The 144,179-nt window shown below is 39.4% G+C and overlaps 1 protein-coding gene and 1 long non-coding RNA gene across 2 annotated transcripts; both read right to left on the bottom strand.

Moving 5' to 3' along the window:
• Nucleotides 1-5,366: 5,366 nt before the first annotated feature.
• On the bottom strand, nt 5,367-22,494 carry LOC136882029 (uncharacterized). The gene is made up of 3 exons (XR_010861067.2): nt 22,423-22,494; nt 22,192-22,319; nt 5,367-5,390 (listed from the first exon to the last, which is right to left on the bottom strand). It is a non-coding gene; the product is annotated as an uncharacterized lncRNA (long non-coding RNA).
• Nucleotides 22,495-29,348: 6,854 nt separating this feature from the next.
• On the bottom strand, nt 29,349-107,424 carry LOC137502429 (uncharacterized). Its single transcript, XM_068229540.1, has 7 exons — nt 107,188-107,424; nt 106,917-107,019; nt 103,558-103,685; nt 92,783-92,863; nt 78,596-78,678; nt 58,949-59,030; nt 29,349-29,459 (listed from the first exon to the last, which is right to left on the bottom strand). Exons 3-7 carry the CDS (start codon nt 103,621-103,623, stop codon nt 29,448-29,450), a joined length of 324 nt encoding a protein of 107 aa, XP_068085641.1. The 5' UTR covers nt 103,624-103,685; nt 106,917-107,019; nt 107,188-107,424; the 3' UTR covers nt 29,349-29,447.
• Between the last annotated feature and the right edge of the window lie 36,755 nt (nt 107,425-144,179).

Below are 144,179 nucleotides of genomic sequence, written 5' to 3'. Positions count from 1 at the left end.
TGCTTTACGAGATGGATCGTTCACATGGAATTTGTCAAACATTTCCAATACACTGTAAACAATTCCATTCACAGGTGTTTCTGGTATCAGTGCCATTGTTTTGAGAAGACTGTATTGGACGTGCGTTCAGAATTTCTTTGGGATGAGCTCTGGGAAATGATTGCGATAGGAACCAATGAATATGCTGCTTTCCAGGCGAATAATTTGATGAGAAAAAATCTGAAATGTGACAATAAATGGTATCCTTGCACGGTTGAAGAGATAAAAGCGTATTAATTTCTGATGATTCTCATGAGTCGGGTAGGAAAACCTAAACTCAAGTTGTACTGGTCTAACTTGAAGTTTCAGAAAGGAAACTATTTTCAGAGACTGACATTGCAAATATTCTCTCAAATTTCACAATTTCTGCACTTCCCTGGTGACATGTTTACAGATCCAAATGACTGTCTAATAAAAATCAGACCAGTTATTTCATATTTGCAAACAAATTTTCAGAATATCTACAATCTTGACAGAGATATACGTATTGATTACAGTGTTATGAAATTTCTAGGTGTATTCCCATTTGTGCAAAATATTCCTTCCAAAAAAGCCAGGTTTTTTATTAAAATTTATAAACTCTGTGAAAGTGCTTCTGGATACTGTTCCCAGTTCAAAATTTATACTATCGTCGCCATAAGACCTATCTCTGTCGATGCGACGTAAAGCAACTACGAAAAAAATATTTTATACTAGACAGGCAAACAAGGTGTTATTCCGGTAATGAAAGAAGCAGTGTTGGAACTAATGGAAGCAAACTTGAACCAAGGTCATATATTATATCTTGATAAGTGGTATGTTTCTCCTGAACTTTTTCGCACCTTGTTGGAGAATAGAACTCATGCTGTGGATGCCTATATGCTGTAACGGGAAGAACGTGCCTCCAGAGATCCACACAATAAAATTGACGAAATGTGAGGCTATTAGTATGACAGCTAATAATATTCTCGCCATTATATGGAAAATTCTAAGTTCCCATTGAGGGAATTAGATATTTTTCACCAATAGAGCTTGTCAAAAAGAGATCAGATGTAAGGCTTTTCAGGCGTTTGCTCCATTGTGGAGATTCATCTCTCGTACGCAGTTATCAGACTGTGCCTCTTATAATGGCCTTCTGATAAGTTCACCTGCATACACATCAGCGTCAGTGGGTAGGGTCTGACACATCCCGCTCTGATGGGTCTAGTGTCAGACCTAAGATGAAACGCTGGTTAATAGAGCAAACGCCTGAAAACCCTTACATCTGATAAAATAGAAAGACAAAAACGATGTGCATTTACTTTCAACTGTTGATGAGGACTTGGACTTTGATGTGAAAATTCAAAGAAAATGAGGTGGAGGACAGGAAGTAGTGAAAAATACCAAGGGTATTGGAAGATACAACAGGAAAATGAACGCACTATATCGTCAAGACCAAGTCCTTGCATGTTTCTCCATAACGCGATGGACTATCAAGGGTTATAAAAAGATAATGCTGTATCTCTTTGATATGCATATCTTCAATTCATTAATACATTGTGATCATGAAGGTTACTAGCAGATGACTGCATTATACAGAATTTCTCACAGCATTTGCCGAGCGATTGTTGCAGAGTGCTGCTCTCCTGCCTAGCATAACACAACGAAGAATGCCCAGTCAACACAGACACATGCGGCTTCAGGCAAATGTATGGGGACATTTTCCAGCGCCTATTCCTCCAACAGAAAGGAAAAAACATCCTTCTAGGCCCTGCAAAGTATGCAAGAGCCATAAAGTAAGGTCCAAAGTGAGGTGCCTATGTGAAAAAATGTGGTATTCTATACAACCTGGAGAACTGCTTGAAAAAATATCACATGATGATTCACTACTGAAGACTGAGAAACAGTTAATGAACAGTTAGGCATTGACCTGTGATGTATATAGCTTTGAAAAATGCAGCTTTCTGACCATTCTTCAATATAAAAAAATTAAACCATAATTTTTGAAAATAAATAGCTTTCTGTCCCCACAGTCAGGTTCCAAAGATTTAATTAAAGTATAGTTTCAGAATGTGTCTGGTTTAAAGGGGAAATCACATAAAAACCATCTTTAGAAGAATGGTTGAAAGAGAAGTGCAAGGATGTTCAAGGCTTTATGGTCCTAGGAAAGGTAGAAACTGCATGCAGGAAAATCAAGGAAGCCTTTGGATAAAGGAAAACTAGGTAAAAAAGTGTAGTGATGGGTGATTCAACAGTACCAAATGAGTGGATATGGAGGAACATAGCCAACAACTTGCTGATAATCCTATGAAACTAAAGTCCAATGTTTGGGCTCATTTTGTATGTGCACCTTTCCCACTGCATCCAAGCACATACCCTCAACAAGAGCTCAGATGGAAGAAACTTATAGCAAAAAAGACAAAGCAGAAATATGGCAGGAACATATCAAAAACCAGTATCAAGGTAAAGAAGTAGATGATAGGGTTCTGGAAAAATAAGAGGCTGTTGATGCTGATGAAATGGGAGTCCCAATTTTGAGGACAGAATTCAAGAAGTTTTGAAAGACCTAACTATAAAAAAGGCACAAGGAACTGATGACATGCCCTCAGAATTACTGACTGCTTTAAGAGAAACCAGCATGGTGACGTTATTCCCTTTAGTGTGCATGATGCATGGAAAAGGAGAATTGCCATATGATTTTTGGCAGAATGATGTTATATCTATTCCCATGAAAGACGGTGCTGACAAGTGTGAAAACTATTGCACCATTAGTTTAGTATGGAATGACAATTTGACACTGAGTTGGAAGGCATCAATTTGTCTACAGAAGAAATGTACAGACACATGAAGCAATCCTGATTTTACATCTGATCTTAAAGGATTGAATGAAGAAGGACAAGCACAGATACATAGTGTCCGTAGAACAACAAAAGGCATTCATTACCTGGTACCGAGAAAGAAGAATAATTTACAATCTGCAATAAATCAGTCTACTGTGATAGGAATCGAAGACTTTAAGAAAGATGCAGTATTCTATAAGGGAGTGAGGCAGGACTGGAGGTTTCCCCCCTTCACAATGTTCATATATAAGAAGGAGGCAGTAAAGAAAATCAAAGTCGAATTTCGAAAGGGTATCACAATCAAAGGAGAGGAAATCAAATCTCTCAAGTTTGCTCATGATATTGTTATTTCATCTCAGTCAGCAGAAGATCTGAAGAAATTGTTGAATGGGACAGACAGAGTCTTGGGGAAGGAGTACATGATCAAAATATATAAATCCAAAACGAAATTAATGGAGTGCAGTCACCTGACACAGGAAAAATTAGATTAGGATATGAACTTCTAAAGGAAGCAGATGAATATTGTAACTTGGGTAGTAAATAAACTAACAACAGCAGAAGTAATGAGGACATAAAATGCAGACTGCAGGCTAGCACAAGCAAGGAAGGCCTTCCCCCAGAACACAAATTTGTACCTTTCAAACAGTGATAAACAGATTACTGAGATGTTTTTGAACACATTTGTCTGGAGCACGGTGTTGTATGGAAGTAAAACATGGACGATAACTAGCTCCGGAAAAAAAGAGGGTTGATGCTCCTGAAACATAGTATTAAAGATGAATGCTGAACGTGAGCTGGGAAGATCGAATCACGAACGAAGAGATACGGAATTACACTGGTGAGAGATCAATTGGGCTAAATTTGACAAGAAGAGATAGAATGATAGGACATACCTTAAGACACCCAGGACTTGTTCACTTGGTTTTTGAGGGAAGAGTAGTCGGTAAGAACCGTAGGGATAGACCAAGATATGAATATGACAAGCAGATCAGAGCACATGTAGGATATAGTGGTTATCTAGAGACAAAAAGGACACCACAGGATAGGGGCTCATGAAGTGCTGCATCAAACCACTCTTTAGACTAATGAATCTCAAGCAATAACAAGGGAGTAATTATGTCCTGGTTAACAGAGATTGCAATTCGTTTCCAAGAGGACATGCCGAGAACCCGGTTATATTCATTAATCAAGATGAACAAGCCAGCCCAGTGCACTTATAAAATAGACTGTATTTAAGCCAAACATGGTCATACTGTATTAAACCTTTCTCCATATCACCCAGAATTGAATCCCATTAAGCTGATATGGGCAAGTGTCAAGAATGGCATTTCTGAACCAAATGTTATGTACAGAATGGAAACATTACTATAATTTACGGTGAAAAAATTACTTCTATTACAAATGAGGACTAGAAGTAAAATTTGTGAGCATGTAAATAAATTTGAAGACCAGTAATTTCATGCAAAGCTTTATTGGACCATGATAAACATAAACATGGGAAGTGAAATGGACAGAAATAGTGACATTGATGGAAGCAATACTGAAACCGCAAGGGAAAGTTGTAATAAAACCACAGTTCTGCCAGCAGAAGTGAAATAGGCATGGATACAGAATACGATGAAACAATGGGAGGGGCATTCTCTAAGAGATTTAGTATACCTAGATATATTTTTTTTTTTGCTAGGGGCTTTACGTCGCACCGACACAGATAGGTCTTATGGCGACGATGGGATAGGAAAGGCCTAGGAGTTGGAAGGAAGCGGCCGTGGCCTTAATTAAGGTACAGCCCCAGCATTTGCCTGGTGTGAAAATGGGAAAACACGGAAAACCATTTTCAGGGCTGCCGATAGTGGGATTCGAACCTACTATCTCCCGGATGCAAGCTCACAGCCGCGCGCCTCTACGCGCACGGCCAACTCACCCGGTATACCTAGATATAGTGACAGTGAATGATCCATAGTCTTCTATCAAGTGATTAACACACTGAGTTATGCGTGACTTGCAGTTATGTGTGTAATTATTGGAATGATTTGTGAAAGGCTTCTTAACAGGAATACTTTAATTTACAATGAGATTGTTTGTTTCATAAGGCATGCATTTGTAAAATATCCTTACTTATACTCTCCTATGTATGCTCGAACTTAGTCATTGTCACATTCCATTACAGAGCATTTCCTGTCCTGCACATAAATGAGTGTTCTCCACAATTTGCAAAAGTTGTACCCAAAGAATGTAACTTTGTCCTCAACACAACAAAGCAATGTAAAAAGGAAACCTACATGATCAGAAAGCTTTCTGATGTACAACATACAGGCAGACAGGGTAAAAGATATGGTATATCTAGGGAGTAACATAGGACATCTTTACAAGGATCTCCAGAATGTCTGCTTTAAAATGAGGAGTTACTCAATGATGTCTATTCATTATCAGAAAAATGTCATCAAAATATTAGATTATTTCAAATGTGTTCACCTGTGTTTCTCCTGGCACTGCCAACTGTGATTTTGGTTCTTCTTTCAAGTGCACCTCTTCAAATATGATCTTGTAATTGTCCTGTGGAGAAGTTAATATATTAGGCAAATTTTTCAGACACATCTGGAAATGTATTTATATACGAGTGCACTTAACAATTCATCATTTCCTAGTTAGTGAGACAGTTTCCGTTTCAAATCTTCATTATCATATGTCATAAAATCTAAATGTTGAGAATCCATAAAAACATGACAACTAAGAGACCTTCAGGAGTTGAGGAATGACCTGCGTGTATGATCGGAGTTATTTTTGAAGAGTAGAACAATTATATAATATAAAACCTTCCAAAATAACAAACAAATGATCAGGAAAATGTACAGACATACTTACAAATATTCTGCTCATTATAAACAAACCAATTCTCAACTATTAAGAACTTCAATATTTATCACTGTTATCTTTGACATTCTGTACCAGCAAATAAAAATCAGCTGGAAAATATATCTTCCATATTATCTCTTGTATATGAAGTGCTCAGCCTGAAGGCAGGGAGGATCCTCAACAGCTCTGCCATCAGACGCCATAGAGAGCTAGGTGTCACTGAAGAGGCAAACTAAGGAAATGAAGACTAAGGCAGTTTTATATTGCTTTCCTCTTCGGTACCCCGTCATATGCTTTCTTTATATCTACGAAACATAAACACAACTGCCTATTCCTCTCGTAGCATTTTTCAATTACCTGGCACATACTGAATATCTGATCCTGACAACCTCTCGGTGGTCTGAAATCACACTGGTTTTCATCCAACTTCCTATCAATGACTGATTGCACCCTCCCTTCCAAGATGCCAATGAATACCTCGATAGTTGTTGCAACCCTTCCAGTTCCCTTGCTTATAGATAGGTGCAATTACTGCTATTGCCCAATCTGAAGGTACCTTACCAACACTCCATGCTAATTTTACTACTATATGAAGCCATTTCATCCCTGCCTTCCCACTATACTTCACCATTTCATGTCTAATTTCATCTACTCCTGCTGCTTTATGACAATGGAGATTATTTTCCATCCTTTCCACTTCCTCAAGCATAATTTCACCAACATCATTTTCCTCCTCCCCATGAGCTTGGCCGTTCACAACACAATCGTATGTCCGATTACTGCACGTCCAAGTGTGACAGAAACCAAAATAACTCGCTCAACTATACGAACAACAGGCAACGGATTGAAGGTATCGGCAAAAATGACAAGCTCTGAACCCCGTGGAATCTCCTTAAGTTACGGTGGATAATAATATGTCGTGGTACGAAATACAGAATTAAGTAAATATCGCAGTTTCTTCAAGTAAAAGTTTAATAAATGTAAACAAATGGCGAGAATATCAACGATAGAAATGTATCGGAGGCCATGGAATGAGTTGGATTAAATGGGCTAAGTTCAATCTGTACATGGTGGCCATACCTTGCCTATCTAGTCCGATACGATTCGATAATTGAGACTGGTGATGAAATTGTCGATTGGTAACCGAAATATTATGTGGCGGATTATTAAATTAATTACTTTGCCGACCTAAATGATTATACAAGAGTACTCTGTATCAAGAAGTCAGGTGTTTGTCAAAGACATATGGAAAGCTAGGAAATATGGAGAAGTCTTTTAAAAGCAAACCGTCTGTTATTATTGTAATCTAGTATTAGATTTTGTTTCAAAATAAGTTAAGTTTACAGTTCTGTTGAAAATTTATAGGGTATTAGAAGTGTTGCACACGCATACGAAGGAGATTAGAAGTGAAGCTAGATTGTAATACAATATTCTCAACTGTAATAAGAAATAACATTTGTAAAGAAACGAGATGCGTATCTGGTTCTCTCAGAACATTAAGGCAAGTGTTGTATTGTGAATGATATTAATGCGAGTAACTCTATACTAATAACTTATTACGAGTTTCAAGTATCATGAAGCCAAGTACTATCGGAGATGACTATGAGATGGTGATGAATCCCAGCATATCTTGCTAAGTTACAGTATACGGTCTCAACTGACCTGACGAAAACTGGGATCGATACTGGTGGATGAGAGGTGTCTTCTTCCTGAAGCCAACGAATGATGAGTACTCAAAGTCAATGTATTATTATCCCGCTATGTGGCTGCTTTTAAGTAGAGTAGTATGTTTTACAATGTTAAATTTGTGACATGCCAAATTACACAACCTGAAGGCAACCGTTTTATTCGTCAATCATTGCCTTACGATGGGTAGGAATGTTGGAAGTTGTGTCGTGAATGATCCTGAATTATGATATATCGTACGCTATGTCGTGTGAATCTAAGCGGTCGCTAGTAAATGTTATGCAGACAGATTTAGGCATGGATAATACCCGTGTTAAGATAGTGTCATTATGAAGAAATTTCAGTTTAATTTATGGTTCGAATATATATTAGAAGGAATCGGTAATAACATGTGCGTGATTTAGAGTCATCTGCGATCATATTTTTATGTTAAACGTAGTGTTCGCGAATGTAATTGTAATGTAATGTAATGTAATGTGTGATGTTGTTGCGATGATATTGTGTTAATAATGGTGTTAAAATGTAAAGTTTTCGTAATGTGAAGTGCCTGAGTATATTTTTAATGAAATGAGAATTCGTTGAGCATGACTTGTGTGTAATATGATGAAAGGTTTATTGTGACAGGGTCGTCGAAATATAAAAATGATCAACAGGGGCGATTTCTCCGAGCACGCTACGCTTGCTGCGAAAAACGCAATATTTTTCTAAAGCAGGTGAGTTAAAAAAATTACAATATGTATCGTATCTGTAATAGATCTGCATTATACAAATCGCATGTTGCATATATCTTGGCGAGTCCAGCGAGGCTTGCTCGTGTCTTAGGAGCTTCAGCGCAGCTGTCGACACAGCGAGAAATGTATGCGCGCGCAGGTTTCTTCTCTCCAAGGCCGGTTGCAAGCTGTCACGCTTGTAATATGTAGTTGGAAGCTCTGGTCTGAGAGCTACAGATCTAGGGTGTTGTGTCAGTGAGTAGTGTACTGTAAGTTCCTGACCATCTATTCTGAATGATTTGACGTGCTGAAATGGGTTCCGAACCGTGCATTATTGACAGCTTGTTATCAAATCCATTTTCTCGGAGGACTGTCCAAGAGAAAACAGACATTATTAAGAATGGCAGGCCCTGTCCGGCGCTGCCAGATTTAAGACACAGCACAGGGAGAAAAATAGAGAATATGTACGTTCGTTTTCTGTATCTCAATATAATAATACGCACTGGTTGACAAGGTCCAAGAAACTGAATAGACTGTTTTGCTGGCCGTGTTTACTATTTTCTGCTGATAACGGTGTATGGTGTAAAAGTGGTTTTGACAATTTGAACACCTTGACACTTTCCATTACAAGACATGAGAAATCTGCAAACCATATGAAGTGTTTCTTGCAGTTAAATAGCTTTGGGCGTACAAGGATCGACCACCAGCTGTATGAACAGAAACGCATCAGTGACCAACTTCATAATGAAAAGGTAAAGAAAAATCGTGACATACTTAAACGACTGATCGATGCAGTGTGTTTCTTTAGCAAAACAGGATCTACCATTTCGTGGACATGACGAGTCTGCAACTTCCGTAAACAGAGGGAATTACATCGAACTTCTACAAATTATAAGTGAATATGATCCTCTTCTGGCAGTTCATCTGAGAGATTCCACCATTTTTAGAGGGACGTCGTTTGCAATCCAAAATGATTTAATAGCAGAAATTAGTTCAGTAATTGTGAGAAGAATAAAGGAGGAGCTTAAACAAGCAAGTTTTATGGCAATAATATTGGACAAAACGTCCGATATTATTAATAAGTCTTAACTCTCTACCTTACTCCGTTTTGTAGATGAAAGTGGTGAAATTCAAGAGAGGTTTCTTGGTTTTGCTGACGTTAGTAAAGATCGCATCTTAAATCATGTTCGTGCTATTTTAAAAGAGTTCAGTTCTGAGGAAAAGATTGTGGCTCAAACGTATGACGGTGCTGCTGTCTTAGCCGGTCATGTGAATGGGCTTAATAAACTACTTCAGAACCAGCATCCATATGCGACATTTGTGCATTGTTATAGCCAGTTATTGAATTTAACACTACAGCAGACTGTGAAGGTCGTCGCCATAAGACCTATCTGTGTCAATGCGACGTAAAGCCCCTAGCAAAAAAAAAATACTGTGAAGGAATATTATGATACGCTGGTGAAATTATTTCAACATGTACAGGATACTTCGGACGACTGGGATGAAGATACTACATTGAAAGCACAAGGATTTTCGTTCTTCTTGCTTAAGTTAAACACTAGATTACTGCTGGTAGTGTTCTCCAAGAATTTTTCATTCTCCGATACTGTGTTCAATATTTTACAAACAAAAAGGATGGATTTTCAGTACTGTGGCAAGAAGGTTGAGGAGCTCTTTTTAAATATCCAGTCTATGAGAGATGAAGATTTTGATAGTTTGTATGGACATGTTGATACTGAAATTGATGTTTATGGAGGACAGCCATGCTCTAAAAATCGAAGAATTAGTGATGAACCAGAAAAACCAAAATACAAACGTCTATTCAATGAAATGTTTCGACAATGTTCGCTTAAAAACCGATTTAAGTGTGATGTATTCATCTTCTGATTTGAAAGAGGAAAGTGTTTCAGACTTAATGCAGATTATGCATACTAAGAAATTGTACATGGGTATGCCAGAAATTTTCAAGCTCATCATACTTGTAGCAACAATTCCTGCTACTACATCCTCTGCAGAACGTTCTTCTTCAACACTGAGATGCATTAATACATATTGCAGATCGACTCAAGGTCAGGAGAAGCTATCATCATTAGCCATGTTGTCGACTGAAAAAGGATCGCTTGCAGAAGTTAGATTACAGTCCTCTTTCTATGATGAAGTTATTGATGGTTTTGTAAAGAGAAGCCGCAGAGTAGAGTTTGTTTTCAAGTAGGAAGGTCTAATAAATAGTTGCAATTTTTCTGTGTGCATAGTTTGACATTTACTTGTTTAAATTATATAATCGCTGGCTTGTCATGATTTGTTTATAATTATAAAATGTGTCTGATTTTTATTCCTTTGGCCATTCTTGAAGGTGTGACGTAACCAGTTTGAATGCATGTTCATGTAACCGATGATTAAAATGTTCATGTGATTGAGCGATTATTGGGTTTATAAATTTTATTCATTCAGAACTATGCATGTCCCACCCCACCAACTTTCACGAATGGAAGAGCAAGCCTGACTTTCATGACCAGCATTCGCCCCTGATGATCAACGTTATATGGATCGTCGTGAATGTGTTACTGGGATTAAGTATTTTATAGAATGATGCGATATAGAGGTCCTAGTGAGATTTATTGTAGTGGAGATTGATTTAGTCATGCGTATGAATTTGATTTTGCTGCAATGAATGGTAATTACTTTGGCATAAGGCGATATTTACAATGACATTTCGAGAACACTGGTAGAATGATCGTCTAAAATATATTAATTAAATACAGTATAGGTGATTGCGCACAATGTTGAAGTGATATAAAGTCTTCACGAATTAATGACACTAGATAGTTGAGAACCATATCACAAATAGAATGTATGATCTTCATTTATATATGGTGAGTAGATTAATTGTTCTTGCTAGCTGAATTTCTTGACGCTTAGAGCTGATGTAGTTTTACAGGTTGATTTCAAATGTTTTCAAATGTTCATTATTTAGGTGGAGATGCCGATGGAGCTCAGAAGAGATCAATTTCATTTCCTATTTGTCCAAGTTATTGTTTGAAGGATTACGATGTTGTCTTATGTTATTCGATCATTTTCTTGACCTGAATGATATTGATGAGCATAGATTACCGGTGCAATCAAGTTGTTAGGTAGATTGTTAACAAATTAAGCGATGATTTAAAAATAACGGGATGCTGAGATTTTTATTTGAGGTCAGTGAATAGATATGCAAAGCCAACAAGAATTTATGACTTTTTTTATCCATCAGTTTGAAGATGTATGTGGTGAATGATGGATTTAGTTAAAATTGAAGCCTTCCGCATTGTAGTACGGATTTCCTTTTAATTTTTCTAATTAATTTGAAGTTATCATTGATGTTATGAACGAAATATGGACAAGAGTTAGAAGTTAAGATTGTTTCCTTTTAATTAACGTAACATTCAATCATTTCCAACATCAATTTGTGTTGCTTTTTTATTTTCTTAGCATTGTAGTTGTTATTTTAAATATTTTTTAGTCATTAAACGGAAAATCCTTCCATGAAAAGTTATATTTTCGGTGTTCTCATTTGATAGTATAAGGTATGTCAATATGATAGCCAAAATTAAGATATTAATTAGGAATCGTCTTCTTACGTCAGTCGAATCAACTTAGAGCCAACGATACGATTCTGTGAGCCAACTCAATGACCTTTCACGTCCCTAGAGTGGAATCTCTTGTATCTCCGAGTGACACCGGCCGAGGCATAACTTTATCATCAAGAACCCTGAATTTAGAGATGCGAGAAAGGTCACATTAATCTTTCCCTAACTATTTGCTGCTCCTATTTATCATGCAATTTAAAATGCAGTTATCTGGGCAACAATGTTTTAAAATAGTTTTAATTTTATTTTTTAAATCATCTAACCTATGAACAAAACTACAACTTTTGTCCCATCCCTAAGAAATTAAATCAGCAACTGGTGCAGGCTACCAGGAAAAAAATAAGCTGAAAGCATATAAAGAAGAACAGGAGGAAAGTCTTCCATTAGCAAGATATCATTGAACGTCTTCACAAGAAACATAAGGTCTCAAAGTTCCGGATAGCTATTCCCAAGAGGTGAACTGAGACCTTGTCAGGCTTCAGGCCAACTCAACCATGTATCGATATCCCCAGTATCCCTATTGTTACCAGTACCTCAAGAAATATTTACACCACCACATCTTCAAAATCTTAACATCTATTGATGGCAGTCCAGGTTTTACAGAGGAGAGTTTTTAAAAGAAAGTTAGGGCTCTTTTCCACAATCAATCCTCGGAACTTAGATGTTTAATGAAACGGCTGTTAAGAAGAACTTGGTGGGGCATAATAAACAGTTTTGTGTCTATATTGACTTAGGTCAGGGATATTTAGACACTGGTATGAAGTGGCCATGGAAGTATTAGACTTTATGGTTGCAACACTGAACAGGAGCTAAAAAATACATGTGAGTGGAGGGCTCATACAAATTATCATATGGTCAGCAGCTGTGATGGGATTGCAACTAATAGCCTTAGGAATGAAGAATGTTGGACAGAATTCCGTGTTCTTTTCCACATCCAGCAGAGTTTGAGCAAATGGCATTAACTTTCCTTGATGCAACTCACAATATAAACCTTGCAATTAATTTGCTAGCAGAAAAGCAGGTTCTCAGAGATGGTAGTGCTCCAGACCAAGAAAATATTACTGAGGTGAAATACCTGGAAGAACTAGGTACTATTACAGGAAGTGAAAGGCATGCACACTGGTTATAGATCAAGTAGAGAGAATTTAGAGGGGGTGAAACAGAAGATAAACATTTCTTTACGTGCATAAACCTTCAGTAACTCTGTGGCTATTACCCTTAAATTTTGCACTGATCTGGGTGTTAAAGTGTTTACTGATTGTGAAAGTACCATTCAGTTTGCAATGTTCCTAAATGTTGCACTTGATTTAATAAATTCACGTCATCTTATTTGTAAGCATACCAAGGCTGCAAACAGATATTCCAATGAGGCCAAAATCTGTTCTGATATTGAAAAATGCATAAGTTATCCTAATAATATCAAATGATGGTTTGTCCTTCTGTAACTCTGTGAAAATAACTACAATGTAAGGTATCATTTATGATTTGTTAAGTGTGCAAGGTCTTGCAGAAATATATGTCTGGCAAAAGGATTCTGTACTAAGATACTTTCTCACATTCAATTTAAGCCAAGATCACCTGGAATTCTCCTCTCATATGTGAGGAACAGAGTTGGATATAAAATTCTGGTCAACTCAAAGCTGCATACAGGAAGTGTCCCTATGGTCAGATTGTTCGGCTCCATGGTTAAACGGTTAGTGTGCTGGCATTTGGTCAAAGGGGTCATGGCTTCGACTCCCGGCAGGGTCAGGAATTTGCCGCATAATTGGCTAACTTCGCTGACACAGGAGCTGGGTGTATATGTCGTCTTCATCATCATTTCATCCTCATCAAGATGCACAGGCTACCTACGGGTGTCAAATCAAAAGACGTGCATCTGGTGAGCCAAACTTGTCTTTGGTCACTCCCAACACTAAAAGACATACACCATGCTTTCTTTCACTGTTCAGATCGACTCATCTTGTAATTCTATTACACGTTTTTGAAAGGTACTGCTTTATTGAACCCTGGTCTTGTACAGACAATTCAACAAGAAATTGATTTTGACAGACTTGATCTAGATTAAGTCACCAATTAAGTAGACCTTTCTTTATATAGTGAATATGTTGATTATATTGCAAACAGTATGTAAAATATTAAGAGATAAGTATTTCATAGTGTTCTGTATTGAGGTGAGTTCAGTATTAAGTAAAAAGAAGATATATGATGATTTAACCTTCCATTACTATTAAAACAAGAAATGTAATTTGTACATTCCTACTTAATTATAATTGGTACCGGTTTCGACCATTATTCTTGGTCATCATCAGCCGATCACAAATAGGTATAAAAGAAAATGCACAGGTAAATAAAATGTGAAGTTTAAATAATTCCTTCAGTTGCTGTTTGTGAAGCACTAAAACACTTTATGGAGCACTGTGTGTTAAAATTTCAGCCTATCACAAGAAAGTTTAGTATGCGCAGGTAAACAAAATGTGAAGTTTAAAAAATTCTGTCAGATGCTGTCTAAGAAGCACTATAACACTTTAGGGAGCACGGTGTGCTGGAAATTCAATGCTGTGAAGAAGTCTAGGATCAAAAACGTAAATGTAGTATGGAGCAAGTTCTTGAAAAGTACCAAGACATATGTGCAGATCAGCACTGCGCTTATTTAAACTTCACATTTTATTTACCTGTGCATTCTTTTAATACTTATTTTGTGACCGGCTGAAGATGACCAGGAATAATGGTCGAAACCGGTACCAATTATAATTAAGTAGGAATGTACAAATTACATTTCTTCTTTTAATAGTATTATAATAATAATGCTATTTATTTTACGTCCCACTAACTACTTTTTAAGGTCTTCGGAGACGCCGAGGTGCCGGAATTTAGTCCCGCAGGAGTTCTTTTTACATGCCAGTAAATCTACCGACACGGGGCTGTCGTATTCGAGCACCTTCAAATACCACCGCACTGAGCCAGGATCGAACCTGCCAAGTTGGGGTTAGAAGGCCAGCGCCTTAACCATCTGAGCCACTCAGCCGGCCTTTAATAGTATTGAAAAGTTGAACAATCATATATTCCTTTTAACTTAATAGTGTGCAAATATACCACTAAATCAATTAAACATTTGCATCCTCTGCAGTGTTACATAATACCTATCAGCTTCATATCCGTACAAGACTTTACTACATCCTCCTAACCAACACTAACTTCCAGGTAACTTCACTGATAACATCAGGCCATGCTACCAATAGGGTAAAAACATGGACACTGCACTTATGCAATTCATATCATGTATTGAATATGAGGATCCAATAGAGTCCTATAAAGGTATAATTCCATCGTAGTGCACAAGCACTGACACATGTGGATTGGTGCAGTGTAATGAGTCTACATTTAACACATCCTTTTCTTATCATCATGGTTGAGATGCACAGTATGGAAGATATGACACATTTATTGTTCTTTGCCTCAGTGCTTAGACATTCATGTTTTTCTATAGGTGTCAGTTCAAAAAATCTGCAACAGGCCACAATTATTATTATTATTATTATTATTATTATTATTATTATTATTATTATTATTATTATTATTATCAATACTCTGAATGGCTAAATTAAGAGTACAAGGACCATTCCTTGAAAATTTAGTTCCATTCTCATTCAAATAGCAAGACTCTTCCTTAAGTGGGCTGACTGATCAAAAATCACCATCAAGGAGGTGAACTAAGAGTGAACCAACACTCAAATCAGATAGCATTTTTGTATATCATGTAATAAGGCAATTGTATGTAAGAACGCATTTAGTAAATTGTACTGCATAAAGAACAGAGGAATCTTCCAGATAACTTCAGGCCATGCTGCCAATAGTGGCAAACATGGACACTGTGCTAATGCAATTGTTATCCATGAGCACATTATGAAATGTCCTGTTAAAGAAATAGACACATGCATACATATTCATTATAAACCATTATTCCTTTTGGTGTTCAGTCTGTAAGCCTCTGTGAATATACAAATCACCACAACAATCCCCTATTTCTAACTAGTTCTATATCTCTTATCTTTAAATCATTAGAAAATGAGTCTAATCATCATCGCCTTGGTCTCCTTGTATTCCTCTTACCCTCCATGACCAACTCCATCATTCACCTAGGTACCCTATCCTGATCCATTTGCCTCACATGACCCCTCCACAGTTTGCTCATGACTACAACTCCACATCCATTGAGTTCAATCCTAACTTAGCCTTTATTTCTTTATAACAAGAACACTCCTACCATTGTTCCCACCTGTTTTTACCAGCAATCATTGTTGCTACTTTCATGTCTGTTACTTCTAAGTTGGAAATAAGTTATATTGCGCCCACCGAGCCTTCACTCCCGTATAGCAAAGTTGGTCTGAAAAAACACCTATGTAAAGATAGTTTCGTCCAGGAACTGACTTCATTCTTCCACAATACTGTTGATTGCAACTGTGAGCAGACTGAATTAGCTTGATTCAAGTTCACTTACTATACTACCATCCTGGGAGTGCACACATCCTAAATAATTGAAATTATCTACCTGTTCCAACTTTGTATCCCCAATCTAACATTCATTTATCTTGGATGCCTTATCTACTGACATCAATTTAGTCTTAACAAGGCTAATACTCATACCATACTCATTGCACCTATTTTCAAGTTCCAAGAGAGTAGACTGCAGGCTTTAGGCAACACCTGCCATTGACATAAATTTGTCAGCATATGCCAGGTGGCTTACAAAATTTTCACCTTATTGAATCCCTTCCTGCCACTTTATGCCTTATAGCAGATGATCTATGTAAACTACAATAAAAAAAGACTTTTCAAAATTCTGGCAAATACAGAAAATCCGATCTTGACAGTCCCGTTATGGTCTGATACCACACTGCTTTTCATCCTACTTCCTCAGAACCACTGACCTTACCTCCATTCCAAGATGCCACTGAACACCTTGCCTGGTATACTGATTATTAAGATACCTTGATAATTGTTAAAATCCTTCTTCTTTGCTTGCTTATAGGTAGGTGCAAATACAGATTTTATCCAATCTGAAGGTGCCTTACTAACACTCCATTATAATCTTATTTTATGAAGGCATTTCAACCCTTCCTTCCCACTATACTTCACCACATTAGGTCTAATTTCATTCATTCCTGCTGCTTTATGACAATGGAGTTTATCTACCATTCTTTCCTATTCCTTATTGCCTTCCTGACACAAGAGTTGAGAAACAATAGGGATTGCAAATAATATATGACACAGCGATGTTGCAGAAAAAAGACTGTGTTCAATGACTGAGATAATTATTCATGAGAATTAATTTGATGAGTATGATGCTATACTGCCGGAATGGGCTAAAGATGGTATTGTTGAAGAGAGACATTATGAAGGGGCTAGAGGTAAAAGTTACATTCTACCTCATTGGGGTGTATTTAAGGACAGTGCGACGATGTGAATTAGGCTTATTTGATGTATCCAGTAAAAGGAAGGAGGAGTTCTCACTGACTGACTGACTGACTGTATGGCAAAGGTCCAAACTTAATTGAACTCATTCCCTCTGTTCTGTTCAGGTTTAGAGAGAGGCCAGTGGGTGATAGAATATTACATGTTGGCACTTGCATGTTACTGCTGCACTTGTGCGAAAGATTTTTGGTTATACCAGGATGAAGGAGAAGCAAGACCATGCTGTCAAAATGTGCGAGATGAAAATTGGCACAAAGCTAAGACGGTGGATGCTAATTCTGGAACTCTATCAGAAAACAGAATAAAAGATGCTGTGGTATTTGAGGCGACAGGTGTAGACCTTGCTGGACTCTTGATACTGAAAGTAAAGAGGAAGGGGTGGATTATGCTCTTTACATTTGTTGTGTATAGAGCAGTGCACTTGGAACTGGGCATCAATTTCATAACGAATGGATTTTTACTGAGTTTTCGACGGTTCATCACTCGATGAGAAAGACAAAAAGTGTTTACAAAAAACAATGGAACAAATTTCACTTGTACAGATAATTTGTTCTGAACTGTCAACTAAAACCACAGAGAAAGAGAATCCACAATGCAGCAGGCTGGTGGGGTGGTTGGTGGCAAAATCTGATTCAGATAGTAAAGAGAAATTTGAGTTGTGTCCTTGGGACAGCTACACTGTGTTGCAAAGAGATGATGACAATACTGTGCGAGTGTGAAGCCGTCATTAATTCCCGTACTCTTACCTACTTGCCTGGGAAGCCAGATGATCTCCACCAAGTTTCACCTTCAAGTATTTTGCAAGATGATGTCTGCCTGGCAATTTTAGATTTAGATCAACTGGATTCTGTGAACTTATCAAGGAGGTTTTAATTTCTACTACAGCTGCAACAAGATTTTGAGAAAAGTACCTAAGTCAGTTGATCCAGATGCAGAATAAGATGTCTATAAACACTGGAGAAGGGGATGTGGTGCTGGTTGCAGCTGATGGGAAGAAATGGATCGACTGGCCATTAACACGGGTGCTGGGAGTGTATCGTGGGAAAGAGTTTGAAGATTTGTGAGGTTGAAAACATTGTCAGGTGAGGTGACTAGTCCACATCAGTGACTTCTGAAACTGTTAAGGAGAATGCTGATGACTGTCCGAGTAGCTTTCACTCTCATCACTCCTCAAAGTGGTATTATGACAGCACATCTACAGCTTCATGTGAATATAAAAACTGATTAAATTTAAGTGATTTACAAGAAATGTTAAGTTCCTCTCAGGTAGAAAGGAAGTTTCTCACAGGCTATGTGCATTAGGAATTAAGACTGTAAGGCAATCTGAAAAGATATCTCCCTCATTAATCCTCGTATCAAAAGAGTGTACATGAGCAGAAAATTTTACAAATAGATTTCCAGTAAGGTTGGTTGAATTCAAATACGGTTGACCACGTACATTTTTGGGAATGTAAAATCACTATTTCAGTCTTCACATAAATCCCCATTCAATTCACAGATGTTGAAATGATACTGAACCTAAAAACTATCCACGGATAAGACGTCTCTAAATGTGTGTTCAAATGCATCCAGTAGTTTTTCTGTAACAAGAACTCAAACAAGAACAAAAAGAAAGGCAAGACCCCTAAGCTAAAAAATATTTAGGGATAATTACTACACCTGAAATGGATAATTAAAAGAGAAAGCTGCTAAAATAATCAATATATAGATACACAGTTGTTACAAATTTTTCATATAGATTACAGTCATTACTAATATCCATGGTTTATCACTCCATGGACTAGAATTATGCAGCTTTCCATGTCAATTTAACCTGTCCTACCAGCCTCCTCTTCTCTAAGTAGTGCAGTGTTTTCCCTACAAATTTTGTCAGCCAGGTAACAGGAATGAGTGGCTAGGTGGGGAATTCTGCGCACTAAAATGGATATGAAATTTTTTTTAATTTATTCCTCTCACGGCATTCATATTAACAGACAGATAACAGTAACTGCAATATATAACTATTTTAGTATTTTGAAACTGAGCAAGACAACAGAGGATTTTGAACTTCTTGTGTTCTACTTCTCATTCATGATCATTCAATACCGGGCATTACAATTCCATTGCTGTGGAGTGCCATACGGGTTTGTGACATCATTCAAAACCACTAAACATTTAAACTCCGATGTAATTATACTGAAAATGACGATTGATCATTCAACCAAACAGTTTTTCAGTATGTAATTAGTGCATATCTAGGTTATGTTAGCTGGGTGGTCTGTAACCATGGCAGGGCACTTCACTCATCAAAAGGTCTTAGGGATAGCTCTGTAGTTCAACTAATATTTAGAACAATTCTTTTATCACCTGAACATAAACCTCTAGACTTGCTCCCAAATTAATTAATGAAATCCTGCAGGAATTTGTTTCTCAAAAGATAACAATCAGAAGGTTGTTATAACATTCCTTCAGTTGTGCTAGATTTCATAGAACATTAATAAAGCTGGCCCCGTTGTTTAGGGGCAACGCGGCCCTGGATTCGATTCCCGGCTGGGTTAGGGGTTTTTAATTGTAAATGACTAATATCCCTGGCCTGGTGACTGGATGCTTGTGTCATCCTTAACATTCCTTTTCTCACATTGAACACTCCATACTTCCTCCCTTCCAATTACACACGGGTTCATATCACATGTTGCAATAAGGGGCAAAAGATCTCTATAGGTCAATGGCCCGAATAGCAGTAAAAAAATATAATAAATAAAGTTGTTGCAGGACCTACAGCCACACAATCAGGTTAGGTGATACCAGTGTTGTAATATCATGGACGAAAAAGAGGTGGTCAACTATTCTGCCATTAATTGGTTTTTCAGTGCAGTTTAAGGTGAATTTTCATTTCAATGGAGTACCTAAAAATCTCACTATCCACATGACCCCTGTAAATTCCTTACCCTAACAGGGAATAATTATTCTTCTCCCATAGATTTATCCCCCTGTGCAATCTCAAAAGCAACACTTTAGGAAGCCTTAAGAGTATTGTGACAGTGGAAAATCCAGTTATCAAAGTTGACCATCAATGTTATAAAATCTTTTCAATCAGGAGAAAAGAAGAGTAAAGATCAATACTGATCAATGTCCCCATATAAACGTTATTTTAAATCTGTTGGTGCCAAAGAGGATAATACAGAATTATCAATACTGCATTAATGTACTCAATCCCCTCACGACTTTAGGTGAAAATTAAGCAACCAGTCACAATCAGCAATTTTATCATGAACAGTAACCTAAATGTCACTGTAGTAGTTTTACCTAATGAGAAGAAACTCTGCAGCACTGATAGGATCGAGAATCAGCACTATTTTTCAGATACTCATTCCTCAAACTCATTGGAAATCTCACTGGGGCCTTGTAGGTAAGATAAAGAGGTTCATTCTTTACCGATAAGGACCTGTTCAGTTAATTTACACTGAAAATAATCAGTGTTACATAACCAATCGTTAAACTATCCATGGGGAAAAATAATGAATACAAGGTTCCAATGCGAACAACTATTCACTATTTCCAATAACAATGAATGACATCCAGCATACCTATAAAACACTATGGGTGACGGTTTGGACTGTGCCATCAATACATAATCAGTTTCTAATTTATTACAATTATTTCACTAGTACATGTTTCGAGAGACCCAACTCACTTCATCAGCGATTTCTACATTATAAATCAATATTCCCCATACCATAAGGTCTAACATAATTCATCTATACAAAAGACATCATCGATACATACTGTTATTTATAACACATACACACATAATGACCATTTCTTGATAATGTTTGTCATAATGGAACACTTTAGAAATTTTTTTTTGCTACTGGCTTCACATCGCACCGACACAGATGGGTCTTATGGCGACAAAGAGATAGGAAAGGGCTAGGAGTGGGAAGGAAGCGGCCATGGCCTTAATTAAGGTACAACTCCAGCATTCTCCTGGTATAAAAATGGAAAACAACAGAAAACCATCTTCAGGAATGCCGACAGTGGGATTCGAATGCACTATCTCCTAGATGCAAGCTCACAGCCGTGCGCCCCTAACCGCAGGGCCAATTCACCCGGTTTAAAACATTTATAGACAGTTCAACTGGTTATTCTTATTTTATGTAACACTTTAAAACAGTATTAAAATGTCAGTTCATTTACATAGAAAAATCGATCAGTGATAAAATGCTTCTTGCTACTGTTTTTTCTGTTGCCCACTTAAGCGTAGGCCTATTAAAAAATTAACTACTATACTACCAAAGTTTATATTTGTGCCTTGATATTCTTAGAACACTTTCTAGAATGAACTGGTTTACCATTGAATTATTTCACTTGCAAAGATCTAAATGTGTAATTTATTATATCATGTCAGATGGAACCTTTCTATGTTGGTGTTGGGCTGGATTTTTGACAGAGCGGATCAAACCTCCCATCATGTTCTTGAATTCGCGGCTATTATTTGCTATTCTTATTGTAAATTATCAAAGCGTTTGAAGACTACCCACTCACCAGCCTAACACTTATTGATTCTATGTCATGCAAACTAGCCTTAAAGATGACAGAAATTGTTCCCTCGAGAGGCTAATGTATTTGAGCACCTTTAATACAAACAGGGTGGTAAAGGATTTAATATGCCAAGTTGAAACCAGCAGGCAAGCCATCCACATCCTGAGCTACTCAGACTGCCATTTTTCCTGACATAAGCTACAAAGCAAAGAAAGATGAAGAGAAACCCACTTCTTCAGCTTTCAGACATGCTGTGCCAAATAAAAGGTGCATACCTGGAAATTCTGCATTTGTGTAATCATAAAAAGTATACTTAGTCAATTTGGGATTAGTATACAAATATACATGTGCCTTAAGAATAGACAGCAAGATACTCATATATATCTCGAACTTCAGATAAAAGTTGAGTTATGTAACCAGTCAAACTCAGACGACTGCTAAGGGTTTAATTGTAATCACTATAAAGTTACCTGGAATTGTACTTACGCATGAAGTATTTGAAGTTTCCTCTGAGCAAATTGGTTCCTCTTTTATCTTTACTTCCAAGTCCATTTTAAATAGCGTGAGAAGGTTTAGACGGTTTTGGGATGCAGATTACCTCCACAGACCTTGCACTGAAACATGAGCAACAAACACTATTATTGTTGTTTTGTAGTCAAGTCTGTAGTTTTAGGTAACTTGATATTGTGCTCATAGCCACAAGACCTCCAGTTTTACCTGGAAAATGAACCTCAAGGATAAACATTTTCAATGAAAGAACAACACAACCCACACAATGGGATTAATTTGCACACCCTTATGTAGAGAGTGTGACTATGCAACTTGCATATCGCCCACTACACTGGGAGTCTACTGACTGGTTTGATGAACCTACCTTTCTTTTTACGACTTGTTTACATCACACTGACCAAGATAGGACTTAAGGCATTATGGCTAGGAGTGGGAAGCAAGTGACTGTGGCCTTGAGTAAGGTAGAGTCCCATCATTTCTTTGGTGTGAAAATGGGAAAACACAGAAAACTGTCTATATAGGGCTGCGACTCCCTTCACACTCCTAGCCCTTTTCTATCCCATCATTATCATAAGTCCTATCAGTGTCAGTGCAATGTAAAGACAATAGTAACAACAACAAAAAATCTACAACCGAACATCCAAGCTATTCATCTCCTGCTCAACTTACAGGGCAAATGATACACTTTCAGCCACTGTGAAGACACAATCCCCGCGCCCAGCCCCCCGCTAGCTCTATTTTGTACTGCTCAACATAAACCTCACTCTCTCTACACCAGAGTCCAGCGGTGATTCAGATACAATATAAAATTTGAAAGTCTCCATTAGGAACGTTCTGATATAGTACATTCAGTTTTGTTTTCAATCCACAAAACCTCGGACAGTAAGTGGAGAGCCCAGTCTTAATCATAACACTTACAAATTATGTAAATCATCCTGGACGTTAAAGACAATTGGGGGTAATACCTGTGCCTTATGTATTTTAATAAGCCAGTTTCTTATACAGATATAGCCTTAGTTCGTCTCTCAAAGTACAGTAATCACCTGGGCTAGCAGCCCCTTTAAGAGCTACCGTACCAAATGATATGTTGAATTCAGTAGCAGTTTAGCTAGATTCCTTATTGATCAAACAAATTACTTGACAGAGGATAGCCAGGTACTCATTGGCAATTTTATCCAAAAAGTTGCAACCATTATTGATTATGCTACAATATATACTGTATTTCCATTACACCAAACAGTTCCGAACTGGTTATGAACTACTTTGTTACAACAGTCCCGAACTGGCTAATAGTGCCTTCAACATTATTTCAATGAGCATATACGAATCAGAATGTTTCCAGGGTGACTGCTAATAATGGTTTGTTGGAATTATTAAATGGTATTTGTGAACTGTATCAATGCCATCTACGAATTCTTACAAAACATTAAACAATGGATGATGGAAGAGCTCACTATTCCAATGAGAAATAGGCCTACTGCATTTAGTTACACCATTTACTGGTCGAATCAAATGTGCATGTATACAACATGCAGTCCCTGGTATTGAACGCGCACTGCTGGCATTGGCTCTTGAAATGGTTCTGAATGTAGTTAGAACAGCATAAATTCAGAACTCACAGTTCAGAAGCAGTTCTGAATTTCTGTTGGAACAGCATGTACACTGGCACCAAAAAAGTATTGGCACAGACACCTTTTGGCATATAACACAATTGTATAAATACTAGGAACATCGTATGTATACCACTAACACTGTCTGTCTCCATGGCTAAATGATTAGCGTGCTGGCCTTTGGTCACAGGGGTCCCTGCTTTGATTCCCGGCAGGGTAGGGAATTTTACCCTTAATTGGTTAATTTCGCTGACAGGGGGGCTGGGTGTATGTGCCGTCTTCATCATCATTTTATCCTCATCATGACGCGCAGGTCGCCTGCGGGCATCATATCAAAAGACCTGTATCAGCGAGCCGAACTTGTCCTCGGTCACTCCCGGCACTAAAAGCCGTACGCCATTTCATTTCACAACTAACCCTTACTCAATAAAGGAAATAATTTGTACAAACTCTTTTCTAAGCACAACATAAACACATGTAATCTATTAAATTAGGGTTTTCTCCTGCTCGAAAAAGTATTGGCACACTGTATGTCATCCGTTATTGAGCTTTACAGACAGCGCCGCGTCTACTAGATTTGTGAAATCGGAGTTGACAAGCAGTTCAGTCGCAAGACTTAGAATCTGAGGGCGAAGGAGCATTCCATGGCGTTCCAAACCGAGGCTGTTTTATTCTTAGAGCATTAATACTATACAAGGTCTGTCTAGGGAGGTCAAGTCACGAATGCTACTTATTGAGCCGCCATATTGGGTCTTTGAGCGAGAGTAACCAAAGGCAAGTGTATTCGAATTTAAAGGATTTCGGTACCGTACATTGAAATAAAAACAAGATACCAACTATTTTTCATAAATAACTTAATTGGGCATCTACTGGTCTGTATATATAACTGTATAACACTTAAATGATTTGAATACATTCACAGCTATTTGAATACGAAGATAATTAACAGAGCCTCCATTTTTTTTTCTTGAGAAACAAGAATCAACAGAAAAGCTCACGTTCTTTCCTTTTACTTCCTTACAACTTGGTCTTACTCTGTTTCTTATTAATATCATCTGTCAAATATGTAATCTAATTGACAGAAACATAGAAATCTCTACAGTACCTGTATCATATTATGATTACCGGTACATGATATACTGAACTTGAAGTACTGTATTTAAAGTACTAAAAGAGAGCTGTAATAAATTACCTTAAGCGTTTTCTTTATTAATAAAGTAATTACCGATACTGCGTTTCTAAAAGGTTACTCCAGTATGTTGACAAACACTGAATGCCACTTGAGTTGAGTGCATTAAATTATGTATGGTAACTGTTGTTATCCATTCATGTGGTATTTCTTTGAGTTCTAAGGCAAAAATATTCTGCACATATGCAACAAGAGTGATGTTCTTAATTACTCTTAACTAGTTTATTGATAACCGATGCAGCTGTATAGTAAAAAGTGGTGGTGCTTATTGTTTTAAGAGGAAGTACAACTGGACAACCATCCTCTATAAACACTAATCAGAAGAAAACAAATGGAAGGTGTCCAACACTTCGAAAAATGAAGGTATCGGCAAAAGAAAGATGAAGGCCACAAAGTGCGTGGAAATAAAAACTTCCTAAGCCTCGAATGCGCTAATGCCGTCGGAAAAGAACAAGTGTTGACCAGGGGAGGTCGGATGGGCTAGAAGAGTGAAAGCAATGTCAAGACTCCGCTAAGGGCCTCGTAGTCACAACCCAAAATAGATTTCCCCCTGTGGGGGGATAGATCAACACCCACGGTATCCCCTGACAGCCATAAGAGGCGACTGAAAGGGGCATCAGTAGCTCCTAACTACGGAGCGTTGGTTGGCAACCATGGGGCTCGTAACTGAGTCCTAATATTAATGCATATAATAATAATAATAATAACAATAATAATAATAATAATAATAATAATAATAATAATAATAATAAAGAAAATTAAAGCCATTTGTAGACACGATTCCATAAGAAATAGAAATTCAATCACTATTAAGCTGAGTTAACCTAGGTTTGGCTATTTTAGGGATTACATTAGGATATTATGTTAGGCTACGGTACGTTAAATTACAGTAGTTGGTTAGTGTGTGTGAAGCAAGTGTTATGATCTTTAAGTATTTGTCCAGCCATATAATGTACTCTATAGTGTATTTAAGATGAATGAAATTTAGCTGTAAATAATAACTACAGTACAGTGTAAGGCTGCTATTATCAATAAAATTGTTGTAATAATGGCAAGCTGGACATAAATTGTTGGTTTGAAGTGATAGGTCTATTGTTTGTTGTGACTGTAATAGGTGAACGAACAGGAACAACCATTTCAAATATCTGTGGAACATTTCTACCTTGCATGTAGGGTTAGAAAGATACTGTCTGTAGTTTACATGAACAGGAATGGAATAAAATGGCGTATGCCTTTTAGTGCCGGGAGTGTCTGAGGACAAGTTCGGCTCGCCATGTACAGGTCTTTTGATTTGACGCCCGTAGACGACCTGCGCGTCATGATGAGGATGAAATGATGATGAAGACGACACATACACCCAGCCCCCGTGCCAGCGAATTTGACCAGTTTTGGTTAAAATTCCTGAACCTGCCGGGATTCGAACCCGGGACCCCTGTGGCCAAAGGCCATCACGCTAACTATTTAGCCATGGAGCCGGACACATGAAAAGGAAATTTTCATAAACATTAATACTGCTATTATACATTTCCTGTTACTTTTCTTGCTTGTTTTGAAAGACAATTCTCTTTCTCTGGGAGGTTTGTATTATATGTCAAAGACTTGGGTGGATTAAGGACGTTGAAAATTGTTGGGATGAAATTCCACTTGAGTAGTTTCCCTCCATCTGCCCTCTTTAGTTCAAATTGCGATTCTTCAAAATGATGCTAGAAGAAAATATATAATAAGACCTATAAATATAAAACATCGTTCATATAAACATACTATTATTTAGGAATAATACAAATGTATAACTTCACTAACCTCGCTCAAGACGGAATTATCTGTAAGTTGCCATTTGTCACGCCTACAGTTTTGTACGCACTGAGCTCTCCTTTGCTTATCTCTCGGAAAAAGAAACACCCTGATTCCGTCAGTTGTCCTATTTTGACAATTTGGTGCGGAGCAGTATCCCATTTTCCTTCAAAATACAAGTAATAACTCACATCATTACATCGGGCACGCCCACATAACAACGATATATGAGACCCAACATGGCCGCCACCGCAAAGGATTGTGGTAGCGTGACCAGACCTCCCTAGACAGACCTTGATACTATAGAATGCGCTTAGCGCCACCTCGTCCATGTTGCGTCTTGAAGCAAACATCTCGATCAGCTGACTGGGGGGTAGTTCGAAGCACAGTCCGAGAGGATATAAGGAAATTGTCAAACAGTGACATTCGAAAAAGCGGCGAAATCGGAATATGAGATGTACCCTACTTAGCTGTTGTGGTTAAGCGTAATTTACAATAAAAACCGTGGACATAAATGCGTAATTACGACGGAAATATTTAGAACCAAAAGAGACCTACGATAGGATACACCCTCATTATGATCGTACTTTTTGCAAGTATTACATCCCCGTGAGTAACAATAATTGTTTAATGTTAATTATTTATTATAATGTAAGAGACAACTAATTTTTTCCAATTACCGCATCATATTGGGATTAATAGCTGAAAGGTAACCTCTGAAAGTTGTCCGTAAGGAAGTGTAGCCTAATTTTAAATATTAATGCGACTGGCATCTACAATAAACACTTCATAACGTCCAAAAACAACTTTAAAATACTGTATTTACCTGGTGTTCTTTTGACTAAAATAGGCCTACTTCAAATCAATGCACAACACAAGATGCAAAGAGTGACACATAGCCTACAGGACCATTATGGAAAGAAAAGAACACATGTATCATACTTAAGTGAACCATACACCACCAACAGATGGCAACAATAATGAACTCTCCAGGGTAAACGATAAACAGGTACCATAACAAGAAATATTCACTTATCATAAGTTATAAAAATTCACAATACAGTAGGGTCAACTGCATATCAATTGGCACTGGTTGTAGTACCTATTTATGCCTATGAAGCAGGGATCTGTTATAGTATGCTGCTTCAACAAAATAATAATAATAATAATAATAATAATAATAATAATAAAGAAGGGATACATAAAATGCTACACAGGTAAAATTTCACTCCACTGCCACCTACAAAATTAAGCTTAGTTTAAGGCCCAACATAAACTAATGTACATGCCACATTTGAAGTAGGCCTAAAAATAGGTCACATCTGAAAAAAAAAGAAAACTTCCTGCAGCATTCAGTAATATTGTTCCCAAAGTACAGAAACAAGACATGCCAATATAAAAGTAATTTAAGAATGAATTTCTATAAAAATCAACCTGATGCATAGACAGAATGATTAGAGGGAATATGCCTATAAGTAGAACACTAATATAAATCAGTGAAACTAGCACACTACACCAGCATCCTCTTACATAAGCAACTTGAGTCTATATAAATATTCCAGTCACAGGAAGCATAGAAATCTTCATATAGGCAGCGTAGTTCCTTTGTTACATCAGAAGTTGGGCAGCAGCAGGACAAAGACATTTCTGGAACAATGGAAGTTAAGAGGTGCATTATGCTTATTCACAAGTTAATTTATGGTATTACATTATTTTTGACATATTTGTTTAACATAGATTGTGATACAATAAAAACAAATTACGGACTTCTAAAGGCTCCAAATTTTATGTATGTCTGTCTGTTAGGTCATCAACTCAGAGACTGGTTGGATCCTCAAAAAGCACCACCAAAGGCTAGCAGATATAGGGAAACCGAAAAAAATTATTTAAGCTCTTGTTTTCTTACCTCAAGCGTGCAAGCAGCGTCTTCAGTTATCATCATTTTCTCCTTCAGATGCTTTACTAACGCTTTCCCATTCTACAACTGATTAATAGCTCGCCGATACTTCTGCCTTTTCAATTTTAGCTTCTTATGGGATTTATGAATAACTTCCCTGGCAGCCTGCATGAAGGTCTTGGCTTTCCTTGGTGACTTTACCATTTCCTCAGTGTAATCACCAATATAAGATTTTCTGAACACCTTTGTTTTAGGAAGAAACTCATTCTCCTCTTCCTGAGGAACACTGAAAGAATAAGAAAATTATATGGGTCAACAACAAAAATGTCTTACCTATGTGTAATATAGTAACCTAATATGCTGCAACAGATGTTGCAGTTGAATAGGATGCTAAATGTCTTAAACACAAATATTTCACATAAGGATGACAGGCCACATTCCTGCATAAATCTATGGAAAATAATTTAAGAAAAGAAAATCTGCTCACACACAACTTGTTGATGCAACAGGATCCACTTGAAGTTTTCTCTTCACAGGAGGTTTTCTTCTCTTCTCAGCTGGTAAAAGGTGGGGTGGAAAATTAAAAATTGTTGGTACTGCATTTGGCTTCAGTTTAACTCCCACACCAAATGCTTCATTATCAAAACATTGCGGTGAAAAATGCTTAGAGCATAATCTTGAATGCTTTCCAGGCAAGAAATTATCTCTTCTTAATGCAACTACCCATTGCTTTTTTCTTGTCTCATCAGCAGGAAAACTGAAATCAATAAAAGCACAGTATTCAACATTGCTGTAACCGGGAAATTGGAACTGTAACCAATAAAATAAATTACATGTAATTGTACGTATTCTACAGACGCTTGACAACAACTGTATGAACCCCCTTACATCATCATCATATTTAGGTAAATATTTACTTACCCGTGAAAGGAAATACCAGATCCTTTTTTGAAGGTCTCCTTGCATCCATACGCTACGCAATAGTACACCATCGCTTCATTAACAGTAGCTAAAAGTCACGTTTAAGTACGCTGATCACTATTCTCGCCTATAACACAATGTTCAAAACTCTCGCACTACTCACCAGTCAGCTGATTGAGATCCTTGCTTCAAGAATGTGACGTCATCAGCCATCTATTGGATATATGATCGAAGGTTTTATTGCATTCGCAGGTCAAACGTTACTGTGAAATTGGTAAAGAACTTTCTGTTACTTATTCAATAGTGCGGGCAATCATCAAGAAGTTCCAAGAGACTGGTACAACAGACAATAAACACAGATCTTGATGTCCAAGTATTCTTACATGTAGGGAGCATCAAAGCATACTTCGTCTCGCAAAAAAGCGTCCTTTAAAATGCAGTGTCAATTGTATTTGATATCCAGTCAACGTCCAACAAACAGGTCCGTCCTCAGACTATTAGGAATGTTTTGAACGTAGCTGATATTCATGGGAGATCTCCTAGAAATAAACCATTTATTTTGGAAGTTAACCAAAGGAAACCCCTCCAGTTCGCCAAAGATTATGTCAATTGAATTTCAGAATTCTGTGATATTTTCTGACGAATCCAAGTTTTTACTTGTTTGGATCTGATGGAAATGTGAAAGTGTAGTGCAAACCAGTGATCTCAATATATAAACAGGATACACAACAGCTATGCTTTGGAATGGCAAAAATCGTGACGTTCGTTTTTTGTTACGTTGGTAACTGTGAACGTACTGAATGCGAATTTGTCATTCGTGATTCTTATTGGGAAATATATTTCTAGATGAGTTTTCATCATTTTTGAATGATAAAATGATGAAATATTGCGTGGCGTATGGTTGTAAAGAGCTCCAGAGAAAAGGATGTGGAGTTCAGTTTCACAGGTAAGTTATTTTAGTACGTAACAAAGGAGGAAACTAGTTGATGTCGGACATAACCTCAAGCGGTACTTGGCCAATACTATTTTTTTAATGATTTCCTTGTTTATACAGGTTTTCATTTTCTCGGCCTGATATTCTGAAGAAGTAGGTTCAAGCAATACGCAATACCCATAGCATACAGTACATTATGTAGCAAACTTTTTACACCTGATAGTTATCAGTCAAGACCTGCGCACCTGTAAAATTACTGAAAGAAGATGTCGTGCCATCAATCTTCAATTTTGCAGGCCATCTTCAAAAAAATATTGTTACAAGACGACAGCTGGTTCTCAAAGGAACAGTCTTTAATCTGGTTAGTATGAGACCTATACATTTTTAATAGAAAAATACATTTTGCAAAGGTATTATTCTTATGCATGTAAATGTTTGATGTTTTTCATTGCAGAAATAAGACGAAGTGGCAGGTGTTTCTGTACAAGATCAAGAGTTTCCTGATAACATGAAAATAGACAAACAGACTCAAACAGATAGTCTCCCACAATCTCCTCTGAAAACAGAATTGATAAAGAAGATCAAAAGGCTTCAGATGATTGTTTATAGCAGGAATAAGAAGATAAATAACATGGCGGAATTCATTTCAGTTATGAAAAAGAAGGGGTATCTAAGTACTGACTTAGAAAGCATTTTGAAATTTCCTAATGAACCAGTTTCAGAATTCTGAAGTAGGTAAACCAGCGCGAATGTACGGCGATATCATGAAATAATTTGATTTGACATTGCACTTTCATTCCCCAAGAGCATATAAATATGCAAGAACACTGTTTCCATTGCTACACCCTAACCGCATTAGGTCATGGATTTCACCAGTGAATTGTGAACCAGGATTTGTTTCTGGTGTGTTTAAATTTTTAAAAGAAAACTGTGATAAGTTATCACATTTAAAAGAATGTGCTTTAGTGTTTGACAGTATGTTGATTAGAAAGCAGTTACTATGTGATGATAGTAATAAAGTTAAAAGAGCTTATGTTAATTTTGGTCAGATGGTTTCAACAGAAGTAGATGATTTGGCTAGGGAAACTCTAGTTTTTCAAATTATGACACACTGGAACAAGTTTAAGTGACCAGTGGCCTATTTTTTCTTGTAAATAAATTTCCTGCTGATCTACTGACACAGTTAATAAAAACTTGTCATATTAAATTGTATGTTGGTGCTGTGATACGTATTGTTTCGTGTGAAGGTCCTTTTGTAAATGTTCAAGCTCTGAGAAACTTGGGATGCTGTTATGAAGGTGAGTGTGTTGTATATCTCATTTTAAACACCCATCAACTGATTGTAATGTTTATGCAGTACCGTACTGAATCCACGTCATATGCTCCATCCCTCTTCGTATGTCGCATGTCCACGATTTTTTCGGCTGGGTGGCGCTCTTCTCTGCTGTTACTCAGTCGGCCCAATAATAATTCAACGGGCAGACGCCTAGTTGGCTGCCGCCTCCCCTCTCCACCATGGTTGTTATAGCCTCATCCAGGATGTGGACATTTCGCTCGAGGACTCCTACCTTCTCATAAAACTCCATAAGTCCGGCTGCCCCGTCTCCGACGTCATCCACCTCCGGGATTACTGCACCTCTGGGCCTGCACCGCAGATCCTCATCACCTTCCGGGATGTCACCGACCAAGTAGCCTGTCAAGCCAGAGGTGTAACCATCGCCGGCCGGCCCTATGACGTGGTCCGCCCTACTGAGTCCATCATAAGTCAACTCTTCTTTAATCCTTCCCGAACTCCCTCTGTTTCAAACCCCCCCCCCCCCATATCGTACGTTCCCGTCCACGCTTGTCACTTCTACCACTACCAGCACTACCATCACCACTTCTGCCACTACTACCCCGTCCTATTTTACTCCTACACCAACCACTAGCCACTCCTCCCCTATCATGTCCATATCTGTTACCTCCCTCTCTCCTAATTTACGCTGTCCCCAGCAGCCTCCTGCCAACATCCCGGATGCCACCGTCACAGTTCAGTCACTTTCCCCGGAACACCCAGCCTCTTCTACTGTCATCCAACAGCCATCTCCATCCCGGAGTTGTGTCGTTCGTGGCATTGACCCCACCATCAGCGAACAAGACCTCCTGCAAGATCTCCAAAGGACGGGCGTCCGAGCCGATCGGGCGTACCGCATCTTCAACTCCAATGGCCCGACGTTCAACTATCATCAGCTGCCGACGTCGACCATCTCATCACTACTGGCGTCCGTTTTCGCAGGCGGACTTACCGCGTGGAACACTCTCATTCCCCACCCCGTACCGACCACCCCCCTCCTCGTGCCTCTTCTGCTAGCCCACCACCCGCCCCGCCACCCTCCCCACCTCCGCAAGCCAACTACCAACCTGCCCCACAGCCGCCCGTTTTTCTCCCGTCCTTCCCCATCACGGACCTCCTTCGCCTTCTAGCCACTTCCATAACCAACATTACCACAACCCTCTATTACCTCATGTCGCAATACTACCCAACTCCTTACTCCATCTTTCCGCCGAACAGCCCCATTGTCCCTACTCAATTTATGTGAAATACTTTGTAACTCTATGTAATATTGTGTCTATTCCGACTTGCGCGCCTGAGATGCATCAATATGTCAATAAATTTCTCGTCCCTCTTCCCATGGTGTTTGTGGGGGTTTGGCTGCGCGGGGTGCTTTGCGGGTCTTTCCTGGGTCCCGGCTTCTTGTGATGGTGCCCTTACGCCAGATTCATTAACTATTTTCTCCCTCTGGTGTGTACGACACATCCCCCCTACACTTTATATTCTTCAGTAATACTTTCCTCTATACGGCCGAAGAGCTCCTTTGTTGAGCTGATGGCCCTTCCCTCCTCGTTTGAGGAGAGGGAATGAAATAACTTGTTTTCGCTTCGCTTCATATGCTGAAATTAGCAAGACATTCTCTAGCAGATAAGAAAATAACTAAAACTGTGGATGGAGATATGAAATGGGACTATATAGTCAAACGTCATTCATTACAGGAGAGTGACTGCTTATTCATTATCAAACAGCATTTTCAATCTTATAAACAATGAATGTGTCCTTTGCCGCTCAGACCTTGAGTTCAAGTGTTGCAGATGCTACAGTTCCTTTCATGAAGAAAATAGATCCATCCTTAATTCCCGAAATGTCCTCAGTCAAGGATTCAAACAAGGTAGGATGGTTAGAAAATTATTTTGATGAAATAGAAAGTTTCTTGAAGTCAGTGACTATTGATGATGTTCCTATTCTGTTACACCCCCGTAAAACATTCGCATTGGGTTTCCTGTTCTGTATGAAATGTATAGGCATGTTAGTACCAGAATTTCTTTTCAGAGAGAGTGACCCATTCAAATATTTTTTGACATACATGGTATCACAAGATCATACTGAATTTGCTTTTTTCCTTTATTCGAGCTAGAGGTAGTTGGAATAATAATCCAAACACACTACACTTTCAGCAGTAGCATATGCTGAGTCCGAGACATGAGCTACAACTCCCTACTTACGTTACCCCTTTCCGATGGTTGATTTAGTGAATTTAAGAGTTTTCAGCTGTAACTTACTGTGTTGTCTAGGCTCCTTCACAAGCTACTGTCCTGGCCTCTGCTACTGTCAATACTCAACGCCTGATCAGTGGAGATGGTAGCCTAATGTTTAGCAAATTAATATTAAAGTCCGCCTTTGTGGCTAAATGGATAGAATGCTTGCCTTTGGTCCAATGGCCCCGGATCAGTTCTCAGATTCAAACCCCTTGTACCGTTAATTCCCCTGGCTTGGGGACTGGGTGTTTATGACGTCTCTAATCCTATACAGATGCCATGGACCATTATTATTATTATTATTATTATTATTATTATTATTAATATTACTATTATTATTATTATTATTATTATTATTATTATTATTAAATACAAATGTTAAATCTTACAGCATTACCAGAGATCGTACACATCATTCATTGGTTTCTTAGCTTCCTCGGGAGATCAGTGGTGGTGACCAACCCATGATCACGGGTTCGATTCCAACCAACAAAAGAGACACTAAACCTGAAAGATTGCATTTCTTTTTAGGAAAGCATGGCTGTTAGTAAGCAGTGACGATCTGATGGACCGAAGCCTAGGACAGCTATTTCGCCCCCCGCCCTCCCCCCACTGGCAAACATCAGGAAGCCGCGCGAGGAGGGTCGAGGGGAAAGGGACGCAGAACCTGGGCTGCAATATCTGCCTACGATGCCTTGCTCTCAGAAATACGTGCGACTTTTTTTCCAGTTGCTTTGATATTTTGTCAATAGTACAATGTGTCAGATGCTTACATTATAATGTGCTTTAGATTTCCATCGTTCTCATTTGAGGTGTGGGCTTCACCGATAGCCTTGGTAACCCTCAGTATACGCCACTGAGTTTCAGTCAGCTCTCAAATCACTGTTCAAATGCCAATGTGATTAATTTAGAATCAAACTGTGAATTCTCTGTTGCGCAGTTCATGCCTCGTAAGGTGCAATCAAAATCAAATAATGATAACTATTTGGATTCAGAATGTTTAGTTTATTGCAATGCACGGGATGCAGCAGAACTGTGTGATTATGTAAACAACATTGTTTATTATATAGCTGGCTTTGTTGTTAAAAAATTGTTGAAGACCATACAGTACCGGGCGAGTTGGCCGTGCGGTTAGGGGCGCGCAGCTGTGACCTTGCATCCGGGTGATATTAAGTTCGAACCCCATTGTCGGCAGCCATGAAGATGGTTTTCCGTTGTTTCCCCATTTTCACAGCAGGCAAATACTGGGGCTGTACCTTAATTAAGGCCACAGCCGCTTCCTTCCCACTCCTAAGCCTTTCCTATCCCATCGTCGCCATAAGACCTATCTGTGTCGATGCGACGTAAAGCAAGTGCAAAAAAACACCGTACAATGCTGTGAATGTGCTGCAATGTTGATAGTGTCTATTAACCAGACCATAGATCATACTCATTTTAAAACTCCTACATCAGATCCAACTGCTTTTACACAGCAAATTTCCAGATGTGGTCTTAAATTCGCTTCAGAAGCAATGTTTAAAATAGTACAGTACTCAGAGAAGTGGTTCCGCTCTCTTATGAGGTTTTCAGATTGGAGCAAGCCATATATGCATGCTCACTTTGTTTATTCTGTGTCTCACTATTTTAATCTTCATTGCCCAAATATTGTTCAAAATAACCACACAATTAATTCTGCTATTGATGTTGAAGATTTACATCAGACCAAGGTATTGAAAGACATTGTCTCTACATACAGTATATTTCAGTTAGATTAAGAGCAGCAACAAACAGTGCTACAAATACTACTGCACGATGACAGCTGACAAAGCTCATCTTATTTTCCAATGTGTAGTTTACAGCTGAATAATGTATGCTGCTCCTGTAATATGTTATTTTCTTCCTGAAATTCTATATATTTGTCAAATTCCTCACTTTTGCTATAGTAATGTACAATAGGTATGGTATAAAATGTGAACTATTTTCATTTTCCCTTGTCCAGCTCCTGCCAGGTCGGGATGTTGATGGTACTTCTCCACCGCTGCTTCTCCTTCCACTATTTCTCTTCAGTAATTGTATTCCATTCCAGTCTACATTTTGATATATTGTTCTTGACAGAGTATATCCATCTTTCTTTGGGCCTCCCTCTTGCCCTCTATCTTAGCAGTCAACGCTTGATTTGGTATCCTTCCCTCCTCCTCCAGCCGGGCTGAGTGGCTCAGACGGTTGAGGCGCGGCCTTCTGGCCCCAACTTGGCAGGTTCGATCTTGGCTCAGTTCGGTGGTACTTGAAGGTGCTCAGATAACTCAGCCTCATGTCGATAGATTTACTGGCACATAGAAGAACTCCTGTGGGACGAAATTCCAGCACCTTGGCATCTCTGAAAACTATAAAATTAGTTAGTGGGACGTAAAGCCAATAACATTATTATTATTTCATCCCTCCTCCATCCACACAACATGTCTCAATTTATTATTCTCCATTCTCTGTTTTTCTACCTATTTCTTTTCTGACCTCAACATTTCTTACTCTGTCTCTCCTTGTCTTTCCTAGCATACTCCTCAGGAACTTCATCTCACTGGCCTGAATTTTACTCTCATTTCTTGCTGCCAGTATCCAAGTCTCTGATGTATACATTAATATAGGGGTTTAATACATCTTGTACATTATCTCTTAACATTTCATAGGAATGTTCCATACCAAGTTCCTTACATTCTGGTAGAACATATTTCCCACTTGTACCCTTCTGCTGTATCCAATCTTGCATTATTTCACTTCTCAAATATTTGAAGCATTCAAAAACTCAAGGTTTTGTCCCCAGGTACGAACGATACCTTTCCTTCTCTTGTCATCACCACTGTTTTGCTCTTGTTTTTATGCAGTTTTCATTAACTTCTCCTGTGCTTTTAATATAAGTGGTCCATTATTAGAAATTATGAATTCTCCAGCTTTCTTGGTTGCCAACCTTTGTGTCCAGTGTGCCAATTTGGGCTCATTAGTTGGTAACTAGCACACCTACCAAGGCGCATGGCTAGTGCAATTAGTGGAGGCCACTGCGTACGCTTTTTTGAGGCACTGGCAGTGCCAATGGATTATGAGAGAATTTATCTCTTACAAAAATTGATGCCTGATAGGCCATCAGATGATGTCAACCAAGAATGAATTAGCTGGGAAATTTATATTTTGCTATAATTGACCATTGATATTTGAATTTACTCAGTCAGGACAAATGATTTCAGGTTCCCGATGGGAACTGATGTTCTTGCTGGTGAGACATAGTGTTTACAGTGCACTTTGTCATCTGGTATGGGCTAGAACAGATTTTACTTTCATTGGTCTGTCTCAATCCCATCCTTGGTTTTGACAATATGAAAGTGACTGAGGTATGAGTGATGCCGGTAATGCCATTCCTTATGCAGCTAGTCCCTGCTATGAATGGTGTGAAAATGTTACTCATATAGTCGGTTGGTTCATGCATTTCAGTTGTCTTGGCAGGCTAATATGTAATAGCAACTTTTGGCCCGGCAAGAAAAAGAACGGGAAACGACCTTGCTCCTCATTTCCATAGAATATCTCTTCAGTGATTCCTACAACATCTACGATAGCTGATGGCGGAGCTATTCGGGATCGGACCAGCTTTTGGGCTGAATACTCAATATACTTACATGGTAATCAAAATCTGTATCATATGATGGCCTAGCTGGCCAAGACTCTCATAGTGCATTGGCACTTCCTGTAGCTCCAGGTAGCCTTCATTACATGCACTAGCCATGGTGTGCTGGTTACCAAATTAACACACTGGGGCGAAACACTGGTAACCAAGAATGAGTTAACTGGGAAATTCATTCTTTCCAATAACGGACCATTTATAGAGAAATTGTGAACTTAGGCTACTCATCTGGGACAAATATTTCAAGTTCCCTATGAGAAGCAAAGTTTGTATCATCTAATGGCCACCGGGCGAGTTGGCCGTGCGTTTACGGACACGTGGCTCTGTGCTTGCATCCGGGAGATAGTGGGTTCGAATCCTACTGTCAACAGCCCTGAAGATGGTTTTCCATGGTTTCCCATTTTCACACCAGGCAAATGCTTCCTTCCAACTCGTAAACTTTTCCTATCCCATCGTCGCCATCGTCGGTGCGACGTAATGCCCCTAGCAAGATAATCATTTAACGGCCTGACAGGCATCAATTTTCGTAAAAGAGACCAAGACTCTCGTAGTGCATTAGCACTGCCTGTGGCTCCAAGTAACTTACGCAGTGGCCTCCACTACCCATCCCACCCTCTACCAGCTTCTTCCATCCATGGAACGTCGCCTGGTTTACATTGTTCTCCGTCTCCCACCCCTCAATTGCACCAAAGACCACTATATCATATTCCCAAACTGAACACCCACGTCCCCCTCCTGTTCCAAAGATTCCTCGATAAAGCCCTGATCCCCAACAACCCCGTCACATCCCCATTCTGGTAACTACCCTTTAAGGCCCCTCGACATAACTTATCCCCGCTCCACTTTTACCACATCCTCGTCCAACCCACAGACCGGCCACCCCTGTAGAGACGACTGTGTATCCCACACACCCTCTCCACACATCATTAGCTGCCTAGTCCATCTCATAGGTCACTATTACTTTTCGATATTCCAGTTCCTAAGACACTACATCGACCACCTCAACATTGACCATGAAATAGCACTCCCCTTTTGTTACACTTAGCAAGCATTCGAACCTACAATGTGTTCCCGCCATAGAGACAAATCCAGCTTCTTGCTACAACGTGACATTCTGTACAGATGTATCTCTCTCTCTTTCTTAGCATTAATCCCGACTTGCAGGGTCTGCTGCTTTGCTACATCTCCTCCATTTCTATTTGTCGTTGCCATCTTCTGGTGTTAAGCCAACACTGTGCATGTCTGCCCTGATGTTGTCAGTCCATCTCTTTGCCGGTCTTCCTCGTGGTCTTGTTCCATCTGGGTTGATGTGGAGCGCTGTTTTGGCAACTGAGTCGTCCTGTTTCCTCACGACGTGGCCGTACCAGCGGAGACGGGCTTCCCTCACTTTGTCTATGATGGGCGCGACACCAAACCTTTGCCGGACGTCCGTGTTCCTTATGTGGTCTCATCGGGTCAGTCCCATGGACCATCGGAGCACCTTCATCTCCATGGTTGTCAACATTTGCTCCTGTTGTTTCGTCATGGGGCGACATTCAGTCCCATAGATCGCTGCTGGCCGTACCACACTCTTATAAACTTTTGCCTTTAGATATTGAGGCATCTTTTTATCACAGAGGACTCCAGTGACCTGTCTCCACTTGAGCCAAGCTGCATTTACCCTCATCCGAGTATCAGGAGTGGTGTCACAGTTTGAGGTGACGACGGATCCCAAATACTTAAATTGCATGGTCTTCTGCAGGTCTTCTTCACTGATACTTATGGTACCTCTGGTTTGGGGGCCACATTCTGGATATTGAGGTGCAGTCCATTTTCAGCCAGTCTGTCCTTTCACGTTTGAACCTGATGCTGGAGTTCAGGGCGGGTTTCTTGTGCAAGTACCACATCATCGGCATAAAGAAGGGTCCAGGGATGTGAAGTCTGTATGTCAGCTGTTGCCGTATCCCTGCAGAGGATGAATAGCAATGGTGAAAGGGCAGAACCTTGATGAACACCCACAGTGATATCGAAAGGCGGAGAGATTCCAGCAGGACTCCGGACGACACTAGTGGAATTGCGATACAGAATTTGCACCCAGCTTACATACTCTTCAGGGACGCCATGACAGCGAAGAGCTCGCCAAATAAGTTCGTGTGGGATACGGTCAAAAGCCTTTTCTAGATCTAGAAATGCCATGTGTACACTCTTCTGTCTCTCTCTGTGCTTTTCCATCAAGAGGCGTGTGGCATGGATAGCATCGATGGTACTGCATCCCTTAACAAATCCACACTGGTTTGGTGTTACAGAGACAATACATCTGAGTCTGCTGTCAAGTACACGTTCAAAGATCTTGAAAGTATGACAGAGGAGTCGTATAGGGCGATAGGTCGAGCAATCAGTCATACCTCCTTTTCCCTTCCAGATTGGGACTGTTGTGCTAGTTATCCATGAGTGTGGAAGCTGTTCCTCGGCGATGATTTGGTTGAAGAGTGAGACAAGGAACTCTGAAGCAGGCCTTCCGAGCATTTTCCAGATTTCCGCTGGTAAGTCATCTGGACCAGTTGCTTTTCCATTTTTCATTTTGCTAATGGCAAGCATTACTTCCTCGGATGTAATTGAGGGAACAGGGCCTACGATAGGATCAGGGCTAGAAATTAGTGGATGCGTAAATTCTTTGTTGCTGATGTTATTAAAGTAATCTGCCCATCGCTGGAGAATGGATTGTTGATCTCGTAGCAGTTTGGCGTCGGCTCCCTTGATGTGCATTACGAGTCCAATGTCCTGAGTTGAACGGTGCCGAGACTTAGCAAGACGATATATATTGTTTTCTCCTGATGGTGTGTCGAGCTGGTCGTATAGTGACTGGTAATAATGGTCCTTTGCTGCAGCTACAGCTCTTTTTGCTGCAGATTTCAGGTCGCGATATTGCTGAAGACGTGAGTTCCACCAAGTCTTGTAGGCTATCTTTTTCTCCTTGTTTGCTTGCTTGACTTCGTCTGTCCACCACCAGGTTTGTATATCAATATATTTTCGTCCGGGTATGGTTTTTCCCAACGTTTTTGTCGCCGCCTGATGTATCTGTTCCACATCATCTTTCCACATGTCTTGAACCGATTGATCGGACTTCACGGAGAAGTTTGCTAAGGCTGTCATGAACTCGTTTCGTTGGGCATTCATCCACCACCACTTAATTCGGTCAGGCCCAGTCTTAGGTTTAGGTTTGGGTTGTGTAACATTGCTACGAATATCGAGGACAAGCAATCGGTGTTGAGGGGCAATGCTGTCATACGGAATTACTTTAGTGTCCGTTACCAGCTTAAAATCTTGTTGACGAATTAGCCAATAATCAATCTAAGTAGCCAGATGTGTTGGCCTCTTTTTAAAATATGTGTTTGTAACAATCAGATCAAGAGCCTCTGCGCAATCAAGTATCCGACATCCGTCATCGTTTCGCACACCAAACCCATGTCCTCCATGGCATCGCATATATCCTGCTTTGTGAGACCCGATATGTCCATTTAAATCTCATTCAAGAATAATGGACTCATCCTGGGGAATTGCTCGAAGGAGGGCATCCAGACTGTTCCAAAATTCATCCTTCTTATTCTCAGTGCATCCTGTTTGAGGTGCATAGCAAGATACAATGTGGGCAGTGATGGAAGTTGAGTCAATCTTGATAGACATAAGCCTATCTGACACCCTGTTGACACTGGTGACATTGTTGCGGTAGTTCTGGTCGACGACTATTGCTACACCATTTCGTGTACTGGTACCATGATAGATGAGTTTGTAGCCATCTCCGATTTCTTTTGCCTTTGAACCTTTCCACTTGGTTTCCTGGATGCAGGCAATGTTGACACGTCTGTTTTTAAGCATTTCTGCTAGTTCACGATGTCGGCCTGTCAACGTACCAATATTGAGAGTAGCAAATCTCAGTAGTTGTTTGGGTTGAACTAGCTTCTTTAGCCTACCCCGTCCATGAGTAGGTAACCCTTGCTCATTTATCACGTCACTCGGGCGTAAGTGGCGCGCGTCGCTTTGAGGGGACGCCCTAGTATGTTCCGAATTTAGAAGAGACGTAGCCATAGATGCGACAAATGATTCCTCAACCGACGGGTCGCTTCGTCTGTCGTTGAGGGCATTTTATAGCTGCTGCCAGCATATAATTAGGCCGCCCCTAACCTGGAGAACAGACGCCTTTTGCAGCCGCCCCTCTGGGGTACAGACGCTGCAGCTCAATGGTATTTCAGCAGCATTTCCTCTGCTGAGGGCCCATTACCCTCCCACAAGAGCTCATCCGCCCGAAGCCGTTGGATCTTGTGGGGAGTCAGGTTATTTTCCGCCGCCCAACACTCGGCGTCGAGTCCCTGGCTGTACGGTCTACTCGGTTACCGTAGCATGGCAAGCATGGCCAGACAGGATCTGTACGGATGTATATATTCCTAAAATTGTGTTATATATAGTTTATATAGATCAATGCTTTCTCACCAATTTATTTACTCAGACGTTACGTTCGTAGCATATAGTTGATTTAATTTCAGTTATTATACGTTTCAACAATCTTTACATATATTGAACATTACGTATTCATTTAGTTGGTGAAAATAGCTAAGCTGCTATTGGTTTTGATGTCAAGAACTCAAAATTAGAACCCACAATGTGTTCCAGGTAGAGAACTGATGTAGCATATTGCTAAAATGTGGCAAGCTGTACAAGTTCCAAATTGTATTGTATATAGTTGGTATAGATCAATGTTCTGTTTAAGTACTTTGTAACATTCAATATTTTCTTAGCAGATTGCAGACTTTATTCATTCGTTTCATAACTAATAACACTAAGCTCACTGGGCCCATTCATTTAAATACTCTCATTATTAATACTGCAGAAAATAGTGAAGTTTCTATGGTTTTGCTGTTAAAGAAATAAGCCTGTATTATCGTATTATTGTTTCTTGATATGTGTAATCAAGCAAAATCTTCTGTTCACATGTAGATGGTAGAAGACAACAAAACTAATTCAGTAAAAATAAAAATTATCAAACCAGAAGAGAGAGAGAAAAACAGAAAGACTATCGTTCAGAACAATGTGTATACCACAAGACTCCCTAGCTAAGATGCAAACAATCCATTCTCCCACTCCTATCATCTCTATTTACCCTCCCCCACATCTAACACATCACCTTAACCCGCCCCCCGTACTAGGTGGCCTGTCTCACCCTGTAGGGGAGGAATTAAATCTTGAATAGATAGCCTCCACTACATGCAATCTTGGTAGGTGTGCTACTTACCAACTGATGAGCCCAAATTGGCACACTGGGGTGAAATGCTGGCAACCAAGAATGACCTTGCTGGAAAACGTATCATTTCCAATAACGGACCACTTATATTGGAATTATGAATTAACTCATTTCGGACATATATTTCAGGGAATCAAATCCTGTACCTTCTCCTCTGCTGTCATAGCCAGATCCTACATATCCACAACTATGTAGGTACATCTATCTATGTTTTTTAATCCCTGACCCATACTGTATAGAAAATACTTTTCTCATATATTTCTTACAGATATGAGACATGCTTATATAGGACAAGGGCATTTAACCGTAGGGAGGTGAAATATCAAGGGCCACGAACATTGGGAGTGTAATGTAATGTGAAGCAACATTACATATTAAGATTGCCAGACTGAGTGACTCTGACCCCTCCTTCGCAGGTTCAATCCTTGGTCAGTATGGTGGTATTTGAAGGTGCACAAATAAATCAGCCTCGTGTCGATATGTAAAAGAATTCCTGCGGGACTAAATTCCGGCACCTCCACGTCTCCGAAAACCGTAAAAGTAATTAATGGGACGTAAAGCCAATAAATTTGTTATTATTAAAACATATGAAGATTAAAATGCTCCTTTTTACTGGAAGATTGAAATTTAAATAATAATGGAACAAACAACCAAATTTTATAGTCATTACCAAAAATGTGCTGATCACGTAAGGTTATTGATTTTACATCCCACGAAATACTTTTACGGTTTTCGGAGACGCCGAGGTGTCGGAATTAAGTCCCGCAGAAGTTCCTTAACTTGATAGTAAATCTGCTGACACTAGGCTGACGTATTTCGACATATTCATTTATCACCGGACAGCCAGGATCGAACCTGCCTAGTTGGGCGAGCACATAAGGTTGGTTGCAAGTAGTTAACACAGGTACAGGCCTAAAGAGTCTTAAGACATCCTCAAGATAATTAAATTATTAGTGCCCAAGAAAAGTGTAATACCGTATCGCAAAGTCTGTAATGAAAAGCTATTTTCCGTTTTTTTTTAAATGCGACTACTTACTACCGTTTACCTTCAAGGTACATTCACACCAGATTCAGATTAAACGAATAATTTTAACAAACCGCTTTGGTATAAAATTATTTTCGTCACAACTTACATTAAAAACATCAAGTTGTTTAAATTTGAAAACATTCGTTCATAATAGTGGTTTAAAAAGGCCAATATTTTTCTATGATTCCAGTAATGTTTGCATGACTACGTACAGGGCACGAGTAAGAGAGAGACTGTCATCGCGGACCGCTAACTCTGTCGTCACGGTTTTCCATCATGGAGTGCTACCTCCAGTATATATTTGAGCTCACTGATTTCAACATAGTGTCAGCACATGATCATCGGTGCTGCAGGGCAGACTAACATTTATGATCAAAAAGACCACATCGGTTGATCTGAGTATGTAGCAAAGATGCAAGTTTGATAAGACTTGATGCAGGAGTAAAATAACCGAGCAGCAGTGCCAAATTAAGTCAGTTGGTTTGAGAGACCTGCCGTCGTGTGCTTGACCGAAATATAAATGCTTTTAAACTCCACATAATTTCAAGTATGTCATTTCTCAAAGCCAACCAAGTGCACAATAATAGAAAATTATACAACGAGTAGAACGTGGTGCCTACAGGCAGAGAAACAGGATCAAGGGAGACAAGGGCTCCACGTCTTGATAAACAAGCTGGATAACAGATTACGTTTACAGAATGAACTCTCTTGCTGTTTGCGGGCTGTATTCAGTTTGAAACACACACACACACTATAACCTGCATCACACAACTTACTGTGTTAGCGTATTTAGACCACCGTGCTATACTCTCTGCAAGGAAGTAAATCTCTCGTCCTGAAGAATTTTTTCGTTCAATAAAAAGGCATTACTCACTAAAGGGTTGCGTGCTGAAACAGGGACGAAATCACAATTTGCAAATCAAAAATGTCTGAACTCTAGTTTAATTATTGTAAAAATAGATATATTCTCTAAATACATCACGACTGGAGGAAAGCTCCTGTGGACAGCGATACTATCAGGTCTTCTTTTCCGAGTAGCGATTTACAATTACTGCTGGAAAGGGAATACAATAACAACTAATACTAACAGATTGAAAACAACTTAAAATTCCAGCACACAAGGAAAAGATCACGCTGGGAATTGCTTTCCAGACAGCACTAATTGCACATTTATTTCTCAGTGTAAAAGCTGGTCACACTATAACTGCAAAGAGGCCGAATGAAACATGCAGCGGTAGAATTTTATCCTAAAATCCAAGATAAAAAACGAGTGTTCATTGTATCCATTCTCACGAAACCGCTCATTTTATCCTCCGACATCTGACTACATTTCCAGGAGTTGTCAGCTTGAATGTTAAACACGGCACTGAAGCTTAACACAAAATCCTATATGAGATAAATTATGAATTATAAGTAGAGTCCCCAGCTGTTATGATATGGCCTGTTGTGTTTGCAGGTTTGGTATCCCAACTCTGGGCTCCGGGGTCAACTAAAATTTGTCCGTGTAAAATTATTTTATAATAATATCATTGGCTTTACGTCACACTAACTACTTTTACCGTTTTCGGAGGCGCCGAGTTGCCGGAATTTACTCCCGCAGTTCTTTCTCGCGCCAGTAAATCTACCGACACGAGGCTGAGGTATCTGAACTCCTTCAAATACCACCGGGCTTACCCAGGATCGAACCTACCAAGTAAGGTTCAGAAGGCTAGCACCTCAACAGTCTGAGCCATTAAGCCAGGCAAAATATTTAATAGCGTTGAAAGGAAAGTACATACGTTTATTCATCTTCACAATGCATTTTTGGCTGTCATAGTGGGATGGAGTGATCTGTTTTGTTGCTGCCTCAAATGTATGAATTGAAACACTTATTAACTCCGATTGATGGATTGATAATCAACAACAACCCAAATCTACCCCAAACTAAAGAGTAAACCTTAATACATACAAGGTAGATACCATGTCCCTTATGCGAGCTAATCAGACAGAATTCCTAATTTTAAAAAAAGCCTATAAATAGTATCATATCCAACGTTGAGTTGTACATTAGGTGCACCAGAATGAACCACGTAGGCTAATCAGCATCGGTGAGGATCGAGTCAAAACAGTATGTTCTCTCATTTGAAGATTCCTCGTGTGGCAACACATACGTTGACTGTGAAAATTCATAACTTAATTACTAGTCCTGTGCTAATCATCACTTGACAGCATGCCTGAACATTCCAGGTTAACTGAGACTTGGGTGTTCTATGATGAGTGTAGTGAAATCGGGAGTGTCCTCCAGAAGATATGCAAGTAGGAGAAATATCTCGATAAAGTACACTTATATTTCTTTCTTACGGACCTTGTACACTCGGTCTTGAATTCATAACTCTGTCACTGTAATCGTCTCCATCATGGTGAGGATTTACGATTTATAGCTGCACACGTAGTTACATTATCAGAGGAAATCTGCTGTGTTAACAGAAAGACAATATTTATAATGCACAACATTGCACAACACCTCAAAAATTTGTCATCTCCGGTGTAGTGTTATTTTTTCACTACTTTCCCAATTATGTTAATTACAACACCAGATGTTTCCAGTTGCGTTGTAACTTATGGCCAATTTCCATAATAGGTCTTTGTCATACACATTTTCTGAACTCATTGGTTGTACAGTTGTATAGGGAACTGAATATTCAGAATAAAAGGTTTGCGTGATTTTACTGTAATGTTCTGCGTAATTCAAGTCAGCTTTAACTCAAGTGCCAAATGTAGTAAGTACAAGCTGAGCAGGATGATGAATACACTGCGCAATTTTCCTACAATTTAATATTTTCGTTTCATCTTTCTTGACATCTTTAAATTTAGCCATTATATTGCCACAAGAAGCATGTATATGTTGCCATGTATTGTTGATACGCTTGGGATTGATCTCAAGTATTGTACGATTGCAATGCCAGCTGTATCTCCAGCATTCAATGCACAACTTGTGAGATTTAACTGATATGCTCTGCCTATTCCAACTTAGCTTCAAACCAAGTGCCTCATCTTGTAACTATACGATGAGGTGGTATCTTGCATAGTTGTATCAGAGCCCCACGCCACGCGGACAGTTTCAAAACGGACGCCCTTACTAATAAGCAAGATCAAAGTTGGATGGAAGCAAAGAGCAAATTTCGTTATTCACCGAGAGAAAATAACGTCAGATTTATAGAAGTTAAATGAATTTATTGAACCCTACAAAACAACGATCCCAGGACGTAATACGGAGTGCTTTTGTCGCGCCGATCCGTGAACCAGTAGCCCACAACGAGGGAATGCTCCATTTCTCAAGCAAGGTAGACAAAGAGCAGGGCGCGCCAAGCCCCATTGTGTGAGAGAGAAACGCGCAAGCGAGGCAGTCACAGAAATTTAATAACCCAAGCTTGTTCAATTTGTTCGGGGAAATACAACTGCCAATTGTGAGGGGGGAAATATGAGATGCTTCAACGTTCGAAAACCCAACGAACTGATTTCTATCCAGCACGGGTACCCGGTATGGGCGAAATAAAAAGACAAAACAGCCAGGATATAATTACGGTAGTTGAGAACGAAAGAGTAACAACTCAAGAAATGATTTTATGAAATTTTTCAGTCAATGTCTACCATATGCCGACCACTACAACCTCCGAAATTGTAACAACACAATGCCTTCATTTTAGCAAGCACTTCAGCAGTTTTCATTGTTCTGAAATTCGTCGCTTTTATCATTTTATTATGAGTTGTAACTATTTTCCACATTATAACAACCACCTAATATTCACGAACACAAAAATTTTCATAAAAATTATGTAACACGTCAATTTTTGAGAGGCAATGTTGTAAACTGCTAAAACTCTAAACTCTTTTCTTGAAAAGCATAGGATTTAAATTGTAACTCTTTCGTTCTGGGCCATCGAATTATGCAGCCATGCCCAATCATACTTTAATTCACCATTCTGGTAGAAGCTAGGAAATTACAGCGAACCAATGACAGGAAGTCGGCTGCCCTCAGAAAGAAATGTTTGCTAGTGTCTATTGAGGGGCCGTGACTTCAAAGTATTAGGGTGCGATGCTCCCCCTTTCTTGTGTCCAGAGCTGTTGCTAGAAGTGCCTGTCACCCGCCGAGAAGTCGGAGCTCTTTGTGAGTTTTACATTTTGCTCATCGTTCAAAGCGATTAGAGAATAGAATCCAGTAATAAATATGAAATCCTAGAGGTGGGAACAGTGGATTTGTAAACCGATTTAATAATAATTGCAACCACTAATGTGGGCGCTGAACTAGACAAGCTTATAAAATTTGTATTACGGGATATGTACTTATGATGGACGAACTAAGAACTTGATGATGATTATGATGCTTCTTATTTAAAGGGGCTTAACATCTAAGGCCATCGGTCCCAGCTAATACCGTTAGGTGTTATCTAATATCTGCTTATGAGTGGACGGACTAATTCCAGTGAGGCAAGTAAACACACGAAACACTATCTGGTATTGTTTCAAAGCTGGAGACCTTGAGTTCGAGTGTCGGGCGCGGTAAACGTGTACCATAGCGTTCGTGCGGCCCGCTAGTTGGGAGAGGTGTAAGTGAGCAATTACTAAATAGGCCAATGTTTCATTTAGCAGCGACGCCTTTCCTACCCATCAAGAATAATGCCTCACTAGTATGGTGGTCGATAAATGAAACAGACCCATGAACTTCCCTGCAGTCAATATTATCGGCATGAAACAGTAATCACCAATGAAAGGCACTACGAGGCCCATGTTCATCACAAGACAAAGACCAGGTAAGTACTAATCATTATTATTTTATTTAGGAGAGTAGTAACTGCATACGATCATCTATATAAACCCGTAAATATGATTCATTGTGACGATTTAAATTTCCTAATTACCTAGTACATATTTGGTTTAATGCATGTCGTCTTATGGTAGATTGATTGCCTAAGTGAGTATTAGTTAATGCGGTGTAAATATTAGTAATCATGAGTGTACAGGTGTATTTTCTTAATAATCAATTGACATGAAATAAATTTAGTTTATTAAATATTATAACTAACGTAGAAAAATTTATTTATATTTTGTCATAGACTATTCATTGCCTGAGCAAAAACGTCTCAGTCTTCAACCATCATGGCAAAACTATCGGGAAGGTAACATTAACTGAATGAAATATTTCATGATGATCAGGCAGATATAATCTCAGTGGAAGATGGGAACTCAGAAACACACTAATATTTCAAGAAGAAATATTTAAATTTAATTTATGATCTCCCCGAAAGGAAAGCTACTATGAAAAACTATGGTATTACAGAAACTATTAAAAGCTACATTCCTCATCCTGCAAGTAATCTGAAAGGAAACTGTTTTATTGCACAGCTAACCAGGGTATTTCTGAAGAAAAGGGGCGGTGGAAATCTAACAAAATATTATATGCAAATATAAAAATAATTGTCAACGACAAAATTATTTGAGATTCTAAAATTAATGTAACACTGCTTGCGAAGTAATAAATTATGAAACTGATAGGAGGTAATAAAAGAGTCAATAGCCATTGCACCCCATATCCTGATTTACTTCTTTATAAACAAGTACAAACTGGAAAATAAATTTGATATCCTTGAGGAGAATTACAATTTACCTCCTGATATTCTGTGTTACCATTTATTACAGATGTAATGATGTAAATTTAAGTGACATGAAATTACACTTGAAAGGTCTGCCCACGACAACTGGTAGTACACATGAATTTTGTACGACTAGTGGCAAGTAAATAATAATATCCTTGTGTATTATTTCTATTGCTCATATATCTCAAGTTGCCAACGCATTTGTGTTGTCTTGCTGCACATGAACTCCAATTCTCTAATATTTCAAATTCTCGTTTACTGCAGTACGAGGGTATTTGCTCCTCTTATGTCGATTCCTATAATAACATTTTAAACGAGAATTACCTGCTCGTGCTCCTATGCCGCCCCTCATGATATTATACACCACAAAATACAAACAGTACAGGTGACTACACATGTAATAGATTTCACACAACTTAATAATTTCTAGATTATAGCACGGAACACTATTATAAAGTAAATACACTGCATAACAGTACTTTGGAGTGTCATCGAGCTCGAAGTGTGAAACTATAGATTGCTGAGAGCCACAATATTATTCTATTCATACAGGAAAGCAGAGATCTACTTCCACTGTTGTTTTCACACTATTACACTTTTAAAGATACTTCCACACATCGAACATCTAATCAGCCATACTCCACAGTATGTAAGTAAAAGGGCATTAAGGGGAACTTATGGACAAACAAACTTTCAGGCTGAGCAAAACTCCACGACACTTCTCCAGAGAGAGATACGAATGCGATAGAATAATAACAATAATGTTACTGAGCCACACATCCCGGCTGTTACTTAACGAAAGACCAATTAGAGAAACGTGGCACTGTATACGTGAGAAACGTGCGGCCTGAATCGTGTGTTAGTGGAATGGTAACATCGACGATTTTACAACTGAGAACATTTCCCATTGTATACATCGCTATGAATGGACGTTCGCTCCAACCATGCTAACCCTAGAACAGTAGTGTGGTAATCGTAACATGAACGGTCGGGCTAGGTGTGATAGACCCATTATAAAAACAATTACGTAAGCCATTTTGGTGATTAATTTTGCACCAAGAATATTTCAAAATAAAATGGCATGTCAATACCCTGAAAACATTCTTAGAATAGACGACTCAATTAAGAACTTTAAAATGTCCACTGAAAAATCATTTTAATATTTAGGGTTCAAAACACACATCTATCTGTTAAGAGTATTGTCCAAAAATGTTTTTTATCCAAAAATAAATGCAATGATTCCCAAAATGGCAAGCAAAATATAACATGTGTATGACACTTAGAGAAGATCGAAATGGATCACATTCGTTGCTTTTCTTCTGCCTTTATCAACAAAATAACAAAGAGAGCTATTTGCATTTCGATCACATGTATTCACCGTAAAATTGGAATTTGCTATAGTTGCATCCCCAATGCTTTCTTCTTCTTCTTCTTCTTCTTCTTCAATAAATTACCTGTTGGATTCAATATTACTGGTTATCACAAAATTTGCGTCAGGGTTTGAATCATCATTCGAGGGTTAAACAGTCGTCAAACAAGATTAGACTTCAGATATAAACACATCTGCACGTTGAATACAAGGGTGTAGCCGTTCAATAAAATCTTTCCTAAGATTAAGAATACCAGAAAATAACATTGAAACGTACCATATAACAACATGGGCGTTACCGATATGGTCTATATATGTGTTCCTTGCGAGGGTACTTACAAGAGGAACAAACGACCAATGATACATAACATCAGTGTAGACGTTCACTAAGGTGAACTACCAGGTTTGTCCGAAAATGAGTCTTGTGGGAAGACGTTTTTAATTCATTTATTAAAATGCCTTGATCGTTCTGCAGTGTTAGCGGGTGAGTTCTTCTTAAAATGAAACTTATACGAAACCTACTACCACACATATAACACAGAAGCATCTATTCTGGAGACTGAGTGAGCAGCCGTTTATGAAAATTACCACACTCGTTACAAGAGTTGCCGGGCTGAGTGGCTCAGACGGTTCAGGCGCTGGCCTTCTAACCCCAACTTGGCAGGTTCGATCCTGGCTCAGCCCGGTGGTATTTGAAGGTGCTCAAATACGACAGCCTCGTGTCGGTAGATTTACTGGCACGTAAAAGAACACCTGCAAGACTAAATTCCAGCACCTCGGCGTCTCCGAAGACCGTAAAAGTAGTTAGTGGGACGTAAAGCAAATAACATTATTATTCGTTACAAATTCTTCGGAAGAACGTCCCCGTTCACACCATAAGTCAGCATATGACGTTTTATTGCGCACTTCAAAAGTTTACCATCACATTGACATGAACAGTGTGACCGTAGCTTGGGTTGACTCACCGGATGTTTTCCAACTTGACTTTTCCCTAAATCTATTAACTCTTTCATGACACAGTGTGAACGTTTTCCGTTTTAAGTGACCTTGTACATTCGAAAAAGATTTCATGACTTACTTACTGCCATATTCTTTACAAATTTGTAGGCACCCAGCAATACGCATGGGCAGGTGTGTTTGAAGACTAGATATCAGGGGAAACGCTCACCACAAGAGTGCGGAAGCTCTACATCTTTAAGCAGTTGCTCGTTAAGCGTGCACTTTTCACGAAACTTTTTACCACATGTTACGGGAGTATGGGCGAAAATCAGTATGTGTGAACAGGTGTTTTCGAAAATTATATTTGCAGGAAACGCGCTACGAAGGTAGAGGAATGAGTGACATCAGGGGAAACGTTCACCACTAGAGTACGGAGGCTTATAAATTTCTTTTAGCAGGTGCCCATTAGGTGTGCTCTTTTCACGAAACATTATACCACATTACTCACGACAGTTTGGGCGACAGATGTTTCCGAGAAATATATTGGTGGAGAACGCACTACAACATTCAACATGAGAGTGTGACCAATATCCATCCAGTGTGTGTGTGTTGTGATAGTACATATATTACACCCTCGCACTATATTCAAAAGTAGGAGATACTGTTCGTATTTCATTCATTACTAACAATATTTCCTTTGTATATTTATTCCTAATATTTTAAACTGGAAGGTATCCATACGTTACATGAGTAATTTCCTTTGCACAAACGGATGGGAAACTGTGTTAATTACACCTGGAAATTTTTATGAGTCATGCAGACATCCCAGAGTTCGATGAGGTGACCTTGTGATGTTTTGGGCGGAATGTCCCTATGAGTCATGTGAATAGCCCAGAGTGTGATGCGGTGGCCTTGTTGATAACACAAGATCTGGAAGAGTTTCGGGGCGTGGTCTTGATAAGATCTTCTGCACGTGATTGGATGGCCTGTATCATTCTGGATGCATCATGTAAGAGTTCTATATGGGCAAGTGATCAAATGCCGAGAAGCATACTGGACTCTGCTTCATATTGGACTGGACTTTAAACTTTGGTGGAGGAAACCTGACTTCAAACAGCGGAGGAGAGATGTAACTTGTAGGAACCTGGATTTGTTTTATGAAGTGGTAATAACCTGTAAGTGTGGAGTGCTTAGGCACTTGGTATTGTACTATTTAAGGCAGCTTTGTATTATATTTTGGTGAGAGGTATGTGGTGCTGTATTTTAGACTTTCCATAATATATGTTCCTACCGAGCTCGATAGCTGCAGTGGCCAGTATCCAGTATTCGGGAGATAGTAGGTTCGAGCCCCACTGTCGACAGCCCTGAAAATGGTTTTCCGTGGTTTCCCATTTTCACACCAGGCAAATGCTGGGGCTGTACCTTAATTAAAGCCACGGCCACTTCCTTTCCACTCCTAGCCCTTCCCTGTCCCATCGTCGGCATAAGACCTGTCTGTGTCGGTGCGACGTAAAGCAAGTAGCAAAAAAAATATATGTTCCAAAAAAACAAGCGGGTGTTGCTCGAGTGATGTATCGTTAAACCAACTGTTACTGTCAGTGAACACAGTTTTTTAAAGGTGCAGTATCTGTGTGATATAACAAGTACCAATAATGAGAATATGCAAGTTGTTTTGATACACAGATGCAGTGAAGGGTACTTATCTACATATGTGCTTTGTTCAATGGGTTGACTGCAACTGGTGGCTTGGCCTCGCTTTTGGTTTCCCACTGTATTTGTTGTCGATTATTGTGTAAATATATAGTCTTCTGGCGGTATATTGTGAGTGTTTATTATGTATATTTTGGACTGTTGATGATGTGCCCATCACGGATATTTTTCAGAATATAGTTAATTATTTTAGAATTAGTGGAGTTATAGATGAATCTAGCTGAAGTTACCACATGTTACCTATTAAGTAGTTTTCAAAAGGCTAGGTAAGGCCTGAAGGTGATGTACCAGTACAAAGCCCTATGTGCACATCCTGGGAGAGAAAGAATTATCATGCTCTATTAAAATTCGCCGGATCCATTCTGGTGAACAATGGCGCCTATCCTACGAACATTTCGAAATATTACTTTATTTATTTTATGTTACTTATATTAGTGATTTATTCCGATAGATTTCATTTTACGCCCAAGCATGAGGCAATTAAGTATTTTATTCTTATGTAATTTTATTTTAACCATACTGAAATGCTTAATTATGAACATTATATTACAAATGGGACCCACAGTGAGGTGCTTAAGAATATTTATTTGATGTGATTATTTTAGTCATATGGCAAAAGTTATTACTGATTTTAATTGTTTTACACATACGTAACAGAGAGTGTGTGAGATATTGTATATAGAGTTTGCACTCTTCAAGAAACTTCTTACCACATCCATTAGCGGGTGCTCCTCTTTAAACGCAAAAATGCGTTGTCCAACATTAGATTAGGTTGAAATACTACCACATTGAACACAACGATGTGGAGGTGTCTAATAACCGCTGTTTTTCATCATGTATGTAAGATACATATAAGCAAGTGCATATTCAAGTCACACTTGTGACCAAATCCGTTACATCGTTCTTAATGTAGTGGGGGAGGTTAAATATATCTTGTTATTTTTCGAAGACTGGACTTGGTATGAAAACTAAATATCGAATTGATTACAAGGATGTAGACACTCCGGAGTATGGGTCAGCGTTTGTTGTCGAAAAACTTCACTTTCAGATAAATTCTTCGCAGTGTCATAACCTGAACGTTAATCTTCACTAGTATGCATAAGCATAAGTTGCTGAATTGTCGTCTTGCCTGAACGCTGACCAGTATGCGTACGTACCACATGTGTCCGAGCATGCGACTTCTGGGAAAACAGCTAACCACATTGTTAACAGAAATGAGGACGCACGTCAGTATGTGCCCGCTGATGATACCGAAGATTAGCCTTTCGAGTAAACCTGAGAAACACATTGATTACATGAAAGTGGACGCAAATGAGTATGCGTAACCTGCCGAAGTTACGATCTCTGGAAGAACGCCTTACCACATTGTTTACAGGTGATTGGGCGTAAACCATTATAACTAATCAGATGCTGCCGAAGATTCGACTTGAGTAATATTATAAATGTTTTATTGCGCACAAATGATCATGGACAAAATTCTTATGAGCAGTCGTCTGTACAGAATTTTGTTAAAGATTCTATTCTCAGTTTACACTTGCGTACGTGGTGGCGTTCACAAAGTTGGCCGCATCATTGCACCTGCAGTCCGGACATGGCTCATGAAAGCTCGCTTTAATACACAGGCGTTGGTGAAACCCATGGACTGTGAGTCTGGTCACAACGTGTCTCAACTCATAGCCTCCCTGAGACCAGTTGCGGTTGATCATCGCATCACACTGGTAAAAGTCCCACCATATGCTGTCTCTCTTTTGTTGAAGCTCTTGTAGAAGTTCCTTATACGCTGGGGAGGCCGGGAGCAGTAGTTTCAAACGCAGCTCTTTCACAAAGAATAATTCCCTCGACAGTTGGTACACGAGGCGTGATGGAGTGTACTTTGACAAGCAAAGTACTTTCTTTAAGTAGAATGCTTTCACCTTCTCTATACTATGTAGTTACCTCTTTCCAAGATATATCCATATATTTTCTAATCCATATGTGGCTACAGAACTAACCTTAAGATGAAATAACTCGATGGCACATGAAAGTGAGAGATGGTTCAAAGATCTAGATTTTATGGCAGCATTTAGTCAGTCTTTGACATGTAAAGAGAACATGTTCCCCGGTGTTTGAAAAGTGACTCCTAGGTACTTAAAATTGGTGACTGACGTTAGTTGCTGGTCATTGATTAAGAATGTTCCCCGTTTTCCTCCTCTTCTGATGGTCAGAGAGACGGTCTTATTTTCATTTAACCTCAGCTGGTTCTCTTCTGCCCATTTCGTAACTTTATTAAAAGTAGTCTGCAAATCCAACTGAGAAGTTGACGTCAGAACCATGCCATCTGTATACATGAGAATATTGACATTTTCTGAATCTACACTTTGTACAATGTCAGCTGTGGCGGCAATGAAAAGCAATGGGCTTAGGGGGTCGCCTTGAAGGACGCCGATGGCTTGAAGTATCGGATATGACTTGCTGATGCCATCACTAATCTCTACCCAGTTATCTGTAAGGAGATTCTTGATGATTGGAAGTAGATAACTAGGCCCGATGATGTTACACAATTTCTCGAATACGATAATTCTATTGATCGTATCAAAAGCCTTGGAATAATAAAAATTGCATGAAGTTTTCCCTTTAGAATTGCGAGAGCTTCATTAATATACTGTTGTAGACAATCGACTGCTTGAATGGTTGATCTTCTTCTTCTGAAGCCAAACTGGGAATCTGGGAGCTTGTCGTCTATTAATACTGTGAGGCGCTTACATACTGAGTCAGTGTCTTTAAGAGTCTGCATTCCAGAGCAATTCCCCTGTACGAATTGGGGTCTGCTGTATCACCTTTGCCCTTATACATCATTTTTATTGTGCACTTAGCACAGCTGTCTGGTATCCTACCCTGTTGTAAACATTAATTCAATAACTAGCAGATGGATTCTTTCGACTCTGGGAATATCCCTTTCAAATGTTCATTATAAATGTTATCTGGACCACATGCTTTCCCATTTTTTAGGCTTTTAACAGTTTGTCCTATATCTTTAAGCGTATATCAATCTGAGTCATTCGGGATAACTGTTGGGTCGACATGGAAACTGATTGGCCATTGGTATATTACGAGGAAACTTTGGCGGTTTAGGACACAAAGCTTTGTAAGGGTCCTGAGTAGCCTCTTCAATTAAACGTTTTTCTTCCTTTTCCAAAAACGTCTAACGGGCTGGTTTAGCTATGGCTTTATATTACCTTCTTAAATTGGTGTAGTACTCCAGCCTTTTTTTCGTGCGCTGCAATTTTGATGCGTCCAGGGCTGATAAAGCTGTTTTTCTTGCTTTGTAGCATGCATCTGTAAACCATGGTTTTGCTTTTCTATTGTTAATTACTCTAGGAGGTATTGCCTTCTTAAGAATTTGCTCCAGTTTTAAAGCAGCCTGATTCAGAGTCCCTTTGTTTAGTGCATCGATTATTGCTTTGTTGTCTGAATCCTCTAGTACTGTTAAGTCCAATGTTCTTCTCAACTTTAAAGGCTGTAACTTCTTACTGTGACTCAGGCCGTTTATTAGCAGCGTTGTTTTCACGGGCAGATGCTTCTTTTCAGCTTCCATGATAACACTTTGACATTTGGTGGTTATACTAGAATTAATGAAGACAAGATCAATTGTACTCATGCCATTATAGCAAATATATGTTGGCTGTTCCTTCTTGTTGATTAGTATTAGCCGTTCTTCTTCTAGATAACTCAAAACTTCTTTCGACTTCTGTAATTCTGTATTTACCTGACAATTGAGGTCACCCGCTAGGATGATGGGATCGTCCTTAGTTACCATATTCAAGAAGTTACTTATTTCTTTATTATATCTGTGGATGTAAACTCTGGTTGAAAATAAACACGTATAAGTACGGTACGACTTCTTCGTATTACTAACGTGTTCTTTGACTTATGTTGTATAGCGAATGGTGCGAGATCCTTTTTGAAAAAGCAGGCGATTCCCCCTTTTGGCCTGCCAGTTTGGACTTTATCCGCCAAGACATGAACTGAATAATGACTATTGATGTTCCACTCCGAAGTTAAAGTTTCAACTAAAAATTGCGATATCTTAAGCCTGTAACATATTCTGAACTGTTGTTGCTATACTCAAGAGTCCTCCTACGTTCCAAGATAGCATTTTAATTTCCTGCGACATCAAGTCTCCCTTTGCAATCAGACCTTGTTCACTTTCGAACACTGGGTTGGGAGGAGTTTCCTCTTTGTTGTTGGGGACGAAACTTATACTGCCTTACACAGACATCTTGAGGCCAAAACTCTGGGCATTTCACCGTGTGAGGGTGGTCAAAATCCATCCTTACCTTAAACGCCTTTTTTTATTCCCTTTGTGGGGAGTTGTTCGCACAAGATGTGTCCCGTAATTCCATTATCTTTCAAGTATTTTATTAGACCGTCTGTTTCGTTCGTTTGATGGACACTACCGACATATAACCAGGCGGTCTTTAAGGCTGCTATCGACAGTTTGTTTTGATGCCCTGACGCCGTCACTCGGCCTGCTTGAGGATAAACGCCTTACCACAGGAAAGCGGACGCTCACCAGCATGCGCGACCATATGGTGTCGAAGATTGGACTTCAGCTTAAACTTGGAACTACACCATTCACAAGAATATAGACGCCCAGCTGTATGTGTAACGAGGTGTTGCCGAAGATTCGGCTTCCGGGAGAACGACTTACCACAGTGCTTACATGAATGCGGACGCTCACCAGTATGTGTAAATAGGTGACTAGCAAGGTTGCATTTGACAGCAAACGTCTGAACACAGATATTACAGGAAAGTGGACGCACACCAGTATGTGTAAAAACGTGACGCCGAAGACCCGACTTCTTTGAAAACTTACAACCACATTGATTACAGGAATGCGGACGCTCACCAGTATGTGTAAAGAGGTGGCTAGTAAGATTTCCCTTGTAAACAAACGTCTTATCACACAGACTACATGAAAATGGACGCTCACCGGTATGTGTAACAAGGTGACGCCGTAGACTAGACTTCATAGAAAACGTTTTACCACATTGTTCACAAGCAAGCGAACGTTCATCAGTATGTTGTACAAGGTGTTGCCGGAGTTGCGTCATCTGAGAAAACTGAGAACCACATTCATTACAACACAGTGCCGATTGGTTAATGGGTTGGTTTGGCCTTCTATAAGAGTCACAGGACATGTGTAGGTTGCATTCATTACAATTGGGCAAAATGCACATTACCTTACTTCCTTCTTTCAACATCTTGCACCTACTGTTACATGTAACCACTGGACCTCCAGTCAATAATGCAACATTCCCAAATCTAGAAAACAGAAAACAAAAAATTATTATATCTTACAACTAGCATAAAAAAATCAAATACAATATCCAGAAGCAAACGTTATATACGTACCATGATTGCTCCTTATCACATTACATAGCACTCCAAATCTCAATAATTTCAGATAAAGGCTCTAACACTTAAGCCTATATAATTTCCAATTGCCAAATAGAATATATGATAAGTTAGCACATAACCACAGCCAATCCAAACAATTCAAGAGGGTCCGATATGGAAGCAATTATTGTGAGAATGCTTCCCTTCATGATTTCCTTATTCTTCCAACTTTATTTTGACTGAGACTCATCACATTTAGTATGACATGTATTACCTAATATTTGAATATCTTCGGACTTAGTGAGGTTACACGTTGATTAGATTTCTCTGCCATCTACAGGGACATTGGCAAGGGCTTCTGCACAATCTGACGTCCAATTTCGGAGAAAAACACGTATACCACAAAGCCGGGAAGAAATTTATGACTGAAGCTCCTCAGCTACTTCAAATGAGCTAGTACCTGTTAACACGTCAACAACAGATTCTGTGATTCTGTGTGTTGATCAGAAAGTTGAACTAGAAATCTCGGAGCAATAACTGGTGCAGAACTTGCATCAGAAGTAAGGTGGTAGTCCTTGACCTCTTCATCAGAGGAATCATGCGACGCAATATTCTGAAGTCTCCTGAGGTCGCGATGTATTAACACAAATTTGTATCTTAGAAATAGCCGTTGTATGAGTAACAAGGTAAGTAATGAACCTTAAGACAATAGACAGGACGTCAAGCTGCATTTCAGGGTCAACCATTTCCAAGGATTCAAACCTATTCCTTTTCAAGATTCACAACATCTGTCAAACTCAACTCCTGGTTGGATGTCATGGTAGAATCTTTGAGCACACAATGATGAGGCATATGAAAGATTAATGAGTTAGAAGTCACAAGGGGGTATATTTTCCATGTGTCCCGTTTCACTGTAGTCATGCAAGAAAATTATATACAGCTATTTCAAAACTGGACATCTAGGAAACTTATTTTCGATGTGTTCCAGCATTTTAACAGCATTATACTTAACTGAGCTACAGGGGACACTTGAGGACGAATAGGAAATTTGCCAATAATCCAGCCACAATCATACCTTTGATCATTATTCAAGAAAATATTCATCACATACCCTTTCTTCACGAGTAAGAAATGGTTGATGGAGTTTTCAAGCCTCCAAAACTTTTGCAATTTTGTGTAAGGAGAATCAAGATTAATAAGCCTGGCACACTGAACGTTGGTGTTATTCGTAACAAAAGTCAGCGATGGTGCCTGACAATCCACAACCAAATTTGGTCATCTAACAAGGTGAGACAACATTTCCCATGGAAGATATTAAAAGACAAAGTAACATATTAGACTTCAGCTATTAGCAAGATATCGATAGCAGAACGCTGCTTAAATATACTAACACTTGAAATGACATTATGAGCAATACACCAACTGGAACAATCAATTTGCTGTGCAGGAAGTTCGCTTGTGGTTATATTCACAACTACAGAGTTCAACTTCAAGGTATACTCTTACACACCAGGCGATACATCAGTATTGAAGATACCAACTATAGGTAGCCAACAAATCTTAGTACAAATCCCAAGCTTCGTGACAAGACAACAAGAAACTAAGGATAAACGACTCCCCCGGTCCAAAAAATCTTTATCTAGTATAACCTCTCCTGAACTGTTCTCCACTGCTACACAAACTGTGCTTAACAGAGTGGGTGGCACAATTGCAGAACATCTAACATTCATAATATTATCGGGAATTAAGTGTTCATTGCAAACCAACAAGGTGTGGTGTCCATTGAACCGGGGGCACTTGTGCCGCTTACACTGTTTAGATAAATGAGAAGCAAAAACATAGATACCAAAGGTTATTTTCTCTCATAAACTTGCGGTGATAATCAATGTTGGTTTGAACTCTCTACAATCAGAATTGCTTTGATAATCAAGTTTTCAACACCTACAATGAAAAAATGCTCTTGTTGGTATTGTGAAATAAAATCTAAAACAAATGACAATGACAAAATGGCAATGAATCAAAGACAATCAGTGGATCCAATTCACAATGGCTGATTTTCAGAGATAATGCTAATTGTCCAAAAGGGTCCAAAATCCATGTCACTGAACAATGCAATAATATTAATTATTGGTAAGGCAGAACCATGGCCTTCCTCCTATAGTGGTACTAATCACAGGTAATATAGACACATGGCATGTCATACATAATGGCACCACTCAAGGAAACATAGACCAAAGGTATTTCACACATTAGGGTATTACTCACGAGCAACGCAGACCGATGGTGTTCCTCACATAGTGGGACTAAGCACAGTCACAGACTAGATCGATGATAATGATGATTATCATAATTCTGGATTAAAGTGGCCTACTCGCTAGGTAATAACGGCGTATGGCCTCCGGAGAGGCCTGGTGCGGGTCCTTGTCCCGTAGACGGCCTATTAGGCGACCTGCATGTCTCTGAAAATGAGGACCCTACCTACGATGATTTCTAATACTGAATACGCCACACACACGCAGCCCCGGAGCCATTGGAATTGACCAATTAAGGTTAAAATCACCGACCCAGCCGAAAATCGGACCCGGGCCCCTCTGAACCAAACGCCAGTACGCTGACCATTCAGCCAACGAATCGGACAACCGGCTAGGTAACCCCTAGGTAACCAGACCATATTAGTATGAGGTGCAAGAAAATGAAACGATAATTAAAAATTCAACATGTATTCATCGACAAGAATCTAGAGTAAATGATGATGAAAAATGAGCATGAATTCAAAACAATCAGTGGATCCGATTGATAATGTTTCAATGACATCACTATGCAGGGTAGGATTAGAATGAACTTTAGGATAAAACATACAACTTAGCTTGGAATCCCAACGCACAATGCTGCATCAGCCTGTTTGCATCCCGTAGTCGGCGTGCTTTCCTCCTCCACAGAGCTAGTTTGCTAGATGTTTTTAGATCCTATAGCCAAGAACATCCACCCGAGGGATGGTAAGTTCGAATCCGCAGTTAAGAAGACTGTTTTAAAGTTGTTTGACATTTTCATACCAAGCTGGTTAACATAACGTCACTGTAGTGTGAAATTCCTTCTCCTCAAAGACATAGTAGCGCTTGACCTCCTCCTTATGGACAGAGTAGTGTATGACCTCTTGCTACTCAGTACACATTTCTGTTACAAAACTGAATAAACCTTAGATTTATCTCTCCGACCTCTTAACAGACAATCAAACTTACAACTTTATCGAATGGACCAAAATGAATTGCTGTTAAAATGTATACTTCACCCATTCAGATTAAGCTAAATGCCTTCCTCACCGCCACCATTAAGAAACAAATGCTGAATCTCTGAGTTCTGAGATAGAAAAGTGAACCCCAAAAACCACAACAAAAACTACACTCGTATTCACTTAGCACACTAGTAGTGATATAGTCTTTTTACAGAGAATCGGTTCATCATAAGACTTGACTATTTAGTAGTATCACTATTATAATTAAACTTACGTTTTAATGGTCTACCTTTTCAATCCTATATTATGCAATGTGTATCGACTATATAGTATTGGAAAGGTGGACCATTAAAACATAAGTTTAATTATTACTGTGATCACATTTCAATACGGACCAAAACCATGCGGTTTTTATCCTATGATATTGAGTAGTATGGCAAAGCAACTATGAGCTTCGACATAACTTCAACACAAACCAACAAAGAGCACATCAGTAAGAAATATACCACCTGCAGGAAAAACTTCTTGCACGGTGTTTGGAAATTCTACACCATCACCACCACCACGAGGACAACGTTCGCTGTAGTAAGCAATCGCTGTATGTTTGGGGGAAATTGCTAAACAATCGTCCGAACCCTTTCCATTTCTGTGGTTGGCAAATTGAGTTGTTTTAATCGGTGGAACTGCATTGTAAAATAATCAGCGAATCTATTCGGTCCTGTCAGGGAATGTTTCTTAGAACACAACACAAGTCTAATTCATTACTGTATGACAACTCCCCAAAATTTATCTAGGGAAGCTTGTTTGAAACCAGCGTAATCCTCAAAAATATATCTAAAAGCTTAGTACCAGATTAGTGGTGCTCGCTCTAAATAACATTCAACTGTCTTCAGTTGACGATCTGGAGATATCTTAGCCTCTTGGAAATATTCCTCTATTTCCCTAAGAAATCCGCGAGGAGTCATGCTGGATCCTATGTTTCCATTAAACTCCTTCTGCCCGTCTTCGTGCGTCCGTATTTTGTTGATAATCTGTGTTCCATTTACCGTGTGAGCTACTCCATTATCACTTACATTGATGCTAAACTGAGGTGTCTCAAACTGGCTACTTATTTCAGTTCTTTTTCCGTCCTCAGTTGATGTTCGGCGGTCGACCAAAGACGATATCAAATTTTTTAATCGTTTCATTTTCAATTCTTAAGTTATGCATATCTTTTTGAATTGCATTTAAATCATAATTCAGCCCTTTTATTTGCTGACTCTTTGAGGCTTTATTTTCATCCCACATTCATCCCACTCTTCAATTACTAGATTAAATCTGTCGTTAATCTGTTCTCTAGCCTGCATAGTCTCCTTCTGTATATCTTGGTTGGTACTATTCACTTCATCCGTCACTCTCTTGAATTTCTTCTCCCAACTAATGTCTGATTCTCTCATCTTTCCTTGCATCACATCAACCTCTTCTTTGAGTTAATTAAGGTCCTCATCGACTTGAACTTGTGATTCATAAATGTCCAATTTAAATTCGGCCTCCAATTCCTCAAATTTTTATTGAACGCTCATTTTATTCTCATTCATCGCTGCATTCACTTCATTTAAATTTTGTACATCCCCTTGTACTTCGGATATCCTAGATCCTAGCTACACGACTTCTTCTTGCATTACGTTCAGATTTTGTGGCACCATATCTGTGATTTTGCACAAGTTTCCTTGCATTTCAGTCTTAATTCCTTATCTCATTTCTTTTCTGGTAATCTCTTGCATTTCTCTGATTTCCTTCCTCGTAATTTCCTGTATTCTTTCCTGTGATTCACGCATCTCATTCCTCGTAATTTCTTGCATTCCTTCTTTTGATTCCCGGATTTCTGTCCTAGTATTTTCTTGTGATTCACGGATTTCTGTCCTAGTATTTTCTTGTGATTCACAGATTCCTTGCATTCTCCTTTCCGTGTTTTCTTGTGGCTCACGTATTTCCTGCATTGTGTTTTCTGTATTTTCTTGTGATTCCTGCATTTTTGTAACTTTTCCCGCTAGTTCCTCTAGCAACACCTTAACCTGCGCTAATGATGCCATTTTATTTCCCTTTCTCGTTGCTTACTCTTGCCATGACTCACTTCTAATGTCTGAACGACCTCTAACCTATACCAAAATTGTACCCGCACACGGTACCTCCTGTAACCATCTAGCATGACCTGTTCAACAAACTATACAATTCAATAACCTGAACGTATGGGTCCCTCCGGATCTGGATTATGCTGAGATGAATGACCAAATGGCAAGTGCCAATGAACAAATCTCTTCGTATCATTTCCGAGTTAATAAATTTACCTATTTCTCATCAACAAAAGTCTGAGTTTACGGAATATACTTCCATCATCTCATACAAACTAAATTAAATCCTAATACGAACTAACGGACGTATCCTTCCAACATCTTATCAAACTTAAATAAATATTCCAAGCTTCCTTCAAAAGTATGTCAATGCCTCCACGTCAGAAGTCACAAATTTTAGTGCCTATTCCCAAGGTGAATATTATCTCAGATTTCTTTCTTTATACAGTCATTTCATGAGTGATGTTTGTCCTTCAGGCTTTGACTATCATGTATGTTTATCCTCTGTACTCAAGCCTCTATTTATACTTTGCACTCGAGCCTTCACGTTGGTCGCCAAATAATCTTCTTTAACTTCTGTGACCTTTCACGCATCTCTACATCTGGGTTCAAGTTGAAAATATTATGCCTCGGCTGGTGCCGCGCGAAGATGCAAGAGATTCCACTCAAGGGACGTGAAAGACCATTGAGCCTGGTCACAGTATCGCACCATTTATTCCTTTAAGATCTGACTGACGTATGGAGATGCATGTGAACTAGTTACTTAATCTAAACCATTATGATATAAACTTATCCTATTAATGTTCCGTTTAATAACTATCAAATTCGGAACATAAATTACAAAAAAATTGGAAAAACAACACAAATGGATGTTTAGTAGTAACTGAAAGTCAAATTATTCGAAACTATTCCAAATCCCTAAATTTTGTTGGTTATGATCTTTACAGCATCAAGCTCTTATCATAGACAAATATGTTGGCTGCATTATTAATCCTTAAATTACAACAAATCAAAAAGAAAACCAACATTCACGTTGCTGTAGGCTTAATTCAAAACATAAGTCCATCACTTACTTCATCTATTTTCTGGTCAATAAATAAAATTAACGAAATCATCTTCTCTTGGCACTCATATTCACCGACCTCAAAATACGTCTCAATACCCCATTATTCTCTTAAAATCACCAACTGATTAATTAAAATCTAGTTGAACAACTTGAACGCACCAATAACCTGTTCGTACTGCTATTGCTCATATCAACAAGTAATCAATGAAACATAGGACAACGGTATGATTTTTCCAAGCACTATGGTTGCATAATAAAAATTAAATCAGCCTCCTCTAAAATCCGGCAGCAGCTGTACCTAAACAACAAATCCCTGAAAATACTATCATCACAAATAACAATGATTCATGATCTGCGATGACTCTGCAGCCTCTGGGACTCTCCGTGAAAGAAACCTGAAAATCTACTTTCAACTCTAAGCACCAACTATATAATCTATTAGAAGAATATCAGCTAGCAGGAAGACCAATCTACACACTACCTACAAATAAGGTTACACATTTCATCCGTGACATGGCTCACATCTGCATGGTGTCATTAAATAGCATAGATCCTATCTCATCCTTTCATATTTGTGTGCAATTACCTATATTGAATCTCAAATTAAGGCATCTTTGAAGATCATCATACAAGCCATTTCAGTACTCCTCGGAAAAATTACCACAAACATCGTACTCATGCCTAAGCAATCATTACTCATTACAACCTGCAAAATCATTTGCGTGAAGAAACCAATCTTTATTTCAAACAATATATCACCGGGACTTTCTAAAATTCCACCATTCCATTAAAATGCGTAACCCCAATGAATCATTCTTCATCAAACCTCACAACATTAATCATTCATATTATTGGACGATCCTGCTACAAAACCTCTATCATCATACACGCCTGTCATTTCATCTTAAACATACTCAGGCACATCATGTCACGAAGACTATTCATCCTGATACATCTATTAATTCAATACCAACGCGATAATATTACCATCACGCTCACGAAGATCACGCCTAATATGAAAATACGATCGTAGATGACCTTAATTCTCCCACATATAATCACTTCACGATTCACTTCAAATAAGATGTATCTGAGCAATAAATAAAATCGAGGCTCATTTACAATGACATTATCTTAACAAATGCAGTGTCCATGCCTAGATTTCACCTGCATGATATCTACTATTAGCCGCTTAGATTCCCATAATATGACATGCGGCAGATCATAATTTCCAGTATTATTCACAATAAAATCACAACATTCCTACTCATGAAGTAGTGATCGACGACCATACGGTAACATTCAAGTTTCATGTCCATGCATGTCACATTCTTGACACCACGAAACTATTCTACTCTGCCTTAAGCAACTACATAGCAAGATAGATATGAGACATATATTTTGGGTACAAATCGGGCAGTTGACTTCAGGAAGACGACACATCTCATTTCTCGGTCTTAATTTTAACCATTGGTATCCATCTCAACACTCTCCTGTTCCGTCAGGACCACTCCTTTAAATTAGTTCATCATAATTGGATCTATGAACATCTTATAAATTCCTTTCATGTTACTCGACATCGTGGTACCTCAAACTTGTAACGGAATATTAGTACAATGTTACAGTGCATACTTGAATACCATTCACAATATTATTAGTTAACACTCGCCTCAGTATTTTGGGAGAGAATCAGATATATCTTTTCTATTTACAAACATTTATTTGCATCATTTATATAATAATCTCGTAATTAAAGTCAGCTTTTATGTAATTCTTTCGTAATCGTGTGTGATACTTCTAAAGCTTTTAGAATATTTTCTCAATTATCTGAATTGTTCTTTTTGAAATAAAATCCAGTACTAGAATTGCAATAATCAAAGTCGGCTTGCATTTGAAGACTCTTCCAAGTTTTGAAGCATCCCATATGATTTTAACGTTAAATAAAGCAGATTTGACAACGGCAAAGGAATTCATTTAACAATCTGTCACCTTCACAGTTTGACGTGCCAGTCGACTATTTCATAACGAATCTCAATTCTCGAATTATATACAACCAGACAGATAAGGTATGGCTACCGTATGTACACTGAACTTGGCCCATTTGATCCAACTCATTCCATGGCCTCTGCTACACATTTCCATCGTTGATGTTTCACGCCATTTATTTACATTTATTCATCTTCTGCCTGAAGAAAATGCAATGTTTATTCAATACTATATCTTCGTACTATGACATTCTATTAACGACCGTAATTTAATAAGGTACCACGGGGTTCTGAACTTACTAATTCACCGGTAGCTTCAATCCGTTATCTATTATTTGTTCAGTTAAGCGAGTTATTTGACTTACTGATGTACTTGGACGTATGATTTCACTAACTTTACATTACTATACACTTCCAATGTTTCCTTCAATTTTAATCCAGCATTCATTGGAAGGTTATAATTAACATATCTCTTAAAACCAACAAAGCTCAAAGAAAAATAAATTGAGGAGCAAATACCATTTAATGAATTTTAAATAGAATTAAATGAAAAGCTGATACCTACATAGACTATTTCAATAAAATTAAATATTTGGAAAATTTAAAAACTTATATCTTTAAATAAATTAATAAATAATATTTAAATAAAATATTGAAAAATTAAAATACTGGAAAGGTTGCAACGAATTTAATAAATTATCATTAATTGGACCATAAGGAAAAATTCATAAATTAGTACCATTAATTAGATGATCACAAAAACCCAAACCCCACGGCACTTAACTCCCTTGAAACGGCCTTGGCCTGCCCAGCGACCGTCGCTCAGCCTGAAGGCCTGCAGATTACGGGGGATCGTGTGGTCAGCACGCCGCATTCTCTCGGCCGTTATTCTGGGCTTTCGAGTCCGAAACTGCCATCTCACCGTCACATAGTTCCTCAATTCTAATCACGAAGGCTGAGTGAACCTCGAACCAGCCCTCAGGTCGAGAGAAAATCTGACCTGGCCGGGAATCGAACCCGGGTCCTCCGGGCGAAAGGCAGGCACGCTACCCCTACACCACGGGTACGGCAATTAGATGATCATCTAACTTCAAATTAATTCCAACGTGATAAATGAAATACGGGCCCGCAACTACAATAAACTGTTTAAAATTGAAATTTGCTATACATTCCTATATCAATAATTAAGCAATTAACACGGACACATGCACCAAAAAATGTGGCTCCGACAGCAAATAAAAATTACACGAATAAATAAATGAAGTTTATATGACAATACATAAACGACAGAGAATTAACCCAGCTAAGTTGAATATCACAAGGGAAAAGTAATATAAACATTCCAAATTAATAACAGAACACGGACGCACACACTGGAGCTAGTCGTTACCGAAGCCACGCTATATTACATTAAAAGTAGCCAAAGCCACCAAAATTAATGCGTGCCAACAAGATAATACATGATGCAACAATTAACAATGCATACGACCGCAAACAAAGGGGAGAATGGCACAAGAGAACGTTAACCGAATGTGATTTATAAAAATTTAAAGGCGACAAGCAAATCTCAATTCCTCACAAGCTCGACGTTATAAAAAAAAATTATATTAATAAAATATGTTATTTTATATTATATTATTATTATGATTAATATTACCACAGATGACTGTACGAAATTACATTTGCATTTCATTAAACAGTTCGCAATTTTAAATAGAGGAGACTTTGGAGAGGGCCGGATGCGTGCATGTGGTAACATATAATTTTGACCCCAAAAAAATGCGAATAACGATCCCATAAGAAAACTACGGGCAAAACACAAAATAACAGCACAGTTAGCAAGCAAATTCAAAGAACGAAGAAAATTAGAAAGGAATACACAGACCAACATTTAAAATGATAAGTTAATAAATTTTAAACAAATATAACAATAAACAACCTTATAGGCCCTGATCCAGCGATTCCAAATTACCTCACAATTTACTTACAATTAGATCTTGAAATTTTAGGCCACAAAATGTTTAGAAGTAGTTACATATATTTTAGAAAATCTTCATGAAGAATTGGTCCCTTTTAAGAAAATTTCACCTGCAGAAGTGAACACAGTTCAATTACGTAAGCAAAAGATTGCCAAAAAGGTCCATTAATATGTAAGCCAGATACGCGATAAAGTATTTTACTGCAAATAACCCACGGGTTTAGAAGAGCTCCCAAATATATTAAGATTGTGCAGTACTTACATCCTTGTGGTAGAATATCCAATTTATAAGCCAAGCATGCCGGTAACGCTCAACACTCACACAACATTTCTAGTATAGTAATTTAAATACAGGTTGGAGCCATAATAAATCTAAATTAAAGGCATGTCCTTAATTTTCCACCTCCTAGCCCAGAGTGTCTAACTCCATTTTCAAGACTCTCCAACTACACCAAAAATGTCTTCCAAAGCACACACAGCCATCTTTTACTACTGCCGCCAGAGAAGTCCTGTTCAGAGAGGATAGAACAGAATAGAGATGCAACTCAATGATAAATTTCGGTACCAAGCCACTCGGCGCTAGTAGTTTCAGTCTCTCATCAGAGATGGCACCACAGTGCGCATTTTGTGCACTATCTTACCGCTATTATCAACAGATAGTGCAGAGGAGCATCATCCGGCACAGTGACGCACATCCGGGTGTGCCTACAGCTCCTACCCCCATCCTTTCCCCTGCCCCCGCCCCTCAACTGCCGGCGACAATAATGCAGTTCTACTATTTTCATGCCCAATACATTGTAATTCATATATTTTTATTTCCAAGTACTTACTATGTTGTAAATAATGATCTGATACCCCTAGCTCGTATGACATACTATGCTACTGAGAACATAACAGCAGCATTAACTTCAAATGAATGATTGATACATTAACACAAAGCTGATATTATAACAAATAAGAAATCCCTCCGAAAGCAAGACAATGGGGTATCACATCAATATCCAAGTACCACATGAAAATAAAAATAACAGAATTAAATGCACTGAGACAGGAAATATATAGAACTACATTAATAGAACCATTCAGCTTTCAGCCCCTGATGTGCACTCAAACAGGAAATACAGGACTGGCGATGATATATTTCAAATAAACAAGCACATGAGCACTTGGAATTCAAACAACACAAACACTGTGGCATCATGGGAACTATCGATTAAAATTGATATAAGTTCGAACACGGTTAATCGATTGGGTAAAGTCCAATTCGATGCAATTTAACAATATTATATCCACAATGCTTGACGTTTGTTAGAAGGGCCCACTGATTGAGGTTAGACTTGAAATACTTGAAATACTTTACTTTGAGACAGACTGCCTTTAATTATTAACATCGTTCATTATATGCCTACTTGCGTGCCATCTACAAGACGTGTATATAACTATTTACACGTTATGAATGACCACGAGCGCCATCTAAAAGGAGAGACTAAAACTACCTGAAGCTAGCTACAGATTGGAACCATAAGCCCTATTAGACTTTCACCCCCTGGTCCTGTTCTCCACTCGCAAGCGACCCGTGCGCACAGAGCAGAAGTGAGTGATGCACATGCGTGCAACTTATTGATCCACATATTGAGCGAATAGGGGAAGATAGAGCAATTGATGTAATAATTGCAGATGACAGTTTTAAAATAAATTTGCATTGTAGACTGCACAAATAGACGAGCGCTCCAAACAATGGATGCTAATGGGAGATAACATTCCAATACATAAGCAGACATGCCACCACTTGTTGCCATTTTCATGTCACTGATTTCACTAACACGTATGCAGTCACCTTATTGTTCAGTATTTTCCAATCAAACCTTGAGTATTCATGTACAATTTGGTCTCCAATGTTCCAAATATTATCGCAATCAAGTTGAAAGAGTGCAGAACTGCTTTTTAAGAATATTTATTATAAAAATATAAGATATTACCTTTTAGAAATTATGTTTCGTATGAATTTTTGTTGAATGAATTTAAATATGTATCGCTAGCCATTGGGTGTGTAATAGCTCAACAAATGTATCTCTATGAGGTTGTTAATACATTAATTGACGATAATAGTCTGCTTCACGTGATATGTTTTAATGTTATAACAGGAAATTTAAGATTTCGGCAATTGTACATAACTCCAGTCCCCAAAAATGTATTTTTTAAGAACTCTCCATTTATCAATGTGTGTGAAACTTAATTAATAAATATAATAAAAATCTTTAATTTGTGTATGAATATGACACATATGAAAATATATTGAAATAATTGTACTAATTAAAGCAATTTGTTTATATTTATAATATTTACAAAATTTGGTGACAATTTATTTTTTAAACGTAGCAACAGACTTCTGTATATGAGGTACTGTTTCATCCATTTCATCACCTCATTTACATAGCATTTTCATATTTTCTTCCTTTTGGCATTTCTGTGTGATTTGTGTCAAATAATTTGTAAAAGCCACCTTTAACTGGAGTGTGTCTCTGTTGGTGGCACATTTAATACATAAATAAATAAATATAATGCTAAGTTCACTTCTGACTAACATTCTTAGGCCATGCAGTATTTCAAGACTCAAAAATCTAGTGCTCTTCCACCTGAACTACTCAGCCTAAGTCAATCTGCAATGTTTCAACATCACCTCTGTCCAGTGATCCTTAGATCAGCCCTTTACGCTGATGACAGTGGAGCGCTCACGTCCTCAGTTAATCTGCACAGATTTGATAGCTATCTTTCAACATATTTTTCAATTTCTGAAGCCAAAGCTTTAATCTCTAAGTGATGTAAACATTACGGTAGCAATTAGAAGTCTCTAAAGTACAAACCTATGAGTTCAAAACGTTAAAATCAACAAGTGAGTGACCCCATGGTCACTCAGCTCTGAGATCAATATCCAATACGTCCATATAAGCAATACAAATATGTTAGGCCTTACACCACATCCCTAGTCCAATATAAAGTATGTATACTCACTACCCTGTACATAACTACAAGTTCAACTCAGATTCCCTCAGGTTGCCTTCCATTACGCCCCTATCAGTATTAAACGTTACAGCATTTCCCTAGTCCCATTAGCAAAATGTGTAGCCAACATCTTGTTCCAAGTCCAGCACCGAGTCCCAAAGATCACTCTCCAAACTTTCCCCTGTATGAGTATAGCATATGTATTAAGCCTTACACCATGTCCCTAGTCTTATTAGGACAATGTGTAGCCAAAGTTTTGTTCCTAGGTCCGCCCCGAGGGAGCTAATGCTTCTGCACATTGCACAAACGATAACTGGAGGTATGTTGTCAAGTTCAGAAGCAGCATTTTGAAGGCTGTTAATTACCTCGATCTCTGTGAAGTAACGGATAGAGAGGGGGGAGTGGTAAAGGTTTAGCTGTGTTTCGGTACATATTTGTACTTTTCCCTGGCTCATTATAGCCAACATTAAATTTCTAACTGAACGTTGAGGGAATGGCCTCAGGGGAGGCAACTAGTGTCATTAGAGTAGAATGCAATTTGTGCCGATTTCCCGTGTTTACTATTAAGGTAATAACATGCTGTTGTTACTTATCTTTTTCTGTGCAGTTCACATATGCTTCGTGGATGAGTTTCTTGGTGGTGGACCTCACACATTTATATTTGTCCCACATAAGATTGCTTGTATCCTTTTTCCATTTCCTGTAAAGCATATTTCTTTTGCGTATAATTTTGTCTCTAAATTTTGTGATCTATGGAGAGTTTTTCTTGGTAATGATGGGTAGAAGGCTTCTTAGAAGTTATGATAGCAGTTCCCAGCCAGCTGTTTGTAGTAATAGACTACTCTATTACATTTCTTTACTGGTGGTTTCTTTTATTTTGTGGTAGCTGTAACTGCTAGGTGTTCGGAGGAACAGGGGATTACTGCTGTTTCCAGTACTGAGGGTGGAGGGTTAGTAAGGACAAGAGTTTGGTTAAGTAATCAATTATTCAAGGAACACGTAGAGTTCTACAACGAATTTTCCTTCTAATGGACTGCTGCCAGAACATTTCGAAGATAAAATCACTAGCCTTCTAGATACGTTTGAATCAATGTTGTATATTTTGTGCATGACTTAGAGACAGTAGTAATTCCTCATTGATGTCACCGGTCGAGTTTGGAGCTCGTTACATGGAACCCAAAATGAACTTGCTTCCAGCGCACATGAATTCCACCAAAACAAATTCTGCATTTGTTTCCAGCAGCTCAAAGCAAACACGGTTACTCTCAGGTTTCATGACAATAAGTGATCTTCCCCCTGAGGTTTCCTAAATACTGTGTATGGCTGAGGTACCACTTCTATGTCATACATTGAAGAGTTCAGCCAGGATTCACTAACGCACACAATTGGTGGTTCTAAAGCAGCAAGAGTGGCCAGAATAGCCTGTATACACTTCACATATTTCAGCCTATGAGCACTAAATCAAAACACAGTAACCGTCCTGTTATGTGCAGACCAATATTCTGAGTTGCTAACATCATTATTTACACTGACTAATGTCGTATTAAAAATGATTCTGAGACTGAGAGAACTACACTTCCAACATGACCATGTCTGCACCCCTGAGTTAATTCTCTACAGTAGAGATGTATTAATCATTGCACATGTTCTCTGGACTGGTGAGTAAAAAAATGAACATGTCACAAATAGCTGATTCACATGATGTTTAGAATAACACATATTACACAGGCATTTGAATGAGACTTCTGAGTTTGTCCTGGGTTCAATTCCACATCTCCACTAAGAGCAACTGAACACATTACAAAGTGGAGAAATGATACGGACAGTTTGGCAACTTTGATCTCTCCGGAAACCCTCCAACCCTCCAGACGTCCGATACTCATTTCTAAGGTGGACTGCAGACCTTCACGTCTACAAAATGCCCAAGAATTAATCTCACATTTAGATACATTAATAAGCGCTTATTAATTTCTAAATCTGTATACTATTCTCTGTTTGTCAAGGAGTACTTCGAGACTGCTTTTGCAGATGTTACTACCCTTTATACCATTAAAAACACGACACAAACTCGGAGAACTCGTATCACTACGGAGCTGCTTGCCACCATTTTGAAACATTTTCTGGTTATTTTGTTGTGATGAGCTGCAGGTTTAAATATTCAAGATTGACATTCTTGCAAAATTTGAATCCTTCACTTTCATCCTACATAGCCAGACAAGAGGCAGTGTTGCTAACATTCCTACCCCAGAATATACTTTCCACCTGAATGAACACTGAGGATGCCGAGGCCAACCTCTCGCTCTGAATCAACCCCCACTTTTGCTTTTGTTTACTCACTTAATTTCACCATACCAGGATGCATCTCTCAAATAGATTGCTTACCTGTTACTCATGACCATTTATCAGATTTATTGATTTGATAGTTCTTCGAATATTGTGATGAGTGAGTGAGTGGTGTTTTGCATTTCTACCATACATTGCCTGTGATTGTGCAGAAATCAGCTACTGCTTACACTGTCAGATTTAACCCTCTGGTACACGCGCCGCGGAGTGAGAGTCCGCACTTTATTATTCTTTGGTATCATAGGCCGAAAATGCAAGGCAGAACAGGCTACCTTCTTGTAGCTTCCTTCTGCAACAATAAAAAGGCCGTGACGGTGTGAGAATGTCTGAGTAATCGCCGAGTTCTCGATTACAGAAGTTTATATTGTCAACTGCAGACTTGCGGAGTCTGAGTCCGCAGGCGTGTATTGGCGAGTTGTTAATCTTACTCACTGTTTTGGTAAGTCACTCATTCTTCCATTACTATTTATTATAAAATTATATAATTTTACTACCTACTTGTGATTATTTACAGTGGGATAAACACAATATTACAAAATGAGCTATGAATTATTATTTTACATGCTATTTCCAAGGAGTTGGTGCGATTTATTCCGAGAGTTATGGATCAAATCGAGCAGTGGTTGGACGACGATGAAGTTGGTGCAAGCGATGATAGTGATCAGGACGTCGTAAACAATAGTGATCGTAATTCTCAGAGCAAACAGTCCACATGTGAAGAGGACGTGACTGAAAGTGAGCAGCATGAAATGTATGTTGGAAAGGATGGGATCCAGTGGAATCATCAGCCTGTAATGAACCGTAATGGAAGGGTGAGGCGACCTGAACATAATCTTATAAAACACTTGCCTGAAGTAGTAGGAATTGCCATGAATACTGAGACGCCAGTTGAAGCTCTGCAATTGTTCTTTACCGACGAAATGCTATAAGAAATCGTAACATGCACAAATCGCTATGTATACTCTTGTGTCATACAAGTCAAGAAAAGACGAAGTTGTATTGGTTCTATCTACTTTCCATGAAAACCATTCTATTGATGACGATTCAGATGGATCAAAACCCTCACTGATTACCTTCTATAATGACACGAAGTGGGGCGTTGATAAGGTGGATGAAATGAAATGCACTTACTCCATGGCAAGAACATCAGGACGTCGTGACTTCTTCCGTGCGATATACTTCAATTAATAGAATGTAACGATTATAATTTTATTCCAAGAAGTATATTAAAAACCAATTATTGTTAATTTAAAATTAGTTTGCTAAGTCCTGTGATTTGCAGTTGACAACTTCTAATTTATCCCAAAGGACTGAAATGTTCTTGTAAATGTAGATTATATATGAATTTATCAATATAAATAAAATCGAAATAAAGTAATAATGATGTAAGACAGATTGACAGATGAGAGAAATCAGGAATTCTTTGTAAAAGAATTGAAATGAAAAGAATGGAAGCTTACAAACAATCGCGGACTGTCAGTCCGCGCGCGTGTATTGGTGTTACAACAGAGCGTGCGTTTAAAGGAGGGTTAAGAACAAAGATTGTGGAAGAGCAACAGGAGGCAAAGTTAACTGTTGGAGAGCAATAGACTTGACATTTAGACACTTAAATACCTCCAACCTGCATGGAGCAGTGTTTATAATGAGGTGATAGAGGTGAAGAAGAATAAAAAAAATACGGATGGAATACAACACACCAGCCACTGTGGATCATTGCTGTATTTCTAGCCACTGGATCCCAAGATCAAATTTTCAAAGGTCAGAAGAAATTCTGAGTATGGAAAGCAAATTGAGTACATCAGAACATGGTCATCCAGCTGCAAATAATCAGGCCTTGAAATATTAAAAAAATCCCAGGCAGGTTCTTTTTGCTATTTGCTTTATGTCGCCTCGACGCAGATAGGTCTTTTGGCGACGATGGGATAGGAAAGGCCTGGGAATGGGAGGGAAGCGGCCATGGCCTTAATTAAGGTACAGCCCCAGCATTTGCCTGGTGTGAAAATGGGAAACCAAGGAAAACCATCTTTAGGGCTGCCGACAGTGGGGCTCGAACTCACTACCTCGCGATTACAGGATACTGGCGGAACTTAAGCGACTGCAGCTATCGAGCTCGGTCCAGGCAGGTTTCTGATGTTATTCTTCCACTGAAAACAACATTCAAAAATATGTACCTAATAACACCACGATAAAAATCTACTACGCCATCATACGAGCCAATATATTTAACCCGGCATTACTCGCTAGGTCTTTACGTGCGTCGTTACTCGCTAGTGAGCGGAGCGCTCACCTTTACGTTTAAAGGCTATAATATGCCCATATAAAGTTGGAGGTATTTTTAATATGTCAATTTGAGATAGTTATTTATTTAGGAACACGGCCGAGTGGAATGGCTATGGAGGCAAGCTCTACATTTGGGAGACGCGCGAGTTCGATCCCCACCGTTAGCTGTCCTGAGAATAGTTTTCTGTTAACGCGTCCAGGCAAATGCCGGGGCAGATTCTATTCATAAACTACAGCCGATTCCTTTCACCTATTTAGCCAACTTCATTCACCATAATTTATTTCATCTTTATTAGCTCCTCAACTAAGGTTGGCGTCAGGAAGGGCATCTAGCCGTAAAGCAAGCCATTTAAACTGATCTCACAGAATTCAATAAACGAAATTTCCTCTCGTTCACAAAACTTGCAGACACTCTCAAACACAGTTATGATCATTTTCGTAAACCTCATCTGTTTCATTACTTTCAGTTTCGTTGTTCAAGAGCACTTTTTCCTCCGTTTCAGCCAACCACGAAAGTATCTGATTAGTGGATGGCATTGTAACTTGTATATATTGTCTAACAACAGTCACAGTATAAAGATTTCACTTAAACACAAACATGAAACAAACCCTGAATTATTACGAAGCGCGAAATGTAAGTAGCACAGTTACTCGCTACTGAGCGCACCGCTCACCAAACATATACTACTGTGCCTAATAATGAATTGCGGGTGTTTGTTTTCAAAGATAATGAAAGTGACTGGCACATCCCCTTCATAACATTCTGTTAGAAAGGTACAGGGAGTTTCAAAGTTGAAGGTCTTGTAGCATTCCAACAAGAAGCAATATAGTACGAAGGTGAGCGCCGCGCTCACCATGCGAGTAACCGCGGGTTAATGGCTTTGAAACTTAACAAGCCACTGAAGGTGACAGAAAAAATATCGATATCATAGAAAGAAGATATTTGCGAAGTGTCGCTAATGAATGAAATAGGGGTTTCCAAAAAAGAATCATGAAGATGTACAGAGGTATGAAAGGAGACAAAATCAAGTGCCTAATACACAGCAGATTGATTCTCTGGACTGGTCATGTTGCAAGAATGGCCAACAGCAAATTCATGTTCAAACAGACACCCCAAGAACACCTATTACAATATGGAGGAAAGAACTGGGATGGTAATATTAATAATCATTGTACTGGCTCAGATACCGATTGGTGCCAACTAGCCGGTCTGCTGACCACTAGATACTACGAGCTGTCTTATTTCAACTTTGTGAAATTTTCTCATGAGCCACGATCAAACCAACAAGTTCGGACAATGAGTGAAGAAGAGGAGAAAAAATTCGAGAATGATCTGGATGGACCTGTGCACACCTTGAACCCAAGACATTGGGATATCGAGGACTTCACTCGACCTCTTGTCTGCAGAGGGAGCTACTCAACATATAAATAGCAAATACCATATTGTCGAGAGTTAGGGGTATAAAATCTAATTAAGCAAAACAGTACTTACTTGTCTTCTTCTTTGAAGCAAGCAACCAACTGACCTACTGGGTGTTCATCTACACTTATTTCATTCTTAATATCGCTGGAAGGCTGTAAGGAACAAATATGTAAAACAAAGTAAGAAATGTAGAGTAAACAGATAACAAGAGTAAAAGTTTAAAAACAGACATGACAGCTGGCAAAATAAACTGCATAGTTACAGAAAAAAAATATCAATTTATTCTTCCAATGTAAAAAGAAAACAAGCAAACAAGTGTCAAGTCAAAATAATATGAAGAACAGGAACATGAAAAGGAACTTATAACAAGATAAAGAGGACAGCACTGGAAGAGGGAGCAAAAGAAGAAGAAAAACTAGAAGGACAACAATAATCTGTGCAATTTTTTCTTCTCCTCCTACAACTTCCTGTCAACATGTTCATCCTATTACGTGTACTTAAATGACTGGTCACTTGCTTGTTTCTGGTGTTCCCACAGATGACTCTGATTGTCAGATAGACATACATTGGATCTTAACCTGAGAAAGGTCAATCTCTTGCCTACCATGTTCAAGTTCGTAAAACAAATAGTCAGTTGTTGGACTTTTCATTGACTCTAGACAATCTGTGAAGGCTTTATTAATATAGGTTTATAACATTTATATTCAGATTATAAAGGACTGGCCGTGTTTTCTATGGATAGCAAGTACACCGCATTCCCAGAAGCCCCAGAATTGATTCTCGGACAAGTTCAAAAATATTATCATACTCTGATGGCTAGTTGCTGGTCCAGTCAGGCTGTATAAGAACAAAGTAGTTGTTAATTGATAGAGAGGTGGAGTCCATAGTCTAAAAAGCCAAGACTAATGACCAAGTAAATTTGTTTTATTCACCACACACCGACTTATAAAATGCAGGCCATCAGGCTGAGCAGGGGTCGCTTGACAGGGTAATGCTCACCAGAGCATAAGAGCCACAGGTTTTGGTTTGGTCTTAAAAGGACTCTCTTCAGAGAGATTAAAACTACCTAGTATGTTTCCTTGACATGATCAGAAACACCTAACCTTTTTTCAAATTATCATTCAACTGAAGTAGTCTACACATGACTTTGTATGCAATGTTAATTTTTTCTCTCGGGTTTTTGAAAGAGAGAAACCTTACACTTTGCTTCCTCACAAGTGAACTTTCCACAGTTCTAACAAAGGTAAAAGGATTCAATTTAGTTAAATGTCATTGATTATTTCATCAACAGAGCAATATTCAAATGAATTCATCAATCTAAACCTTACTAATGACAGTTGAAGGGTCATAACTAATGTTGTATATTTTGAAACCAACAACCAGCAAAAGAGAGGAATCTCCCATTGTCCTGTGTAGCAAGTGCTGCAAACAAATCAAGGCTCCAAAGCACATGGGTAACACTTCCCTGGAATATCTCAAGGCTCAATTCATCACAGATGAACATCTTCAGGATCGGCTGCATCCATTGATATGCCACGGAGCACATGTAGAATTTTATTGACTTTAATGTTAAATCTTATACCGGAAAGGCAACCCCAATTGTTGGCAACAACAAAGCTTTAAACAATAATCTACAGTATATTAACTCCATGAGAAGAAACATGCTTGAAACAGGCGACTCTCCAGATACACCCATAAAATATCTTCAATGGACTGGTCATACGAAGATTAAGTAGGCCACAAGTGGATGAAAACAGAAATGACATTTAATTAGCTCTAGAAAATGAAGGCGAACTGGAGTACGGGAGATACGATGGTTGGAACTTTAAGAGTGACAGCACTGCTGATGAGACGCCATGCAATGGAATCTAATAATGTCACTGACAGCACACGTTAGTTGTATACCTACCTTACCTCAGAGCATACCTTCTCACATCACATGCATGCAAACTGGCATAATGAACACAGCCTCGGGTTAGCTGGCAGCCTAAGTCAGTTTTGTCACGATGTGTTTGAAACAGGAACAATGGAATTGCATCAGGACTGATTTTGCCAAAGGTTGTACATCACGACAGTGTCCTCAAGGACTTCAAGAAGCTTGCAGCGAAACTGCATAGCCTTACAGGACAGTGGTATGGTGGATAAAATCCTTTCACGGGGGATGCCATGAGTGGCACATGTGTGTCAGCCAAGTCATCGTAGTGTCAGTGAAGGAGAAGGGCACGTTCTTGCCGTGTTAAAGGACACTATTCGATGTCATATAATATGTGAGCCGACCCGAGACACAGGTTTAGCAAATGAAAAAAAAAAAGAATGAAAATGGGTTCAGTGAGTTTCGCCCAGTACAAAGTTCACTGCTCGCTTACAGCTTGCGTCGAAAGTAACAGCAACAGCCTGCTTTCTCTTGCCGGGTCGGGCTGAGTAGCTTAGAAGCGCTAGCATTATAACATGACAGGTTCGATTCTGTCTTAGTCTGGTTATGCTAAAATAAGACGTGTCGGTAGAACTCTTGAGGAACTAAAGTCTTGCACATTGGCGTCTCTGGGTTCGATCATGGCTCAGTCTAAAGGTGCTTAGTAAAAGTTCTGAGGGACAAAATTCTAGCACCTCTGCATTTCCGGGTTCGATCCTAGCTCAGTCTGGTCGTGCACGGCAGAACTTCTGAGGGACTAAATTCCAGCACTTCGGCGTCTCTAGGTTCAATCCTAGCTCAGTCTGAGGTGCTTAGTAGAACTTCTGACAGACAAAATTCTAGCACCTTGGCATCTCTTGGTTCAATAATGGCTCAGTCTTAACGTGCTCATAAAAACTTTTGAAGGACTAAATTCCGGCAACTCAGGGTCTCAAGGTTCGATCCTGGCTTAGTTTTGTGGTATTTGAAGGTGCTCGGTAGAACTTTTGAGGGACTAAATTCCGGCACCTCGGAGCCTCGTGTTGTTAGCATAACAGGTTCGATTCTGTGGCTCAGTCCGGTGGTATTTGAAGGACTAAATTCCGACACCGCGGCGTCTCCGAAAACAGCAAGTTCGATCCTAGCTCAGTCCGCTGATTCAGCCTTATGTCGTTAGATTTACTGGCAGGATTCTTGAGGGACTAAATTCTGACACTTCGGCATCTTGTGTTGTTAACATAGTATCTTCGATTCCTGTAGCTCAATCTAAAGGTTCTTGGAAGAACTCTTGAGGGACTAAATTCCGGCACCTCGGTGTCTCCAGGTTCTATCCTGTTGCTTAGTCTGGTGGTAATTAAAGGTGCATGGTAGGACACTTGAGGGACTAAATTCCGACACCTCGGCGTTTCTAGCAGGTTCGATCCGGTAAGGGATAACCTAGACGATACCCCCCTTCTTTACGGCGCGTTGTTGTTAACTTAGAGTCGCTTCTTGCTAACAACTATTTTTGGGATACTAACACGGGAAGGAAGAAGGGCTTTAGTCTACTGCTTACTTTAAAGGCCTGTGTGTTTTCTCCCGACCGCTTAGAAAATCAGTGCATAAACTTTTGTTACAACTGTAGTGCAGACATATGCTGATTGCATAGGCGCCTAGTAACAAGTCGCAGTCGACCGGATGTAGTCTGTGTGAAACGCACGCCAGTTTGCAGATCTCCATGTGTGTGTAAAGTGTATGCATATACAATTCCTGTACTTTGATTCAAGCTGATTATCATCTACCGACTAGTAGTAAGACAAAAGGTAAGATTAATTTTTTGATTATTATTATTATTATTATTATTTACGATTTCTTTTTTCTTTGTTTTTAGAAAATCACCGTCTGCTGTTTACATTATTCCAGTAACCTTTCTTCAGTTTGCAGCCTTCAACTTAAGGTAAGCCTAAACTGCTGGTTGGTGTAGGCAGTTCTGTTGATAATCTAACTAACCTTCATCACTATGTGCTACACTTAGGCAGTAATATATCTACTGATAATTAGTTCTTTACTGGGTCGTAGGATAAAACTGGGGAGTAGGGCCAGTATCCCTCCCAGGAAGCCTCACCTGCTTGTAGTAGGATGGGAGGATTAGAAGACATAGACAAGGAAGAGGTTAATCTTGTAACTTCAAACTCGTAACAATGTCTGACCGCTACAGGTTGAAACTTGGTTTCTTCCGAACATTGCAACTTTTGTCTAATCTCTATTGATAAATGGTTGTTCTCTTCAAACCTAATGCTGGTTGCTGAAAATGACCGTTATTAATTGATTTTTTTTTCAGTTTTTAACCTTGCGACTCGAAGGAAGGACATTGAGTTACTATATTTTTAACAACGGCAACAACACCCTCATCGAACGTTATCTGCAAGAGTGCTTCTACTTTGTTAGGTATGGAACATTTATCTCTCTGTTTGCTTCTTCTAACTTTAAATTTACGATAATATCTGACCTCTATAGGTAAAAACTTGGTTTCTTCCGAAATTTACAACTATGTGTGTCTCCGTTACGTTTACATTTAATTTTGTAACTCCAAACTCGCGACAATATCTGACCTCCATAGGTTGAAACTTGGTTTCTTCCGAACATCGCAACTTTTGTCTAATCTCGATTGATAGATGGTTGTTCTCTTTTCAGAACTTGTTGCATACGCTGTTCTCCTAAACACCTTATCCTCAGAAAGAGAAGACACTATGTTCCCCTGCGAGCAGTGTAACGTAACGTTCACAAGACAGGATAACCTCACGCGTCATATAAAAACAAAATACCCTAGCATAACATCCGCTTTATGTGAAGTTTGTCGGGTGTATTTCGCTAATGTGGAGCAATACTAGGCCCACATAGTAGAAGTACATCAGGTATCTTCTTGCGACTGTAACCCTCAGGTAGTTCGAAAAAAGCATGTAACTACTGATGTAGATGTAAAAAGCTGTAGTAACAAAAAACCAAGTAAAAATGAAGAACATCAAACTACACTTCGAACACTGTAATACTAATGTACCATCTTCACATTTTCAGGATCACTTACGAAGGAATGCGCATAAAAAGAATGCCTGTAGAAGTGCTAGTAATACAAACATCGAAGAAATTAATACTGCATTTAAAAGTAGGATTTTTAGTTGCAGAATTCGTACTAGTCAGAAGTTTCAAAACAACGAAAACATTTTAAATTGCATTCAACCGGATGTGCAACAGCTCCTTGACAAAACTTTGCCTAATCATAATTTATTTGAAGTTAATTTCGAACTTTTTGCGTTGTATATTAAGAGCACAGATGAAAGTGAAATAACTGAAATTAAATCATTTAATACGAAGAATTTTGTAGTGAGTGAGTCAACTAATTTTAGTGATGTATCTAGGGATATCTTGAAGATTATTTCAACGAAGAGCGAGGACTTTCAAGAAAAAGAATCAGTGTGCGCTTTAGATGATACTTTGTATCTAGAAGTTAACATCAAAAAGTACAATCCCTTGCGAGGATCTTCATACATCGAGCTGCCAACATGGATTCAGCGAAAAGAAGCTGTTGTGAACGTTCAAAACAATGACGAGGCGTGTTTTGCATGGGATGTTGTGTCAGCTTTAAATCCTGCGAAATCGAATGCAGCGAATAGAACATCCTCGTATCTTCACTACTCATTACAACTAAATTTAGATAGTATAGAATTTCCTATGCAGTTAAAGGGCATTAAGCGCTTTGAACAACTAAATAATATTAGCATTAATGTGTATGGTGTAAACAAAAAGTCTGTAGTAGGTCCCCCGTATTATACATGTAATAAGAAGAGTACTCATGTTAACTTTCTCTATATCGAAAACAGTGAGAATAGTCACTTTTGTTGGATTAAAAATTTAAGTAGGCTTGTTTGTAGTCAGCTGTCAAACAGGTGTAACAAAAAATGGCTATGCGACGGATGCTTGCAGTATTTTAGAACTGAAGATCAGTTAACAAACCATTCTAAGAATGACTGCAATCATGTATGTACAGAGATACCTACCACAGGCATTTTTTTTTTAAATTTACAAATTATAAGAAGCAGATGTGGGTGCCTTTTGTTATTTACGCAGACTTTGAAGACATCCTCAAATCATTCAGCACATGCGCGCATAATCCAGACCACACTTTTACTAATACTACACACATGCATATCCCGTATAGCTTCGCGTATTATGTCAAGTGTAGTTATGATGGTACGCTTAAGAAGTTAGAGCTGTATTGAGGACGTAATGCTGCTAAAGTATTTTTAGAAAGACTTGAAAGTGATGCAGTGCGTCTTAGCAGTATTTTAAATACTAACATTCCTATGAAACTACTCACCGAAATTCAGTTACAAGAGCATGAACGTGCTACAAAATGTAGTATTTGTGATGGCGAATTTGCTGAAAATGACCCTAAAGTTTTCGATCATGACCATCTAACTGGCTTGTACAGATGCCCTGCTCATAATAGCTGCAATCTTAAGTACAGAGTTCCAAAATTTCTTCCTGTAATTTTTCATAACTTATCTGGTTACGACTCACATTTTATTATTTCACAATTTGGAGCTTCAGACGCAAAAAATAGATATAATTCCTCAGAACGAAGAGCGGTACATTGCATTTACAATGTGCGTAAAAGTAGATGAGGAGCATGCTATAAAACTGAGATTTCTTGACTCGTTTCGCTTTATGGCGAGTAGCCTTGATAAACTTTTGAGTAATTTGCAGCCAGAACAATTTACAGAAATTCGACATGTTTTTCCTGAAGAGCAGTTTAATTTAATTCGGCGTTATAAATATCTTAACTGCTTAGAACGCCTCGAAGAACGCGCCTTACCATAAAAACAATCATTTTACAGCTCGCTGAATTCAGCTGATATTAGTGATGATGACTATTTACATGCACAACGTATCTGGGAGCAGTTCCACATTCAAACGCTAGGCGAATACTCTGACTTATATTTAAAGACGGATGTACTTTGGTTAGCTGATGTTTTCGAAAATTTTCGCTGTGTTTGCAAGAAAACCTACAGCCCTGTTCCAAATCAGTATTTTACAGCACCTGGATTAAGTTGGGATGCCATGATAAAATACACGCAAGTGAATTTGGAACTGCTAACCGATATCGATATGGTGCAATTTATAAAATCGTCTATTCGAGGCGGTCTAAGTCAGTGCAGTGGGCGGTATTCTAAGGCAAATAATAAATACATGCCGAGTTTTGATTCTAGTCAGGAATCTCAGTATATTGTACATCTTGATGCTAACGATCAGTATGGGTGGGCGATGAGTCAGCATCTACCAAGTGGTTTCTGCTGGCTACCGCAGTGCGAAATTAACGATTTACAGCTGCACGCCCGAGAAGATGAAGCTAATATGGGCTATTTCTTTGAACTTGACTTACAGTATCCTAAAGAGTTACATACTTTTTATAATAACTTACCGTTCTGCCCTGAAAATATGAAGTCTCCGTACATCACATCAACAATGAAGATGCTAATCGCTAATTTGTGTGACAAATCTAAGTATGTCATTCATTATCGTAATTTAAAACAGTGTTTGCAGCGTGGTTTGAAGTTAACCAAAATCCATCGCGTACTAGAATTCAATCAGTCACTGCGGCTAAAGCCATATATCAATCTCAACAACGATTTGAGAACAAGTGCAATTAACGAGTTTAAGAAAGATTTCTACAAGCTCATGAATAACAGTGTTTTTGGTAAGTCTATGGAAAATGTCAACAAACACATTGATGTAAAATTGATTACAAACTGGGAAAATATTAAGCAAAGGTACGGTGCTAACCATTTAATAAGTAAACCGAATTTCCATAGCTGTACTATTATACATGAAAATTTAGTTATTATACAGATTAATCGTGTTAATGTTAAGTACGACAAACCTACCTACGTTGGCGTTGCTGTAATTGAATTAGCTAAAACACTGATGTATGATTTCCATTACGATTTTATGATGAAGTACGCTCATAATGCGCAACTGCTCTACACAGATACCGATTCGCTTATTTACCAAATCAAAACTGATAACTATTACAATGATATAAAGCCAGACTTTGGTAGGTTTGATACTAGTAACTAGCCTGAAAATAATCATTATAATCTACCACTAGTAAACAAAAAAGTTCTAGGTAAAATGAAAGACGAATGTGCTGGAAATATTATGGATTCATTTGTAGGTACCAAATCCAAATCATATTGCATAATACTCTTATATCAACTACAAATAAAGAGATTGAAAGGAATTAGAAAGAATGTAGTTCAGAATCAGCTAAGTTTAGAAAATTACAAAAATTGTATTAATAGTAATCCACGTATTCTACATAAGCAAATGGCTGTTATCAGAAGCAAGGCGCATCAGTTGTACACTCATTTAATTAGCAAGGTAGCCCTTAATAATGATGATTGCAAACAGTTTGTCATTCCAAATTCTACCAACACTCTAGCCTGGGGGCATAGTAGTACTGATAGGTACTATTCCATATAAAGCAGGTGTGTGTGTGTGTGTGTGTGTGTGTGTGTGTGTGTAAATATTATGCTAGAGGTGTGTACTTTGTAATATATACGCTAAGCTGTCTTACATCACAATTTACTGTACATATTGTATAAAGACAGTAAGAAGGGAGAGGTACGCTGAGAGCGTAGTACAGCGAATAATTTAAGTTTAAACTTGTACATATAAATATTAGCAGAATTGCATTATTACTTACGAAGGGTGAGGTACACAGACATTGTAAGATGTACATGTATGAAGTGAAAATAATACAGCAAGATGAAATTTGTACATACAAGATGTAAATAAATAATGTAGAAATGGCATATACTTTTATTTTAGATTAGGTATTACCTTCTCATCCTCCCGCTCTTTCGTCTTAAATACTCGAAGAAAAAAAGTATGTCAAGAAAGAAGGTGTTTAGCAGATTTGTAAGTATGTTATCATCTTAGAAGAGCAGCTCAGTAAGTATGTTGAGAAGAGAATTTTCTTTTCTGAACAGTGTTTGATTCTAGTCTTGCAATGCAGTGTTCTACAACTCTGAACTATAGTATGTGATTTCTGTGTTCTCAACACTTGTTGTAATATGTTTTGAACAGCAGAATGTGTTCAAGTCAAAACATGCAGCACGTGTGTCTTTGTGATGCATGTTTAAACTTGTTCAAAAAAGCTATGCCATGACAGAGGAGGAGGAGGTTGAGGAGGTAGTCATAACAGCCGGCGTTATATTGTGTAGTAGCCTCTAAGTGCTAATTAGCGTTGGGAAGGGCATATTGTCATAAACTAAGGATAGTCTCCTTTAAGATATTAGATGAGAGGTTGGGTTCGCGAATGCACTAAAGTTTTACTGTTTAATGATGATAGCTAATGGAAGTTGTCAAATTGTCCGCTACTACGATAAAGATAGAAGCACGGTGCTCTGTTGATTAAAGATGGCGGATGACAGCTGACGGAATTTTTCAAATTGCCTGCTACTACGATAAAGATAGCAGCACGGTGCTCTCTTGATTAAAGATGGCCCATGACAGCCGTCAAAAAAGCACGGAGATTTTTTAAATTACCCGCCAACACATTTCAAAGATAGTAGCTAAAGATAGCAGCACTGAGGTTTGCGATGCAAGATGGCGGATGACAGCTGACGGAATTTTTAAAATTGCCCGCAGTCCCGTAAAGATAGCAGCACGATGCTCCGTTAGTTAAAGATGGCCGATGTCAGCTGACGGAATTTTTCAAAATGCCCGCAGTGCCGTAGAGAAAGCAGCACGGTGCTCTCTTGATTAAAGATGGTGGATTACAGCTGTCAAAAAAGGACATGGACATTAAATTACCCACCACCACGATGAGGTTTAGTGCTATAAAGATGGCAGCTCGATGCTCTGTTGATTAAAGATGGCTGCTCTCAGCTCTTAAAAAAGCATGTGGGTTTGCTTCCAAACAAGTGCACGTGCAATTTTTCAAATAGCCGCCACCACATTGCAAAGCTAGTGCCGTAAAGAGGGCAGCATTAAGGTTAGCGATGCAAAATGGTGGATGACAGCTGTCAAAAAAGCACCTGGATTTGTTTACCAATTCAAATCTTGCGCTAAGGTTGCCCGTGTGGTTTAGTGCCGTAAATATGGCAGCACTGAGGTTAGCGATGCGTTGTTGTTTAAAGATGGTGGATGTCAGCTGTCAAAAAGCACGTGGCTGTGTTTAAAAATACAAATTTCGCGCCAAAATTTAAATTTCCTGCGGGAGGAGGAGGCCTCTACGGATGGCCTGAGGCGGAGGTGGCGGCCGAACCATCCACTTATACTACTCCTGAACCATATACTATGGTCCACAGATTCAAACCTTTGTGACTTTGACTTGACTCACAAGATGAAGGAACCACTTCGGGGCCTTTGCTCCAGAATTGATTCAGAGATTGGTCAGGCAGTAAACTGCTCCAATCGAACTATCAACATAACAGGTGCTGCAAGAGATATCGTATGATGTCCACACTGTTGGTAAAAAGATGCACACAATACTAGTGACTAATCTGTATGGCAGTAAATCATGGTATAACATTCATATCCTTTGCATGAGTTATAATTGAATATTTGCTACTATTAAAGTCACATCCCTCGTTTATGTTCAATAAGTTTCTATTTTAAAACTTGCTTCATGGTGCCCCGGCACAGATAGGGCTTATGGCAATGAAGGAATAGGAATGGGCTAGGAGTGGGCAGGAAGTAGCCTTGGCATTAACTCATTGGTGCCGACTTACGGAACCGTTCCTTACGCCGCCAATTTGGACCGAACACCTTTCAAACAGTGATAAACGGATTTCATAGATGTTTTTGAACACATTTGTCTGGAGCATGGTGTTGTATGGAACACTAACATGGACGGTAACTAGCTCAGGAAAAAAAGGTAGAAGGTTCTGAAATTTAGTGTGAAATATGAATGTTGAATGTGAGCTGGAAAGATCGAATCACGAACGAAGAGATACGGAATGAAATAGGAGAGAGATCAATTTTGTTAAATTTGACAAGAGATAGAATGATAGGACATATCTTAAGACACCCAGGACATGTTAAGTTGGTTTTTGGGGGAAGTGTAGTCAGTAAAAAAGAACAGTATGGGTAGACGACGATATGAATATGGCACGCAGATCAGAGCAGATGTAGGATGTAGTAGTTATCTAGAGATGAAAAGGATACCACAGGATAGGGGCTCATGAAGGGCTGCATCAAACCAGTCTTTGGACTAATGACTCTCAAAAAATAACAAGTGAGAAATTGTGTCCTGGTTAACAGAGACTGCAATTTGTTTCCAAGAAGACATGCTGAGAACCCGGTTATATTCATTAAGTAAGATGAAAAAGCCAGTCCAGTGCACTTATAAAATAGACTGTCTTTAAGCCAAACATGGTCATACTGTATTACACCTTTCTCCGTATCACCCAGAATTGAATCCCATTAAGCTGATATGGGCAAGTGTCACGAATGGCATTTCTGAACAAAATGTGGTGTTCAGAATTTACTTTATTATTTATTGTCTTGTTTTATATGGCAGGACTCTGGCTATGAAGCCTGCTATTCTGTCCGGCCATACATACACTTAAATGAAGAGTTAAATATACACTCAATTATCTACAATTTAATATCTTAAGGTATCAATCAAATGTTTTAATTAACCTAATAACTTAGCTATGATCTAATCCTACTATGTTATGAATAACTATTAATACTTATTAAGCAGGTTTGACAGAGTTTCATAAAGCGGAGGTGGTTTGACACGCTCCTAATTTCAGCAGGTAGAGAATTCCAAATCCGGCTGGCGGCGACTACAAATGATCTACTTTAGCCAGATGAGTGGTGAATGGGGATGCTTAGTACTGAGGTGGATGATGATCTGGTAGGAATATTAGAAGGTGATGCAAGGTAATGGAATTGTGTGCCAAGGTATTCAGGGGTGTTCAGGTTCAGTACATGATGTAACAGGGAAACAGTGTGTAAATTTCGTCGCTCTATTAAGCGTATCCATGCAAGTCTATCAAATGCGGGAGAAATATGGCTAAACCTTGGTATAACTGAAATATATCGAACACATGTGTTATGTGCCTTTTGGAGCTTGATGGAAAGTGAGGCGTTCAGGTTACTGCGTACTACGTCATCGTAGTAGAATATTGGCATTACCATACTTTCGATAAGCAGTTTTCTTACATTTTGCGGGAGTAAATCTCTTGAGTTTTTTTAAGGGAATGTAAGGAATAAAACACTCACTTACATATACCTGTTACATGATCGTTCCACTAAGCTTTTTATCCATTACCATCCCTAAGTTTTTAACTGTATCTTTCAACTGTAACTGAGTGCCTCTTAATGTTACTGAGTGGGTATGCATGTCTGTAAGTCGTGCGTGGGTTTTCTTGGTAGCTAAAAGAATACATTGAGATTTTCTGATATTGACTTTTAGTGCATAGTCATCGGTCCACATACATATTCTTTCTAGGTCGTCATTCATATTATTTATTGCAGTCGGTAAGTCACCACGATGTGCATGTGTATATATCTGTATGTCATCTGCATACATATGATATTGACAATGTTTAATTACTTGTGTTAGTCCTGAAATGAAGATCGAAAATAGCAGTGGTGCTAGCACTGACCCCTGTTGTATTCCAGTCTCAGAATGGAAGCATTACTATAATTTATGGTGAACAAATTGCTTCTAATACAAATGAGGACTGGAAGTAAAATTTGTGATCAAGTAAATAAATTTGAAGATCAGTAATTTCAATTGAAGGTTTATTGGACCATTGTAAACATAAACGTGAGAAGTGAAATGGACAGAAATAGTGACAGTGATGGAAGGAATACTGAAACTGCAAGAGAAACTGGTAACAAAATGACAGACACTGCCAGCAGAAGTGAAATAGGCATGGATATAGAATATGATGAAACAGTGGGAGGGGCATTCTCTAAGAGATTTAGTATGCCTAGATATTGTGACAGTGAATGAACCATAGTCTTCTATCAAGTGATTAACATACTAAGTTATGTGTAATGTGCAGTTACATGTGTAATTATTGGAAGTATTTGTGAAAGGCTTCTTAACAGGAATAACATAATTTACGATGAGATTGTATGTTTCATACGGCATGCATTGTACAATATCCTCACTTACACTCTCCTATGTATGCTCGACCTTAGTCCTTGTCACCTTCCACTAGAGCGCACTTCCTGTCCTGCACTTAAATGAGTGTTCTCCACAATTTGCAAAAGCTGTACCCAAATTTTGTGACTTTGTCCTCAACACAACAAAAGCATTGTAAAAAAAAACCTACACCGTCAGAAATTTTTCTGATGTACTATATACAGGCAGAGAGGTTAAAAAATTATGGTATATCTAGGGAGTAACATACGACCATTGTGCTGAAATCAAATGCTGGACAGAGGAAGCAGAGTCCATATTCATTAACATGTGGCAATGCCTATCCTGAAACGATCTCAGAATAAAGCTCAAAAAGAGAATAACAAAGTGCTGTGTCCTCTCCACCCTACAACAAACTGTAGAGCCCTATATATTTTATTACCCACAGAAAAGAGAATCGAAACTTTCAAGATGTGGATATATAATGGCAAATTGTGTAATTCCTGTAGGTTATTTTCATGTTTGACCAACGGAGATAGGACTTATACAACAAAAGGATACGAAAAGTTCTGGAGTAGAAAGGAAGCAGCCATGACCTTAATTATGGTACAGCCCCAGAATTTAATATGAAAATGGGAAACCATAAAAACCACCTTTAGGGCTGCCGACAGTGGGGTACCCAACACAACGAGCTGTCTACTTGAGCTTATCAAGACAATTTAACCCAAGAGGCTGAAATATATGCATCAAATTATGAGGAATCATAAAAAGGACAGTCTGTCACAAGTAATATTTTGAGGAAGATATTTAGGTAAAAGAAGACTTAGAAGAAGACGGACAACTCGGATCAATATTTTGAAGAAATGGGTTGGAGCTCTTTGGCACATGACAAAAGGAAGTTAGCCATGCTCATAGGCTAAATCTGGCTAGGATAAGATGCAGTAACAGTGAAGAAACCAGCCACCAGATGAAATGCAGTGGAGGGACTTTGAACAATAATAGCTGCTATGTATTACCTAGCATTAAATTTTGAACTACATGAAGAAAATATAAAAATCGTTTCAAAATATTGGAAATCTCACTATACATCTTTCCAAGGATCTTCAAAATGTCTGCTTTAAAATGAGGAGTTGCTCAATGAAGTATATTCGAAAGTTTGTTACAATTTCAATTATCAGAAAAAGTTTTTAAAATATTAGATTAATTCAAATGTGTTCACCTGTGTTTCTCTTGGCACTGCCAACTCTGATTTTGGTTCTTCTTTCAAATGCATCTCTTCCAATATAATTTTGTGATTGTCCTGTGGAAAAGTAAATATATTAGACAAATTTCTCAGACACATCAGGAAATGTATTTATATATGAGTGTTAACAATTCATCATTTGCTAGTAAATGAGACAGTTTCAGTTTCAAATTTTCATTACCATTTGTCAGAAAATCTTTATGTCGAATATCCATAAACGCATGACAACTAAGAGACATTCAATATTGGAGGCATGTAATGTTTGAATGCTCAGAATTATTTTTGAAGAGTAGAACAATTATATAATATTTAACATTCCAAAACAACATGGAATGATCACAAAAATATACAGACATGCAAATAATCTGCTCATTATAAGAAACCAATTCTGAATTATTAAGAACTTCATAATTTATCACTGTTATCTTTCACATCCTGTACCAGCAAATAAAACTCCGCAGGAAAATGTATTTTCCATATTTCCTCTTGTAAATGAAGTGCTCAGCCTGAAGGCAGGGAGGATCCTCAACAGCTCTATCATCAGCTGCCAAAGAGAGCTGGGTGTCACTGAGGAGGCAAACTAAGGAAATGAAGAGTCAGGTAGTTTTCCATTGCTTTCCTCTTCCAGCCAGACGGTGCTGTTACATACCAGTCTCTCATGTTCACTGAACTGTACACATAGACCAGCTATTTCACACCTCAATCACGTTCATATCGTAAGAGCCAAGGATGAGACAGAGACCCAAAATACAAGTGACAAACTTGTTCTGGGCAAATCCAGAAGACAACAGGCATTGAGCACACAGTATCTCAAAAGAGATGGATTAGAGCAGGCCACCTTATATGGAAGTCATCAAGGACATAAGCCCTAAAAAACCGAACCATTCTAATAGATTATCTACAACGTGATAGAGGGCCTCTGTATGCCTGCTCCTTGTGAAGGCATGAGTACGTATGGTCAGCTGACACGGATATTGCAATTTGCTTTACGTTGCACCAACACAGGCAGGTCTTTCGGTGACGGTGGGATAGGAAGTGGCTAGACGTGGAAAGGAAGTGACCATGGCCTTAATTAAGGGGCAGCCCAAGCATTTGCCTGGCGTGAAAACAGGAAACCACGGAACACCATCTTCACGGCTGCCAACAGTGAGTTCGACCCACTACTTCCTGATTACAAGCTCACAGCCATATGACCATAAATATTTTTTGGGATCAGCACTGCATGTTGATAGTCTGAAAACATGTACCCTCCTGCCATTGTTCCCACCTGTTCTTACGGGCAATCATTCTTGCTTCTTTCATGTCCGTTACTTCTAAGTTGTGAATAAGTTATCCTGAGTCCACTTTGCCTGATATACTTGATTATTATGATACCTTGATAACTGTTGCAATCCTTCCTTTTTGCTTGCTTATAGGTAGGTGCAATTACAGCTTTCATCCAATCTGAAGGTACCTTACTAACACTCCATGATAATCTTATTTTATGAAACCATTTCAACCCTTTCTTCCCAATATATGTCACAATTTCAGGTCTAATTACATTTACTCCTGCTGCTTTATGCAATGGAGTATATCTATGATCCTTTGCTATTCCTTAAGAATAATTTCACTAACATCACTGCTCTCTTGACACAAAACTTGAAAAACAATAGGGATTGCAAATAATATAATACACAGCGATGTTGCAAAAGAAAGACTGTGTTCTATGACTGAGAAAATTATTTGTATTAATTTGATGAGTGTGATGCTGTATTGTCTGACTCATCAGACTCCTCAAAGTGGTATTATGACAGCACATCTACTGTTTCATGTGAATATAAAAACTGATTAAATCTAAGTGATTTACAATAAATGTGAAATTCCTCTCAGGTAGAAAGAAAGTTTCTCACAGGCTATGTACTTTAGGAATTAAGACTGTAAGGCATTCTGAAAAGATATCTGCCTCATTAATCCTCCTATCAAAAAGTGTTCATGAGCAGAAAGTTTTAAAAATAGATTTCCAGTAAGGTTGGTAGAATTCAAATCAGGTTGGCCATGTATATATTTCGGCAGAGTAAAATCACTGTTTCAGTCTTCACATAAATCCAAACTAAATACATGGATGTTGAAATGATACTGAACCTAAAAACAATCCATGGATAAGAGGAATCTAAATGTGGGTTCAAATATATCCAGTATTCTTCAGTTACAGGAACTCAAACAACAACAAAAAAGAAAGGCAAAACCCCTAAGCTAAAAATATTTAGGTATCATTATTTCATCTGAAATGGATAATTAAAAGAAAATGCTGCCAAAATAATCAATATATACAGATACACAGTTGCTAGAGTTTATAAATATAGATTAAAGTCATTACTAATATGCATGGCTTATCAGTCCATGGACTAGAATGATGCAGCTTTATATGTCAATTTATCCTGTCCTACCAGCTTCTTCTCCAACAAGTGCAGTGTTTTCCCCAAAAATTTTGTCAGCCCAGTATCAGGAATGAGTGGCTAGGTGGGGAATACTACGCACTAAAACGGATATGAAAAACTTTCAATTTATTCCCCTCATGGCATTCATATTAACAGGCGGAAAACAGTAACTGCAAAATTGAACTATTTTAGTATTTTTACTCTGAACAAGACAACAGAGGATTTTGAACTTCTAGTGTTCTACCACTCATTCATAACCATTCAATACTGAGGATTAATATTCCATTGCTGTGGAGTGCCATACGGGTCTATGACATCATTGAAAACTGCTACACATTTAAACTCCCATGTAATTATGCTGAAAATAATGATTGATCATTTAACTAAACAGTTTTACAGTATGTAATTAGCACATATCTAAGTTATGTTAGCTGGGCAGTCTGTAACCATGGCAGGGCACTGCACTTAGGGAGAGCACTGTAGTTGAACATTAACATCATGGCCTGCCCTATCACTCTAAACCTCCAAACTTGCTCCTAAACTAAATTAATGAAATCCTGCAGAAATGTGTTTCTAAAAAGGTAGCAATAATAAGGTTGTTATAACAATCCTTCAGTTGTGCTAGATTTCAAAGAACATTAATAAAGCTGGCCTGTCACCCGGCAGCCCCGGATTCGATTCCCGGTTGGGTCAGGGTTTTTTATTTGTAAATGATTAATATCCCTGGCCTGGGGACTGGGTGTATGTGACATCCTTAAAGTTCCATTCCTCACATTCAAAACACAACACTTCGTCCATTCCAATTACAAGCAGGTTCATATTACATGGTGCAAGTAGGGACACAAGATCTCTATAGGTCGACGCCCTGAACAAATATCATTAAAAAATAATAAATAAAGCTGTTGCAGTACCAACAGCCACACAATCAGGTCAGGTGATACCAGTGTTGTAATATCATGGTGGAAAAAGAGGTGGTAACTATTTTGCCATTAACTGGTTTTTAAATGCAGTATAAGGTGAGTTTTCATTTCAATGGAATACTTAATCATCTCACTATCCATATGCGTCCTGTAAATTCCTCACCTTAACAGGGAATAAGTATAGTACCCCCCTAGATTTATCCCTCTGTGCAATCTCAAAAGCAATACTTCATGAAGCTTTAAGAGTATTGTGACAGTGGAAAATCCAATTATCAAAGTTGACCATCAATGTTATAAAACATTTTCAATCAGGAGAAAAGATGAGTATAAATCAATAATGAGCAAACACCCCATATAAGCCTAAATTTAAATTTGTTCATGCCAAAGAGGATAATACAGAATTATCAATACTGCATTAATGGACTCGATACCCTGATGATTTTAGGTGAGAAGGAAGCAACCACTCACAATCAGTAATTTTATCATGAACATTAACCTAAATATCACTGGAATAGTTTTACCTAATGAAAAAAAAAAAAGTCCATAGCATTGATAGGATCCAGAATCAGCACTAAGTTTTAGGTACTGATATCTAAAATTCATTGGAAATCTTACTTGGGCCTTGCAGGTAAGATAAAGGTGCTCATTCTTTAAAGAATAGGGCCAGGGTCAGTTAATTTACATTGAATATAATTAGTGTTTTGTAACCAATCATGAAACTATCCATGGGGAAAACTAATGAATGCAAGGTTCCAATGTCAACAACTATCCCCTATTTCCAATAACAATGAATGGCATCCAGCACATAATATTCTAGGGGTGATGGTGTGGTCTGCCCTGAAAATATATTATCAGTTTCAAATTTTGTACAATTATTTCACCCGTACATGTTTTGGGAGCCCCAAATTACTTCATCAGTGATTTATACATCATAAATCAATATTCCCCGTATCTTAAGGACTAACATTATTAATCTATGCATAACACATCATCAATATAAACCATTATTTTTAACACATACACACATAATGACCATTTCTTGATAATGTTTGTTGTAATGGAACACTTTACAACATGTATTAAAACATCAGATTGTTACCTTAGAAAAATCCATCAGTGATAAAATGTTTCTTCCAACTGTTTGTTCTGTTGTAGCCCACTTATGTGTAAAAGCAAAGCAAAGTCATCTCCGTACAGGCCATGGAGGCCCTTGGAGGGGTGGAAGTTAAAGGCTTACACTATCCATAACCTCGGCACTTCTTGGGGTAGAGTGGCTAGCTCTATGCCTGGCAACCTTTGCCCGCAGGAATTAACCTGACACTCATTGTTGGTGTAGGCTGAGTGAACCTCAGGGCCATATGCACCTCCGGAAGTGGAAATATTGTTTCTTAAATCTCACGACTTCCTGACGGGGATTCGAACCCACGTCCCTCCGGGCGAACCAAGCACGCCTTTACTGCCTCGGCCAGGCAGCCCCTCCACTTACATGTAGGCCTATCAAAAAATTAACTATTATACTACCAAAGATAACATTTTTGCCTTTTTAATCTTAGAACACTTTCTAGAATGAACTGGTTTATCATTGAATTATTTGACTCTTTAAGATCTAAACGTGTAATTCATTATATCATGACAGATGGAATCTTTCTGTGTCGGTGTTGGGCTGGAATTTCGACAGAATACTGTTGATTGCAACCGTGAGCAGACTGCATTAGCTTGATTCAAGTTCACTTACTGTATTACCAGCATGGACGTACACACATCCTAAATATTTGAAATTATCTACCTGTTCCAACTTTGTATCCCCAATCTGACATTCATTTATTTTGGATGTCTTACCTACTGACATCGATTTAGTCTTAGAAAGGCTAATTTTCATGCCATATTCATTGTACATATTTTCAAGTAGACTGCAGGCTTTAGGCAAAATCTGCTGTTAAGATAAAGTTGTCAACATATGCCAGATTGCTTTCATATTACTGAATTCCTTTCTGTCATTTCATACCTTTTAGTAGATGATCTATATAAACTACAATCAACAAAGATGTTTCAAAATTCTGGCGAATACAGAAAATCCGATCCTGACAATCCCTTTATGATCTGAAACCACACTGCTTTTCAACCTACTTCCTGTGAATCACTGACCTCACCTAGCTTCCACGATGGCAGTGAACACCTTACCTGGTATACTGACTATTAATATATCTTGATAATTGTTGCAATCCTTTCTCTTTGCCTGCTCATAAGTAGGTGCAAGTACAGCTTTCATCCAATCTAAAGGTACCTTACTAACACCCCATGATAATCATATTTTATGAAGCCATTTGAACCCTTCCTTCCCACTATACTTCACCATTACAGGCCTAATTTCGTTTATTCCTGCTCCTTTATGACAATGGAGTTTATATATCATCCTTTCCAATTCCTTAAGAATAATTTCACCAACATCATTGCCCTCTTGTCACAAGAGTTGAGAAGCAATAGGGACTGCATGTAACACATGACACAACGATGTTGCAGAAAAAAAGACTTGTGTTCTATGACTGAGAAAATTATACGTGAGAATTAATTTTATGAGTATGACGCTGTACTGCAAGAATGGGCTAAAGATGGTATTGTTGAAGAGAAACATTATGAAGGGGCTAGAGGTAAAGGTTACATTCTACCTTATCGGGGTGAATTTAAGGACAGTGCAATGAAGCGAATTAGGCCCATATTCGACACATCCAGTAAAATGAAGAGGGTGTTGTCACTGAATGATTGTATGACAAAGGTCCAAACTTAACTGAACTTATTCCCTCTGCTCTGTTCAGGTTTAGAGAGAGGCCAGTGGGTGTTAGAATATTACATGTTGGCACCTGCATGTTACTGTTGCACTTGCATGAAAGATTTTCGGTTATACAAGGACGAAGGAGCAGTCTGACCATGCTGTGAAGATGTGTGTGATGAAAAATGGCACAAAGCTAAGAAGGCGGAAGCTGATTCTGGGACTCTATCGGAAAACAGAATTAAAGATGCTGTGGTATTTGAGGTGACAGGTGTAGACCTTGCTGGATTCTTGATAATGAAAGTAAAAAGGAAGGGGTGGATTATACACTTTACATTTTCTGTGTATAGGATAGTGCACTTGGAACTGGTCAGCAATTTCATAACAAATGGATTCTTAGGGAGTTTTCAATAGTTTATCACTCGATTAGAAAGACCAAAAGTGTCTACAACAACAATGGAACAAATTTCACTGGTACAGATAATTTGCTTTGAACTGTCAGCTAAAGCCACACAGAAAGAGAGCCCACAATGCTGCGAATACAGTAGCGGATTAACACTCCCACAGCAGGCTGGTGGGGTGGTTGGTGGCAAAGTCTGATTCAGTTAGTAAAGAGAAATTTGAGATGCGTCCTCGGGAGAGCTTCACAGTGTTGAGAAGTGATGACGATGCTACTGTGTGAGCGTGAAGCTGTCATTAATTCCCGTGCTCTTACCTACTTGCCTGAGAAGCCTGAAGATCTCAACCAACTTTTACCTTCAAGTATATTGCAAGACAATGTCTGCATGGGAATACTAGATATAGATCAACTGGATTCTGTGAACTTATCAAGGAGATTTTGATTTCTACTGCAGTTGCAACAAGATTTTGAGAAGAGTAGCCAAGTCACTTGATTCGGAAGCAGAATAAGACGTCTATAAACACTGAAGAAGGGGATGTGGTGCTGGTTGCAACTGATGGGAAGAACTGGATCGACTGGCCATTAACATGGGTGCTGGAAGTGTATCATGAGAAAGATTGGGAAGATTTGTGAGGTTGAAAACATTGTTAGGTGAGGTGACTAGCCCATATCAGTTACTTCTGAAACTGTGAAGAAGGGTGCTGACAACTGTCCCAGTAGCTTTCACTATCAACAACAGTCTGACTCATCACTCCTCAAAGTGGTATTATGACAAAACTGATTAAATCTAAGTGATTTACAATAAAAGTGAAGTTCCTTTCAGGTAGAAAGAAAGTTTCTCGCAGGCTATGAGCTTTAGGAATTAAGACTGTAAGGCATTCTGAAAAGATATCTCCCTTATTATTCCTCCTATCAAAATAGTGCACATGAGCAGAAAGACTCCCTATAAGGTTGGGAGATTTCAAATTAGGTTGGCCATGTATATTTTTTTGGGAGAGTAAAATCACTGTTCCAGTCTTCACAAAAATCCCCAGTCAATTCATGGATGTTGAAATGATATTGAACCTAAAAACTATCAATGGATGAGAGGATTCTAAATGTGGGTTCAAATACATCCAGTAGTTTTTCAGTTAAAAAACTCAAACATCAACAAAAAGAAAGGTAAGGCCCCTAAGCTAAAAATATTTAGGTATCATTATTACACCTGAAATGGATAATTATAAGAAAATGCAGCCAACATAATCAATATATAGATATACAGTTGTTACAACGTTTTTAGTATAGATTACAGTCATTACTAATATGCATGGCTTACCAGTCCATGTACTAGAATGATGCAGCTTTTCATGTCAATTTATCCTGTCCTATCAGCTTCTTCTCTAACTTGTGCAGTTCTTTCCTCATAAATTTTGTCATCCAGGTATCAGGAATGAGTGGCTAGGTGGGGAGTACTATGAAGTAAAACGGATATGAAAAAAATTAATTTATTCCCCTCATGGCATTCGTATTAACAGACAGGTAACAGTAACTTCAAAATTAAACTATTTTAGTATCTTTACCCTGAACAAGACAACAGAGGATTTTGAACTTCTAGTGTTCTACTGCTCATTCATAATCATTCAATACCGGGGATTACTAGTCCATTGCTGTGGAGTGCCATATGGGTTTGTGACACCATTCAAAATCGCTAAACATTTAAACTCTGATGTAATTATGCTGAATATAATGACTGATCATTTAACTAAACAGTTTTACAGTATGTAATTAGTGCATGTCTAGGTTATGTTAGCTGGGTGGTCTGTAACCATGGCCAGGCACCTCATCTATTAAAGAAGTCTTCGGGATAGCACTGTAGTTGAACTAATATTTGCTACAATTTTTCTGTGGCATTAACATCATGGCCTGCCCTATCACACTAAACCACTAGACTTGCTCCTGAACTAAATTAGTGAAATCCTGCAGGAATTTGTTTCTAAAAAGATAACAATAATAAGGTTGTTATAACATTAATTCAGTTGTAGTTGATTTCATAGAACATTAATAAAGCTGGCCCCCTGGTGTAGGGGGCACTCCTGTTACTTGATGGCCCTGGGTTCGATACCTGGCTGGGTCAGGGGTTTTTAATTGTAAATGATTAATGTCCCTGGCCTGGGGATTGGGTGTTTGTGTCATCCTTAACTTTCCTTTCCTCATATTCAACACTCTACACTTCCTCCATTCCAATTACACGCAGGTTAGTATTACATGGTGGAAGTAGGGGCAAAAGATATCTATAGGTCGATGCCCCGAACAAACAGAATTTAAAAAAATAATAAAGCTGTTGCAGTACCTACAGCCACACAATCCGGTCAGGTGATACCAGTGTTGTAATATGGTGCAAAAAGAGGTGGTCAACTATTTTCCCATTAACTAGTTTTTATATACAGTATAGGTGACTTTTCATTAAAATGGAGTACTTAAACATCTCACTGTAAATTCTTCACCCTAACAGTGAATAAGTATAGTACTCCCCTAGATTTATCCCTCTGTGCAATCTCAAAAGAAACACTTTAGGAAGCCTTAAGAGTATTCTGCTAGTGGAAGATCCAATTATCAAAGTTGACCATCAAAATTATAAAACCATTTCAATCAGAAGAAAAGATGAGTAAAAACCAATAATGAGCCAGCTTTCCATTTAGAAGTTAATTTAAATCTGTTTGTGCCTAAGAGGATAATACAGAATTACCAATACTGCATTAATGGACTCAACCCCTCACGATTTTATGTGAAAAGGAAGCTACCAGTCACAATTAGTATTTTTTATCATCAGGTATTGATATCACAAATTCATCGTCAATATTACTGGGGCCTTATACGTAAGATAAAGGTGATCATTCTTTACAGAATAGGGCCTGCTCAGTTTAATATACACTGAAAATAATTAGTGTTATGTAACCAATCATGAAACTATCCAAGGGGAAAAATAATGAATACAAGGTTCCAATGCCAACAACTACCCACTATTTCCAATAACAATGAATGACATCCAGCACATAATATACTAGGGGTGATGGTTTGGACTGCCCTGAAAATATATTATCAGTTTCAAATTATGTAAAATTATTTCACTCGTACATGTTTTGGAATCCCCTACTCATTACATCAGCGATTTCTACATCATAAAACAATATTCACCATATTTAAGGTCTAACAAAATTCATCTCTGCATAAGACATCATCAATATATACCATCATTTTTAACACATACACACATAATGACAATTTCTTGATAATGTTTGTTGTAATGGAACACTTTAAAATATAATGGAACATTTTGGAACATTTATGAAAAGTTCAACTGGTTGTTATGTTATGTAACACTTTTAAACATGTATTACAACATCAGATTGTTTCCTTAGAAAAACTGATCAGTGATAAAATGTTTCTTGCTACTGTTGGTTTTGTTGTAGCCCACTTAAGCATAGGCCTATTAAAAAATTAAGTATTATACTACCAATGTTAACAATTTTTGCCTTGTTACTCTTAGAACACTTTCTAGAATGAACTGGTTTACCACTGAACTATTTGACTCCTTAGGATCTAAACATGTAATTCATTATATCAAGTCAGATGGAATCTTTCTATGTTGGTGTTAGGCTGGACTTTTGACAGAGCGGATCAAACTTCCCATCATGTCCTTGAATTCGTGGTTATTATTTGCTCTTCTTATTGTAAATTATCGAAGCAGAACAAGACTACCCACTCACCAGCCTAACACTTATTGATTCCATGTCGTGCAAACTAGGTTTAAATGTTTCGAAACACTAAGATGACGGAATTCATCTCCGCAAGAGGCTAATGTATTTGAGAACCTTTAATACATCAGGGTGATAAATGATTTAATATGCCAACTTGAAACCTGAAGGCAAGCCCTCCAAAACCTGAGCTACTCAGACTGCCATTTTTCCTGACAAGAGCTACAAAGCAAAGAGAGATGAAGAGAAACCCAATTCTTCTTCAGCTTTCAGACATGCTGTGCCAAATAAAAGGTGCCTACCTGTAAATTCGGCATTTGTGTAATTGTAAAAAATACAAATAGTCAAATCTAGATTAGTATACAAATATTCATGTGCTTTAACAACAGACAGTAAGATCCTCATATATCACCTGAACATGAGACAAAAGTAGAGTTATGGAACCAGTCAAACTCAGATGACTGCTAAGGGTTTAATTGTAATCACTATAAAGTTACCTGGAATGATACTTACGCATGAAGTATTTGAAGTTTCCTCAAAGCAGATTGGTTCCTCTTTGATCTTTACTTCCAAGTCCATTTTAAATAGCGTGTGAAGGTTTAGACTGTTTTGGGATGTAGATTACTTCCACAGACCTTGAACTGAAACATGAGCAACAAACACTATTATTGCTGTTTGTAGTCAAGTCTGTAGTTTTAGGTTGACTGTTGATATTGTGCTCATAGCCACAGGACCTCCAGTTTTACTTGGAAAATGAACCTCTTTCAATGAAAGAACATCCTACACCAATGGAATGGGATTAATTTGCACATCCCTTGTGAAAAGCCTGAGACTATGCAGCTTTCATATTGCCCACTACACTGGGAGTCTAATGACTGGTTTATGTACCTCTTTTATTTTTACGATATCTTTACATCACACTGACACAGATAGGACTTACAACATTATGGCTAGAAGTGAAAAGCAAGTGACTGTGGCCTTGAGTAAGGTAGAGTCTCAGTATTACCTTGGTGTGAAAGTGGGAAATCAGAAAACTGTCTCTAGGGCTGTGACTTTCTTCCCACTCCCAACCTTTTCCTACCCCATCCCATCCCCACCTGTGTCAGTGCAATGTAAAGCGAATCGTAATGAAAAAAAAAAAAAAAGAAATTCTACAACCAAACCTTCAAAACTATTCATTTCTTTTTCCACTTGCAGGGCAAATGATCCGCTTTTAGCCCAACGTGAAGACACAGTCCCCATGCCCTGCCCATCCGCTAGATCTACTGGTCATGTATATTTTCTACTGCTCAATATAAACTCTCTTTTCACCAGAGACCAGCAGTGATTCAGATACAATATAAAATTTGAAAGTCACTATTATGAATGTTCTGATATAGTACATTCAGTTTTGTTTTCAATCCACAAACCTTCGAATAGTAAGTGGTGAGCCCAGTCTTATTCATAACACTTACAAATTATGTAAATCATCCTGGATGTTAATGACAATTGCAGGTAAGCCCTGTGCCTTATGTATTCTCATAAGCCAGTTTCTTACACAGATATAGCCATAGTTCTTCTCTCGATGCAAAGTACTCACCTGGACTAGCAGCCCCTTTAAGAGCTACCATACAACATGTTGAATTCAGTAGCAGTTCAGCCAGATTCCTTATTGATCAAACAAATTATTTGATAGAGGATAGCCAGGTACTCATTGGCAACTTTATCCAAAAAGTTGCAACCCTACAATATATACTGTATGTCCATTAAAACAAACAGTTTCGAACTGGCTATGAACTCCTTTGTTACAACAACAGTTACAAACTGGTTATGAACTCCTCGTTACAAATGTTCCGAACTGGCTATAAACTATTTTGTTACAACAGACAATTCTGAACTGGCTATAAACTACTCTGCTACAACAAACAGTTCCGAACTGGCTATGAACTCCTTCAAAATTATTTTAATGAGCATACATGAATCAGAATGCTTCCAGAACTGATTGTTAATAATGGTTTGTTGGAATTAGTAAATGGTATTTGTGAACTGTATCAACGCCATCTACAAACTGTCACAAAACTTTAGACAATGGATGATGGAAGACCTCACCATTCCAATGAGAAGTACTGCACATCGTCACACCATTTACTGGTGTAATCAAATGTGCATGTAGGCTATAGAACATGCAGTCCCTGGTATTGAACGCGCACTGTGGGCATTGGTTATGAAATGGTTCTCAACGCAGTTAGAACAGCTTGAATTCAGAACGCAGTTCTCAAGCAGTTCTTAATTTCTGTTGGTAGAGCCTATATACTGGCACAAAAAAGTATTGGCATAGGCACCTTTTCGCATATAACTGTATAAATACTATGAACATTATATGTATACCATTAACCCTTACTCAACAAGGGAAATAACTTGTACATTAAAATATTTTCTTAACACAACTCAAACTCATGTAATCTATTCAATTAGGGTTTCTTCCTCCTGAACAAATTATTGGCACACCGTACGTCGTTTGTTATTGAGCTTTACAGACAGAGCCGTGCATACCATATTTGTGTAATCGGAGTTGACAAACAGTTCAGTCATTTGCCTGATGCCAGTGTATAGGTCATTGAATTGTCACGATGAATCCGAAGGTAAAGGAGCATTCCATGTCTTTCCCCACCAAGGTGCAGGGTAAAAGTTAGCGTGAAATTAGTAAAGAACTTCCTGTTACTTATCAACAGTGCGGGCAATCATCAAGAAGTTTCAAGAGACTTTTACAATAGACGCAGATCTGGACATCCAAGTCTCCTTACATGTACGGAGCACTGAAGCATAGTTCGTCTTGCTCTAAATGTCTTCGTAAAAATGCAGGGTCGACTGTATCGGACATTCAGTCAACGTCCAACAAACAGGTCAGTCCTAAAACTATTAGGAATGTTTGGAATGCAGCTGATATTCACGGGTGATCTCTCAGGAAAAGAAAAAAAACTTGTTTTGGAAGTTAACCAATGAAAACACTTCCAGTTCACCAAAGTATGTGTCAATTAATCGATTGAATTTTGGAATTGTGTGGTATTTTCTGACGAATGCAATTTTAACTTGTTCGGATCTGATGGAAATGTAAAAGTGTGGTTCAAACCAAATACAGAGCTCCAATCACAACATGCCCTACCTACAGAAAAACATGGGGAAGGAAGCATAGTGGTTTGGGTATGCATGGGAACTTCTGGTCTTGGTGACTTGGCAATTATTGAAGGTGTCATGGATCATCATAAATATACCGATGTATTGCAAAGCCACTTATGTAGCAGTGCACAGAAACGGCTCTGTGAACGCGGGAGTGGTTACTATATAATGCACCAAGAAGAGTTTTAACTTCACACAGAGCACTGACCTTAACCCAATAGAGCATCTTTGGAATCATGTGGAGACAAAAGTTTGAAAATATCGTTCTACAGGGAAGCGCGAGCTTCAGACGGTGTTGTAGGAGGAATGGTCAAAGATCTCAGGAGAGATAACTCGCAACATGGAGCCCTCGATGCCAAGGCGTCTAAAAAACTGTCGTCAGTGCCAATGGTATGCACACAGGCTACTAGACTTGAGTTGCGTGACTTACAGAGACTTTAATTTAATTTGTGTACAGGTGTGCCAATACATTTTTGATGTTTAAAGCAACTGATTTTGTTTTGTAAACATTTATTTTTGTTGTGAGAAACCAATTATACATGAAGAACCGTATATTTACTACTATACATTTCAATCACCTTTATTAGTGTGAAATTTGTGTATAATGGTAAGTGTGCCAATACTTTTTGGTGCCACTGCACATGTGCAGGCTATTCAGAATCAATTCGGTACCATTTTGGAAAAAAATTTGCATGGAACTGAACAATAAAACTTACCTTATTTCCTATCACGTAAAGTACGTATTTGAAGTTCCTTATGGAGATGCACAAGACTGAGACTCCTTTGGACGCGGTGCAAAACGTAAGAAACTGCAATTATCTGTAGCAGAAAATCTTAAGTGAAACAGCACAATCCACAGAATAAACCTGCACAAGCAGCCGCAATATGTCCGAGATGCACAGTAGAATACAAATTAATTCGAACATTAAATAACGACAAGCCAACCACTTAGAAACTAAACCCGAAATAGTGAATAGGGCTCCTCACCAATTTATAACCAGTGTATCGTTCCTCGACCGTATGCATACACACACGGTATAATTCACTTATCTCCAGCTAACTACTGAACATGGATAGAAGCCAAAAGCCATCTGGGACAACCAAGACCAACCATTACACTCAGACCGCAAGACAGAAAATACTTGGCGTGCGTAACTACCGAGAGACGGGAGACGTGAAGCGTACTATCTGCGCACATTTTCTGGATAGATTTACACCGTAGTAGAGGTGGGGACGGAGCGAGTAATACCGACGAGTAATCCGGTTGTAGCGGTAGAGCGCACCACCGATCACCTCCGCTTACAACTGCGAGTACTCGCGGCACTGCCTGCTCATTACAACATTTTAACATGGCACTAAATGAAACACTCTGTTTACAAATACCCACAGCAGGTGGCAGCACTAACCGGCTCCAGACCTTTCGGAATGAAATAGCGGGAAATAGGATAGACTGTACTTGTTTTCAGTGAAAGTGGTGTACTGCTGCGTGCCTTTCTGCAAATCAAAGAAAGGGAAACCAGAATGCCGTGATATTTCATTCCATGATATACCTTCAAGTACACAATTGCGTCGAAAGTGGTTAAGTATTATATCCAGGGAAGGAAACAGAAAGGGAAGTAAATGGATTCCTTCTGATTATTCCGTGGTTTGCAGTCTACATTTCGTAAATGACGATTTCAAAGTGACCAGCAAAACGCGAAAATTAAAAACAGGATCTGTACCCAGCCCTTTCCCTGATTATCCAGCTTATAAACAACCGCTAATTTCAGCGATGATTAAGAGAAGGGATTCAAGCACAGAGACGTCTAACAAGAGCTCTTCAAACACCATTGCAGAAAATGGTAAGCGTAAGGTTTGAAGTATTATATACTAAGTAGTATAATATCTGGGGACACTGTACTGTTAATGTGAAGGTACAAATTAGAATAATATGCTGTCATAGATTCCATTGTCCGCCTCTGTGGTGTAGTGGTTAGTGTGATTAGCTGCTAACGCCGGAGGCCGGGGTTCGATTCCCGACTCTGCTACGAAATTTGAAAAGTGGTACGAGGGCTGGAACGGGGTCCACTCAGCCTCGGGAGGTCAACTGAGTAGAGGTGGGTTCGATTCCCACCTCAGCCATCCTGGAAGTGGTTTTCCGTGGTTTCCCACTTCTCCTCTTCCTTCCTTCACCCTTCCTTGTCTATCCCTTCCAAGGCCCCTGTTCAGCATAGCAGGTGAGGCCGCCTGGGCGAGGTACTGGTCATCCTCCCCAGTTACATCCGCCCGACCCAGAGTCTGAAGCTCCAGGACACTGCCCTTGAGGCGGTAGAGGTGGGATCCTTCGCTGAGTCCGAGGGAAAAGCCAACCCTGGAGGGTAAGCAGATTAAGATTCCATTACGAGTCTTTTGCTAGCAGTATAATATCGTGTCAATATACTGCTCTTTTTATTACTATTATTATTTACGCAAGTAGGGCCTATTTAGTTAATTGGTTAATTCCAGTGGCTCGGGGGCTGGGGTGTGTATGGCATCTTCAGCATTAGAAATCATCCTAGGTAGGGCTTTCATCTTCACAGATATGCAAGTCGCCTAATAGGCCGTCTATTATTATTATTCCCTGAGTATGTACTTGATTTACTGGAAGATTTTCGTGAGCCCCCTGAGTCAGTGTGTGTCACTTCGGAAACTGCTTACCAGGGATTAGTGTGTGGGTATTTAGTGCGTGTAATCGAAGAAAAAACAGAATGCAGCACGTGCTTGAATAACGTTTCTACCTCATTTAATTCATCCCCATTGATAGCTGCGCTAGCCCTAGCAACGATTTATTGGCCTAATTATGAGGCTTCAGAAATTTGTTGAGGCGGCTCTACCGTACTGCAAGAAATCTGCAAGTCTGCTCCAGATTATAAAAAACTATGTTCTACCTTCTTTGTGCCAATGTAAGTTTTTAAAGTGTTTTAGTAACAATAAGCACCAGGAACTTGTGTCAGAAACTGTGCTGGCCAAAGTCGTGAAACCTCTACTTAGTAATGTAGGGAAGTACCATACAGACAAAGTTTCCAGGTTTTCTTGTTCGTCGAAACCTCTTTCTCGAAAAGTGCTGAAGCTATAACTCTCTAGAGCACCACTTTATACGTAAAATTCTTTAATATTTCTCTTACTTTCAGATTTTAAATTTTGCTGGTATGCTTATCTAGTTGTATTCACGCGGTAAATGGGTACGTTTGGTGCTGCCATCTAGCGGCAGATTGTTTGTAAGGCGTGTTACACGTTTGAGTATGGAATGAGCAGGCAGTTTAAGCAGCCATAGGATGCAGATCGAGCAGGCAGTGACTCGCGGACAAAGAGAATGAGTAAGAGATGACTCTCAACGTTATTTTTCACTTCTGTACGCAACGGCTGCGCAAAGATCGCCAGGAATCGCACGCTAGCGCCCCTGGCGTAAGCAGGGCTGAACTAAAATTACCGGGCGGGCGATTTAAATCGTTTAGCGCGCGGAGGGTACCCAGGTTCTCCCCCCCCCCCCCCCTCTTAAATATTATAATAAATATATGTTTTCGTTTTTTATTTCTTTTATGTTTTTTTTCATTTCCTTTTCTTTCTTTCCTTCGTTCTGTTACCTTTTTCTGAAATTCTGCATTCTGAACAATGATACACCTGGAGGTTGGCCTGTGCTTTATTGTTACTAATAATAATTTTTTTTGCTGGAGAAAAGAAGCTTACCAGATTGTGCTGCTTATTATAATTATTTGATTTATGGAGCTATATTTTATTTTTACTAATTCACAAAGCCACGAAGGATGGGAGTGACTGGCCTTGCCTATGCTGCTTTTTTTTTTTTTTTTTTTTTTCTGCTGAGGAAAAAGGAAGCTAACTCACAAAGGGAGGAAGGAAGTTACCAGAAGGTGAGTGGGATTGGCAATCCTTATCTCAGATTAAGACCTATGACAGAAATAGACACTAACATCCCCTCGTACATCAGTCCTCTTTAACACCACTTAAGCCAACCATAACAATCAATAGTATCAAGAAATGCTACTTATGCAGAAAATGAAATATAAATACAATGTAAGAAAGAAAACCATACACAGGAACCAAAATGATTAAAGCAAACTCATATGATAAGGAGGGAGTTTGTAGGATTGAAAGGTAAATTGAAATGAAACATGATCTTTTGATTTATGGAGCAATATTCTGCCTACTATCCACAGTGTTACAGGTATAAAATTGTGTAGAAATTTGCACAAAAGTTTTAGTGATCAAAGTATATCATAATCTCTTGACATTACATTCAGCAGTGTTAATCATCAATTAATATTCATCAGCCAGAAAACTATTCAATACAACACAAATACAAAATCATTCATTTATGAAAGAATGACTGGAACTGACAAGTTACAACATAACACTTTTCTCTCTTATTGCAGTCTAACGTTGCATTGACATGACAAAAGTTTTCAGCACCACCATTTGTAGCTTATTTTCCCAAGGAACTTACTATATGATACATCTTTCAGTCTGTCAAATGAGGCACCTAGGGACACACACTGAGAAATATTGAGATTTTTACTTCTTTTGCATCTACTAGAGGATGGCAAATCTCTGGCAGAGTAGTGTTTGAAGAAACCAAGACATGATAGCACATACCCCGTTCCTACATATTGCATCAAAACACAACATATCATTCAATCAGTCATCTGCATTTAGATGACAACCAATGTCAAGCTACAAAATTGTGTGCATCCCTTGTATTCATTGATCTGCACTATTTACAATAGTTAGAAATGTTCTATTTTATGTGACAGTAGAGTATATCTAAATTTTTCTGCTACATGGAAAAGGATGGAATCATGAATACGTTTGTGAGTTTAAAAGATAAGAGAGCGCTTACAGATTCTGTGATTATTCCCTCTTACAACATGCAGGAGGTACAAATAATGCTTCCTTTCAGTCCATTCGCAGGAGAGGAATTCCAATAAATTGACAGAAATATGTAGCATCAGGATCTACGTACAATAATATGGCAGCTGATCCAGCACAAAACATTCCCATGCCAAGTCACAACATAGCTCCACCTATTAAGAGCTACGTCCAAGGAATTGTTTGCTAATTTAGTACAGTATTATGAACAATATGCTGCTACCTTCCACAACATTACGGTGTGCAAGGGACTGTGCTGTGACCTACACAAAATGCCAGTTGAAGACAGTGGAAACTCACTTCAGACAGTGCCATTTGTATCTACTATACATTGAAGGCAGAAATCTATGTCGGTGGTTGCAGATAGGCTGATCTGTGGTCTGACAACATGCACTCCAACCGGCCAACCAAGCAGAGGAGGGGTGGCCACGGTTCCACCGTGTTTCTACACCTCTGCATTTGGGACACAGAAACAGGCTGTTCCCCTACCACTGGCTGTCCTGAGAATGGTTTTCCTTTCACCTGCAGTAAGGCGAATGATGGGACAGTTCCTAGTATATGCCATGGCCACCAAACATCTCGCCCTCACCACAAATCTCTTTGCTTAAGATGATGATGCTTGTTGATTAAAAGGGCCTAACATCTAGGCCATTGTTTTAAGAGAAAGTACAACTGGGCAACCACCCCCAATATATATTAGTAATCGGAGAGAAGAAATAGAAGGGGGCCGACACTACGAAAAATGATGGTATCGGCTAAGGAAGACCAGGGCCATGGAGGGCTTGAAAATAAAACTCCCTAGGCCCCCATACATAATACAATCAGGGGCAGAAAAGAACAGGTGGTGATCAAGGTAGATCAGATAGGATAGATGAAAGTGGGGAGCCTGGCACAAGTAAGCGGAAGCAATGCCAAAATTCAATTAAGGGCTCCGTGGTCGCCTACCCCAGATCCCAAGTGCAGAGCCCACATGGGATCCCTTTTAATCATCTCTTACAGCAGGCAGAGGATGTCGTGGCTGTTATTCTACTGCCCCTACCCACAGGGGGACAACTATAATAAGGCTAGTTGCTTTATGTTGCACCAACTCAGATAGGTATTATGGCGATAATGGGACAGGAAAGGCCTGGGAACGGGAAGGAAGCGCCCTTGGCCTTAATTAAGGTACAGCCCCAGCATTTGCCTGGTGTGAAAATGGGAAACCACAGAAAACTATTTTCAGGGCTGCCGACAGTGGGGTTCGAACCCACCACTGCACAAGTGCAATTTCATAGATGCATGACCCCACTGCACAGCCTCCTTGCTGGGTGTTTTGTAAAACAAAATTAAATATATTGATAAACAATCATTAGCATTCACAAATTGAAATTGTTTAAACTGAATGTAAAATGAACATTAATAACATTAGCACCAGTGTTCTCCCCAGTAATGTTTGTCAGCCGGGTGGCAAGAATGAGTAGGCAGGTGGAGAATACTATGTAAAACTTCAATATGAAAATAAATTTCAATTCGTTCCCCTCAGGGTGTTAACAAAAATATCAGACAGGTAAACATTAACTGCACAATTGAACTATTTGAATGTTATCATCCAGTGGCGGCTCGTTTGGGAGGCGCTAAGGCGCGCGCCCCCCACGGGGTTCCATTTAATTCGGGAATTTTAATCTTAAATGTTAACAAGGGAAATATTTTACGTACTATAAGATTATTATCAAGGGTGCGAGTGGTACTGTACTGCGGCATGATGCGCTGCTGGCCCCGCGCAGGAGGGCGCTCTCTCATAGCGGACCAAATACTCCGCGTCTCGCTTGACTGGCCTTGAGGGAGCCAATCGGAGGCGCAGTAGAGATGTGCTGTTCTACGGAGATTCCGGCGCGTTTCTGCCGCGGCCTATTGTTGCAGCCAACCTACCCGAAACATTGGTGATTTGATTTCTAATTAATAGGGGTCAGTTTATGCCATTTCTTTCCTAAAACCAGGGACTATTTTACTGAGGCACTTACCTGAGTTAAATGTGCCGGTATATATTTAAAATAGTCTTGTAATTTTTAGGATTATTAACTAACGAAACGAGTAACGACTGTAACTACTGTCTCCTCGCACTTGACTCATGTTGGCCATACTCACTTGGAGAGCGCGATGTTTAACTTCGTGTTGATGAATGATCTCGTGAGGTGACTACAAGGTGAAATTAGGAGAAAGGTTGTGATTTGTATGTAGGCGTAGTGTTATGTTTGCACTTCGTACGGTATGATTACTGTCGAACATATTAAAGTGCTAACGTTTTCTTCTCTTTCTATCGAGAAGAAAGTCGAACTGAAGGAGTGTTTTAGGCCGACACCAGACTTCTTGTTGAAAAACCCGGAGACCAAGAAAAATGAAAATAGGGCTTTCCAAAGGCAAATTAATTCTCCTGACGTACGGTATATAACAAGAACTCGCGGATATGTGGAAGTGATATCTCAGAATCCTTTTACTGCTTTCCTTGCCTGCTATTCTCCCGTTCTAGCAAAGGAGATAAATGGGTCACCACAGGGGTGATATCAATAGTACCATGGACTTTGAAATGCTTGGTGAAGTCAATGTCGTGTCTTGTTTAAGTGATCACTACAGTGAAACTATTCGTAAACATAACTCGATCTTGTTAATAATAATGTATGTGTATGTATGTTCAGTGGTGGTGGTGGTGGTGGTGGTGGTGATTATTGTTTTAAGAGGAAGTACGGCCAGGCAACCATCCTCTATATAACACCAATCAGAGGGAAAAATGGAAGGGATCCGACACTTCGAAAAATGAAGATATCGGTCAAAGAAAGACAAGGGCCACGAAGGTCGTGAAAATGAAAGACTCCCTAGCCCTCGCAAACCTAATAGCGTCGGGGTAGGAAAAGAACAAGAGTTGACCAAGAGAGTTCAGACAGGATAGATGAAAGTGAGGAGCCTGGCACAAGCAAGTGGAAGCAATGCCAGGACTCAGCTGAGGACCCCGTGGTCGCCAACCCACGATCCAAAGTTCAGAGCCCTTGGGGCCCCTTTTAGTCGCCTCTTACGACATGCAGGGGATACCGTGGGTGTTATTCTACCGCCCCCACCCACAGGGGGATGTATGTTCAGTCTTCAGCCCTAAGGCTGGTTGGATCCTCAACAGCTCTGCCATCAGCTGTCATAGATGGCCTAGGCAACACTGAAGAGGCATACTAGGGAAATGAGGAGTGAGGTAGCTTCCCGTTGCTTTCCTCACTGAGCCAGAAGTTGCTGTTACATATCAGTCTGCCAAGCCCACTGAAATGCACGCACCAACCTACCCTATGAGCAACATTTTCACACCATTCATAGCAGGGACTGGCTGCAGAAAGAATGGCATTACTAGCATCGCTCATACCTCATTAACTTTCATATTGTCAAAGCCAAGGATAAGACAGAGACAGATCAATGAAAGTAACAAAATTGCTCTAACCCATACCAGAAGACATAGTGCACTGTAAACACTAGGTCCTGCCAGTAAAGGCATATAATAATAATAATAATAATAATAATAATAATAATAATAATAATCATAATAATCATAATCAAAACAATTGCATATGCATTGCACCGTATAGTGTTCGAAGTGTGTGTCTTGATAACATGGTTTGAAGAACTTGAGATATTTGTGGAATTATGAAACTAAGGTGCGCCCCCCACTGCTGATATCCACGAGCCGCCACTGTTATCATCACAAACAAGATATAACTGAGTAGGCCTACTTTGATCTTCTAGTGTTCTATAGCTCCTTCCAAATCATGTAACAGTGGAGTTAGGCCTCCCACTCAGTTGTTGTGGGCACGTGGACTGCCATACAGGTTTGTGATGTTATGCGGAACAGAGGGCTCGCATGTGATTCCACGCTAATCCAGACCCCAGCTCGTGACTACGTAGTGGTCAAGCTAAACATTTGATCTCCGATGTAATTGATGAAATTTTGCTAATGATTTATCATTTAAATTCACAGTTTTATAGTATTTATATGTGAAAGCAGGAGCAGCAGGAGTGGAGGTCATGGTAGTAATAGCAGCAGCACCATTACCCATAGTAGTAGCAGTAGTAGCAGTGGCAGGCATGGAGATAGTGGTGGCAGTAACAGCACCGGTGGTAGTAGGTAGTAGTAGCAGAAGCAGTAGGAGTGCCGGTGGTGCAGGTGGTGTGAGCAGCAGCAGTCATAGCAGCGGAAGGACTTGGCCGTAGACCAGCCTTGTGTCGAGGCACACCTATATGAAAAAAAAACACACACACACTAAGAATGGTATAACGGTATATGCTGATGACCTACATATAGGTTCTCAGAACAAAGATGATCTTTAAGCAACTGTGGTCGGGCTTGAAAAATATTCTGAAGACAACAAACTTAGCAGAACCTGGGACACATTTTTTTGGGGTAAATGGATGAAATTGTCGAAATTTGAATTCTGGCAAAAATAAATTATATTAACCTTCTTCTAAATAACAAAAGTGGTTTTGTGCCTCTGTGACTGTTTTTGACGTAGTTACGGTCGTTTTTAAATGGTTCTGCATGGTCATTTAATTATCCACCACGCCTCCTTTCCTCTGTATGCTCGGCTATCCGTGTTCCTTCTGTTACCATTAATTCTCTCTTTACAGTTGCATTGAGATTGTACTATTTTTGAATATTGCAATATATACTGCCAACTGTTAGCTATGTTATGAACTACTTCATCCTACAATTTAGTCAACCATGAAGGAACTACACTTGGGGGAAGGGGACCTGGAAGTATGAAGGAAGCAACTACTGCGAAGCTCACAAATGATTATAGGCAGGCAATATGTGCAAATATTCCCTCTGTAGATAATATGAAATCTGCAATATATACCACACTATACCATTACTCCTCCACAGAAGAAGATCCTAAGCATAAGAAATGCCCCAAAGACCTGAATCATGGTGCTTCTACAATAAGAGTATCGCAACTGGACAAACCCCTCAAAGTCACAAAAATTGTCAGTTCAGTTCACAATTGCAATGCTCCTGAAAATTTTGCCTGTATACCTAAGGCTGGCATCAACTGAACTTCTGTCTAGATGTTGTAAAGGGGATACTCAAATTGCCAATGAAAGTCTTCATGCATGTATGTGGAAAAAGTGCCCATGGGCGCCCGCAAGCGAGGGGGGGCCAGGGGGGGCATTTGCCCCCCTGGAATTCTAAAAATGTTGATGTTCAATTGTTTAATATCATACCAGATTATTTCATAAACTGAAATTACTGGCAGTCATCTAGCATTTGTTATAACCAGAAATTTCTGTAAACAATTTAATGTTGCTGACGTTATATTGGTTTTTATATTCAAGAAAATTGTTGATGTGCCCCCCCTTGGAAAAGATCCTGCGGGCACCCATGAGAAGAGACCTTTGTGTCCTCAAAACAACTTAGAATAGCTGTTTCTAATGCAGTTGCAGAATACAACATGGGATGTAGTGCAACACAAGAAATGAAAATGGCCGTAAGGAATTATAAACTTTCACCAGCATCCACCAAACTTGCCACACAAAGAGATGAAAGAAGAAAATTTGACAGTCAGCAGTCAGTCACCCAACAAAAGAAAACAGCCAGGAGAAAAAACTGAAACTCCTAAAGGTACACAGGGAGGAAGCCAAGAAGAAGCAGGAGGGTAGGAGTTATAGTGCTGGTGAATTTTAAGAGATTTGGAAAGGCCATTATGATAACTTTTAATGGTTTTAGAACTAAAATTCATTTAACTCAAAATACCATTTTTTGTAACCTGCACTGTTCCATGCAGATCAAATCTAAACCTATATATGCCAAAGTTGGTATGTAGCTTCTATGTGACCTACCAAGAAAATTGTAGGATAGATTTTTCGTTCTTCTACAATATACTCATTTTATGAGGCAAAATGAACAGAAAATTAGTGGAAAATTACATAAAATACAATTACAAACTTGAAACAGGAGTTAATTAAGCGACATAGGGTGAATCAAAAATTCCATCCTTGAATTTTTTTATGTTATAAGGAAGAAGTTTTCAAACTCTCAGGTAAAAATCCATCCCACAGGGAACTTTTTGAAAGTTGCCTGTTTTGCGAGCATCATAAACACAAAGTACGTCATATCTCATAAACTAATAAGGATATTTACCTGAAAATAAGATATGTTATTTCTATAATAGTCCTACATATTCCATAACAGTTTCATTGTGATTGCTCAAAAATTGTGGAAAATAAAAAAATGTGTACCAGGTTCCCTTAAAATGAACCTGGACAAAACGGTGCAAATGGTTTTCAGATAAAGAGGGAGTTAGGATAGCGAGCTCATTTAAATACCTCACCATCACAATTCAGCTAACGTAAAGCCATTGATGGATTATAAAAATTATAAAATTATAAAATTTGTACATTTCTGCACTATTCTGTTAATAATAAATGTTAGGCCTGTAAGAGATGTACCAATTTCAACTTACAGGTATGGCAAGACCAAGTGTGACGGACATTATAGTAAATTTCATTATGAGAAGCGAGGTTCCCCCTCATCTGGCACTGATGAATTTATCATTTCCTCTGGAGAGCAATTTGAAATGAAACCCAGGAAAATTTGATAGGTCACAGTACTGTGAAATTAATAACAACAACTACTACTACTTACCTCTTTCCGGGACAGCATCTTTATACAGCAACCTTGATAGCGGTCCTGGATAGCTCGAGTGGCGAAAGTGCCTAGAACACACAGTGCGGTTCTTCAGCTGCTTCGGAGGAAGCTGCCGCAAGCGTTCGACCCCCCACAACGACCAACCACTCTCTGCAAATATCCGGTCTACCAACAGGGAAATGATGAAATAAGATTCCCTGTTGCTGGCCTTCTTTGCTATCTGTGTAAATGCCACAGATCTGACACTTCTCGTGCATGGTCTGAGACATGAAAGGAAATAGAAGAAAGTAATAAAGGACACTGTATCAGTTTATATTTTTACTGCTAATTTCAATACCCTCAAAACGATAGTGGCTTATCATAAATAATATAACATTACATCAACAGAATTTTAAGGTGTCTGTTTCAAGTAGACTTATGTAACTATCATATCAACCACCATGCAAAAAGGTAATAAAACAGTGACAGCCAAAAAGAAATTTTTGGGAACATGAGCAGCTATCAATCATCAACTTAATAACTACTTAACCTCCTGCGGCCTACTATCCTTTTGATAGGATTTTGTTTTAAAAATAGAATGGAATATCCCGCAAACAATATTCAAACGTTAAATAAAATAAATAGCAAATTTAGGACTAGGCGAATATGATTCAATTTATCCGAAATTCATTTGCCTTGGTGTGGTATATTTTCATATTCTGGCCTCAGGAGGTTAGTAAAACAAGAACAGTAAGGATGCTTACCTCAAATATCTTGTACTTTTTCTTCAAACACGAAAACGAAGATAACAGATAAATGCATACAAATCAAAGTGAAGCAAAGTGTCGCAAACGTGGTCGTCCCACGTGGTCCAAGTTGTCAAACTCAAATTGACCAATAGCAATCGGGAGATGTTTCTACCAATAGGAGCTGCCGTATTCGTCACGTGGGCTTACGGTGAGTGACGTGATGTACAACAGCGCGCCCCCGCGAGTACAGGGCTAAAGTATTCAGTCTGAGCTAGAGCTAGGAACGGTAGGAGCGGAGCGGAGCAGTTGTTTTCGCTCGTCCTCCGGAGACCTCCGATAGTCCTCCGATTGAATTCACTGGCGGAAAATTCAAATGCTTTGATGTGGGCAATGTTGTAACGGTGATCTTAGGAGGAATTACAATTTAGAGTCAGTACTAATTCCACAGATGCATGTGTTCCCCTACGTTTGTCATTCAAATGATGTATCAAGATCGCCGCATTATTTGTTACGGTATGAATAACAGATTTTGATATGCTGACATTCAGTTTGCAATAGGTGCAGGAGGATAGAATACTGTAGATTGAATATTGGCATATATTATACCGTTGCAAATGCGTTTACAATATTATTAATACCCGTAGTAAAATAGTTTATGTAATAATTATATTTCATTGCATCTAAACATGTATTATATACGATGTTCTTACATTAATTATACTCGTAGCTCATTTATTACGGAACAGTACGTCCGGCTACATGGCTAAATGGTTAGCGTGCTGGCCTTTGGTCACAGGGGTACCGGGTTCGATTCCCGGCAGGTTCGGGAATTTTGACCTTAATTGGTTAATTTAGCTGGCACTGGAGCTGGGTGTATGTGTCTCCTTCATCATCATTTCATCCTCATCACAACACGCAGGTCGCCTACAGATATCAAATCAAAGGACCTGCATCTGGTGAGCCGAACTTGTACTCAGACACTCCCGGCACTAAAAGCCATACGCCATTTCAATTTTTACTGAAGAGTACGAACTGATTGGAACTGGTTATATGCTGTACCGGGCTGAGTAGTTCAGACAGTAGAGCGCTGACCTTCTGAGCTCAAGCTTGCGGTTTCAATTCCGACTTTGTTCGGCGGTACCTGAAGGTGGTCAGGTGTACCGGCACATGAAAGAACTCCTGTGGGACAAAATGCCGGCACCTTAACGTCGCAGAAAACCACAGAAGTGGTTATGGGAGTATAATAATAATAATAATAATAATAATAATAATAATAATAATAATAATAATCTTTCCATCAATTTACCCTCCAGGGTTGGGTGTTCCCTCGGACGCAGAGAGGGATCCCACCTATACCACCTCAAGGACAGTGTCCTGAAGCGTGAGACTTTGGGTCGGGAATACTTCTTTTGTTCTGCTTTACGTCGCATCGTCACAGATAAGTCTTATGGCGACGAAGGGATAGAGAAGGCCTGGGAGTGGGAAGGAAGCGGCCGTGGCCTTCAGTTAGGTACTATCCCGGCATTTTCCTGGAGAAGAAGTGGGAAACCACGGAAAACCATCTTCAAGGCTGCCGACAGTGGGATTCGAACCCACTATCTGCCAGATGAAAGTGGGTTCGAACCCCACTGTCGGCAGCCCTGAAGATGGTTTTACGTCGTTTTCCATTTTCACGCCTAGAAATTGTTCTCCTTGGCCGTTCCTATCACATCGTCGCCATAAGACGACATAACGTAAAGCAAATTGTTTCAAAAGTAATCGACAAATGAAACATGAACGATCAATGAGAATGTATATATTTCCTATATTCGCCTTCGTCATACTTATAAAGCAGTATTTACTATATCGCTAGCACATCCGTTACGCACCACGGATGTAACGGCAAGCGAGTAAACATTCAGTATTGTTGCTCCGCCCTCCGCTCGCATGACGAAGCACCGATTGGGTTTGTTTTGTGTGGTTTTTAATTTTTTTTTTTTTTGGCTAGGGGCTTTACGTCGCACCGACACAGATAGGTCTTATGGCGACGATGGGATAGGAAAGGCCTAGGAGTTGGAAGGAAGCGGCCGTGGCCTTAATTAAGGTACAGCCCCAGCATTTTCCTGGTGTGAAAATGGGAAACCACGGAAAACCATCTTCAGGGCTGCCGATAGTGGGATTTGAGATTGGTTTCCAAGCAACTGTTTACTACCAGAGAATACCGGAGGGAGCGCTGCACTCTTACTACCGATTGCGATCATAGGAGCAACTGCTCCGTTTCCCAGCTCTACGTCCAATGACGAACCGATGCAATCTCAGATGAAACTGTGGAACATGACACAGCTAAGACGAAGACAGACTGGCTAGAGCTGAGAACGGTAGGAGCGGAGCGCAGCAATTGTTTTCGCTCTTCCTCTGGAGACCTCCGGTAATCCTCCGATTGAATTCACTGGCGGAAAATTCGATGCTTTAATGTGGGCAATGTAGTGCCGGTGATCTTGGGTGGAATTACAATTTAGGTTTCAGTACTAAGTCCATAGATGAATGTGTTTTTCTACGTTTGTCATTCAAATGCTACAGTCGTTTCAAGATTGCCTCATTATTTGTTACGCTATGAATAACAGATTTGTATCTGTTGAAATTCAGTTTGCGCCCGCCTCTGTGGTGTAGTGGTTAGTGTGATTAGCTGTCACCCCCAGAGGCCCGGGTGGTACGAGTGCTGGAACGGGGTCCACTCAGCCTCGGGAGGTCAACTGAGTAGTGGTGGGTTCGATTCCCACCTCAGCCATCCTAGACGTGGTTTTCCGTGGTTTCCTAGTTCTCCTCCAGGCAAATGCCGGGATGGTACCCAACTGAAGGCCATGGCCGCTTCCTTCCCTCTTCTTTGTCTATCGCTTCCAATCTTCCCATCCCCCCGCAAGGCCCCTGTTCAGCATAGCAGGTGAGGCCGCTTGGCGAGTTACTGGTCACCCTCCCCAGTTGTATCCCGCGACCCAGAGTCTGAAGCTCCAGGACACTGCCCTTGAGGCAGTAGAGGTCGAATCCCTCGCTGAGTCCGAGGGAAAAATACCGACTCTGGGGTGTAAACAGATAAATGAAGCAGCAGCAGAAGAAGAAGAACTATAAGAAATTCAGTTTTCAATAGGTGCAGGTGGATAGCATAATGTAGCGTGAATATTGCCATATATTATGCCCTTGCAAATGCATTTACAATATTATAATAGTTAAAATGTTTAAGTATTAATTAGATTCCATTACATGTAAACAGGTGGTTTATGCGATGCTCTTACATAAATTATACTCGTAGCTCATTTATTACTGAAGAGAAAGAACTGATTGGAATTGTTTATATGCTGTACCGGGCTGAGTAGTTCAGACGGTAGAGCACTGGCTAGTGGTTGGGTCGGAGCGGTGCGGAGCGCAGCAGTTGTTGTGACGTCATCACCCGGTTGTACCGAGTAAACTACTGAGTGAATGTAAAGTAGCGGCACGTTTAAACACGTTATTGGCATGACAACGTAAAGGTATTTCACCCGTCTATTCAATGCCCATTAATCACAACAGAACTGTTTCTGCTGCTAAAGCCGACCTGCTCATTTCATCCTTGTGATGCCTCTTGATATGATCCCACAAATTTGATGCACTACCACCTGTCGCGTAAATGCGGCCGCAGAATTTGCATTTTGCTGATGTTTATCATCAGTACGAGTAATTTCAAAGGAATGTCAAGCATCAGACGGTCTTCGTGGCATTTGTGGTACAAATTTCTGTAAAAATTTATTAAATTCCTTTAAATATTCTAAAACATGAATACCATCTAAAATGGGATTAAATATCAAACCAATACCACAGTTATTTTCTAATATACTCTGCATTATCTACAAAACACAACAAGCAGAGGAAGTATAGACGCAAATTTAATAAGCACAGACTGAATGCAGGTACAATACACTTACAAGGGGAGGCCACGACGTTCGGATCACGGACTGCCTTCAAACTTTGTACACATTTAGAAGTTCATTAGGACAACATAATGTGCAAGTAGTAAGGCGTACTACTAAGGCGTTCTCGAGAAAATCGCAAGAGAAAGTTTCGCGTCGAATATGTACCGGTGCGTTGGGGTCACGAACACGAAACGGCGGTGGTCGAGTGATTAGCGTTCAAGCTCCGTAAGCGCTGGTTCAAGTCCCGCTTGTCGCTTTGGTTTTCAACACCGGTCATTTTCTTTAAAATGCTATTTGTTCGACCCATGTGGATCTGGCACCATATTATATGAACCTGCGTGTAATTGGAATGGCGGTAGTGTGGAATATTGTGTGTGAAGAAAGGAAGATAAAGGGCGTCACAAACACCCAGTCGCCAGGCCAGGGATATTAATCATTACAATATAAAAAACTGAACCGCCTGGGAATCGAACCCCGGGCCGCCGGGTGACAGGCGGATGCGTTGCCCCCTACATCGCGGGGCTGAGGAATACTCGTCATCTCTATCATATATATTGCACTTCAAAGGTAATATAATGACAAACATGTATTCTATTTGCATGGACTTTTATAGGTTATAATATATATAGTATGAAACACTAAGATAAATAAGAATGTGCATATTTCATTCATTCGCCTCTTCATACTTATAAAGCAGTATTTACTATGTCGCTAGCACATCCATTGCGCTCCACTACTGGAACTGCAAGCGAGCACACATTCAGTACTGTTCCTCCGTCCTCCGCTCGACCTCCGCTCGCCCTCCGAAAACACCGATTGGTTTCCAAGCAACAGTTTACTACCAGAGAATACCGGAGGGAGCGCTGCACTCGCACTACCGATTGCAATCATAGGAGCAACTGCTCCGTTCCCAGCTCTAGTCTGAGCTGGGCCCTCGGAAGGGTAGGACCTATGTGGGTGACATACCCATGCTCGCGGAGGACCTGAGCACAGTGTAGCGCACGACACACGTACGCAAGTACCTGTATTCAATCTGTGTGTTTCGAATGTACGTATGTATTTCCTACGCTTGTTATGTTTTGTAGATAATGTAAAGTCTGTTAGATTATATTTGTGGTTTTTTTTTTGCTAGGGGCTTTACGTCGCACCGACACAGATAGGTCTTATGGCGACGATGGGATAGGAAAGGCCTAGGAGTTGGAAGGAAGCGGCCGTGGCCTTAATTAAGGTACAGCCCCAGCATTTGCCTGGTGTGAAAAAGGGAAACCACGGAAAACCATCTTCAGGGCTGCCGATAGTGGGATTCGAACCTATTATCTCCCGGATGCAAGCTCACAGCCGCGCGCCTCTACGCGCACGGCCAACTCGCCCGGTATTTGTGGTGTTAGTGTGATATTTAAACATATTCGTGGATAAAGTTATATTTTTAGAACATTTAAAAGAATTTAAAGAAATTTTTACAGAACCTTGTTCCACAAATGCCACGAAAACCGTCGGATGCCTGGCAGGTTTTTGACATCACTGATAATAGGAAACACGCAAAATGCAAATTTTGTGGCCGCACATACGCGACGGGTGGTGGCACATCAAATATAATATAATATAATATAATATAATATAATATAATATAATATAATATAATATAATATAATATAATATAATATAATATAATATAATATAATATAATATAATATAATTTCCCCATCTCATTTATAAGTCATCTCTATTTTAATTCAATTGTCATGTATTAACTTAGTCTCACTATCTATAGCCCTAATATACTACTTGTAAAATAGGGTTTGTAATGGGAAATTCAATAATAATAATAATAATAATAATAATAATAATAATAATAATAATAATAATATAATGATATAATATCTGTATTTATAGAAGCACTCTACTGATAGTTGTTTGGCATTGGAACGTGTAGTACTATGTTGTCAAATATGTTTTGTAATCACATTTGCAAGCAGGGACATTCCAGTCAACGTTCATTTACGTAATTACTTTTGTCATCCTGTAGGTGAAATTATGTCAGTGTTTTTCATTATATTCTGATAAGATTCTTTATATGCAGGTTATTTTTCTCATTAACAGTGTACCGTATCACATGAACTTACGAAAATTGTTAATACATTACTTTTCTGTTAACTTCCAATCTCCTTGTATACAAACCCTTTCGGTAGGTATGCGCCATACTTTGTTTTACTATTCCAATGAGTTAACTATACGAGTTACTAACATTTATTCCACATACTACCTCCTACTCCCTAGCAGTTACGTATGTAACAATTCTAGTGAATATATATGCAGTTATTTACAGTTGTTACGTTGTGAGAGAAGGGTAATTAATAGGGGAATGCAATACCTTCGCAGTGCCATACCTATAACGTGTTTAAACGTCCCGCGTCAGGACATTCACTCGGTACTACCGGGTGATGACGTCACAACAACCGCTCCGCTCCGTCCCCAGTACTACACTCTAGTGCTGATTTGGTCGACCTCGGCAATCTTCGAGATTCTTATTTGCAACCTTTGAAACACAAATTATGAATCGCTTATGCATCGCTGTGCGACATCTGGCGTACACTTTACGTACTAGTACTATTGTTATTTACACAGCAAAGTACCTTTTCCAGTGGTGGGGGAGCACTAATAATTTTCTTGAATATAAAAACCAATATAACGTCAGCAACATTAAATAGTTTACAGAAATTTCCGGTATTAATAGATGCTAGACGACTGTCAGTAAGTTCAGTTTATGAAATAATCTGGTATGAGATTAAACCAATTGAACATCAACCTTTTTAGAAGTCCAGGGGGGGCAAGCGCCCCCAATTGCCCTCCCGTGCAGGCGCTAAAACTATAGAATTCACTCTAGGAATAAGATTCGCATCGCGAAATGCTATATAATGTTGTATAATGTGTGTGTGACACAGTTGTTGGCTTAAGATAACAAAGGTTTAGCAAAATTCATATTGTGCCCGTTGCATTTTCTAGACGTTTTCAAAAATGGCGCCGGAGGAAGGTAAGGCTCACTCAAGCTAAACAGAATACACAATGAAGTCATGATAACGAGGTATAACAGGAGGCCATGTCTAACTGGGAACGAATGTACACCGAAGGCGGAGCAGAAGAGCAAAAGGTCAAGTAGATTGTTTTAAAGAAAAAATAGAATAGAAGAGATTATTATAAAAATGCACTTGAAAAATTGAATTCGCGGAGTAGAGACGTGGATTGCGATCGCGCTACAAAAAGGACGAAATTTTACTAGATTTCGGGGCAAATTCATAAAGAAAAACTACATTGATTAAGAAGAAAACGGGATAATCAACCCAAAGAAACACGGTGTATAGCTAAGATACGTTCAGATAAGCGGAGCTCAAATCAAATACGCTGGTTGGGAACCCGAGGCGCAAGACCAACGATTTTGCAGGGAAATATTGTATGAACTGCAAAAGAAGAAAAGGATTGAGAAAAAGTTATTTTATGGCGAATAAACTGAAAAGAAAAAAATTCTGAAGATTAATTAAGCTGAATCTAACGATTTTATCCGAACAAGATAAAATATATTATACACAGTTATAAGGAGTTAGCCAAATATAACGCAAAAGAATGATAAGACGATTAATCTAAGAGGAATATTATTCTGATTTGAATATTAAAATGACCTTGTACTCTTCGGGAATATCTAATTTTGTTGGCAGCCTTACGAAGAAAATGATGGACTGCTAAGCGTTTAAGATGGACCGACCTGAAGAGAGGTATCATCCAGACAGATGACCAGCCCGAGATGAGAGATGGATATTGCCTACCAAGACCAGTTCTGAATGGGAGGAGCAGTCCAGCTGAACCCCAGATCTAGACCGAAAATCTAGCCATGTGACGGGCTAATGGAGAACAACTGACATCAGAGTAACGAGGAACGAACTAATTCCTTACAATTAGTATCATAATTCTTAACTTATATTATCTTTTGGCATATGCTGTGGAATTGAATATATGCTAGAAATGATAATATTTAAGTGTGCAAGTGATAATACGCAGTGAAGTGTGAGATATTTAAGATATTAATGCTATGTTTAAGACAATGTAGAATTATATGTATATCTCGAGCTTGGATCACCGTGTTTGAGTAAATAATTCAATGAAGTAGTCGAGATTACGATTAAGAATGACTTGACATAACAGCTGATTGCTAAGAACTAATATAAGTTGAAGGATATCGATAAATCTTGCGAAGAATGTATTTAAAGATTACGTCACAGATGGACCGCGCGTCAGAAGAGAATGATCGAAATTAAGTACTCCTTGAGGAGCGATACAATTATTTGTAGTAATAGTAACGTATGTAAGGTTATGCATCGCGATTTTATTGAAAGAAATTGAATATGGGAAACACGAGTTGACGTATTTAAGAAAGCTATATATCTGTAATTGCATGGTATGTGATGAAGGTTATTGTTACCGTGTTTTGGTGGTAGTTATGCATGAAAGAAGGTGCTGGGTGGTGAATAGGTCTCAAGCTACTAAAGTGAAATTAATTTTAAAATTTAACAAGGTTATATTTTCTTTTCAAAATTAGGTAACAACAAATAGAACAGGTACTTAGTAGCCGAAACACGATTGAAAAATACATTTACATAGGTACCCCATTTGGGGCTTCAAAAGTCAGAAACATAATTCTTGAGCAATGAGCCCAACCTTACAATGAACACCATACAACAAAGAGGCCGAAAACCCCCAAACATGCCAGAAACATTTGCTTCCAATTACACCCAAAAGCCTCCTTGAGGCAGAGACACAATTTTCAATAAAGGGCAACTTCCCCTTAAAATACAAGCCTATCATAGGCCACTCCGAACTCCACTTTTAAGCTGTCCTCCAAGGACGTATACACAGGGGTAAAATACCCAACCTACTGAGGTCTGTTAAATGACAAGAAAGTTAATACATGACCTCTAAAATACAATTTGAGAGGAGGCGAATTTGCACTCCTAATACACTTTGCTTAAGACCTACTTGGCACTAGGCCGTTAATACAAGGGCTAATCCCATACTACAGAGGTGACTTAATAGCAATTTACATTACATTACGGAAGAATTGGTTGAGAAAAATAAGTTCACCTCAAGACGATGTGAGTGGGAGCTCGAGAGGGTTAAGCACTCTCTATCCCGATATGTCGTTTTAAAATAGAATATATGAAAAGAGTAGTTACATTTTAGGAAAAGGTTACATGGTTGAACGCTTAGAACCCGCCCCGAAAGTTAAACTGCTGAGCTAGCAAAGAAAGAAGTTATTAATCGGCCATTACCTTGTTGTTGACCGCTGCCGAAGAAAGAGGCGCTTCCCGCCCCCTGCTATGTACTTAACACACTGAATGATGGAACAGAAGTGGCCCAGAGACCCAAAAATCAGCAGTTTATATCCTCTCGCGGAAGGTTCTAGGCGTTAGGGGAATGAAAACACCCGCCCACAATAATTTTATTGGCTAGGGTACAGAAACATATCCAAGTTGGGGGAAAATACATCGGATTGGTCGGAAATTACTAAAAGAAATTCGGGATTGGATAAACCTAAAACAAGGGGAAAAAGAGGGGTATACAGCCAACTTAAACAATAACAGAAGGAAATTTAACAAGAAACAAACATTTGAAATAAAAATTTCTCCAACAAAATAGTTCTTTGACTCCGCACTAGGGTGCACTAATGTTGATCTTCAGTAGTGTCCTCTAGGAGAGAAAGTTTACACTTCTTACTTCAAGCGAAACAAAAACACATCAAAAATGACACAGTTCAAAAACTCAAAATTTTCCACGTGGTGACATCTTCTGAGAAGGTAAAGAATTAACAGCGTAGATAAAGTTCAGACTTCCTCCAGCAGAGGAGTTTCACCTGGCGCAATTTTTAAATTAGCGGCGTGGAGGTGTACCGCCCGGTACAGACCTCCCCCCCCCCAAAAGTTCCTCCAGGGGTGACACATGAAATCTGTTTGAAACAAGGTCCAAGTTATGCTGTGGATACGAAGATTGATTGCAGAAGCCTTTATAAGATTTCTTAATTTGGTTTGATTTAGTTTCAAAATTTTGTTGTTGCAGATGAAGTAAAGTCTTTATATTTGTAGAAGTTGAATTTCTGAAGATAACTTTTTATACTTGAAAGTGAAGGGAAAAAAAAATTTTCACAGTCCACCAAATATTGCAGTTGAATTCCCAAGTGTAGTCATTACTTATAGTAACTGTTCATGTAGTAGATGGTGATGAAGTGGGATGGCCAGACCGGCCGTTGCGGCTTGCGTCCAAAGGAGGCCGCTCGGACCCCTCAAGTACCCTGAGATACCGCTCGCCCGCACTATGAGGGGAGCAGAGGTGTTGAAGCACGCCGCGCCCGCGGTGAACATATACAGGCTGCGGGCAAGTAGCAGGTCGTGCGCCGCACATCAGCCTTGGCCGGGAGGAGAGCTCCGGCTCGCCGTGCACACGTCGTCCTCGCTGGGGCCGAGGGGGCCCGTCCTCTGCTCCAGTTGCTGCACGGCGCCGCGCGGCTGCGGGGGCACTGAAACATTAAAGCTTGGCGGCAGAATTGTGTTGGACCATCATCTTTTTTTTTAAGGGCACAGGCTTGGTGAGGAGTTTGAGGGGTCAGCGGCTTGCAGATATCCATGGCATTTACTCAAATCAAGCCACAGTGTGTATTGAAGCAGGAGACGGGAGCGTGGTAATGGCCGAGGCAAGGACAGAATGGCAGTTTAACGGATCGGGGAAGGTTTTACAAGAGGCTTACATATAAGACAAAATATTATAGAAGGGGCAGAAAGCCTTAAAAGTTGAACTCAAAAAAAAATATAACCTTCATATTCCTTTCAAATTATATGAAGCAAGTTGACACAAAATTTACACTGGTTTCACCTGTGACAGGTGAACCCTAAATATCCTCTCGGTGGCTGGATTGCTTACTAACAACGTAACTGGCGTAAGAAAATCGAGAATTATACAAGGCCCATGAAATCTGGGGCCAAGCTTGCCCGCGGGAACAAAATTCTTGACCATCACCTGGTCACCTACCTTCAAAGTGGTGGGTCTCCGTCCACGATCATACTTTTCTCTAACCTTTTCATGAGATACCTTAAGATTGGCTTTAGCCTTCTTCCAAAGATCTTTAATATTATCCGGATCTATTGTCTCGGGTAGAATGTCACTCAGAGACCAAAGGTTAGAGAGCGGCGTGTTGGGAATAAACTTGAACATCAAGGAAGCTGGAGTGAACTTATGAGATTCATGAACCGCCGAATTCAAAGCAAAAGCTAACCAATGCAGGGACGTGTCCCACCTGGAATGATCTTCATGATGATAGGCAATAAGTGCGGACCTGAGATTACGATTAACCCGTTCAGCCAGAGATGGTTGAGGGTAATAAGCAGAAGTAGTTACATGAGAGATGGATAAGTCAAAACAGAATTTACGAAATAAGTTAGATGTAAAAGCCTTAGCATTATCAGATACAATATATTGGCACGGACCAAACGAAGCAAAAATAGAATTTAGGCAAGTAATGGTGGACTGAGCGGTAGCCAGCTTAGTCGGAAATAACCAGGAAAATCTGGTAAAACCATCTACACATACAAAGATGAATTTGTTGGCATTTCCCTTCGACTGGGGGAAGGGTCCTACATAATCAATATACAGGCGTTCCATGGGGCGCGATGCTTGATGCGAAGACAAGAGGCCTACCTTGGTGGACATGGTTGGTTTACTAATCAAAAAGGATTTACAAGCCTTTACTAGTTCACGGATTTCACCGTCCATACCTTTCCAGATGAACATTTCCCGAATCTTTTCACGAGTTTTAAAGATACCAAGATGCCCTCCTAATGGGGTCTCATGATAATACTTGAAGATCATAGGTACAAGAACCGCTGGAACAACAACCTTCATCATCTTATCATGCCTCGAAGGGCAACATAGAACACCATTCCTCAGAACATAAGGGACGACATGTTCCCCAGAAGCAAGGGTTTCCATTATCGGAGCCAGCGTCGGATCTTCACGTTGGTATTTCTCAATATCCCTAAAAAGCATGGGAGCATCTGTTAAGATGGCATTAACACCAGATAGTATGGACTCGGGAGGTGATGAACTGTCGACCGGTTCCTGGGTCTCGACGTCGTTAGAAAACATACGGCTGAGTCCATCAGCAACAACATTTTCGGTACCTCTGATATGCCTGACATCAAATTGGAAGGCAGAAATACGGATGGCCCAACGGGCTATACGACCAGTACGACGCGGCCTACCTAAGACCCAGCTTAGGGCTTGATTATCTGTCTCCAGGTCGAATTTGACATGCTCCAGATAGAGGCGGAACTTCTCTAAGGCGAATAAGACTGCCAAACCTTCGAGCTCATAGATGGAATACTTGGCTTCTTGAGCCGACAATGTCCTAGACGCATAGGCGATGGAGCGCCTCCCTAGTTCAGTCTCTTGAAGAAGGACTGCAGCTACCGCTGACGACGACGCGTCGGTTTGGACGATGAATTTCTTCGAGAAATCAGGCATAGCAAGTACAGGGGCATTACAAAGTGCTAATTTAAGGTCTTCAAAAGCGGCTTGTTGAGAAGGTCCCCACTCGAATTTGATGCCTTTCCTACGAAGAAGGTTTAAGGGCGCCGCTCTATTAGCAAAGTTAGGAATGAACTTTCTGAAGAAATTCACCATACCAATGAACCTGGCGATACCTTTAATGTCCTTGGGAGGTTTAAAATCACGGATGGCCTGTGTTCTAGAGTGATCGACTGATACACCATCGGGTGACACGATATGCCCTAGGAATGACATAGAGGGCTTAGCAAAGGCAACCTTGGACAACTTAACAGTTAACCCAGCCTTACGAAGGCGATCGAGAACTTCTCGCAAATGATCTAGATGTTCTTCAAAAGTCTCTGAAAATACGACGACATCATCTAAATAGTGATATAAGTATTCGAATTTGATGTCGGAGAAGACCCTATCTAGTAGCCTAGTGAGCACAGCTGCTCCGGTGGGGAGCCCGAAAGGCACGCGGTTGTATTCATATAAATTCCAGTCCGTGGCAAACGCTGTAAGGTGTTTAGACTCTTCGGCAAGGGGAATTTGATTGTAGGCCTGATTTAAGTCCAAGATGGTGAAGAAATTGGCCTTACGAAATCATGAAAAACAAGAATGAAGGTCAGGAAGGGGCACAGATTGCAACACCACCTTCCGATTGAGAGCCCTGTAATCAATGACAGGCCTGAAGCCGCCTTGGGGTTTCGGGACTAGGAAAATAGGCGATGAATACGCCGACTTAGAGGGCCTAATAATACCATCCTTCAACATCTGATCGATAATTTATTTCAGAGCCTTCATTTTAGGTGGAGATAGCCTATAAGGTGGAAAACGGACAGGAATCGAATCCGTGACCTCAATTTTGTATTCAATAAGGTCAGTAACACCAAGAGTATCAGAGAACACCTCGGGAAACGACTGACACAGTTTGCGAATACTATCAGCCTGCTCCTCAGGTAGATGTCTAAGGTCTAACAACATCTCATCCTGGGTAGGCGAAATAGAAGAACATGACACAGAATTACACTTTAATAGTGGTATTTTACAACTAGAAGCAAATTTGAATGTGCACGACCTAGACTGGAGATCGAGCACAAGACCAGTGTGAGAAATAAAGTCAGCTCCCAATATAATGGGGCAAGACAATTGTTTGGCCACAAACAATTTAATTTTCCAAGTGAATTTAAAAATACGAATTTTGACCAATAAGGAACCTAGAATTTCTAATGGAGATGAATTAGCCGAAACGTATTGAACAGGAGAAGAGACATAGTCAGGAAGTTTACAAACCGATTTCAATTTAGAATACCATTCAGCCGAAATAATCGAACAAACACTGCCTGAATCTAAGAGAGCTGTAATAGGCTCGTTATTTAACTCAATCTTAAGAAAAGGAACCGGTGCGGGGGAATCCGCCGCAATCCTAAGACACTCTTTGGGACCTTCAAAAGATAAATTTGAAAATTGCTCGTTCTCTAAATTTACAACCTGTTTACCAGGGGCTGAGTCTCGGGAAGATGGGTTAGTTGACTCAGCCGAAGCCACTAGTCACTTTTTATTACTGGCATAGGTAGAATTTGCACCAGAAGTTGAGCAGGAGGGGGTGCTATTCGAGTTTGGGCAATTCTTGGCGATATGTGAGAAAGCCCCACATTTAAAACAGCCTTGTGCTGAACCAGCTCCATTATTTGCCCTACTAGTTTTGACCAATGGACATTTATTGCGAAGATGGTCAGGCGACCCGCAAGCATAACATTTACGGGGTGTGACTGGTCGGCGAGGTGGAGGCCGAGTGTTACTAAAGGAAGGCGGGGGTTCTTTCGCTACACGCAAAGAATCGGCGTATCTAACTCCTTCCGCTGAGACGGCCAACGCTTCAAGTTCAGAGAAAGTTTGCGGGCACGCCGCGAAACACAAGTATGACCTATAAGATGGTGAAATGCCTTCCACAATAGCCTGTACAATCTGATCTTCAGGAAAATGAAGGGCAAACACCCTAGTATAAAACTTAATATCTTGGATGAAGTCTGCCAAGTTTTCATCCAAGCGCTGTACACGGTAATAGTACTTCTAAATAAGGGAGGACCTGGCCCTAGCCGGGATGAAATTAGCTAGCAAATGGGCATGGAAATCCTCAATAGATGATTGCTCGGCAATGGCTCTTACGATTTTATCAGAGAGAATACCAATAGCATACGGATAGATAATTTGCAAAATTTGACATGGAGAAAGAGAAAACACAAGGGCATGATCCTGAAATTCTACCAGAAATCTTAAAAATGAAATTATTTCACTGGTGGTATTAACCGAAAACTTAGAGATACCTCTGAGCAACATTGCCAATGGATGAGGCAAGCTGCTAAACCCAGGTGACATAGTAGGTAAAGGTTTCAATGGCAAGGAAGTTAATTCAGAACGGATGTTACTCAACGATGCACGGCGTTCAGGCTCGTTGTCCAATGGGGCAGAGATAGTTTGGGCAGCAATGGTTTTCCTATTTACTTCTCCCTTAGGAGGTGCTTCCTCGCTACCTGCATTCACTATGGTGGGTTGATCAGATTTGGGAGGAACTTCCCCAGTCAACAATAGAGTGACCTTACTAGATAATTCGGAAATATTTTCCAGGAGCGTACTAGCTTCCTTCCTCTGAACGTCATTCAGTTTTAGAGACAACAGATCGTTAACCCTATTCGAAAAATGATATAGCCTGCCTTGCACACGCTTAATTTGATTGGGAGAAGGATCATTTTCATCAAAAAAACTAACTACAGAAGCTAGCCCAGTAATATTCTCCGTGATCGTGGAAAGAGAGTCGTCAATTTCTTTCTCTCCCAAATTGGGGATGGAAATGGGCAAATCTAGGGACTCTCTAAGCTTGTTAGTGTCTACTGCAACCGTGCCTCCAGATTGCACATTTCTGATAGTTAATTCATAGATCAACTCCTCTTTGCGCAAATAATTAAGATGGAGAACATCGCGAGGGCCTGGCATGATGACAGAACAATTTTGAAAAAGTCAAAAAATTCCAGCAACTGGGAAAAGAGTTAGAGTTCGGAACAAACAATATTTAGCCGTCAAAAGGGGCTAAATTGAGACCCATTCAACCACGCTCTGCTACCACTTGTTACCGTGTTTTGGTGGTAGTTATGCATGAAAGAAGGTGCTGGGTGGTGAATAGGTCTCAAGCTACTAAAGTGAAATTAATTTTAAAATTTAACAAGGTTATATTTTCTTTTCAAAATTAGGTAACAACAAATAGAACAGGTACTTAGTAGCCGAAACACGATTGAAAAATACATTTACATAGGTACCCCATTTGGGGCTTCAAAAGTCAGAAACATAATTCTTGAGCAATGAGCCCAACCTTACAATGAACACCATACAACAAAGAGGCCGAAAACCCCCAAACATGCCAGAAACATTTGCTTCCAATTACACCCAAAAGCCTCCTTGAGGCAGAGACACAATTTTCAATAAAGGGCAACTTCCCCTTAAAATACAAGCCTATCATAGGCCACTCCGAACTCCACTTTTAAGCTGTCCTCCAAGGACGTATACACAGGGGTAAAATACCCAACCTACTGAGGTCTGTTAAATGACAAGAAAGTTAATACATGACCTCTAAAATACAATTTGAGAGGAGGCGAATTTGCACTCCTAATACACTTTGCTTAAGACCTACTTGGCACTAGGCCGTTAATACAAGGGCTAATCCCATACTACAGAGGTGACTTAATAGCAATTTACATTACATTACGGAAGAATTGGTTGAGAAAAATAAGTTCACCTCAAGACGATGTGAGTGGGAGCTCGAGAGGGTTAAGCACTCTCTATCCCGATATGTCGTTTTAAAATAGAATATATGAAAAGAGTAGTTACATTTTAGGAAAAGGTTACATGGTTGAACGCTTAGAACCCGCCCCGAAAGTTAAACTGCTGAGCTAGCAAAGAAAGAAGTTATTAATCGGCCATTACCTTGTTGTTGACCGCTGCCGAAGAAAGAGGCGCTTCCCGCCCCCTGCTATGTACTTAACACACTGAAAGATGGAACAGAAGTGGCCCAGAGACCCAAAAATCAGCAGTTTATATCCTCTCGCGGAAGGTTCTAGGCGTTAGGGGAATGAAAACACCCGCCCACAATAATTTTATTGGCTAGGGTACAGAAACATATCCAAGTTGGGGGAAAATACATCGGATTGGTCGGAAATTACTAAAAGAAATTCGGGATTGGATAAACCTAAAACAAGGGGAAAAAGAGGGGTATACAGCCAACTTAAACAATAACAGAAGGAAATTTAACAAGAAACAAACATTTGAAATAAAAATTTCTCCAACAAAATAGTTCTTTGACTCCGCACTAGGGTGCACTAATGTTGATCTTCAGTAGTGTCCTCTAGGAGAGAAAGTTTACACTTCTTACTTCAAGCGAAACAAAAACACATCAAAAATGACACAGTTCAAAAACTCAAAATTTTCCACGTGGTGACATCTTCTGAGAAGGTAAAGAATTAACAGCGTAGATAAAGTTCAGACTTCCTCCAGCAGAGGAGTTTCACCTGGCGCAATTTTTAAATTAGCGGCGTGGAGGTGTACCGCCCGGTACAGTTATGTTAAATAAGAGTTAATATTAAGTAGTTGGGATAATAGTACTGGATCGTAGGACGAGGTAATAAGAAGGAATATGAAGTGAATATTGTGTTTTGTGGTAATTACAAGGTATATATAGGAGGTAGATAAGCGTCATATGTGGAAGGTATGGATCTAATGAAACGATGCGTATAATTTACAGGAAGTACACCGCGGGATTGACCAGATTTAAGGTATGGATACTGAATATTCATATTTAGCTGAGATTTAGATGGTGATGTAACGTCAAGACAGCTGTTATGATGGAAGTATGTGAGTTCAGTGACACATTCTCGAAACGTATTAAAATGCGAGATAAATGACATATTATGCATATATGGTTAAGTAGACGCAACGCATAGTATTGAGACATTCACACTGCAGAAACGAATTAAATAACTTGCACAGTAGGATTATGATTAGAATACGACGAATAAAAGCATATTGAGCCCCACAGATATACGAATTAAGAATTATGTGGATAGAATAGGTAGATTAATTATTTTAAAACATTGAATAGTTGAATTACAAATTTATGAAAGGATAATATATAGGAAGATGATACATTTGGAGCCAGATTTAGCAGGCATTAGGGGGTGTAAAGCCTTAGCACGTGAATCGTTACTGACTAATTTCCTAAAGTGAAATCCATTTGATTGAGTTCAGATTTTATTGTTTAATGGTGATATAATTTTGAGAAGAGACTTAAAATGTTCTTAATGACATAATGATAGCAGTTGGAGAACGTATTCCAGTGATACATAGGATGTCCCAAGAATAATTATGGACAGTAATACTGATTTTTGATTTCATTTCAGAAACAATTCAATTAATTTAATGCTATATCTTTGTTTTTAATAAGCCAGCGTTGAATTTAACTTACAATTCTTGAATTATTTATTCTATATAGTGATAATTGTAGCCCATTCCCAAATTAGTTCTAATTTCTTAGGGCATTTTTCTAATTAAATAAATGTGGTTCCTTATTTCTTTTATATAATTCTGTGAGTATTAATTTTTAGTGATTATTAATTCTTTTTCTTAGTTTGTAATTTGATTCATTGATAGATTGCGAAAATATGAATGCGGACAGTGGCGAAATTTTTACGTTTGCACTGGATGAAGGCGATCATTCAAATACTATTGCGTATGGGTGAACTTTTCTCTTCATGATCTCACGTAAAGCGGAACCGTAAGAAAAATTTTAAGATTTTCTTATTGAACGAAATACCCTGGGATTACATCGAGCTGTTTCGACTCGAGTGGGTGCAATATCGATCGATCATATTATCGATTCAATTCAGATTTCATTTCCATTCAGTTAGCAGTACTATGGGAACCGGAATTGCTCTCTCCTTACTCCTCACACCCGTACACAAATCTATCGATAAAAAGTGAGCAGATAGTACACTAGTGACGGGACTATCGAATGAAAACTACCGAATTATTCGATAGTCGCCAAGTACCGTACCGTTACAACCGATTGTTTCCGTTTGCATTCGGTTTTTCATTCGGATCGGAAATTCCATTTGTTTCCACTTGCCGGCGCTGAAATCAGTCTCCCCTTGCGCCATGGAGTAAGGTCAGAGTTGATACTAGACTCTATACTCTTTGGTATGAACCCCTTGACCGGCGCTAATGATGATGTAAATATAAACTAATAATATGTTCGGGTTTATCCACTGAACTGTAGGTAATACTGGAACGCTGACTGTATGGGAGTGAAGTGCGGCTTCCGCGACGACTAGCTGTACGGCAAGAGGGCATGACTGATATATACGTACATGCGACGAGACACAAGTATCTTAACGAATTTTAAACATTTAGGCGGAATGTCTCCTGTAAATTGCACGCGATTTACGGCGAAATACATATTTCAGAGGATTAATAGCAATTTGAAACTGAAAATAGCTAGTAGTATTGGATAAAATGAAATATTTTCTAGGCCCGATTAATCTCAAACATTTTTTCTATAAGAGATTAAATACAGTAAATGCGTATACGCACACTAAAAAATAACCACCCCTGGCGCAATGGCCTCGAAGGGCCAGGGCCTAACAAGCGACCGCTGCTCACCCCTAAGGCCTGCAGATAAGGAGGTGCGTGGGGTCAGCGCGACGAATCCTCTCGGCCGTTATTCTTGGCTTTAATGCCCGATACACTAGAAAGGCAATAAAATAGCGCCATACAAAAAAGGTATGCAAACAAATTATAGCCTAGTGATATCTGTGAATGATGATCCATTGAAAATACATTGTAGGTATTCAGTTTTTGAACCATATTTATTATCAGGACAAAGTCAGCATTTGTATGCGTGTATATATATATACACAATTTAACACTTGAATATACACTTAATAAACAAAATATATACACTTCACAAAATAATCAGTCACCATTGATCTGCATTTAGACCACTTACCCAGGTGGCAGTTTCCCTATCAGTTTTTTCCACTAGTCTTTTCTGAAATGATTTCAAAGAAGTTGAAAATGTATTGAACATCTCCCTTGGTAGATTATTCTAATCCCTAGCTTGTCGTCGAACAAGTATCCTGATTATGATAAAACCTTCAATACTCGTATTGTGAAGGTTTACATTGAGCCGAAAGTATTACGTTATTATATTTATGTTTCGTGTCCATGGACTATAACGTGCATATGCTTATCCTGGTTCACATAGCAACGGACGTACGGACACACAGACTTCCAATATGGCGTCAAGGAACAGCACCATTAGATCCGTGATGTGAAACATGTATAAATTCTATGTAGATGGTTTTGAGAGCGACCGTTTTGTATTCTCAGTGAGGCACTGAATGTTTTTTTTTTTCTACTTCTGACAGGATAAGTTTCGTAGTGATAATTAAGTTGTTTTAGAAATACGTAAAAGTGTTCTCGTGTGATATTTTTATTGCGTAAAATAGAAAATCGCATATAGAGAACGATAAATTGGCGACCGTGACAGGACTTCGGAAACTTAACGATGAAAATTGATCAAATGACCGTAGTGATTTTACGAAAGGCACTGATATCCCGAGGGTTACCGACGGCTGAGAGCAAGTCGGAACTACAAGAGAGACTACGCCAGGATCTGATAGAAAATGAAGAAGACCCAGGTAGTTTCGATTTTGAAGTCGTCTCGGAGAAGGAAGCCAACGACCGGATGCTTACGCAACTAACTACTTTGATTGGGACACAATCTGAAAAACTCGAAGGGAAAATTGAGGCCAAGGCTCAGGAGATAAAAGGCCGAATCGATTCCTTGGTAAGAGATCTGAAAGAGGATAATACAACGGTATGCATACCTTGGGAAACAAAGTCGAAGAAAAGATTGGGGAAATCGAGCGGGAATCCAACCAGTTTAAAACCGAAGTAGGCCAGAAACTTATCAAGTTTGAATCTGAGGTTAAGAGAAAAATTTCAAACATGGAAGAAAACATTTCCGTAGGCAGTGGTCAACCTAACAGAGGTAAGGACCTTTCCCTTGGGATACCGGTCGATCCCAGAGTAATCAGAGATAGCCTACCAGAATTTCATGGGAGATTGGAAGAGTATCCTAAAGTACTCCTAAAGACATCAGAATCTCTACTAGGTAGGACAAATATACCTGCGGAGATATACTTACAAATTGTCAGTCAACAACTAAAAGCACCAGCAGTGACTTGGTGGCAGAATATAAAAGGGCTCAGCCTCGACTGGGAGGAATTTAAGAAGGAATTCGTCCATAGATTTGACTCAGAGTCTGTCCAAGCGTCGGTCCAAAAGAAATTCCTCACTGAAACGCAACCCAGTGGGAGGAGAGCAGGAGCTTTCATAATTAAAAAACCCAACTATTTAAACGAGTCCATGAAAAAGAAAATATTGATACGAGCGTTCCTTATATAATCGAGCTGCTACATGATAAGGTACGATCACTTGTTAAAGTGGCACAAACAAAAACTTTTGAAGAGCTCCGTCACATCGTAGCAAAACTGGACGAGGAAACCAGTTACCATTCCTCGAGAATGAAAATCTCAACAGCGGAGGTACCCAAGAAATGTTACCGTTGTGGGCAGATCGGGCATTTTAAGGGACAATGTCCGGAAAACTAGCTTGGGACCGTTCGAGCTGGGGGTAGGAGGGTTCCGAAATGAAGCAGCCCCAGATACATGACACCTGGCTGGAAGGTAAATATATTGGTCAAATTTGTAGTGATGAGCCTAGTTCACCCCACCCGGCTATTAATTTGACGATTGATGATAAGCCGGTAATCGCTATCCTTGACACTCAAGCTTCACACTCGTTTGTGAGCATGAATATGGATAAATTTTTAGAACCTATCCGTCCTGATAAGGTAGAAACAGTCAGAGGGGCAGTTCGCCACATACATTATCAGTTTGATGGTTGTACTTTCCTTCGAGCCAAATGCTCCCCTTAAGTCATAGACATACCAGTGAAGGTTAACAAGGATTTGATACCTGACATAATTTTAGGACATGACTTCTTAACTAAATATGGGGTAGTGATAGATTACACAGTTAATGAAATATTCCTCGGTAATAGGAAAAGATGTAGACTGGCATGGGTTGAAAATAAAACTCTCGAGTCACAAACAGTAGAACCCAAGGGATGGGCGGAACTGAAAACAGGGCCGTTGAGGGTGGAGGAGAAGGAAGATCTTGAGAAGTTACTGAATAAGTTCCCGGAGGTCATCACTGATAAAATCGGGTTTACTACAACGGTAAAACATAAAATAACATGCAAGGATAATACCCCAGTAAAAAAAGACCCTACCCACTGAACCCAGATAAGCGAAAATTTGTAATAAGAAAGGTCAAGGAAATGGAGAACCAAGGTTTGATTGAACCTTCAGTGTCAGGATGGGCTTCTCCGATAGTATTACCGAAGAAAAAAGTGGGGATTACCGACTTTGTGTAGGTCTGCGTCAAGTTAATAACAAGACTATATCAGATGCTTACCCCATGCCGGATCTACGCCACCTGATAAAGCAAGTGAGTGGGGCAAAAGTCTTCAGTACCCTCGATTTGAACTCTGGCTACTGGCAAGTCGAAGTCGAAGAAGAATCTCGGCCGATGACTGCTTTTTCTACCCCAAGAGGATTATATCAATTCAGAGCCATGCCATTTTGTCTTAAGAATGCTCCAGCCAACTTTATGCGTCAGATGGACGAAGTCTTTTCAGGATACACAGGGGAATTCTGTCAGGTCTATTTGGATGACATCCTCGTATGTAGCAAGACATTTTCGGACCATTTGGAACACCTAGCTAGAATATTAGGAAGACTGAGGATCCACGGACTTACTTGCCAAGTCAAGAAGTGTCAATTCGCATCAAACTCGGTTGAGTACTTAGGTCATGTAGTGACGGACAGGGGATTAGAGAGACAAATTGAGAAGAATAGGGCCATTCAGGAACAAGAAAGACCTCGAACGAAACGCCAGGTACGTCAATTTTTAGGCCTCTGCGGGTGGTACAGTAGTTTTGTGCCGCACTTTGAGACGAAAGCTGCTCCGTTAACCGACCTCCTCAACAAGAACATACTATTTAAATGGACTCAAAGGGAAGAAACAGCCTTCCAGGAGATAAAAAGAGCTATTTGTGATGCTCCAAGTCTAGCCTATCTGGATACAAACCGGGAAGTCTGCTTACAGACGGATGCGAGTTCTTGGAGCTGTACTGTTCCACGAGAAAGAAGGAGGAAGCAAGGATATAATTGAGTATGCCAGTAGGAAACTCTCTGCTTCCGAGAGAAATTATTGTACAGCCGAGAAGGAAGCATTAGCAGTGGTGTGGGCTGTCGGGAAGTTTAGAGGTTACCTAGAGGGAAGGAAGTTCAGGCTATTTACGGATAACTCTTCACTTCAGTGGTTGAACCAAGTATCTGGATCGAAGTCCAAACTCATGCGATGGGCCTTGATCCTTGCCGACTTTGACATCGAGATTTGTCACGTTCCTGGGGTGACCAATCAAGCGGCGGATAGTCTATCAAGAAATCCTGAGGACGGGCAGGTATCAGCGACAAATTTATTAGAGAGAGAGATCCCTCTGCCAACTAAGAGGCCTCAAAACGATCATGTGCTTCTTGCTATCCATCGAAGGAATAATGAGATCGATTTAGAATTAATAAGGAAATGGCAAGCTGAGGACATGTCCTGTAACCGAATGAAATCCTGGATCAGCAAACACAGCACTAATAGCCAATCTGTCCCAGTCCAGTTTAAGATGTCCTATAAGAGCTTCCGACTGGAAGACGGCATACTCAGATACATTTCACATCTGCCTGGATCTTCCCCGGTCATCGTCATCCCGAAGTCGCAAACCACCAGGATTTTGAGTAAATATCATGATGATCCAGAAGCAGGGCATCCTGGTCAAGAGGAAACATATTCTTCGATTCGGCGACGTTTCTTCTGGATACACATGCGTCAAGAAATTAAGAGCTACGTCCAAGCATGTGATATCTGTGCTCGCACTAAGGCGAACAATCAGAAGGCGAGAACCAGCATGAGAGGATGCCGACCCCATCAACCTTGGGAGGTAGTCGCTATTGACCTTATGGGACCCTACCCTAGGACATCTCGAGGAAAAACTGGAATAGTCATGGTGACTGACCTATTCACCAGATGGGTGGAAGCATTCGCCATCCCCGAAGCTACATCGGGACGAATCATACACCTCTTAAGGACAGAAGTCTTCAGTCGTTATGGATATCCTCGGTGTATACTCACAGACAATGGTAGTCAATTCACTTCGAGACAGTGGTTGCAAACTTTGTCAGAATGGGGAATCGAACACTTGACGATACCAATATACCACCCACAAGCGACTCCAACCGAACGGAGAAATCAGGAGCTGAAGAAGATGTTCCGAATTCACTTGGTTGACAAAGAACATACCAAGTGGGACCAACACCTACATGAGTCCCTTTTGGCCATCAGACAGCGGATTAATCGCGTCACATGTTTCTCGCCCGCAGAACTATTTCTTGGACGTCCAATTAAGAGAACCGGTGACTGGGACTTCATCCACAGGCGAGAGGAGGAACCGGAGGGTCTTGATACATGGTATGTGCATAACCAGCAGCGAATGCAACAGGCGCATAGCCAAGCCGAAGCGTTCCAGGAGAGAAGCCGAGAACAACGATTCACCGGAAGAAACGGAGTTCAGACCGGGAACACTAGTTCTTCGTCGAAACCATCCCCTCAGCAACAAGCCTCAAAAATTCCACGCTGGGATGGCCCCAAAATGGCTCGGACCTTTTGAGGTGGAGAAAAAGTTGGGAAATGGTGTGTATCTTCTGAAAACTATGCCGCCGACGAAGATGCATACGTCAGAATTAAAGGTATTACCTCAACCCCTAACAGAAGGCGTAGGGACCGGCGAGTGGGATCTCTCTAAAAGACTCCAGGACACGGACTCCAGAGAGGATCAACATGTGTCGGTACCGACTTTGGAGGATGAGAGAACTGAAGACATGGAGATCGGGATCTCTAGGTATAATTTAAGACCTAGAAACAGAAAGGTCTAGGATAGGTATTGAAGGTTTTAGGGGGGAATATGACATGAGCAGACCTTGCAGCGAATGCGTATACATCAACGTCAAAAGCAACGCATTCTAGAGGAAACTGAAGAGTTCCGGCATACACTGTCTGATAGAACGAAGTTCTGTGCCATTTGTAAGCTCAATTACAAGCAGACAAATCAACACACGTGACTTCTGAGGATCATGAGAATACGGTGAAATTCTTGAATCCATAGTGCCGGGTGTGTAAACAAAGATTCAATACACTAAAATCTTATGAACATCATCTGTGTTGCTTGATCACATCAAGTTCAAGGCTCTCTTGGCCGATAAATCCAAGAGTGACGATGAAGAGAGCGGTGGAAAAGATGATGAAAAGGAGCGCAACCTTGTCAACTTTATGATGCGGATTCAGTTGGTTCTGTGCTAGTAAGGAAGGAGAAAGCGGAGGAGATGGAAAAGCTGATAAGAAAGCCGGGGGAGAAGAAGAGAAGGAAATCGCACCCAAATCTTAAGACAAACTGAACCCATAGGTGCTGAATATGCCCGGAAGTTGGGGGTGTATTACTATGATTTGTGTCGTACCTACTTGTCATGGTATGAAGAACAAGAGAAAGTTCTAACCATCCATTATCACCCAAGGGCACGCTTACGGCTATATGTACGTTATCGTGAAGATAGATTTCTTAGAAAAGAGGCTAAGAGACTTCATCAGAAAAAGACGACTGAAATGGCAGTGAGGTTTCTCAAGGAGAAGATATGATCTCGACCCCTACAGGAGAGCGGAGGGACCGAAGAGTGAGCACTCTCTAGGGGGTCTCGGAGAAGTACGGACTTTGGAGAGGATCAACATGCACTGATACCTGTTCTGGAAGATGGAATAGCTGAAGACATAGATAACAAGACGACTAGTTGTAATTTGGGACCTTGAGAAGAGAAGGTCCGGAATCAGTATTGAAGGTTTTAGGGGGGGATAATTGTCGTCGGACAAGTATCCTAATTATGATAAAACCTTCAATACTCGTATTGTGAAGGTTTAC

The sequence above is a fragment of the Anabrus simplex genome, chromosome 10, assembly GCF_040414725.1.
Source record: "Anabrus simplex isolate iqAnaSimp1 chromosome 10, ASM4041472v1, whole genome shotgun sequence".
Taxonomy (NCBI): domain Eukaryota; kingdom Metazoa; phylum Arthropoda; class Insecta; order Orthoptera; family Tettigoniidae; genus Anabrus; species Anabrus simplex.
This window is presented reverse-complemented; position numbering and strand designations above follow the sequence as displayed.

What these genes read in the sequence shown, in the direction of transcription:
- LOC137502429 (XM_068229540.1), bottom strand. Translation starts at nt 103,623, where the DNA reads ATGGACTTGGAAGTAAAGATCAAAGAGGAACCAATCTGCTTTGAGGAA. An exon ending in AAACTTCAAATACTTCATGC is followed by an intron (nt 92,864 to 103,557) that starts GTAAGTATCATT and finishes ACTTTTCCACAG; the next exon opens with GACAATCACAAAATTATATT. An exon ending in TGCTTCAAAGAAGAAGACAA is followed by an intron (nt 59,031 to 78,595) that starts GTAAGTACTGTT and finishes TCTGTTTTCTAG; the next exon opens with ATTTGGGAATGTTGCATTAT.